Source organism: Salmo salar, chromosome ssa05, assembly GCF_905237065.1.
Source record: "Salmo salar chromosome ssa05, Ssal_v3.1, whole genome shotgun sequence".
Classification (NCBI taxonomy): domain Eukaryota; kingdom Metazoa; phylum Chordata; class Actinopteri; order Salmoniformes; family Salmonidae; genus Salmo; species Salmo salar.
In genome coordinates, this window is record NC_059446.1 from 74,861,497 (window position 1) to 75,005,675 (window position 144,179).

The following is a 144,179-nucleotide window of genomic DNA, read 5'->3' on the forward strand; positions in this document are numbered from 1 at the left end:
GAGCGAAAGAGACAGAGATATAATTGAGAGAGAAATGTAATTGAGAGAGAGAGAGACAGAGATATAATTGAGAGAGAAATTTAATTGAGAGAGAGAGACAGAGATATAATTGAGAGAGAAATGTAATTGAGAGAGAGAGACAGAGATATAATTGAGAGAGAAATTTAATTGAGAGAGAGAGAGAGAGAGAGAGACAGAGATATAATTGAGAGAGAAATTTAATTGAGAGAAAGAGACAGAGATATAATTGAGAGAGAAATTTAATTGAGAGAGAGAGAGACAGAGATATAATTGAGAGAGAAATTTAATTGAGAGAGAGACAGAGATATAATTGAGAGAGAAATGTAATTGAGAGAGAGAGACAGAGATATAATTGAGTGAGAAATGTAATTGAGAGAGAGAGAGAGAGATAATTGAGAGATACATTTAATTGAGAGAGAGAGACAGAGATACAATTGAGAGAGAAATTTAATTGAGAGAGAGAGAGACAGAGATATAATTGAGAGAGAAATGTAATTGAGAGAGAGAGACAGAGATATAATTGAGAGAGAAATGTAATTGAGAGAGAGAGAGACAGAGATATAATTGAGAGAGAAATTTAATAGATAAATTCCCAAGAGATATAATTGAGAGAGAGATAAAAGAGAGAGAGAGAGACAGAGATATAATTGAGAGAGAAATGTAATTGAGAGAGAGAAAGAAACAGAGATATAATTGAGAGATACATTTAATTGAGAGAGAGAGAGACAGAGATATAATTGAGAGAGAAATTGAATTGAGAGAGAGAGAGAGACAGAGATACATTTGAGAGAGACATTTAATTGAGAGAGAGAGACAGAGATATAATTGAGAGAAATTTAATTGAGAGAAAGAAAGAGACAGAGATATAATTGAGAGAGAAATTTAATTGAGAGAGAGAAAGAAACAGAGATATAATTGAGAGATACATTTAATTGAGAGAGAGAGACAGAGATATAATTGAGAGAGAAATTGAATTGAGAGAGAGAGAGACAGAGATACAATTGAGAGATAAATTTAATTGAGAGAGAAATGTAATTGAGAGAGAGAGAGACAGAGATATAATTGAGAGATACATTTAATTGAGAGAAAGAGACAGAGATATAATTGAGAGAGAAATTTAATTGAGAGAGAGAAAGAAAGAGATATAATTGAGAGAGAAATTTAATTGAGAGAGAGAAAGAAAGAGATATAATTGAGAGAGAAATTTAATTGAGAGAGAGAGACAGAGATATAATTGAGAGAGAAATTTAATTGAGAGAAAGAAAGAGACAGAGATATAATTGAGAGAGAAATGTAATTGAGAGAGAGAAAGAAACAGCGATATAATTGAGAGATACATTTAATTGAGAGAGAGAGAGACAGAGATATAATTGAGAGATACATTTAATTGAGAGAAAGAGACAGAGATATAATTGAGAGAGAAATTTAATTGAGCGAAAGAGACAGAGATATAATTGAGAGAGAAATGTAATTGAGAGAGAGAGAGACAGAGATATAATTGAGAGAGAAATTTAATTGAGAGAGAGAGACAGAGATATAATTGAGAGAGAAATTTAATTGAGAGAGAGAGACAGAGATATAATTGAGAGAGAAATTTAATTGAGAGAGAGAGAGAGAGAGAGACAGAGATATAATTGAGAGAGAAATTTAATTGAGAGAAAGAGACAGAGATATAATTGAGAGAGAAATTTAATTGAGAGAGAGAGAGACAGAGATATAATTGAGAGAGAAATTTAATTGAGAGAGAGACAGAGATATAATTGAGAGAGAAATGTAATTGAGAGAGAGAGACAGAGATATAATTGAGTGAGAAATGTAATTGAGAGAGAGAGAGAGAGATAATTGAGAGATACATTTAATTGAGAGAGAGAGAGACAGAGATACAATTGAGAGAGAAATTTAATTGAGAGAGAGAGAGACAGAGATATAATTGAGAGAGAAATGTAATTGAGAGAGAGAGAGACAGAGATATAATTGAGAGAGAAATGTAATTGAGAGAGAGAGAGACAGAGATATAATTGAGAGAGAAATTGAATTCTCAATTCATTCTCAATTATATCTCGTTCCTCTCCAATTAAATTTCTCTCTCAAGAGATATAATTGAGAGAGAGAGATAAAAAGAGAGAGAGAGAAGACAGAGATATAATTGAGAGAGAAATGTAATTGAGAGAAAGAGAGAGATATAATTGAGAGAGAAATGTAATTGAGAGAGAGAGAGAGAGAGACAGAGATATAATTGAGAGAGAAATTGAATTGAGAGAGAGAGACAGAGATATAATTGAGAGAGAGAGATAAAAAGAGAGAGAGAGACAGAGATATAATTGAGAGAGAAATTTAATTGAGAGAAAGAGAGAGATATAATTGAGAGAGAAATTTAATTGAGAGAGAGAGAGAGAGACAGAATTGAGAGAGAAATGTAATTGAGAGAGAGACAGAGATATAATTGAGAGAGAAATTTAATTGAGAGAGAGAGACAGAGATATAATTGAGAGATACATTTAATTGAGAGAGAGAGAGACAGAGATATAATTGAGAGAGAAATGTAATTGAGAGAGAGAGACAGAGATATAATTGAGAGAGGAATTTAATTGAGAGAGAGAGAGACAGAGATATAATTGAGAGAGAAAAATAATTGAGAGAGAGAGACAGAGATGTAATTGAGAGAGAAATTGAATTGAGAGAGAGAGAGACAGAGATATAATTGAGAGAGAGAGATAAAAAGAGAGAGAGAGAGACAGAGATATAATTGAGAGAGACATTTAATTAAGAGAGAGAGACAGAGATATAATTGAGAGAGAAATTTAATTGAGAGAGAGAGAGAGACAGAGATATAATTGAGAGAGAAATTTAATTGAGAGAAAGAAAGAGACAGAGATATAATTGAGAGAGAAATTTAATTGAGAGAGAGAAAGAAACAGAGATATAATTGAGAGATAAATTGAATTGAGAGAGAGAGAGACAGAGATATAATTGAGAGAGAAATTTAATTGAGAGAGAGACAGAGATATAATTGAGAGAGAAATGTAATTGAGAGAGCGAGAGACAGAGATATAATTGAGAGAGAAATTTAATTGAGAGAGAGAGAGACAGAGATATAATTGAGAGAGATAAATGTAATTGAGAGAGAGAGACAGAGATATAATTGAGAGAGAAATTTAATTGAGAGAGAGAGAGACAGAGATATAATTGAGAGAGAGAGATAAAAAGAGAGAGAGAGAGACAGAGATATAATTGAGAGAGAAATTTAATTGAGAGAGAGAGACATAGATATAATTGAGAGAGAAAGAGACAGAGATATAATTGAGAGAGAGAGAGACAGACAGAGATATAATTGAGAGAGAAATTTAATTGAGAGAGAGAGAGAGCAGAGATATATTGAGAGAGAGAGAGACAGAGATATAATTGAGAGAGAAATGTAATTGAGAGAGCGAGAGACAGAGATATAATTGAGAGAGAAATTTAATTGAGAGAGAGAGAGACAGAGATATAATTGAGAGAGAAATGTAATTGAGAGAGAGAGACAGAGATATAATTGAGAGAGAAATTTAATTGAGAGAGAGAAAGACAGAGATATAATTGAGAGAGAGATAAAAAGAGAGAGAGAGAGAGACAGAGATATAATTGAGAGAGAAATGTAATTGAGAGAGAGAGACAGAGATATAGTTGAGAGAGAAATTGAATTGAGAGAGAGAGAGAGAGAGAGAGAGACAGAGATATAATTGAGAGAGAAATTTAATTGAGAGAAAGAGAGAGATATAATTGAGAGAGAAATTTAATTGAGAGAGAGAGAGAGACAGAGATATAATTGAGAGAGAAATTTAATTGAGAGAGAGAGAGACAGAGATATAATTGAGAGAGAAATTTAATTGAGAGAAAGAAAGAGACAGAGATATAATTGAGAGAGAAATTTAATTGAGAGAGAGAAAGAAACAGAGATATAATTGAGAGAGAAATGTAATTGAGAGAGCGAGAGACAGAGATATAATTGAGAGAGAAATTTAATTGAGAGAGAGAGAGAGACAGAGATATAATTGAGAGATAAATGTAATTGAGAGAGAGAGACAGAGATATAATTGAGAGAGAAATTTAATTGAGAGAGAGAGAGACAGAGATATAATTGAGAGAGAGATATAAAAGAGAGAGAGAGACAGAGATATAATTGAGAGAGAAATTTAATTGAGAGAGAGAGACATAGATATAATTGAGAGAGAAAGAGACAGAGATATAATTGAGAGAGAGAGAGACAGACAGAGATATAATTGAGAGAGAAATTTAATTGAGAGAGAGAGAGAGACAGAGATATAATTGAGAGAGAGAGAGACAGAGATATAATTGAGAGAGAAATGTAATTGAGAGAGCGAGAGACAGAGATATAATTGAGAGAGAAATTTATTTGAGAGAGAGAGAGACAGAGATATAATTGAGAGAGAAATGTAATTGAGAGAGAGAGACAGAGATATAATTGAGAGAGAAATTTAATTGAGAGAGAGAAAGACAGAGATATAATTGAGAGAGAGAGATAAAAAGAGAGAGAGAGAGAGACAGAGATATAATTGAGAGAGAAATGTAATTGAGAGAGAGAGACAGAGATATAATTGAGAGAGAAATTGAATTGAGAGAGAGAGAGAGAGAGACAGAGATATAATTGAGAGAGAAATTTAATTGAGAGAAAGAGAGAGATATAATTGAGAGAGAAATTTAATTGAGAGAGAGAGAGAGACAGAGATATAATTGAGAGAGAAATTTAATTGAGAGAGAGAGAGACAGAGATATAATTGAGAGAGAAATTTAATTGAGAGAAAGAAAGAGACAGAGATATAATTGAGAGAGAAATTTAATTGAGAGAGAGAAAGAAACAGAGATATAATTGAGAGATAAATTGAATTGAGAGAGAGAGAGACAGAGATATAATTGAGAGAGAAATTTAATTGAGAGAGAGAGAGACAGAGATATAATTGAGAGAGAAATGTAATTGAGAGAGAGAGACAGAGATATAATTGAGAGAGAAATTGAATTGCGAGAGAGACAGAGATATAATTGAGAGAGAAATGTAATTGAGAGAGAGAGACAGAGATATAATTGAGTGAGAAATGTAATTGAGAGAGAGAGAGAGAGAGATAATTGAGAGATACATTTAATTGAGAGAGAGAGAGACAGAGATACAATTGAGAGAGAAATTTAATTGAGAGAGAGAGAGACATAGATATAATTGAGAGAGAAATGTAATTGAGAGAGAGAGAGACAGAGATATAATTGAGAGAGAAATGTAATTGAGAGAGAGAGAGACAGAGATATAATTGAGAGAGAAATTGAATTCTCTCTCAATATTTCTCTCTCAATTATATCTCTGTCTCTCTCTCTCTCAATTAAATTTCTCTCTCAAGAGATATAATTGAGAGAGAGAGATAAAAAGAGAGAGAGAGAGACAGAGATATAATTGAGAGAGAAATGTAATTGAGAGAAAGAGAGAGATATAATTGAGAGAGAAATGTAATTGAGAGAGAGAGAGAGAGAGACAGAGATATAATTGAGAGAGAAATGTAATTGAGAGAGACAGAGATATTATTGAGAGAGAACTTGAATTGAGAGAGAGAGACAGAGATATAATTGAGAGAGAGAGATAAAGAGAGAGAGAGAGACAGAGATATAATTGAGAGAGAAATTTAATTGAGAGAAAGAGAGAGATATAATTGAGAGAGAAATTTAATTGAGAGAGAGAGAGAGAGACAGAATTGAGAGAGAAATGTAATTGAGAGAGAGACAGAGATATAATTGAGAGAGAAATTTAATTGAGAGAGAGAGAGAGATATAATTGAGAGATAAATTTAATTGAGAGAGAGAGAGACAGAGATATAATTGAGAGAGAAATGTAATTGAGAGAGAGAGACAGAGATATAATTGAGAGAGGAATTTAATTGAGAGAGAGAGAGACAGAGATATAATTGAGAGAGAAATTTAATTGAGAGAGAGAAAGAAACAGAGATATAATTGAGAGATACATTTAATTGAGAGAGAGAGACAGAGATATAACTGAGAGAGAAATTGAATTGAGAGAGAGAGAGACAGAGATACAATTGAGAGAGAAATTTAATTGAGAGAGAAATGTAATTGAGAGAGAGAGAGACAGAGATATAATTGAGAGATACATTTAATTGAGAGAAAGAGACAGAGATATAATTGAGAGAGAAATTTAATTGAGAGAGAGAAAGAAAGAGTTATAATTGAGAGAGAAATTTAATTGAGAGAGAGAAAGAAAGAGATATAATTGAGAGAGAAATGTAATTGAGAGAGAGAGACAGAGATATAATGGAGAGAGAAATTTAATTGAGAGAAAGAAAGAGACAGAGATATAATTGAGAGAGAAATGTAATTGAGAGAGAGAAAGAAACAGCGATATAATTGAGAGAGAAATTTAATTGAGAGAGAGAGAGACAGAGATATAATTGAGAGATACATTTAATTGAGAGAAAGAGACAGAGATATAATTGAGAGAGAAATTTAATTGAGCGAAAGAGACAGAGATATAATTGAGAGAGAAATGTAATTGAGAGAGAGAGAGACAGAGATATAATTGAGAGAGAAATTTAATTGAGAGAGAGAGACAGAGATATAATTGAGAGAGAAATGTAATTGAGAGAGAGAGAGACAGAGATATAATTGAGAGAGAAATTTAATTGAGAGAGAGAGAGAGAGAGAGAGACAGAGATATAATTGAGAGAGAAATTTAATTGAGAGAAAGAGACAGAGATATAATTGAGAGAGAAATTTAATTGAGAGAGAGAGAGACAGAGATATAATTGAGAGAGAAATTTAATTGAGAGAGAGAGCAGAGATATAATTGAGAGAGAAATTTAATTGAGAGAGAGAGAGACAGAGATATAATTGAGTGAGAAATGTAATTGAGAGAGAGAGAGAGAGATAATTGAGAGATACATTTAATTGAGAGAGAGAGACAGAGATACAATTGAGAGAGAAATTTAATTGAGAGAGAGAGAGACAGAGATATAATTGAGAGAGAAATGTAATTGAGAGAGAGAGAGACAGAGATATAATTGAGAGAGAAATGTAATTGAGAGAGAGAGAGACAGAGATATAATTGAGAGAGAAATTGAATTCTCTCTCAATTCAATTTCTCTCTCAATTATATCTCTGTCTCTCTCTCTCTCAATTAAATTTCTCTCTCAAGAGATATAATTGAGAGAGAGAGATAAAAAGAGAGAGAGAGAGAGAGACAGAGATATAATTGAGAGAGAAATGTAATTGAGAGAAAGAGAGAGATATAATTGAGAGAGAAATGTAATTGAGAGAGAGAGAGAGAGAGAGACAGAGATATAATTGAGAGAGAAATTGAATTGAGAGAGAGAGACAGAGATATAATTGAGAGAGAGAGATAAAAAGAGAGAGAGAGACAGAGATATAATTGAGAGAGAAGTTTAATTGAGAGAAAGAGAGAGATATAATTGAGAGAGAAATTTAATTGAGAGAGAGAGAGAGAGACAGAATTGAGAGAGAAATGTAATTGAGAGAGAGACAGAGATATAATTGAGAGAGAAATTTAATTGAGAGAGAGAGAGACAGAGATATAATTGAGAGATAAATTTAATTGAGAGAGAGAGAGACAGAGATATAATTGAGAGAGAAATGTAATTGAGAGAGCGAGACAGAGATATAATTGAGAGAGGAATTTAATTGAGAGAGAGAGAGACAGAGATATAATTGAGAGAGAAATATAATTGAGAGAGAGAGACAGAGATGTAATTGAGAGAGAAATTGAATTGAGAGAGAGAGAGAGAGACAGAGATATAATTGAGAGAGAGAGATAAAAAGAGAGAGAGAGAGACAGAGATATAATTGAGAGAGAAATTTAATTAAGAGAGAGAGAGACAGAGATATAATTGAGAGAGAAATTTAATTGAGAGAGAGAGAGAGAGAGACAGAGATATAATTGAGAGAGAAATTTAATTGAGAGAAAGAAAGAGACAGAGATATAATTGAGAGAGAAATTTAATTGAGAGAGAGAGAGAAACAGAGATATAATTGAGAGATAAATTGAATTGAGAGAGAGAGAGACAGAGATATAATTGAGAGAGAAATTTAATTGAGAGAGAGACAGAGATATAATTGAGAGAGAAATGTAATTGAGAGAGCGAGAGACAGAGATATAATTGAGAGAGAAATTTAATTGAGAGAGAGAGAGAGACAGAGATATAATTGAGAGATAAATGTAATTGAGAGAGAGAGACAGAGATATAATTGAGAGAGAAATTTAATTGAGAGAGAGAGAGACAGAGATATAATTGAGAGAGAGATGTAAATGAGAGAGAGAGAGACAGAGATATAATTGAGAGAGAAATTTAATTGAGAGAGAGAGACAGAGATATAATTGAGAGAGAAAGAGACAGAGATATAATTGAGAGAGAGAGAGAGACAGACAGATATAATTGAGAGAGAAATTTAATTGAGAGAGAGAGAGAGACAGAGATATAATTGAGAGAGAGAGAGACAGAGATATAATTGAGAGAGAAATGTAATTGAGAGAGCGAGAGACAGAGATATAATTGAGAGAGAAATTTAATTGAGAGAGAGAGAGACAGAGATATAATTGAGAGAGAAATGTAATTGAGAGAGAGAGACAGAGATATAATTGAGAGAGAAATTTAATTGAGAGAGAGAAAGACAGAGATATAATTGAGAGAGAGAGATAAAAAGAGAGAGAGAGAGACAGAGATATAATTGAGAGAGAAATGTAATTGAGAGAGAGAGACAGACAGAGATATAATTGAGAGAGAAATTGAATTGAGAGAGAGAGAGAGAGAGAGACAGAGATATAATTGAGAGAGAAATTTAATTGAGAGAAAGAGAGAGATATAATTGAGAGAGAAATTTAATTGAGAGAGAGAGAGAGACAGAGATATAATTGAGAGAGAAATTTAATTGAGAGAGAGAGACAGAGATATAATTGAGAGAGAAATTTAATTGAGAGAGAGAAGAGACAGAGATATAATTGAGAGAGAAATTTAATTGAGAGAGAGAGAGAAACAGAGATATAATTGAGAGAGAAATGTAATTGAGAGAGCGAGAGACAGAGATATAATTGAGAGAGAAATTTAATTGAGAGAGAGAGAGAGACAGAGATATAATTGAGAGATAAATGTAATTGAGAGAGAGAGACAGAGATATAATTGAGAGAGAAATTTAATTGAGAGAGAGAGAGACAGAGATATAATTGAGAGAGAGAGATAAAAAGAGAGAGAGAGAGACAGAGATATAATTGAGAGAGAAATTTAATTGAGAGAGAGAGACATAGATATAATTGAGAGAGAAAGGACAGAGATATAATTGAGAGAGAGAGAGAGAGAGACAGAGATATAATTGAGAGAGAAATTTAATTGAGAGAGAGAGAGAGACAGAGATATAATTGAGAGAGAGAGAGAAAGAACAGAGATATAATTGAGAGAGAAATGTAATTGAGAGAGCGAGAGACAGAGATATAATTGAGAGAGAAATTTAATTGAGAGAGAGAGAGACAGAGATATAATTGAGAGAGAAATGTAATTGAGAGAGAGAGACAGAGATATAATTGAGAGAGAAATTTAATTGAGAGAGAGAAAGACAGAGATATAATTGAGAGAGAGAGATAAAAAAGAGAGAGAGAGAGACAGAGATATAATTGAGAGAGATTAATGTAATTGAGAGAGAGAGACAGAGATATAATTGAGAGAGAAATTGAATTGAGAGAGAGAGAGAGAGACAGAGATATAATTGAGAGAGAAATTTAATTGAGAGAAAGAGAGAGATATAATTGAGAGAGAAATTTAATTGAGAGAGAGAGAGAGACAGAGATATAATTGAGAGAGAAATTTAATTGAGAGAGAGAGAGACAGAGATATAATTGAGAGAGAAATTTAATTGAGAGAAAGAAAGAGACAGAGATATAATTGAGAGAGAAATTTAATTGAGAGAGAGAAAGAAACAGAGATATAATTGAGAGATAAATTGAATTGAGAGAGAGAGAGACAGAGATATAATTGAGAGAGAAATTTAATTGAGAGAGAGAGAGACAGAGATATAATTGAGAGAGAAATTTAATTGAGAGAGAGAGAGAGACAGAGATATAATTGAGAGAGAAATTGAATTGCGAGAGAGACAGAGATATAATTGAGAGAGAAATGTAATTGAGAGAGAGAGACAGAGATATAATTGAGTGAGAAATTTAATTGAGAGAGAGAGAGAGAGAGATAATTGAGAGATACATTTAATTGAGAGAGAGAGAGACAGAGATACAATTGAGAGAGAAATTTAATTGAGAGAGAGAGAGACATAGATATAATTGAGAGAGAAATGTAATTGAGAGAGAGAGAGACAGAGATATAATTGAGAGAGAAATGTAATTGAGAGAGAGAGAGACAGAGATATAATTGAGAGAGAAATTGAATTCTCTCTCAATTCAATTTCTCTCTCAATTATATCTCTCTCTCTCTCTCTCTCAATTAAATTTCTCTCTCAAGAGATATAATTGAGAGAGAGAGATAAATAGAGAGAGAGAGACAGAGATATAATTGAGAGAGAAATGTAATTGAGAGAAAGAGAGAGATATAATTGAGAGAGAAATGTAATTGAGAGAGAGAGAGAGACAGAGATATAATTGAGAGAGAAATGTAATTGAGAGAGACAGAGATATAATTGAGAGAGAAATTGAATTGAGAGAGAGAGACAGAGATATAATTGAGAGAGAGAGATAAAAAGAGAGAGAGAGACAGAGATATAATTGAGAGAGAAATTTAATTGAGAGAAAGAGAGAGATATAATTGAGAGAGAAATTTAATTGAGAGAGAGAGAGAGAGACAGAATTGAGAGAGAAATGTAATTGAGAGAGAGACAGAGATATAATTGAGAGAGAAATTTAATTGAGAGAGAGAGAGATATAATTGAGAGATAAATTTAATTGAGAGAGAGAGAGACAGAGATATAATTGAGAGAGAAATGTAATTGAGAGAGCGAGACAGAGATATAATTGAGAGAGGAATTTAATTGAGAGAGAGAGAGACAGAGATATAATTGAGAGAGAAATATAATTGAGAGAGAGAGACAGAGATGTAATTGAGAGAGAAATTGAATTGAGAGAGAGAGAGAGAGACAGAGATATAATTGAGAGAGAGATAAAAAGAGAGAGAGAGAGACAGAGATATAATTGAGAGAGACATTTAATTAAGAGAGAGAGAGAGAGAGACAGAGATATAATTGAGAGAGAAATTTAATTGAGAGAGAGAGAGAGAGAGACAGAGATATAATTGAGAGAAAAATTTAATTGAGAGAAAGAAAGAGACAGAGATATAATTGAGAGAGAAATTTAATTGAGAGAGAGAAAGAAAACAGAGATATAATTGAGAGATAAATTGAATTGAGAGAGAGAGAGACAGAGATATAATTGAGAGAGAAATTTAATTGAGAGAGAGAGAGACAGAGATATAATTGAGAGAGAAATGTAATTGAGAGAGCGAGAGACAGAGATATAATTGAGACAGAAATTTAATTGAGAGAGAGAGAGAGACAGATATAATTGAGAGATAAATGTAATTGAGAGAGAGAGACAGAGATATAATTGAGAGAGAAATTTAATTGAGAGAGAGAGAGACAGAGATATAATTGAGAGAGAGAGATAAAAAGAGAGAGAGAGAGACAGAGATATAATTGAGAGAGAAATTTAATTGAGAGAGAGAGACATAGATATAATTGAGAGAGAAAGAGACAGAGATATAATTGAGAGAGAGAGAGAGAGAGACAGAGATATAATTGAGAGAGAAATTTAATTGAGAGAGAGAGAGAGACAGAGATATAATTGAGAGAGAGAGAGACAGAGATATAATTGAGAGAGAAATGTAATTGAGAGAGCGAGAGACAGAGATATAATTGAGAGAGAAATTTAATTGAGAGAGAGAGAGACAGAGATATAATTGAGAGAGAAATGTAATTGAGAGAGAGAGAGACAGAGATATAATTGAGAGAGAAATTTAATTGAGAGAGAGAGAGACAGAGATATAATTGAGAGAGAGAGATAAAAAGAGAGAGAGAGACAGAGATATAATGAGAAAATAATGAGAGAGAGAGACAGAGATATAATTGAGAGAGAAATGTAATTGAGAGAGAGAGAGACAGAGATATAATTGAGAGAGAAATTTAATTGAGAGAAAGAGAGAGATATAATTGAGAGAGAAATTTAATTGAGAGAGAGAGAGAGAGAGAGACAGAGATATAATTGAGAGAGAAATTTAATTGAGAGAGAGAGAGACAGAGATATAATTGAGAGAGAAATTTAATTGAGAGAAAGAAAGAGACAGAGATATAATTGAGAGAGAAATTTAATTGAGAGAGAGAAAGAAACAGAGATATAATTGAGAGATAAATTGAATTGAGAGAGAGAGAGACAGAGATATAATTGAGAGAGAAATTTAATTGAGAGAGAGAGAGACAGAGATATAATTGAGAGAGAAATGTAATTGAGAGAGCGAGAGACAGAGATATAATTGAGAGAGAAATTGAATTGAGAGAGAGAGAGACCGAGATATAATTGAGAGATAAATGTAATTGAGAGAGAGAGACAGAGATATAATTGAGAGAGAAATTTAATTGAGAGAGAGAGAGACAGAGATATAATTGAGAGAGACAGATAAAAAGAGAGAGAGAGAGACAGAGATATAATTGAGAGAGAAATTTAATTGAGAGAGAGAGACATAGATATAATTGAGAGAGAAAGAGACAGAGATATAATTGAGAGAGAGAGAGACAGAGATATAATTGAGAGAGAGAGAGACAGAGATATAATTGAGAGAGAGAGAGAGATAAAAAGAGAGATAAAGTCGTTTGGGGTTTTCAAAATGCGAACCAGGCGCGCGCTGAGAGAGAGGGACGCGCGAGGGAAGGAAGGGCTCCTCGCGCTGGAATAAAAGCGCTATTGATTGTTCTTTAGGAGTTAAACTCCACTATTCAGAGAGGGATACAATCGCTATAAATGAGGGAAAACGACGAAAAAGATGGATATAACCAACCAGAAGTGTGAAAATTGAAACAGAAAAGTTGTCAAGAAACCCAAACATTGATTTACCTCAAATGGTTTGGTTGAAAGATGAATATGGGCACTTTCTTCGGATACTTTTTGGAGCGTCGAGCCAGGAGGAACATTCAGCAATAGAAAAGTAGACTATCTGACTGATAGTTAGGCCTATGGGTTTTTATTTATTGGAAGCAATAAACATGCATTTGTTAATCTGTTACGCATTGGTGAAGGTTTAGCGACACTAAATTGGACTTTTCTTCGGGACAGGTGTTGGTTTTGAGCTTGAATCAGTTGTTTAGTTGTTTTTGACTAGTTGTTTAGACATTTGAGGTGTTAGTTGCGCACAGGTTAAGGTAATAATTTATGGCACATATTCAGGCCCACAAATATTTAGATAGTTTAGGCTACTGTTTGTCAAAAATAAAATAAACCTAGAACAACTTCTGTTTAATTCATTAAAAAGCTATCAACTTATCGTTAAACCTGATAGCGGTTACAGCAACAGACCATAACTAAGTAGTCTGTTTTTCCCTCAATAATATGTGAAGCAGGGTTGTCGGAAGCAACACAACACGGTTACATTACAACGCGCCCAAGCAATACCACTGGAACTGTGTTTTTACGGTTTTCACGGTTCCCGGGGGAATACAGCGAGTTGAAAGACCACGCGTGTGTTCGCGCTGTTATGCCGGAGCACTGAATTTAAACGAACTCTAGAGCACTGAATTTAAACGAACTCTAGGGAAATTAAATCCCAAGTCTGGAACAGAAAGAGAGATAACACGAAGCCCTTCCATCCTTTACAACATGGAGCTGCACAAATACCTGCTACTCCTCAAGTTCATAGTTCTCCTCAAAGGTAAGTTTGTAACCAGTGAGTTTTCACGTTGTCTATCATCTCAACCTTTCTAGAGCTGTTTTTTTCACGAATACCTTTAACCCTTGACCCCGACCTTGACCCCTTTACAAAGTCATTTCAATGACAGCATTTTGACAGTTTAAATAGCCTATACAAACATGTTCATGAATATTAGGTATTTTCTAGTTCCAGGTTCATCAGTGTATTCGTTATCCCAATGGCATTGTAGGACCTACAACCTCTGCAGAGAAGTCTCTGGACCTTTATGGCACAGCCAGCTAATGCACCTACAGTACATCATAGGTCCTAGAACATAAACACTGATCCTGTAAACCAGTTGAAAGACCTCTATATCCACGACAGTGTGCAGGGTCATTCTCTATACTGAGACTTGGTCCAGCTATTTACTGTGTAGGCATACAGCTGTTTCCCTGGTTCCCCCCTGCTGCTGCTCCCCTGTCCAACTGTATGATATGGTCATCAAGTTACCTACTGGAGCTCCCTCAGTGGACTCACTCCTTATCTTCAAACAACCATGAATAATGAATAATGGATTATATTTATACACAATATGGCTTTTCTCCAGGTGTCAAAGCTCAAAGAACTTGAAAGTGATTCACCTAAACAACTGCAGGCATCATTCTCTTAAGGTACAAAGGCTGAGGCAGGGATATTTAGAAAGCTCCATGTAGCCTCCCTGTAGGCCTACATCATGTGAGAGGTAATGCCCAGCCACTGTCATGGGGTCTACACCTTTATGGTACAAGAGGTTTTCCACTTTCACCTCTAACCACAGGGTTGCTGGTTCAAACCCCATTTTGACTGCCACCTAAATCACTACATTGGTGGCAGAAGTGGGATTCTGCAGTCTGGCCTTTTTTGCCCTCCTGCAAGGTTTAACTGTACAATATGGTAATTAGCTTACATAGCTTCCTCAATGTGTAGGGCTATCTTCTCTCCTGCTGGTTGCTGGATAACCCCCCCCCTGAATTGCTACACTGGTGCCAGTGGGAGGGTTAGACCTAAATTCTATCAGTAATATCCATCTCTCCAGAATTCACCTAGAAGCTCCAGTTATAGTAATACGGTATTTCCGTCAGACGAACCACACTCATTTTCACGCTTGTTAATGTCGACTACCCCACCTCCCAACCCCTGCATGTTACCTCTACCATACCACACCTCACTCACTGACTCCTGTTAGACGGCAGGAGAGCAGAGAAAATACTATTATAGTTTCACCAGGAATGAGTGTTGACACAGTCGATAAGCAGGGAGTAAATTGCTACGTTACTGTGCAGTGAGTGGCCATGAAAAGAATGAAGATATGGTATTATTAGACAGGGCAGAATCACGGTAATCTATTGCAAGGCATGATACAGTAAAGCTAGACCCTGTAAGATTTCTTGCTGCTATTAGCAACCTCCATCCCACTCTAGTAGAGCATGTTGAGCGCCATGATGATCCTGTTCATAAGTATGTCCACAGTGTATAACACTGTAATAAGTAGGCACTAGACATCTTACTTAAAGGTGGGGTGTTTAGAAGTAGCTTTTTGGATCTATGTATCCATACACTGAGTGTACAAAACATTAAGAACACCTGCTCTTTCCATGACATATACAGACCAGGTGAATCCAGGTGAAAGCTATGATCCCTTATTGATGTCACTTGTTAAATCCACTTCAATTAGTGTAGATGAAGGGGAGGCAGGTTAAATAAGGATTTTTAGGCCTTGAGACAATTGAGACATGGATTGTGTATGTGTGCCATTCAGAGTTTGAATGAGAAAGACAAAATATTTAAGTGCCTTTGAACAGGGTATGGTAGTAGGTGCCAGGCGCACCGGTTTGAGTGTCAAGAACTGCAATGATGCTGAGTTTTTCACACTCAACAGTTTCCTGTGTGTATCAAGAATGTTGCACCACCCAAAGGACATCCAGCCAACTTGACACAACTGTGGGAAGCATTGGAGTCAACATGGGCCAGCATCTCAGTGGAATGCTTACGACACCTTGTAGAGTCCTTTCCCCGACGAATTGAGGCGGTTCTGAGGGCAAAAGGGGTGCAACTCAATATTAGGAAGGTGTTCCTAATGTTTTGTACACTCAGTGTTATTTATAAACCTGGTTTAACTGTTCTGTATAGGATCCCTGTATGATGTCAAACATGATCTGAGTGAGACCACGTACCAGTCCAACACAACACAACACTGCTGTCTGTTCAGGCCACGTACCAGTCCAACACAACACAACACTGCTGTCTGTTCAGGCCACGTACCAGTCCAGCACAACACAACACTGCTGTCTGTTCAGGCCACGTACCAGTCCAACACAACACAACACTGCTGTCTGTTCAGGCCACGTACCAGTCCAACACAACACAACACTGCTGTCTGTTCAGGCCACGTACCAGTCCAACACAACACAACACTGCTGTCTGTTCAGGCCACGTACCAGTCCAACACAACACAACACTGCTGTCTGTTCAGGCCACGTACCAGTCCAACACAACACAACACTGCTGTCTGTTCAGGCCACGTACCAGTCCAACACAACACAACACTGCTGTCTGTTCAGGCCACGTACCAGTCCAACACAACACAACACTGCTGTCTGTTCAGGCCACGTACCAGTCCAGCACAACACAACACTGCTGTCTGTTCAGGCCACGTACCAGTCCAGCACAACACAACACTGCTGTCTGTTCAGGCCACGTACCAGTCCAGCACAACACAACACTGCTGTCTGTTCAGGCCACGTACCAGTCCAACACAACACAACACTGCTGTCTGTTCAGGCCACGTACCAGTCCAGCACAACACAACACTGCTGTCTGTTCAGGCCACGTACCAGTCCAACACAACACAACACTGCTGTCTGTTCAGGCCACGTACCAGTCCAGCACAACACAACACTGCTGTCTGTTCAGGCCACGTACCAGTCCAGCACAACACAACACTGCTGTCTGTTCAGGCCACGTACCAGTCCAGCACAACACAACACTGCTGTCTGTTCAGGCCACGTACCAGTCCAGCACAACACAACACTGCTGTCTGTTCAGGCCACGTACCAGTCCAGCACAACACAACACTGCTGTCTGTTCAGGCCACGTACCAGTCCAGCACAACACAACACTGCTGTCTGTTCAGGCCACGTACCAGTCCAACACAACACAACACTGCTGTCTGTTCAGGCCACGTACCAGTCCAGCACAACACAACACTGCTGTCTGTTCAGGCCACGTACCAGTCCAGCACAACACAACACTGCTGTCTGTTCAGGCCACGTACCAGTCCAACACAACACAACACTGCTGTCTGTTCAGGCCACGTACCAGTCCAGCACAACACAACACTGCTGTCTGTTCAGGCCACGTACCAGTCCAGCACAACACAACACTGCTGTCTGTTCAGGCCACGTACCAGTCCAACACAACACAACACTGCTGTCTGTTCAGGCCACGTACCAGTCCAGCACAACACAACACTGCTGTCTGTTCAGGCCACGTACCAGTCCAACACAACACAACACTGCTGTCTGTTCAGGCCACGTACCAGTCCAACACAACACAACACTGCTGTCTGTTCAGGCCACGTACCAGTCCAGCACAACACAACACTGCTGTCTGTTCAGGCCACGTACCAGTCCAACACAACACAACACTGCTGTCTGTTCAGGCCACGTACCAGTCCAACACAACACAACACTGCTGTCTGTTCAGGCCACGTACCAGTCCAGCACAACACAACACTGCTGTCTGTTCAGGCCACGTACCAGTCCAACACAACACAACACTGCTGTCTGTTCAGGCCACGTACCAGTCCAGCACAACACAACACTGCTGTCTGTTCAGGCCACGTACCAGTCCAACACAACACAACACTGCTGTCTGTTCAGGCCACGTACCAGTCCAGCACAACACAACACTGCTGTCTGTTCAGGCCACGTACCAGTCCAACACAACACAACACTGCTGTCTGTTCAGGCCACGTACCAGTCCAGCACAACACAACACTGCTGTCTGTTCAGGCCACGTACCAGTCCAGCACAACACAACACTGCTGTCTGTTCAGGCCACGTACCAGTCCAGCACAACACAACACTGCTGTCTGTTCAGGCCACGTACCAGTCCAGCACAACACAACACTGCTGTCTGTTCAGGCCACGTACCAGTCCAACACAACACAACACTGCTGTCTGTTCAGGCCACGTACCAGTCCAACACAACACAACACTGCTGTCTGTTCAGGCCACGTACCAGTCCAGCACAACACAACACTGCTGTCTGTTCAGGCCACGTACCAGTCCAACACAACACAACACTGCTGTCTGTTCAGGCCACGTACCAGTCCAGCACAACACAACACTGCTGTCTGTTCAGGCCACGTACCAGTCCAGCACAACACAACACTGCTGTCTGTTCAGGCCACGTACCAGTCCAGCACAACACAACACTGCTGTCTGTTCAGGCCACGTACCAGTCCAGCACAACACAACACTGCTGTCTGTTCAGGCCACGTACCAGTCCAACACAACACAACACTGCTGTCTGTTCAGGCCACGTACCAGTCCAGCACAACACAACACTGCTGTCTGTTCAGGCCACGTACCAGTCCAGCACAACACAACACTGCTGTCTGTTCAGGCCACGTACCAGTCCAACACAACACAACACTGCTGTCTGTTCAGGCCACGTACCAGTCCAGCACAACACAACACTGCTGTCTGTTCAGGCCACGTACCAGTCCAACACAACACAACACTGCTGTCTGTTCAGGCCACGTACCAGTCCAGCACAACACAACACTGCTGTCTGTTCAGGCCACGTACCAGTCCAGCACAACACAACACTGCTGTCTGTTCAGGCCACGTACCAGTCCAACACAACACAACACTGCTGTCTGTTCAGGCCACGTACCAGTCCAGCACAACACAACACTGCTGTCTGTTCAGGCCACGTACCAGTCCAGCACAACACAACACTGCTGTCTGTTCAGGCCACGTACCAGTCCAGCACAACACAACACTGCTGTCTGTTCAGGCCACGTACCAGTCCAACACAACACAACACTGCTGTCTGTTCAGGCCACGTACCAGTCCAGCACAACACAACACTGCTGTCTGTTCAGGCCACGTACCAGTCCAGCACAACACAACACTGCTGTCTGTTCAGGCCACGTACCAGTCCAGCACAACACAACACTGCTGTCTGTTCAGGCCACGTACCAGTCCAGCACAACACAACACTGCTGTCTGTTCAGGCCACGTACCAGTCCAGCACAACACAACACTGCTGTCTGTTCAGGCCACGTACCAGTCCAGCACAACACAACACTGCTGTCTGTTCAGGCCACGTACCAGTCCAACACAACACAACACTGCTGTCTGTTCAGGCCACGTACCAGTCCAGCACAACACAACACTGCTGTCTGTTCAGGCCACGTACCAGTCCAGCACAACACAACACTGCTGTCTGTTCAGGCCACGTACCAGTCCAGCACAACACAACACTGCTGTCTGTTCAGGCCACGTACCAGTCCAGCACAACACAACACTGCTGTCTGTTCAGGCCACGTACCAGTCCAGCACAACACAACACTGCTGTCTGTTCAGGCCACGTACCAGTCCAACACAACACAACACTGCTGTCTGTTCAGGCCACGTACCAGTCCAGCACAACACAACACTGCTGTCTGTTCAGGCCACGTACCAGTCCAGCACAACACAACACTGCTGTCTGTTCAGGCCACGTACCAGTCCAGCACAACACAACACTGCTGTCTGTTCAGGCCACGTACCAGTCCAACACAACACAACACTGCTGTCTGTTCAGGCCACGTACCAGTCCAGCACAACACAACACTGCTGTCTGTTCAGGCCACGTACCAGTCCAGCACAACACAACACTGCTGTCTGTTCAGGCCACGTACCAGTCCAACACAACACAACACTGCTGTCTGTTCAGGCCACGTACCAGTCCAACACAACACAACACTGCTGTCTGTTCAGGCCACGTACCAGTCCAACACAACACAACACTGCTGTCTGTTCAGGCCACGTACCAGTCCAACACAACACAACACTGCTGTCTGTTCAGGCCACGTACCAGTCCAGCACAACACAACACTGCTGTCTGTTCAGGCCACGTACCAGTCCAGCACAACACAACACTGCTGTCTGTTCAGGCCACGTACCAGTCCAGCACAACACAACACTGCTGTCTGTTCAGGCCACGTACCAGTCCAGCACAACACAACACTGCTGTCTGTTCAGGCCACGTACCAGTCCAGCACAACACAACACTGCTGTCTGTTCAGGCCACGTACCAGTCCAACACAACACAACACTGCTGTCTGTTCAGGCCACGTACCAGTCCAGCACAACACAACACTGCTGTCTGTTCAGGCCACGTACCAGTCCAACACAACACAACACTGCTGTCTGTTCAGGCCACGTACCAGTCCAACACAACACAACACTGCTGTCTGTTCAGGCCACGTACCAGTCCAACACAACACAACACTGCTGTCTGTTCAGGCCACGTACCAGTCCAACACAACACAACACTGCTGTCTGTTCAGGCCACGTACCAGTCCAACACAACACAACACTGCTGTCTGTTCAGGCCACGTACCAGTCCAGCACAACACAACACTGCTGTCTGTTCAGGCCACGTACCAGTCCAGCACAACACAACACTGCTGTCTGTTCAGGCCACGTACCAGTCCAGCACAACACAACACTGCTGTCTGTTCAGGCCACGTACCAGTCCAGCACAACACAACACTGCTGTCTGTTCAGGCCACGTACCAGTCCAGCACAACACAACACTGCTGTCTGTTCAGGCCACGTACCAGTCCAGCACAACACAACACTGCTGTCTGTTCAGGCCACGTACCAGTCCAGCACAACACAACACTGCTGTCTGTTCAGGCCACGTACCAGTCCAACACAACACAACACTGCTGTCTGTTCAGGCCACGTACCAGTCCAGCACAACACAACACTGCTGTCTGTTCAGGCCACGTACCAGTCCAACACAACACAACACTGCTGTCTGTTCAGGCCACGTACCAGTCCAGCACAACACAACACTGCTGTCTGTTCAGGCCACGTACCAGTCCAGCACAACACAACACTGCTGTCTGTTCAGGCCACGTACCAGTCCAGCACAACACAACACTGCTGTCTGTTCAGGCCACGTACCAGTCCAACACAACACAACACTGCTGTCTGTTCAGGCCACGTACCAGTCCAGCACAACACAACACTGCTGTCTGTTCAGGCCACGTACCAGTCCAACACAACACAACACTGCTGTCTGTTCAGGCCACGTACCAGTCCAGCACAACACAACACTGCTGTCTGTTCAGGCCACGTACCAGTCCAGCACAACACAACACTGCTGTCTGTTCAGGCCACGTACCAGTCCAGCACAACACAACACTGCTGTCTGTTCAGGCCACGTACCAGTCCAGCACAACACAACACTGCTGTCTGTTCAGGCCACGTACCAGTCCAACACAACACAACACTGCTGTCTGTTCAGGCCACGTACCAGTCCAACACAACACAACACTGCTGTCTGTTCAGGCCACGTACCAGTCCAGCACAACACAACACTGCTGTCTGTTCAGGCCACGTACCAGTCCAGCACAACACAACACTGCTGTCTGTTCAGGCCACGTACCAGTCCAGCACAACACAACACTGCTGTCTGTTCAGGCCACGTACCAGTCCAGCACAACACAACACTGCTGTCTGTTCAGGCCACGTACCAGTCCAACACAACACAACACTGCTGTCTGTTCAGGCCACGTACCAGTCCAGCACAACACAACACTGCTGTCTGTTCAGGCCACGTCTCTGTCTCCTCCTGCTGATCCCGAGGAATGAATGAGGAAGGAATGTATTGAAGTCACCGTAGTCGGACGCTGTTTGTGGTTAGCCTGTACTACACTTCATTACCTGTTTGAGACATGCATGTGTGTGTGTGTGATGTGTGTGATGTTGATGGTTTGAGCAGGCCTCCCCAGTGTGTTAACCAGGCATACCAGGACTGTTATCTGCTCTGTTATGCTTTACTGAGATGTAGAACACAGGTGTGTGTATGGGGGGATAGCTGGGGAATTCTTTCTCTACTCTCTCTCTCTCCTCTTCTATCCTCTCCCCAGTCGTTCTCCTACACAATCTCTCTTCTCCCAATCTCTCTCTCTCTCCTCTCCTATCCTCTCCCCAGTCGTTCTCCAACACAATCTCTCTTCTCCCAATCTCTCTCTCTCTCCTCTCCTATCCTCTCCCCAGTCGTTCTCCAACACAATCTCTCTCTCTCTCCTCTCCTATCCTCTCCCCAGTCGTTCTCTTCTTCCCAGTCCTTCTCCTACACAATCTCTCTCTCTCTCTTCTCTCTCCTCTACCAATTTCTTCCCAGTCCTCCTCCTACACACTTTCTCTTCTCCCAATGTCTCTTTCTGTTTCTCTCATTGTTTCTCTCTCTTTCCCTCCCTCTTGCTGTCCATTATATCTCTTTCCTTCTCTGTCTTTCTTTCTCACTCCCACTCTCTTCCACCCCCATACCCCACTAGGGTCTGATAGAGATGGGAACAGAACATGATGGAGGTGAGTCAGAGAGCAAGAGAAATGGAGGTGGGGGGGGGGTAGAGTGAGAAGCCTTGTAATTCAATGAATACTAGAGAAACAGAGAGGCAGACACATACTGTGGTCATCATTGCATGGCCTACCAGAGACGACCAAAGTATAAGCCACGAGGCCACTGCAGACATGTGAAGATAGCAAGAGATGAAGAGGAGAGGAGCAGATAAAGAAGTGGACAAAATAAAATGATGGGAGTGAGTGGTAGAAAGATTGGTAGATAGTTTAAAGTAGAAAACGTGTGTGTGAGAGAGAGAGAGAAGCTGTGATAGAGAGACGGTGGTCCATTTGAAATGCCATAAATCAGAGCCACATGTAGTCTCCATACTTAACACACGTCTGTGGTCAGGCTGCCATTCATCTGTAACACACGTAACACTGTACTGTCAACTCCACTGACCTGTCATCCCCGAATACATACATCATTCAGTAGCAGTACACACAAACGCACACACACACACACACATAGCAGCAAGAGCATCGCGAGCCGATCGTGTGGTTGAACAGAGAGAGGAATCTGAATCTGGACGGGGTTTGGCTGCATAAATGTTTACAGTCAGTTGTCATGACGATCCATGGTCAGACACGCTGTGGTACAGACGCATATAACCCAGCTGAAAATGAGAGAGGAGCAGGAGAGGAGAGGAGAGTGGTTTGGTGGTGAGGGTGAAGAGCCGAGGAGGGGGTACAGGAGGAAGAGGAGGATGAAAATGGGATGATTTGAGTGGAGAGTGGGGGTTAAGGTGGCGGGGGGGGTAGGAGAGAGGGGTGATGGGGTCTTGGTGATGCGACGGACAGTCTTTGAAACATATGAGAGACGTGTGTGTGTGTGTGTGTGTGTGTGTGTGTGTGTGTGTGTGTGTGTGTGTGTGTGTGTGTGTGTGTGTGTGTGTGTGAGAGAGAGAGAGAGAGAAAGAGATGCCCGGCCACAATGAAAGAGAGTTGAAGTGATTAAACAGTAGAGATGTTATGATGTCACATCAATGAAAGAGAGGCACAGGATCATGGTTACTGTATGGGAGAGGCATGGCTCCTATAATCAAGGAAATTCATCTGGAGGGAGAAAGAGGAGGCGGATGAAGAATAAGATGGAGGGAGCAAGCAGCGAGAAGGAGGAAGAATAGGGGGAAACAGAGAGAAAAAGAGAGTAAACATATCTAGTTACTTCTCACAACCCTGCGGAATCCCCTTCTGTTGGTGGTGTGTGTGTGTGTGTGTGTGTGTGTGTGTGTGTGTGTGTGTGTGTGTGTGTGTGTGTGTGTGTGTGTGTGTGTGTGTGTGTGTGTGTGTGTGTGTGTGTGTGTGTGTGTGTGTGTGTGTGTGTGTGTGTGTGTGTGTGTGTGTGTATGCAAGACTGTGTCTGTGTGTTTGTGTGTTGGTGGTTTTTGGTAGCGTGTTTTGTTCACCAGTCTGCTGGTGATTTCTGCACTATAAAAAAGTCTAGTTGTTTCATCTAATTATTATGAAGTAACTGGTTCCACAGCCTTTTTAAGTTTAATACACTTTTCGATCAAAGCCTGAAATTAACATTTTTAGTTGGCCCAAACTTAGCTCCAATTTACGCAAAAACTTGCGCAAAAATTCAGTCAACTTAAAAAGATGTGTTTGTTCATTCAACTAGAAATGATTATTTGGGCATCTTAATTAAGAAGGTCTGTGCAACTGGTTACATTTAACATACAATGTTTTAAACTTCCTTGATTACTTTGTGCATGTTCATTTTTACAGTAATTCATATTCAACATGTCCTCAACTGGGGGCTGAACTCACAACCTTCTGGTTCACAGCATTCCAATTGTCCTGCTACTCCACCATGTCTGTGTCAGTGATCAATTCATCTGACTATTCTCTCATCATTGATTTGAGTTACTTATTTCAGTAATTTGAGGATTTTCTGTATAGTAGTCTAATGTTGGTGGGCATAGTACTCATTTTTATGTTTCTCCTTAATCGCTATGATAAATAAAATCATTTTACTTCAGTACTTTTAACAGAGCTGAGATTTACTTTGAAGTGCGAAGTGTAGCAATACAGATGAACTCAGTAATTGACATAGACACAGTGATATAGCAGGAAGATTTGTGTCCTGTGTCCCAAGAGGTTGTGAGTTCAAAGCCCAGGTGAGGATGTGTTGAATAATAATTACTGTATAAATGAGTATGCACAATGTAGTCATGCGTGTCAAAAATGTCAGTTGAAAATATTGTATGTCAAAAGCATTGTTTATGTATGTGTAACTGGTTTCAAAGCCTTTTTTAGTTAAGATGTCCAAATAATACTTTCTAGTTGAATGAACATGTGAGGTAAGTTGAGCAAACACATCATTTTAAGTTGACTACATTTTTGTATACATTTTCAGAAGTTGGAGCTATGTTTTGGCCAACAAAAAATGTTAAGATCAGGTAACACCTTGATCGAAAAGTTGAGTAAACTTAAAAGGGCTGTAAAACCAGTTACTTAAAGACGCACTGTGCAGAAATCGCTCCGCCATTTCCTGGTTGATAAAATTCTAATAGTTTGCCTAATTTCACTTTGTGACAAAACAAGCAAGTATAGCGTAGAAAATCATTCTACCATCCATAACCAAAAATATTGTATTTTCAGCTGTTTGAAGCTGGTGTACAAAACAAAATAAAATATGTAAAAACGAAACTTAAGAACGGGAATCATAGAATTAGCGCACATAGAACATATCTACTGCTTTTTAGACTTGCTTACAATAAGAATGACAGATCTATAACTCACATCTATAACTGTTACTTCGGGTCACGTCGGGTCACCCAACAAGTAACATATTGCAGCTATAAGCATTTTTTTTTACAGTGTGTTGGTTAGGCCTGCATGTACCCTATGTTTGGGGTTCTAGCCTGGGGTAGGCCTGTATGTACCCTATGTTTGGGGTTCTAGCCTGGGTTAGGCCTGTATGTACCCTATGTTTGGGGTTTTAGCCCGGGTAACTGTTAGGTCTGTATCTCCATTGTGTTTATATGCATTACAGTTGGGGGTGTTTGCTAAAATGTTCTGGTGTTTCTTCGAGTCTATTTTAGTGTGAAGGCACTCCACAGGTCTCCTCTCTTTAAATTACATCATCATAAAGAGTGTAGTGTGGCTTTTATTTTGACAGTTGGCCTGTGTGTTTCCATGTCTGTTTTCTCAGTCACACACCTCCCCTGGGCGAGTCAATGAACTATCCTTCTTCCATTCCTTTGCTTGCTCCGTCGCTCTACCTCTTTCTCTCGTTCTTCTGTATCTCTCTTGCTTTCCCTCTCTCTCTCTCTCTCTCTCTCTCTCTCTCTCTCTCTCTCTCTCTCTCTCTCTCTCTCTCTCTCTCTCTCTCTCTCTCTCTCTCTCTCTCTCTCTCTCTCTCTCTCTCTCTCTCTCTCTCTCTCTCTCTCTCTCTGTGTGTGTGTGTATAAAGGGCAGGTTTGTATGGTATAACAGGGAGCTACTATACTACATAGTTTTTATAACCCACAAACCCCCTCTCTCTCTCTCCCTCCCTCCTGCTCTCCCCTTCTCTCCCTCTCCTTTTCCCACCTAGACTGAACTCCCTTTTTCTTCAAAGGTCATCTTTGGTCACTCTGTTTACCCTTGTCCCCTCCCCCCATCTCAATTCAATTCAATTTAAGGGCTTCATTCGAATGGGAAACATATGTTTACATTGCCAAAGCAATGTAAACTCTCTCGCTCCATCTCTCTTTCACTCTCTTCATTTCCCTCACCCCCAACCCCCTCTCTCTAACCCCTTCTCTCCCCACAACCCCCTCTCTCCTCTCTCCTCACAAACCCAGCCCCCCTTTCCTCACATCCCCCTCTCTCATCACAACCCCCTCTCTCATCACAACCCCCTCTCTCATCACAACCCCCTCTCTCCTCACAACCCCCCCTCTCCTCACAACACCAGCCCCTCTCTTCTCACAACCCCCTCTCTCATCACAACCCCCTCTCTCCTCACAACCCTCCCTCTCCTCACAACACCAGCCCCTCTCTCCTCTCAACCCCAGCCCTTCTCTCCCCACAACCCCCCCTCTCCTCACAACCCCAGCCCCTCTCTTCTCACAACCCCAGCCCCTCTCTCCTCACAACCCCAGCCCCTCTCTCCTCTCATCCCCAGCCCCTCTCCTCCTCTCATCCCCAGCCCCTCTCTCCTCTCAACCCCAGCCCCTCTCTCCTCTCAACCCCAGCCCCTCTCTCCTCTCAACCCCAGCCCCTCTCTCCTCTCAACCCCAGCCCCTCTCTCCTCACAACCCCAGCCCCTCTCTCCTCTCAACCCCAGCCCCTCCCTCCTTACAACCCCCTCCCTCCTTACAACCCCCCCTCTCCTCTCAACCCCAGACCCTCCCTCCCCACAACCCCCCTCCCTCCTTACAACCCACCTTTCTCCTCAAAACCCCAGCCCCTCTCTCCCCACAACCCCCTCCCTCCTTACAACCCACCTTTCTCCTCTCAACCCCAGCCCCTCTCACCCCACAACCCCCTCTCTCCCATAACCCCTCCCTCCTTACAACCCCCGCCCCTCTCACCCCACAACCCCAGCCCCTCTCACCCCACAACCCCAGCCCCTCCCACCCCACAACCCCTTTTTATAACCTTTTCTCTGTTGTAATGTTCCCTCAGGGTTGTGTGAGTGTTTCAACATCGATGTTAAGCGGCCTCGTATCTACACTGGTCCAGAGGAGGCCCTGTTTGGTTTCTCTGTGCTACAGCATGACAATGCGGGGGACAAATCGTGAGTACCAACATCTGTATGTGTGTGTGTTTGTCAAAGGTCAAAAAGGGGGTGCTTATATTTGTCCTGTTTCACTGCATGCACAAGTGGGTAACCTGTATATGTACAGATTACCCACTTATTGATGGCGACCCTGGAGTAATTAGGGTTCACTGCCTTGCTCAATGGCAGGCTACCTGCCGCCCTCCAGGCTACCTGCTGTCCACCAGGCTACCTGCCGTCCTCCAGGCTACCTGCCGTCCTCCAGGCTACCTGCCGTCCTCCAGGCTACCTGCCGTCCTCCAGGCTATCAATTAGTGTATCTGTAGTAGGATGCATTGATAAAATCCTCTTACCTCATTGGCTGTGTGTGTGATTGTGATGCAGGATGCTGGTTGGTGCTCCATGGGATGGACCTTCCAATACCAGGAGAGGAGACGTGTACAAATGCATCGTGGGAGAGGAGAGGAGCTCCAACTGCACCAAAACTAACCTAGGTGAGAGACAACCACAGATCTAGGATCGGCTCACCCTCCGCTAAACTGACCATAGCTCAGCATCTAGGTAATGTCATTAACCATCTCTCTCCTCCCTCTCTGTCTCAGGTGAGAGCACGTTACAGAATGTATCTAGAAACCTGAAGAACTCTCATCTAGGAATGACCCTCAGTCCAGACTCACCTGATGGATTCCTGGTATGTTCTCTGTCCCATTGGCTGACTGGTTGACTGATTGATGAATTGATTGAGTCAGTGGGCTAACATGGTCTTGTGTTTGATCCTGGGTTACATTTGGCTGTAGGAACTGAGTCAGTCCTGGAGGGATGTGGTGGGGGTGAGAGGAGGAGGTGGTGTGTTTGTTTGGTATGGACTTTTCAATGAGTCATTAGATGCCATGTCTGTGTGTGTTCAGAATCCCCCCTCATTATAGGGCAGCTTTTCTTACCATACATTCAAGCACACACACACACACACACTCTGGGCCACGTTGTCCTAGCAGAGTCTTCTGATCCAGGTATTTCCAGATCTCTATGGTTACAGAGGAATTACTGGGTGGCTGTGCCAGCAAGCAGCCACTCGTGTGTGTGTGTGTGTGTGTGTGTGTGTGTGTGTGTGTGTGTGTGTGTGTGTGTGTGTGTGTGTGTGTGTGTGTGTGTGTGTGTGTGTGTGTGTGTGTGTGTGTCTGCCAGCAGTTTGCAGCTACTCTAGGTGCAGAGTCAAACACAGTTCACTAATGCCAGGGCCAGCCTACCCTGTTTTTGCGCGTGTGTGTATTTTAACCCCTGTGGTAGGGTCTAAAACAGGATCAGAATGCAGCTCCAGCCCTTTGTAATGACAGGCCTACCAAAAGCCATAGCAGCTCTCGCCCTCTTCTCCTTCTTTCCTTTCTCTCATCCCTCTCTCCCATCCCTCCCTGTCTCTCTCTGTCTCTGTGTCTGTACTGTAGCTGTGCTGGGGCCTTTGTAATGACAGACTCATGTTTTCTCTTTCCTCCCTCCCTCCTTCACTCCTTTCATTTTTTATTTTGTCTCCTAGTGTGTATGAATGTTGTTCCTTTTATCCTAGCTCTCCTCTCTCCCCACACTCCTCCTTTCCCTTCCTCTCTCTTTGGTTTTAAAGCCAAATAAATAGTATGCTTTGAAGACATCAATATTGTTATGTGACTGTTCTGCCTCACCTCATTCACTACAATTGGGATTAAATGGCTTTATTGGTCTGCTGCGTTCCAGCTCTGCTACAATACTCATGAAAACTGCCAACATGTCAACAACTTCTTCACCCCATCCCTCGCGCTCTCTCTCTCTTCTCCCTCTCTTTCATTTGATCTGTTCTCAAACCACAATTATATGCTTTTCCATGACATATCCCCCTCTCGCTTATACCCAATTCTTCTCCTCATCTCTCTTTCACTCTCTCGCTCTCCCTCTCCCCACATCTCTCTCTCTATTTCTCTCCCTCAGTCCCCCTTCTCTCTCTCTCTCTGACTCTCTATCACTCTCTCTCAGTTCCCCCTTTCTCTTTCTCTCTCTATCTCTCTCGCTTTCAGTTCTCCCCCTTCTCTCTCTCTCTTTCTCAGTCCCCCCCTCTCTCTCTCTGTCCCCCCTCCATTTTTGTCTCAGCCCCCCCCCCTCTCAATTAAATTTCATTTCAAAGAGCTTTATTGGTATGGGAAACATATGTTTACATTGCCAAAGCAAGTGAAATATATAATAAACAAAAGTGAAATAAACAATAACAAAATTACACTCGCAAAAGTTCCAATGTCTATATACCGTGTTGTAGCGATGTGCAAATAGTTAAAGTACAAAAGGGTAAATAAATAAACTTGTTCACTGAGTCTGTACAGAGTCAAAGCTTTCCTTAAGTCTGGTTCAGTCACAGTGGTCAGGTATTCTGCCACTGTTTAGGACCAAATAGCATTCTAGTTTGCTCAGTTTTTTTGTTGATTCTTTCCAATGTATCAAGTAATTCTCTTTTTGTTTTCCTCTGTGATTGCCAACAAGGGTTTTGCCACCAAGTACTAAGTCATGTTTTGCAGAGGGGTCAAATACTTATTTGTTGTTATTCTGTCTCTCACTGTTCAAATAAACCTACCATTAAAATTATAGACTGATCATTTCTTTGTCAGTGGGCAAACGTACAAAATCAGCAGGCGATCAAATACTTTTTTCCCCCACTGTATGTTTTTCCCCCAAAACAGCATTTCATCAATTTGTACAGCAGACCTTCATGCCGAATTGAGTCAAAAGCTTTTTTGAAATCAACAAAGCATGAGAAGACTTTGTCTTTGTTTGTTTGACAATTAGGGTGTGCAGGGTGAATACGTGGTCTGTCATACGGTAACCCCCCCTTCTCTCTCTCTCTCTCTCTCTCAGTCTCGCACCCTCTTTATCTCGGTCTGACTCTCCTCCACTCAGTCTGCTGGTGTTTATTGGTGTGTTCAGTAGCAGACCTGACCAACAGCCCAGTGGGGAAGTCAACTCTGTCCTTGTCTTGTGCTCTCTCACCAATAAACCAGTGCTAGCTAGGACCATATGACACTTGTGTACGTTATGTTACACTTAAAGCAGTAATAATAATCACGTGTGTGTGTGTGTGTGTGTGTGTGTGTGTGTGTGTGTGTGTGTGTGTGTGTGTGTGTGTGTGTGTGTGTGTGTGTGTGTGTGTGTGTGTGTGTGTGTGTGTGTGTGTGTTCCAGGCGTGTGCGCCCCTGTGGTCTCAGGAGTGTGGTACGTCAGTCTTCAGTACGGGGATCTGTGCTTCTGTCAGCGACGACCTGGAACCCAGAGAGACCATCGCCCCTACAGCACAGAGTAACTGCACACACACACACACACACACACACACACACACACACACACACACACACACACACACACACACACACACACACACACACACACACACACACACATCACAGCTGAATGGTGACTCTGTTACGGTAGAGTTCATATTATGGGGTTTTGGGGGTTATGGGGTTTTGGGGGTTATGTGGGTCCTTAGTACTCTCTGTGTTCCTTTATGCATCCAATAATGTGTGTTTTCTGTCCAGGATGTGCAACATACATGGACATAGTGATCGTTCTGGATGGCTCCAATAGTATCTATCCCTGGTATGAAGTCCAGAACTTCCTCAGTAACATCCTCAGCAAGTTCCATATCAGCCCAGAACAGATGCAGGTAAGGTTGTGTGTGCGTGTGTGTGCGTGTGTGTGTGTGTGTGTGTGTGTGTGTGTGTGTGTGCGTGTGTGTGTGTGTGTGTGTGTGTGTGTGTGTGTGTGTGTGTGTGTGTGTGTGTGTGTGCTTGTGTTTGTGTCTGTACATTTCTGTGATGAAATCCTAGGGATTCTGTTGGTTGAGTCTCAGTCAACTAGACAAGCCAGTCCTTTACACTGAAACACAACACAGTGTGGTAATCTGATGAGAATGAATGGATGGACTTGGCACAAGAGCTGGCCTAAACATGAGGGGAGAGGAAACATGAGGGGAGAGGAAACATGAGGGGAGAGGAAACATGAGGGGAGAGGAAACATGAGGGGAGAGGAAACATGAGGGGGGAGGAAACATGAGTGGGGAGGAAACATGAGGGGAGAGGAAACATGAGGGGAGAGGAAACATGAGGGGAGAGGAAACATGAGGGGAGAGGAAACATGAGGGGAGAGGAAACATGAGGGGAGAGGAAACATGAGGGGAGAGGAAACATGAGGGGAGAGGAAACATGAGGGGAGAGGAAAAATGAGGTGGAGAGGAAACATGAGGGGAGAGGAAACATGAGGGGAGAGGAAACATGAGGGGAGAGGAAACATGAGGGGAGAGGAAACATGAGGGGAGAGGAAACATGAGGGGAGAGGAAAAATGAGGTGGAGAGGAAACATGAGGGGGGAGGAAACATGAGGGGAGAGGAAACATGAGGGGAGAGGAAACATGAGGGGAGAAGAAGTAGCAGTGGAGCAGAAAGGGAGAAGAGGAGAGGGGGAAGATTAGAGGAGAGGAGGAATAAGGGGTTTGGAGGGGGTCAGTAGCAGAAGGGAAGAGGTTTGGGTTGAGGATTGGAGAGGGAGATGGGGACGAGTAGAGGACAGGGGGAACATGGGGTCATGTTCTATCTGTGTATATCCCACTGTTTGCTCAACTACATTGGAAAGACAGCCAGACACCATTGTGTGTGTGGTTTTGTTTCTAGCATGACCGTGTATGATTGTGTTCAGGTGGGGGTTTTGCAGTACGGTGAGGTTGCGGTCCATGAGTGGTCACTGAGAGACTACCAGACAACAAAGGAGGTGGTTGAAGCAGCTAAGAACATCAGCCGACAGGAGGGGCGGGAGACACGCACAGCATACGCCATCCACATGGGCTGGTACGTCTGTCAATCATTCATAAGCCATTCTCTTTGGCTGGTCAATGTCTCAATCATAACTCACTCTGCCCTTTAACAATGTCAAATATTTCCTTATTATTTTCTTCTCTGTGGAACATGGAATCCAGCTGAGGCTGCGGCGCAAACTTGAATGTGAAAATTCTGTGCAACTTCCGGCATGCGTTTACTGTGAACACTGAGGATGTACCCGTTTTAAGTTTGTTTTAACGGTGGTCAAGTAGGCTACTGTGGCTATTTGATCTTAATGTAGGCCTACCAGAGTGGGCTACCATCAAAAACCATGGAGAAAATGCATCCCATAATATTTGTACATGGAAGTGGTCAGAGGTCAAAACATAACAAACAGCTGTCTAATATGGACACTTGATATCTCACACCATAAAAGTTATCCTTTGAAAATTACATTCCTCCTTTATTAAACTCATACACATATAGTGTACCACACCCATACTCTACACGCCACGGCTTTCATTCTCACACACACACACACACACACACACACACACACACACACACACACACACACACACACACACACACACACACACACACACACACACACACACACACACACACACACACACACACAAGCAAGGCAGGTATTTGGAGAGTTCCTGTTTTCCAGCACATTTAAAGGTAAATGGTCAGGATGTGAGAAGGGCAGTTTAAAGAGAAGTCAATGGAAAGTTTAAAAGCAGTTTAAAGGCAGTAGACTGTCATTACCTTTCATCCACACCACCGCTACTGAAAACAGACAGCTTTCTTTTACTAATAATATTAACCAATGTTCCCTCCAATGTTTTTCATCACTGAGCAAATTTCAGGTCAGCTGAGCGCAAACTTGAATGTGAAAATTCTGTGCAACTTCCGGCATGCGTTTACTGTGAACACTGAGGCTGTACCCGTTTTAAGTTCATTTTAACAGTGGTCAAGTGGCTATTTGATCTTAATGTAGGCCTACCAGAGTGGGCTACCATCAAAAACCATGGAGAAAATGCATCCCATAATATTTGTACATGGAAATAGCTGTTCTAACGGTCAGCCTACAGTAGCAGCCGATGTGTGGTGTTCAATGTAGGCCTACATTCCATGAGACTTTTGAAAAAACATGCAGGGCTTGACATTAACCTGTTTATCCACTTGTCCTTCAGACGAGGAGGTGACTGAAAATGTTGTTGTGTTGTTTTATGCAAGAAACCACTTTACAAAATAAAATGCATTATTATTCCCACACCATTATTACAGAGAATCAGACAAATTATGCTACCCTCTGCCTATTGGCTACTTTGCTTATTCAAGCCTATTTAAAAATACACAGATTTTCAAAGATGTCTAGAAATGCACACGTTTTGTGCTCTTGTAGGAAGCAACCACTCCCCTATTGCTGACTACAGATTCTATATAACTGGGCTAATAACTCACTAACTAGCGAAGGATATGAACAAATGTAGAAATGTGCACACGTTGCTACATGTAGCTCTCACTTTGATCTCAAAACAAGAACATCTATTGACGACTGCTCACGCTGTACAAACAGTCCAGATCAAAGTAAATGGCACAGACCCATATATGTGATAAGGCAATTTATATGCTTAAAGGTAATGATTAAAGAATTCCACCCTGAAACGTAACTATTAGTGATGTCACGATTGTGTGTAGGAACGGACCAAGGCGCAGCGTGAATATCGTTCCACATATTTTATTATAATGTGAAACTATGCAAGACATACAATAAACAATAAACAAAACAACACACCGTGACGACAGAGGTGCAACATGCACTAACTCAAAATAATCTCCCACAAACAAAGGTGGGAAAAACATCTACTTAAATATGATCCCCAATTAGAGACAACGATGACCAGCTGTCTCTAATTGGGGATCATCCAAAAAAACCAACATAGAAAAACAGAAACTAGAACCAAACAACATAGAAAAATAAAACTAGAATTAAACCCCCCCAGTCACGCCCTGACCTACTCTACCATAGAAAATAAGTGCTCTCGATGGTCAAGACGTGACAGATTATTAGTTTATGTAGCATGTATAATGAACGTAAAGTACTAAATGTAAGTCCAATAAGGTTCGGTAGAGATATGTGAGGGAGAGAAATGTGTGTGTGTGTGTGTGTGTGTGTGTGTGTGTGTGTGTGTGTGTGTGTGTGTGTGTGTGTGTGTGTGTGTGTGTGTGTGTGTGTGTGTGTGTGTGTGTGTGTGTGACTAAAAAGATACCGAGAACAATTAAACTGTGTATGACTTGACCTGGCTAGAACTCTGAGAAACTTACGATAGGACAGGGAGTCCTTTCAAGGTTCCTCTAATCTCGGGGGGATGGAACTGCCAGTTTGGTAATGATGAACAGTGGTGAGAACCATGGGGAAGGATACATTCTACCTACTGTTTGTGTGTATGTATGTGCGTAAGTAGGGAGTGAGTTTTAAAATGGCATGTCTTTGTATTGTGGACTTTAGAACGTTCTCGTGAATAAACTGTACGAACTTTTGCATAAGCTGAGTCTTTGCCTAATTATTATTAAACCCAGGGTCTTACAAACCTCGGGAATTAGTCAAAGCTTTAATAATTGTTAGTTATTATCATTGGGATTGAAAATTCTCGTGACAATATGGCAATGGTCTATTTGCATATAGGCCTACTGCAGCTCTGATTGGTTATAGTGCACCGGTCTGTGTAGAGTATGGGCCTGAGTCGTGCCTGTCAATGCAATAGAATCCTACTCCGATGCATTCTGAATACAACAACATCTCTTGCATAGTTCGTTTTGTTTTGGTATGTTGCATTGAAAGTGGCTAATATTGCGTTGATTCGAACACAATTTCCACAGTAAAGGGAAACGTTGATAGTGTTAACTAACGAAAACTCTAGAAAGTTGATTGAAGTCCAATCTCGTGCTTCTCTGCGTGCGCTGATATTTATTCTGCACGGCAGTCCAGGGGGAGCTGCGCACCCGCGCTGCACGCAGTTTAGAGGGGACATTGGTATTAACCCTTGTTTATGAGTGTTGGGTCGAAACGGTCATAGAACATGTCTGTCTGTCTGTCTGTCTGTCTGTCTGTCTGTCTGTCTGTCTGTCTGTCTGTCTGTCTGTCTGTCTGTCTGTCTGTCTGTCTGTCTGTCTGTCTGTCTGTCTGTCTGTCTGTCTGTCTGTGCTGTTTTGTTTCTTGGACTTCTAGTACGAATCAAACACACACAGATGAAAAGATACCAGAGCTGGCATTGGTAGGAAGACTGACGGGGTTGGTTGTTGCTTGGTCAGCAGAGCTGCAGGTGTGGCCACTGTAGTACAGCCTGGTTAACTCCTACAGCCACTGCAGCTGTACAAACACACACACGCACACACACTCTGGAGGAGTGTGAGAAGAGAAACATCACCGGATACGCCATCGCAGAGTACACATACAGACGCACACACACACACACACACACACACACACACACACACACACACACACACACACACACACACACACACACACACACACACACACACTCTGAGGACAGACGCTGGGAGACAAGAAGAAAGTACAGGGAGTGAAGATTTCATGGACAAACGGACATGAAACAAAACAAGGACAGCGTCTGGACAAGGGGAGCAAAACAACATTAATGCAGACACGGGGAAGAAACTGAGGAAGTGACAGATATAGGGGAGGGTCCAGGTGAGTCCCATGAGGCGCGTAACGATGGTGACAGGTGTGCGTAATGATGGGCCGCCTGGCGCCCTCGAGCGCTAAAGAGGCGTGACACACACACACACACACACACACACACACACACACACACACACACACACACACACACACACACACACAGGAAGCAGTATAAGACACAGAGGCTAAATGAGTGATATAGAGTAAAGCAGTCTTTTTAAAGGGTATCAGCTACTGCCTCTCACTGTGTCATACACATTTTACCCTGTCATACCCTGTTTTACCCTGTCATGGCCACACACACACACACACACACACACACATGCTGTGTCATGACCACACACACACACACGTTGTGTCATGACCACACTCCAGACTATAAAAGTGTAAGTACAACCAGACCTCCCAATTAACACCACTCTCTCATCTAGCTCCTCCCCCTCCTTTCTCTTCCCTTCATCTCTTTCTCTCATTCTCTCTTCTCCCCTTCCACATTCTGTTCTTCACATATGTCCCTCTCTTTCTCTCATTTCTCCCCCTCCTTCACTTTCTCTTTTCCCCCTGTATTTCACACAGTCTCTCAGCCACATCAGAGCTGGGCTCTTACCCACCTCTTTTTACTAGTGGATTTCACACTATTCTTTTATTTATTACTTTCTCTGTGTCTCTTTCTCGCAGTATGTTCCATAGGCCCTGGTCTCTCTGCTCTCTTTAATTGGTCAAGTGACTCTGCTGCACAGTAATTGCTGGTTTATTCCTGGTTTATTCGTGTTTGTAATAAACTGTTTTTAAAAGTGTTTTTCTCTCTTGCTCCACTAGTGTTCTAGAACGTTTATCTTCAGTCATCTCTCCTCTTCACAACCTCTCCTTATGTTACTTTTCCTTCCCTCTCTTTTTCCTTTCTTCTACTACATCCTCCTTTCCTCCATCTATCCTCTTGTGCGTTCTTCTCTATCTCCTCCCTCTCTTCTCCTCTCTCCCCTCTCCTCTCTCTCTCCTCCCTCTTTTCTCATCTCTCTCTCCTCCCTCTCTTCTCCTCTCCCCTCTCATCTCTCTCTCCTCCCTCTCTTCTCATCTCTCTCTCCTCCCTCTCTTCTCCTCTCCCCTCTCATCTCTCTCTCCTCCCTCTCTTCTCATCTCTCTCCTCCCTCTCTTATCCCTCTCCTCCCTCTCTTCTCCTCTCTCATCTCCACCCTTTTTCTCTCTCCCTCTCCTCTCCTCTCTCTCTCCTCCCTCTCTCCTCTCGTCTCTGGCTGGCTGTATAATTAGCAGGCTGTGCAGGGGAAACGTTTTTTTTAACCAGACCGTTTCTTGCGGGTTCACCACATACTTTATATTTAGCTTGGGCCAGAGTTACGCCTGAAAATGACTGAGTTCACTAACACTGGCTGCACTAGCATTGTGTGTGTGTGTGTGTGTGTGTGTGTGTGTGTGTGTGTGTGTGTGTGTGTGTGTGTGTGTGTGTGTGTGTGTGTGTGTGTGTGTGTGTGTGTGTGTGTGTGTGTGTGTGTGTGTGTGTGTGTGTGTGTGTGTGTGTGTGTGTGTGTGTGTGTGTGTGCTAGCAGACTCTACCCACTAAGTGTCCAGTGGTCAAAACAGGTCACCACCAGACAAACAGGGTGTGGTTATATGTGTGTGTGTGTGTATATGTGTTGTCGCTGCACATCCATTCGTGTTTAGGTTAGATTGTGTGTCATGGTAACACCAGTGATGTGGTAGAGCTGTACTTTAAAAGGAAATTACCAACTGTATTTAATGACTAAACTGGCTGACTGACTCTGACTGACTGTCTGACTGTCTGATTGACTGACTGACTGACTGACTGCCTGTCGGACTGACTGTCTGACTGACTGTCGGACTACCTGTCTGACTGATTATCGGACTGCCTATCTGACTGACTGTCTGACTGTTTGACTGCCTGTCGGACTTTCTGTCTGACTGACTGACTGTCTGTCTGACTCATATATGGTCAAGTCTGGCCTGATTACGCCTATGGTTATTTGTCATTTTAGGGGAATTTTCAGGGTCTGTGTCACTATCCGTATCGCACCCAATCTGTTTCATAAACAGTTCTTGGAAGCGATCACACACACACACGTCTTTGTCACTCTTCCTCTCACACCCAATTTCTGTTTTTCCCAACTGTGTTATTTAACTCTGAGGAGCACTACATGATATATTATCTTCTTCTAGCAGCTGTTCATTTTAGTTGTAGGGAAACTCTGTGTATACTAACAACTCTACCCTAATCTTACCTCTCTCTCTTTCTCTCCTCTATCCTCCCTCTCCCTCTCTCTTTTTCTTCTCTACCTTTCTGTCTTCCTTTTGTACCCACATTCCTTTGCTCCTCTCTTTCTCTGTTCTGTCTTTCCTGCTCACTCACTTGTTCTCTCATCTTATCACGTTTCAAGGTATTACCCAGGTGCAGACAGTGTTGAAGAAACAAAAGTTTATTCTTTCAACAGGGGCAGGCAAACGACAGGTCAAGGCAGGCAGGGGTCAATAATCCAGAGAGGGTGTAAGGGCGGGCTCATGGTCAGGTCAGGCAGGAAAGGTCGAAACCGGGAAACTAGAAAACAGGGGCTATAGCAAAGACAGGAGCAAGGGAAAACGCTGGTAGGTTTAAACAAACAAAACGAACTGGCACAGACAGACAGAAAACACAGGTATAAGTACCCAGGGGATAATGGGAAAGATGGGCGACATCTGGAGGGGGTGGAGACAAGCACAAAGACAGGTGAAACAGATCAGGGCGTGACACATACCTCTTTTTCTCTTTCTCTTCCCTCTCCTCTCCTTCTCCCACATTTCTCTCCCCTCTCTCTTTCTTCCTCCTCTCTCCCGCTCTCTCTGTAGTAGTCGAGGTCTGTGAAGCGCTTTACGTAGGGTGGACGATGAGTCAAATCAAATCAACGTCTCTTTGTCATGTGCGCCGAATACAACAGGTGTAGACCTTACAGTGAAATGCTTAATTACAAGCCCTAACCAACAGTGCAATTTTTAAGTACAAAATAGGTATTAGGTAAACAATAGATAAGTAAAGAAATACAAAATAAAAATAAAACAGTAAAATGTTAGTGAAAATAACAGTAGCGAGGCTATTTACAGGTGGTACCGGTACAGAATCAATGTGTGGGGGCACCGGTTAGTTGGGCTAATTGAGGTAATATGTACGTGAATGTATAGTTAAAGTGACTATGCATAGATAATAAACAGAGAGTAGTAACAGCATGGGGGGGACAATGCAAATATTCCGGGTAGCCATTTGATTACCTGTTCAGGAGTCTTATGGCTTGGGGGTAAAAGCTGTTGAGAAGCCTTTTGGTCCTATACTTGGTGCTCCGGTACCGCTTGCCAAGTGGTAGTAGAGAGAACAATCTATGACTGGGGTGGCTGGGGTCTTTGACAATTTTTAGGGCCTTCCTTTGACACCGCCTGGTATATAGGTCCTGGATGGCAGGAAGCTTGGCCCCAATGATGTACTGGACCATACGTACTACCCTCTGTACACTACCCACTTGAAGCTCTCCACCTGGTCCACTTTCTTATCCATATCTTTTTGAAACTGCATTGTTGGTTTGGGGCTCGTAAGTAAGCATTTTACTGTAAGGTCTACACCTGTTGTATTTGGCGCATGTGACTAATAAAATGTGATTTGATTTTGATTTACAGCCCCGTCGATGAGAATGGGGGCGTGCTCTATCCTCCTTTTCCTGTAGTCCACAATCATCTCCTTTGTCTTGATTACGTTGAGAGATAGGTTGTTATTCTGGCACCACCCGGCCAGGTCTCTGACCTCCTCCCTATCGGCTGTCTCGTCATTGTCGGTGATCAGGCCTACCACTGTTGTGTCGTCTGCAAACTGAATGATGGTGTTGGAGTTGTGCCTAGCCATGCAGTCGTGGGTGAACAGGGAGTACAGGAGGGGACTGAGCACGCACCACTGAGGCTCCCCTGTGTTGAGGATCAGCGTGGCAGATGTGTTGCTACCTACCCTCACCACCTGGGGGCGGCCCGTCAGGAAGTCCAGGATCCAGTTGCAGAGGGAGGTGTTTAGTCCCAGGGTCCTTAGCTTAGTGATGAGCTTTGAGGGCACTATGGTGTTGAACGCTGAGCTGTAGTCGATGAATAGCATTCTCACGTATGTGTTCCTTTTGTCCAGGTGGGATAGGGCAGTGTGGAGTGCAATAGAGATTGCATCATCTGTAGATCTGTTTGAGCGGTATGCAAATTGAAGTGGGTCTAGGGTTTCTGGGATAATGGTGTTAATGTAAGACATTACCAGCCTTTCAAAGCACTTCATGGCTACAGACGTGAGTGCTACGGGTCTCTAGTCATTTAGGCAGGTTACCTTAGTGCTCTTGGGCACAGAGACTATGGTGATCTGCTTGAAGCATGTTGGTATTACAGACTCAATCAGGGACATGTTGAAAATGTCAGTGAGACACCTGCCAGTTGGTTAGCACATTCCCGGAGCACACTTCCTGGTAATCCGTCTGGCCCAGCGGCCTTGTGAATGTTGACCTGTTTAAAGGTCTTACTCACGTCGGCTACCGAGAGAGTGATCACACAGTCATCCGGAACAGCTGATGCTCTCATGCATGCCTCAGTGTTGCTTGCCTCGAGGCGAGCATTTTAGTGATTTAGCTCGTCTGGTAGGCTCGTGTCACTGGGCAGCTCGCGGCTGTGCTTCCGTTTGTAGTCTGTAATAGTTTGCAGGCCCTGCCACATCCGACGAGCGTCGATTCAATCGATTCAATCTTAGTCCTGTATTCTCACTTTGCTTTTTTGATGGTTCGTCTGAGGGTATAGCAGGATTTCTTATAAGCTTCCGGGTTAGAGTCCCGCACCTTGGTGGCGGCAGCTCTAACTTTTAGCTCAGTGTGAATGTTGCCTGTAATCCATGGCTTCTGGTTGGGGTATGTACGTACAGTCACTGTGGGGACGACGTCCTCGATGTACTTATTGATAAAGCCAGTGACTGATGTTGTGTGCTCCTCAAGGCCATCGGAAGAATCCCAGAACATATTCCAGTCTGTGCTAGCAAAACAGTCCTGTAGTTTAGCATCTGCTTCATCTGACCACTTTTTTATAGACAGAGTCACTGATGCTTCCAGCTTTCATTTTTGCCTGTAAGCAGGAATCAGGAGGATAGAATTATGGTCAGATTTGCCAAATGAAGGGCTTTGTACGTGTCTCTGTGTGTGGAGTAAAGGTGATCTAGAATTTATTTCCCTCTGTTGGCGCATTTAACATGCTGATAGAAATTAGGTAAAACAGATTTAAGTTTCTCTGCATTAAAGTCCCCGGCCACTAGGAACGCCGCCTCTGGGTGAGCGGTTCCCTGTTTGCTTATTTCCTTATACATCTGACTGAATGAGGTCTTAGTGCCAGCATCCGTCTGTGGTGGTAGATAAACAGCCATGAAAAAAATAGATGAAAACTCTCTTGGCAAATAGTGTGGTCTACAGCTTGTCATGAGATACTCTACATCAGGCAATAGTGTTTCAGATCCAACTCTAGAACAATATTTGTGTTTTATTGTGGTTTGGTTCAGGGCAACGGAAAGAGAATGTACATGTAAGCAGTTTGGGTCTTGAACCAGTATGTGCTGTTTTAACATGCTGACAACAGCACTATGATATTTACCTAATAAAGTTCTTTATATCTGTCTTTCTCCAGTACGGAGGCATTCAGCCCTGAGCGGGGGGCGAGGGAGGGGGCCACCAAGGTCATGATCGTGGTGACGGACGGAGAGTCACATGATGGGGAGGAGCTACCGGACGCTCTGGAGGAGTGTGAGAAGAGAAACATCACCAGATATGCCATCGCTGTGAGTACACACACACACACAGACGCGCACACACACACACAGAGACGCACACACACACACACACACACAGAGACGCATGCACGCACACGCACACTGTTTCATAGAGCACATGAATGCAGCATGCCTGCTACCCCACAAACCCGCTAACCAACAGTCTCACCAACCAACCCCACTCCTGAAATAGCTGTATTGAAACAGCTTTTCCACCATACCACCTCACATACCCTGCATAACGTGAGAGCTAGCCATCCTGCCCATTCAGCCTCAAACTGGCCTGAAATAATGCCTGTGGTCACTAACTGAACCCCTCTGGCTCCTTAAAATAACCCAGTGGGTAACAACAGCTATGTCTTCCTGCCCCACCCCAACCCCCCTAACACACACACGTACACACACCATCAATGTCTCGAGTGATGTGGTTTTGGTGGTGTGGTAGAACAGACTCCAGTGGCTGGGTAGTCTGAGACTCCTCCCCAGCCCACAATATAAACACTGGGACCATAGGATCCACAATATAAACACTGGGACCTGCAGTGCCACTGTCACCAGAGGAACCACAATATAAACACTGGGACCTGCAGAGCCACTGTCACCAGAGGAACCACAATTTAAACACTGGGACCTGCAGTGCCACTGTCACCAGAGGATCCACAATATAAACACTGGGACCTGCAGTGCCACTGTCACCAGAGGAACCACAATATAAACACTGGGACCTGCAGAGCCACTGTCACCAGAGGAACCACAATTTAAACACTGGGACCTGCAGTGCCACTGTCACCAGAGGAACCACAATTTAAACACGGGGACCTGCAGAGCCACTGTCACCAGAGGAACCACAATATAAACACGGGGACCTGCAGAACCACTGTCACCAGAGGAACCACAATATAAACACTGGGACCTGCAGAACCACTGTCACCAGAGGAACCACAATATAAACACTGGGACCTGCAGAGCCACTGTCACCAGAGGAACCACAATTTAAACACTGGGACCTGCAGAGCCACTGTCACCAGAGGAACCACAATATAAACACTGGGACCAGAGGATCCACAATATAAACACTGGGACACTTGAGTGGTTTGTTTGATCTGGCATAACTGGACAGGGGAAAGCAAGGGTTCTTGCGTTTTCATTTTCACCCATTAAAGCCTGTTCCATTAATGATAATGACTCATTTTCTAACAAGACTGAAGAGTCTAGATCCTTGTGGGGTTAAGTAGTGTTTTGCGTTGTAGGTAGCCAGACACAGATATTTATGAAGTGGTCAGATCACCTTATACTGTAGCCTATACAGACAACATGTGAAGGAGAGAGACGGGGGGACTGAGAGAGGGAAAGAGGGGGGACTGAGAGAGGGAAAGACGGGAGACTGAGAGAGAGAGAAATGGGGTGACTGAGAGAGAGAGAAACGGGGGGACTGAGAGAGGGAAAGACGGGGTACTGCGAAAGAGAGAGAGAGACGGGGGACAGAGAGAGAGACGGGGGGACTGAGAGAGAGAGAAACGGGGGGACTGAGAGAGAGAGAAACAGGGGGACTGAGAGAGAGAGAGAAATGGGGGGACTGAGAGAGAGAGAGAGAGACGGGGGGACTGAGAGAGAGAGAAACGGGGGGACTGAGAGAGAGACGGGGGGACTGAGAGAGAGACGGGGGGACTGAGAGAGAGAGAGAAACGGGGGGACTGAGAGAGAGAGAGAAACGGGGGGACTGAGAGAGAGAGAGAAACGGGGGGACTGAGAGAGGGAGAGAGAGAGAGAGACGGGGGGACTGAGAGAGAGAGAGAGAGAGAGAGAGAGAGAGAGAGAGATGGGCCTACAGCAGCACCTAGATCTTCTGCACAGATTCTGTCAGACCTGGGCCCTGACAGTACATCTTAGTAAGACAAAAAATAATGGTGTTCTAAAAAAGGTCCAGTTGCCAGGACCACGAATGCAAATTCCATCTAGACACCGTTGCCCTAGAGCACACAAAAAACTATACATACCTCAGCCTAAACACCAGCGCCACAGGTAACTTCCACAAAGCTGTGAACGATCTGAGAGACAAGGCAAGAAGGGCCTTCTATGTCATCAAAAGGAACATAAAATGTAACATACTAATTAGGATCTGGCAAAAAATACTTAAATCAGTTATAGGACCCATTGCCCTTTATGGTTGTGAGGTCTGGGGTCCGCTCACCAACCAAGAATTCACAAAATGGGACAAACACCAAATTGAGACTCTGCATGCAGAATTCTGCAAAAATATATTTTGTGTACAACATAAAACACCAAATAATGCATGCAGAGCAGAATTAGGCCGGTAACCGATAATTATCAAAATCCAGAAAAGAGCCGTTAAATTCTACAACCACCTAAAAGGAAGCGATTCCCAAACCTTCGTTAACAAAGCCATCACCTACAGAGAAATGAACCTGGAGAAGAGTCCACTAAGCAAGCTGGTCCTGGGGCTCTGTTCACAAATACAAACAGACCCCACAGAGCCCCAGGACAGCAACACAATTAGACCGAACCAAATCATGAGAAAACAAAACAATTATTACTTGCCACATTGGAAAGAATTAACAAAAAAACAGAGCAAACTAGAATGCTATTTGGTCCTAAACAGAGAGTACACAGTGGCAGAATACCTGACCACAGTGACTGACCTAGACCTAAGGAAAGCTTTGACTATGTCCAGACTCAGTGAGCATAGCATTTAGACAAACTCCCATATATGTTTGGTGAAATAGCACAGTGTGCAATCACAGCAGCAAGATTTTTGACCTGTTGCCACAAAAAAAGGGCAACCAGTGAAGAACAAACACCATTGTAAATACAACCAATATTTATGTTTATTTTCCCTGTAAACATGTTTCCCGCCAATAAAACCCCTTAAATTGAATTGAAGTGAGAGAGAGAGAGAGAGAATCTCCAGGGAGTCTTGGTGCTGAAACGTGGTTTCACTGTGACGGCTGCAATGTTTTGATGTTGTTGCTCTCTGTCCTGCTGCCAGTGTGTGTAGGACAGAAAACAGCCCTTTGGGGAGAGCAGAGCAACAAGCTCTCTAAAATAACAGCCTGTCGTGTTTTATACATCAGCCTGCCTGCCGACACAGAATTTACAGTCAACAAGGGGAGGGGTTAAAGGGTGTGTGTTTGTCTGTTTGCGAGTTTGTTTGTGTGCATGTGCCTGTGCATGTGTGTGTATATATGTGCAGTAGCTATACTGTATATTTTGAATACTTAACAAGCTACCTCCCGCTGTCTGTATTTCTGTCCTCTCGCTCCGTTCGTGACTCTGAGGACAAACCAGCAGCAGCTGGCAAGACCAACGGAATTTCTCTGCTTCATGTATTCATTTATAGTATAGGATTCCTTCACATTAAACCCTCCCTCCCTTCCTCCGTCTCTCCCTTCCTCCTTCCCTCTCTCCTTCCCTCCATCCCTCCCTCCCTTCTTCCATCCCTCCATCCGTCCCTCCCTCCCTCCCTCCTCCTTCCCTCCCTCCCTCTGTCCCCTTTGAAAACAGAGAATTTCCTTAGTTAAGTTGGCAGCCAGTGACAGGGAAGGATTGTTGGGATTGGGTTTCTGGGGAGGAATGTGCTCCTTACTGCAGTGTTTAGGTTATTCTGTATTACAGATTACTAACTGTAGCTGTTACTATAGCCTCCTCACACTAGAGAGCCCTACCACACCAGTCATCTCTCTCCCCCCTGTCTGGACCAATTCTTTCATTTCACGGTTTGCTAGAGCAGTATTTCCCAAACATTTTAGCTGACTCCATTTTTAGAAACTTCCTTAGTTAGAACCCTATGGACAGTATCTGTTTTAAGACACCCCCTTAGTTAGAACCCTACGGACAGTATCTGTTTTAAGACACCCCCTTAGTTAGAACCCTATGGACAGTATCTGTTTTAAGACACCCCCTTAGTTAGAACCCTATGGACAGTATCTGTTTTAAGACACCCCCTTAGTTAGAACCCTACGGACAGTATCTGTTTTAAGACACCCCCTTAGTTAGAACCCTACGGACAGTATCTGTTTTAAGACACCCCCTTAGTTAGAACCCTACGGACAGTATCTGTTTTAAGACACCCCCTTAGTTAGAACCCTACGGACAGTATCTGTTTTAAGATACCCCCTTAGTTAGAACCCTACGGACAGTATCTGTTTTAAGACACCCCCTTAGTTAGAACCCTACGGACAGTATCTGTTTTAAGACACCCCCTTAGTTAGAATCCTACGTACATTATCTGTTGTTTTTCTCTTTTAAGGGCTTACACTCTGCACATCTGGCTGTCTCTCTGTGGTTGTCCTTGATTCAGGTTATGTCCTCTACTGTACTGTATGGGGTTGGTGTTGGCAGCTCTCTCTCTGTCCTCTCAGATTGTCCTGACTCAGTAATAGCTCTCCCTCTATATAAATGTTCTCTGTCCCTGTGAAACATGGAGGAGTTATTGGCGGAAGACGTAGAGAAATGTCTGTTAATGTTATCTCTCGCTCTACCTTTCACTTTTTCTGTTCCTTACATTTAACCCCTTCTTTCTCTCCCTTTTGTATTTCTACCCTTCCCTTTACCCCTCTTCTTTCTCTCTTCCCCCTCTCTCTTCCTCTCTCTTTCCCTTTCTCCCTCCCCCTTATCTCTCCCCCCTCTCTTTCCTCATCCCTTTCTCTCTCCCTCCCCTTTATCTCCCCCCTCTCTTTCCTCATCCATTTCTCTCTTCCTCCCCTTTATCTCTCCCCCTCTTTCCTCATCCCTTTCTCTCTCCCTCCCCTTTATCTCTCCCCCCTCTCTTTCCTCATCCCTTTCTCTCTTCCTCCCCTTTATCTCTCCCCCCTCTCTTTTCTCATCCCTTTCTCTCTCCCTCCCCCTTTATCTCTCTCCCCTCTCTTTCCTCATCCCTTTCTCTTTTCTCATCCCTTTCTCTCTCCCTCCCCCTTTATCTCTCTCCCCTCTCTTTCCTCATCCCTTTCTCTCCCTCCCCCTTTCTCTCCCCCTCTTTCCTCATCCCTTTCTCTCTCCCTCCCCTTTATCTCTCCCCCTCTCTTTCCTCATCCATTTCTCTCTCCCTCCCCCTTTATCTCTCCCCCCTCTCTTTTCTCATCCCTTTCTCTTTTCTCATCCCTTTCTCTCTCCCTCCAGGTATTGGGTCACTACATCCGCAGGCAGCAGGACCCAGAGACATTTATCAGTGAGATCAAGTACATCGCCAGCGACCCTGACGACAAATACTTCTTCAACGTGACTGATGAGGCGGCGCTCAACGACATCGTAGATGCACTAGGAGACCGCATCTTCACTCTAGAGGGTGAGACGGAGAGAGGGAGAGTAAGGGGGAGGAGAGGAGAGGTGGGAGGGAGGGAGGGAGGGAGGGAGGGAGGGAGGGAGGGAGGGAGGGAGGGAGGGAGGGAGGGAGGGAGGAGGGAGGGAGGGAGGGAGGGAGGGAGGGAGGGAGGTGAAAGTGCGGGAAAGAGAAAGGAGGGGAAAGGGTGTCTGTGTTCTGGAGACAGGGAGGGACTGCTTTCTTATTTAGCCAGGGAGAAAGTTAGTAGAGAGAGGGATGTTACTCTCTTTCAATTGAGAAAGAGGCAAAAAAGTGGGAACAGTGCCACATTTAATCCTAGATGGAATGAAAGAGGAAGGGATGGATAGATGCCACTACCTTGAAAAGGAAAGAAGGGCGGGAGCAGCTATCACAACACTTACAGGAACAAGGGAGGAAGACTGAGAAATGATGCCACCCTGAAGTCTGTAGGGAGCAAGGGAGGAAGGGAGAGGAGGAAATGAGAGGAGGATGAGGGATGTAGATTCTGTATACCACCTGGGTTCTTGAGTGAGGAGGGAGAAAGAGGGCACTAACCTGTGGCATCTAGATAGTGGCAGATAGGGGAGGGGAAGGAAGAGAGGGAATTTATGGAGAAAATGTGAAAGGGGGATAAAAATAAAAAAGAACAGTATTTGAATTGAGAGTGAGTGTTCATATGTCATAGTGGGCAGCACAGGATGCCACATCTAGTCCCATCACGGTATTCATGTGTCAGCCACCTGGCACTGGCAGAACAAACATTAATCAAACATTCAACTAAACTTCCTTTGAGAGTTAGGGTTAGGGTAACCCTGTTCCGCTTTCACCTCAGCAGAGGTCCCATTAGCCCCTCACTCAGTCACTGAACACCCACACCACACAGATATGTGGTTGGGCACAGAAACATGAGAGGGTGAGACTCATGGCTTTAATAAAATGAAATAACATGAAATAATAGCTTGGAGACAAAGAGATCTGCTCAACTAGATTTTTGTGTTGGATACTACTGAAAATGTGCTAGAAAGGTTTGTTAAACGTTGTTTTGATGTTTCTGTTTCATCACAGGGACGCTGGGGTACAACGAGAGCTCCTTCAAGTTTGAGATGTCCCAGATCGGCTTCTCCACACACGTTCTCGATGTGAGTCCACCATGTGTGTGTGTGTGCGTGTCATGTCATTGACTTGAATTTCTGATCTTTCATTGTACTGTATGTTTATCCCCCCTCCCCCCTCTCCCATGCGTGTGTTCCAGGATGGGATCCTGTTTGGGATGGTGGGGGCGTATGACTGGGATGGAGGGGTGCTGAAGGAGGGCGCTGAGGGCCGCATCATGCCCACCAGAGAGGCCTTTGAGTCTGAGTTCCCCCAGGAGCTCAAGAACCACGCTGCCTATCTGGGTGACTTAACTTACTTACGTTACGCTATGTACACTTTACATTACACCGTTTTACACATAATACTACTAAACTTATCACTGTTTTACACATAATACTACTAAACTTATCACTGTTTTACACATAATACTACTAAACATATCACTGTTTTACACGTAATAGTACTAAACGTATCACTGTTTTACACATAATACTACTAAACTTATCACTGTTTTACACATAATACTACTAAACATATCACTGTTTTACACGTAATACTACTAAACTTATCACTGTTTTACACATAATACTACTAAACTTATCACTGTTTTACACATAATACTACTAAACATATCACTGTTTTACACGTAATAGTACTAAACGTATCACTGTTTTACACGTAATACTACTAAACGTATCACTGTTTTACACGTAATAGTACTAAACGTATCACTGTTTTACACGTAATAGTACTAAACGTATCACTTTTTACACATAATAACTACTAAACTTATCACTGTTTTTACACATAATACTACTAAACATATCATTGTTTTACACGTAATAGTACTAAACGTATCACTGTTTTACACATAATACTACTAAACGTATCACTGTTTTACACATAATACTACTAAACGTATCACTGTTTTACACATAATAGTACTAAACGTATCACTGTTTTACACGTAATACTACTAAACGTATCACTGTTTTACACGTAATAGTACTAAACGTATCACTTTTTACACATAATACTACTAAACGTATCACTGTTTTACACGTAATAGTACTAAACGTATCACTTTTTACACATAATACTACTAAACGTATCACTGTTTTACACATAATACTACTAAACGTATCACTGTTTTACACATAATAGTACTAAACGTATCACTGTTTTACACATAATAGTACTAAACGTATCACTGTTTTACACGTAATACTACTAAACATATCACGGATTTACACAATCATTTTTGTTTCCATACCTAATGTGTCTCCAGGAATCTGTATGACCTGTGAGATATTTGAATCCTATGCAAATATTATGTAATTTGTGGATCTAATTAAAGTATTTGTGTGTGTGTGTGTGTTTAGGCTACACAGTGTCGTCAGTGATCGTGGGAGACTGGAGGAGGCTGTATGTGGCTGGAGCTCCCAGGTTCAAACACAAAGGAAAGGTCATTCTGTTTGAACTGAGCAACAATGGAGATGTCAACATTGCACAGGCCCTCAATGGAGAACAGGTAATGTGTGTGTGTGTGTGTGTGTGTGTGTGTGTGTGTGTGTGTGTGTGTGTGTGTGTGTGTGTGTGTGTGTGTGTGTGTGTGTGCCTCATTGGATGTATCTATCAATCAAACTCTCACTCACCCCCCTCTCCCCTTCTCCTCACCGCCACCATACCCCTCTCTCTCTCTCTCTCTCTCTCTTTCTCTCTCTCTCTTTCTCTCTCTCACTCTCTGTAGATTGGGTCGTACTATGGCAGTGAGGTGTGTGGGTTGGACGTGGACCAGGATGGCATTACTGATGTTCTGCTGGTGGCAGCACCCATGTACCTGGGCCCTGGCAACAAGGAGGCAGGCAGAGTCTACATCTACTCCCTCAGTGGGGTGAGACAGGGGGGAGTAGTGGGGGAGGACTGGGCTGGTGTCAGGAAGAGGGGGAGTTGGGTGAGAGATGGGTGAAGGGGGGAGATAGAGTTAAGGGAGGGGAAAGGGGTTGAGGATATTAACGTATAAGAAGAGGAATGTCTGGGAGCTGCTGACTCTGTCTCTCTCTCTCTCTACTCTGCCTGTCTTTCTCTCTCTCCATTTCTTTCTCTCTCTCTCTCTTTTTCTCTCTCTCTCTCTCTCTCTCTCTCTCTCTCAGGAGGAGGTGTTTGTGTCTAACGGTACTCTGAAGGCAGAGGATAGGTCCCAGGATGCTAGGTTTGGCTACGCCCTGGCCTCCGCCCCAGACCTCAACCATGACGGGTACACTGACCTGCTGGTGGGGGCACCCCTAGAGGACGGACACAATGGGGCCATATACGTCTACCACGGCCAGGGCATACACATTATCCACAACTACAAACAGGTAGACATACACATTATCCACAACTACAAACAGGTAGACATACACATTATCCACAACTACAAACAGGTAGACATACACATTATCCACAACTACAAACAGGTAGACATACACATTATCCACAACTACAAACAGGTAGACATACACATTATCCACAACTACAAACAGGTAGACATACACATTATCCACAACTACAAACAGGTAGACATACACATTATCCACAACTACAAACAGGTAGACATACACATTATCCACAACTACAAACAGGTAGACATACACATTATCCACAACTACAAACAGGTAGACATACACATTATCCACAACTACAAACAGGTAGACATACACATTATCCACAACTACAAACAGGTAGACATACACATCATCCACAACTACAAACAGGTAGACATACACATTATCCACAACTACAAACAGGTAGACATGCACATTATCCACAACTACAAACAGGTAGACATACACAACTACAAACAGGTAGACATACACATCATCCACAACTACAAACAGGTAGACATACACATCATCCACAACTACAAACAGGTAGACATACACATCATCCACAACTACAAACAGGTAGACATACACATCATCCACAACTACAAACAGGTAGACATACACATCATCCACAACTACAAACAGGTAGACATACACATCATCCACAACTACAAACAGGTAGACATACACATCATCCACAACTACAAACAGGTAGACATACACATCATCCACAACTACAAACAGGTAGACATACACATCATCCACAACTACAAACAGGTAGAGAAATAAGTGTCACCAGAAGTATAGGTGGAGTCCATCCCTGTGAAAAGAAAAGTGAAGATTTGTTTTTAAAGTGATATCATTCTTAGCTATAGTTTTTCCATTGACCTCATTCTACGTCTCTCTCCACCACTTCTCCACCCTCTTCTCTCCACCTTCTTGCTCACCTCTCCTTCTCCCTGTAGCGTATCGCAGGGTCGTCCCTGTCCCCCTCTCTGCAGTATTTTGGGCGCAGTGTGAGTGCCAGATTGGACCTGGATGGAGATGGTCTGTTAGACCTGGCTGTGGGGGCCCAGGGCAGTGCTGTACTACTCAGGTAAGAAAGGAGGGATGAGGGGAGGTGGAGGAATGAAGAGGAGGGGAGGGATAAATTGACTTGGCTGTGGAGTATTTCTTTTAAATGTGATGATGATCGTCATCATTGAATGATCAATTCTCCCTCCCCTCTCTCCAGTTCTCGTAGTATAGTCCAGATCAACATGAGTCTGTCCTTCCAGCCCCACTCCATCAACGTCATCCAGAAGACGTGTCAGAGAGGAGGGAGGGAGTCTGCCTGTCTCAACGCTACAGCCTGCTTCCTGGCTCTGTCCCGCTCCCCTGGAACTCACAGCAACAGCTTCGGTAAGGGAGGGGGAGGGAGTGGGTGAAGGAGGGGAGAGAGGGAGGGGCAGGGAGGGGAGGGAACTGGAGAGAGTAATGGGGAGGGAGAGACGAGGGGGAGAGAGGGGGAAGGAGATAGGAGGGAGGGAATCTGCCTGTTAGATTTGATAGATTTGTTATCAACACTAACATCCTCTTCTCCCTCCTCCTCAGAGCTGTCGGTGGTGGCCATGTTGGATGAGAGAAAGTTGACAGCGAGGGCGTTGTTTGACGACAGCAACCAGAGACAGACACAGCTGGGGGTCAGAGTTCACACAGGAGAGAACGTCTGCCACAACCTGCCCTTCCATGTGTTTGTGAGTATGACACACACCAGAGCTCAGCTGGTAGAGCATGGTGCTTGCAACGCCAGGATAGTGGGTTCAATTCCCAGGACCAAACAGTGACCATACATACTTTTTTGTATGCACGATTTGTAAGCCGCTTTGGATAAAAACCTCTGCTAAATGGCATATATACACACACACACACACACACACACACACACACACACACACACACACACACACACACACACGCCCTGACACAAACACACAACCAACATGTACACGCTACTGCCACAACCTGCCCTTCCATATGTCACACACAATGCCAAAACACACATTTGCACACATCCTTCACCCCGACCGACACACACAATCTACATGCTGAAACACTACATTCTGTTGATATTGACCTCTAACCCTTTGTCTCTGTCTGTGATAGGACACAGCTGACTACATCCGTCCAATCAGCTTCTCCCTGCGCTTTAAGATCAACGACACAGAGAGTGGCCCAGTGCTGGACGAAGGCTGGCCCACCACCTACAAGAGATCGGTCAGTGTGTGGGGTGTGTGTGGGGTGTGGGTGGGGTGCTCATAGCATCCTGGCCAAATTGTATGATGTAATGTACTGTTACTGTACGTTATTTACAGTATTACTCTGGCACCTCCATTTCAAATACTGTACATTGATGTCTCCAGATTGCGTTCTTCAAAGACTGTGGTGAGGATGATGTGTGTGTCACTGATCTGGTGCTGCAGGCTCACATGGACATCTCTGGGACAAGGTACATCTCACACACACATGAACACATGTGCACACACACATGGACACACACGTATAGACACACACACACCTGATCAAAAATGTTAATCTCTTTTTTGTGTCCAGTCAACACACAATCAGCCAAACAATTACTAAGTCAAGCGTTCCTGTTGTATTCATGTATTAATGTTGTGTAGTTGTTGTATTAATGTTGTGTAGTTGTTGTATTAATGTTGTGTAGTTGTTGTATTAATGTTGTGTAGTTGTTGTATTCATGTTGTGTAGTTGTTGTATTCATGTTGTGTAGTTGTTGTATTCATGTTGTGTAGTTGTTGTATACATGTTGTGTAGTTGTTGTATTCATGTTGTGTAGTTGTTGTATTCATGTTGTGTAGTTGTTGTATTAATGTTGTGTAGTTGTTGTATTCATGTTGTGTACTTGTTGTATTCATGTTGTGTAGTTGTTGTATTCATGTTGTGTAGTAGTTGTATGAATGTCTGAATGTAACTCCTCTCTACAGACAGCAGCCCTATGTGATCCGTAGCCCTCGCAGACGTCTGGCTGTAGAAGTCCAGCTGCAGAACAGACTGGAGAACGCCTATAACACCAGCCTAACACTGTACTACTCACACAACCTCCACTTCTCTAGTCTCAGCATACGGGTACGAAACACACACACAGATACACACACAGACACACACACACACACACACACACACACACACACACACACACACACACACACACAAACAAACAAAATGAACCTGACAGTTGTATTCTGTCTCCTCCCCCTTCTCTCTCTTCCTCCATCCCTTTCGATGTCTCCATCCCTATCTTTCTCTCTCTCTCCCTCTCTCTCTCTAGGAGGATACCCAGTTGAAAATTGAGTGTACATCTCTCAGTTCCAACAGTCATTCCTGTAATGTCAGCTATCCTGTGTTCCGCTCCCACTCCAAGGTCTGTCTGTCTGGCATCAAATACACTGAACACAAATATAAACACAACATGTAATGTGTTGGTCTCATGTTTCATGAGCTGAAATAAAAGATCCCAGAAATGTTCCACACACACAAAAAGCGTATTTTTCTCAAATGTTGTGCACAAATTTGTTTACATCCCTGTTAGTGAGCATTTCTCCTTTGCCAAGATAATCCATCCACCTGACAGGTGTGACATATCAAAAAGATGCTGGGGACTGGGGACGATGCTGGGGACAATAAAAGGCCACTAAAATGTGCAGTTTTGTCAAACAACACGATGCCACAGATGTCTCAAGTTTTGAGGGAGTGTGCAATTGACATGCTGACTGCAGGAATGTCCACCAGTGCTGTTACCAGATCATTTCTCTGCCATAAGCTGCCTCCAACGTCGTTTTAGAGAATTTGGTAATACGTCCAACCGGCCTCACAACCGCAGACCACGTGTAACCACACCAGCTCAGGACCTCCACATCCGGCCTCTTCACCTGCGGGTTCGTCTGAGACCAGCTACTCAGACAGCTGATGAAACTGTGTGTTTGCACAAACTGTCAGAAACCATCTCAGGGAAGCTGTGTGCTCGCCGTCCTCACCAGGGTCTTGACTTGACTGCAGTTCGGCGTTGTAATCGACTTCAGTGGGAAAATGCACACCTTCGATGCCCACTGGCACGCTGGAGAAGTGTGCTCTTACGGGCAGATTGCAGACATATGGCGTTGTGTGGGCGAGAGGTTTGCTAATGTCAACGTTGTGAACAGAGTGCCCCATGGTGGTGGTGGGGTTATGGTATGGGCAGGCATAAGCTACGGACAACAAACATAATTGATTTTATGGATGATAATTTGAATGCACAGAGATACTGTGACGAGGTCCTGAGGCCCACTGTCGTGCCATTCATCTGCTGCCATCACCTCATGTTTCAGCATGATAATGCACGGCCCCATGTCGCAAGGATCTGTACACAATTCTTGGAAGCTGAACATGTCCCAGTTTTTCCATGGCCCGCATACTCACCAGACATGTTACCCATTGAGTATGTTTGGGATGCTCTGGATCGACGTGTATGACAGCGTGTTCCAGTTCCCAATAATATCCAGCAACTTTGCACAGCCATTGAAGAGGAGTAGGACAACATTCCATAGCCTGATCATCTCTAATCTCTAATCAACAGCCTGATCATCTCTATGCGAAGGAGATGTGTCACACTACATGAAGCAAATGGAAAATCTTAGAAATTGTTTCATGATGCGTTTATATTTTTGTTCAGTGTTGTTCTGATACCACAAACTCAATCCCCCCCCCCCCCCCCCATCTCTTATCTTCTCTCTGTTAGGTTAACTTCATGTTAGAGTTTGAGTTCAGCTGTACGTCTCTGCTCAGTAAAGTCCAGATGAAACTCACAGTTGCCAGGTAACTCACTATAATCCTATGGAGGAATGTAAAGGGATCCTATTGGGAGCTTCTAGAAATGAACCTGAAATTCAGCCTCCACTGATTCCATCTAACCCTAGTCATAATCCTACAGTAGAGACAGAAGTATTGTGTGTTTGTCTTGTCATGTGTCTGTCACATACATCTCTGTGTTCCTGGTTCCCATAGTGACAGTGTGGAGAGAGAGGCTACGTTGGGAGACAACAGTGTTCAGCTCCAGACTGTGGTTCAGTACGAACCTGACCTCTTCATCACCAGGTTAGTCTCTTTCTGTCTCTCTGTCTCTCTGTAACTCTCTGTCTCTCTCTCATTCCCTGTATCTCTACCTTTATTTGTAGTGACTCCAATCTGAACCGTTATGAGGTCCACCCAACCAGAACCATATCAGAGGCAATAGGACCAGAGTTCTACACACACTTCAGGGTAAGCAGTGCACACACAATATATCCGTTTCCCTAATATCCTTACTGCATAATCACACACATAACCATACATACTGTCTTTACACACACACACACACACACACACACACACACACACACACACACACACACACACACACACACACACACACACACACACACACACACACACACACACACACACACACACACACACACACACGTCAGACTAATGTGTTCTGTGTGTAGCTGCAGAACCTGGGCTGTTACAGTGTCAGTAACCTGGAGTTGAGGCTGAGCCTGCCCTCTGTAGCAGCTGGAGACAGAGTCTTCATGGCTGTTACTGAGGTCTTCTCTTACAACGTGAGTACTAACCCTCTTTCACTACTGTTGGAATAAACAGTTATTGTCATTTCTCTCTGGTTCTGAACTGTGACCTTTGTGTTGTCAGGTGACAGGGGTGAACTGCAGTGTAGACAGTGATGTGTCCCAGCTGAAGGACAGACAGAGAGATGTACGACCACTACATCCTGAAGACATGCAACAGACTGACCTACTGGTGAGAACAGACACACACAAATACCCACACACAAGATGATCACATTCACAATCCTAACTAGCTATATAGTATATTTTCAGATGTAACATGTTTGTGTGTGTGGTGTGTAGAACTGCAGCAGGTCGTGGTGTGTGGAGGTGGTGTGTGAGGTACAGCAGCTGCATCGAGGACAAACCGCTCTCATACGAGTCAGCCGTAGGGTCCACGACAACTTCTTCAGACAGGTACGAAGTTTCTCACACACACACACACACACACACACACACACACACACACACACACACCTCTAACTATAAAAACACTCACTCTGACTTTGTGTCTCTGTCACCAGGCTAAGTTTAAGGTGGTGAGGATAGTGAGTGCCTATCGTCTGGCTGCTCAGGAATCTAACCTGGTCACTCTGGGGAGTGGCGCCATCTGGAGGGAGGTGAGAGAATAGCAGGATTAACACTAATAGTGGAGGACTGGTTTAGCATCGTCTGTGCCTGACTCGTTTACACCCAGATAGAGGAAGCTGGTATAGGGTGATAAATATCTGTCAGATTGTTGTTTACATCCAGATAGAGTAGGAAGCTGGTATAGGGTGATAAATATCTGTCAGATTGTTGTTTACATCCAGATAGAGTAGGAAGCTGGTATAGGGTGATAAATATCTGTCAGATTGTTGTTTACATCCAGATAGAGTAGGAAGCTGGTATAGGGTGATAAATATCTGTCAGATTGTTGTTTACATCCAGATAGAGGAAGCTGGTATAGGGTGATGAATATCTGTCAGACTGTCTGTTGTTTACATCCAGATAGAGTAGGAAGCTGGTACAGGGTGATAAATATCTGTCTGACTGTTGTTTACATCCAGATAGAGTAGGAAGCTGGTATTGGATGATGAATATCTGTCTGACTGTTGTTTACATCCAGATAGAGTAGGAAGCTGGTACAGGGTGATGAATATCTGTCTGACTGTTGTTTACAGCCAGATAGAGTAGAAAGCTGGTATAGGGTGATGAATATCTGTCTGACTGTTGTTTACAGCCAGATAGAGTAGAAAGCTGGTACAGGGTGATGAATATCTGTCAGACTGTCTGTTGTTTACATCCAGATAGAGTAGGAAGCTGGTACAGGGTGATGAATATCTGTCAGACTGTCTGCTGTTTACATCCAGATAGAGTAGGAAGCTGGTACAGGGTGATGAATATCTGTCAGACTGTCTGTTGTTTACATCCAGATAGAGTAGGAAGCTGGTATAGGGTGATGAATATCTGTCAGATTGTTGTTTACATCAGATAGAGTAGGAAGCTGGTACAGGGTGATGAATATCTGTCAGACTGTCTGTTGTTTACATCCAGATAGAGTAGGAAGCTGGTATAGGGTGATGAATATCTGTCTGTCTGTTGTTTACATCCAGATAGAGTAGGAAGCAGGTATAGGGTGATGAATATCTGTCAGATTGTTGTTTACATCCAGATAGAGTAGGAAGCTGGTACAGGGTGATGAATATCTGTCAGACTGTCTGTTGTTTACATCCAGATAGAGTAGGAAGCTGGTACAGGGTGATGAATATCTGTCAGACTGTCTGTTGTTTACATCCAGATAGAGTAGGAAGCTGGTATAGGGTGATGAATATCTGTCAGACTGTCTGTTGTTTACATCCAGATAGAGTAGGAAGCTGGTACAGGGTGATGAATATCTGTCTGACTGTCTCTACTATCAGCCTTTTTGTCTCTTTCCGTCAGACGGTGTTGGAGGTTCTAAAGGGGCGGGCCATCCCTATTTCTCTCTGGATTCTGATAGGTAGCATCATTGGAGGGCTTCTGCTATTGGCCCTCATCATCTTTGCAATGTGGAAGGTACACCAATCACACCTCACCATACAGTACCCTCTGTACCTCACACTCTGCAATAACTTCTTTCTCCTCTGCCTTTGTGGTAAAGATCAACACTTTGGGTTTCACTCCTTCCTTCTCATCCCTCCTTTCTCCAGCTGGGGTTCTTCACTCGTAAACAGATAAAGGACGAGGAACTCGAGGACTGACCCCGCCCCTCGTCGCCATGATGTCAGTCAATGGATACAGTATGTGTGACAACCAGAGAACCACAGAGTCCACTTCGTGCCCATCCCCATGGCAACGACCTGTACAGAGACTGTTCTTCCCACCCAGCAATAAAAACAGATGCTTTCCCTCTCTTCTAAATCATGGCCCCCCCCCCATAAAGAACGCACAGCCAGTACAGATGAGTGTCGCCCAGTGAATGTGTGAACTGTCAAAACACCTAATGGCACAGACTGCATCTATCATCAGACTCCCCAACATCTTGTCTGTTTCTACCGGTGAACCCATGGCTGTAGGGCTCTAGTTACACACCTGTTTAGAAACGTACAGCAGGAAGGACGTGTACAGGAGTTTTCTTCAGAGATGTCCCAGACAGGAAATAATGCTGTTCACCACGTGTCAAACTCATTCCACAGAGGGCCAAGTGTCTGCAGGTTTTCACTCCACCCTTGTACTTGATGGATGAATTAAGGTCATGAATTAGTGAGGGACTCCTCTCAACTGGTTATCTAGGTCTTAATTGAATGAACAAAACAAAAACCTACAGACACACAGCCCTCCGTGGAATGAGTTTGATACTCCCGGTGCAATGTGACTTGGTATGATGTTCAATGACTGCAGACTTCAAACAGAGTAGATACCGTACAGGTATCAACCTGTAATTAGTACCATGTTGTATAAGTAGATATCGTACAGGTATCAACCTGTAATTAGTACCATGTTGTATAAGTAGATACCGTACAGGTATCAACCTGTAATTAGTACCATGTTGTATAAGTAGATATCGTACAGGTATCAACCTGTAATTAGTACCATGTTGTATAAGTAGATATCGTACAGGTATCAACCTGTAATTAGTACCATGTTGTATAAGTAGATATCGTACAGGTATCAACCTGTAATTAGTACCATGTTGTATAAGTAGATACCGTACAGGTATCAACCTGTAATTAGTACCATGTTGTATAAGTAGATATCGTACAGGTATCAACCTGTAATTAGTACCATGTTGTATAAGTAGATACCGTACAGGTATCAACCTGTAATTAGTACCATGTTGTATAAGTAGATATCGTACAGGTATCAACCTGTAATTAGTACCATGTTGTGCTATATGGAAAGCAGTTCCATCCTTCAAGGAAGCTTGAATGAAAATGCACTATCTGATAATGGGGGCCACTTATAATCATGTGAATATATTTGTATTTCTATGAAACACTGTTACAAACCAAACGGTCTATTTAATATTCAGAAGTCATCATGACTTTAGATTTTTCACCCATTTTCTCTACAGTACAGTTTATTTTTTGAGTCAAATTAAAACTGTTGATAATTAAAGTTTTTGTAAATGTTTTTAATTTCTTTCATGTTCATTTATACATACATAGGATCATTCATACACATTAACTAAATACACTTAAACCAAATATTTCATTACATAACATTTTTAAAAATATATATATATATTTTTTTTTAAATCAGGCATTTAAGACTACTTCATTCTATAAAAGAAAAAAACCCTTTCACACTAGCAGACATTGTTGAACATATAACTGAAATAATGACGTCTGTACGTCAGGCAAAAAAAGCACCAAGTGAGTCAAGTATATCAAAACCTAAACATATTTTATTGATGCAACTTTATGTCCATTGTGTTTCTCCCCTCCCTCCCTCCCTCCCTCCCTCCCTCCCTCTCACTTGGTCTTGGTAGAGAAGATGTAGGACTCCAGTAGAAAGACAGTCTCATCCACCTGGTTCTCTGTAGAGTCCAACCTTCAGGGAGAAAAGAAACAAGTAAAAGAAAGAGGTAATAAAGCTACAGTAATGTAGCAGTATTAGTAACAAGTATGTAGTAGTACTTGTTGATGTGAGGTCGTAGGCCTCTAGCTGTTGTCTATAGATATATAGTATGGGTGTCGTAGCAGTAGCATCCTGACTGGTTGCATCACTGCCTGGTACGGCAACTGCTCGGCCTCCGACCGCAAGGCACTACAGAGGGTAGTGCATACGGCCCAGTACATCACTGGGGCCAAGCTGCCTGCCATCCAGGACCTCTATACCAGGCGGTGTCAGAGGAAGGCCCTAAAAATTGTCAAAGACCCCAGCCACCCCAGTCATAGACTGTTCTCTCTACTACCACATGGCAAGTGGTACCGGAGCGCCAAGTCTAGGACAAAAAGGCTTCTCAACAGCTTTTACCCCCAAGCCATAAGACTCCTGAACAGCTAATCAAATGGCTACCCGGAATATTTGCATTGTCCCACCCCCCAACCCCTCTTTTACACTGCTGCTACTCTTTTTATTATCTATGCATAGTCACTTTAAACTATACATTCATGTACATACTACCTCAATTAGCCCGACTAACCGGTGCCCCCGAACATAGTCTGGGTAGCCAATCTGCATTGTGTCCCGCCACCCGCCAACCCCTCTTTTACGCTACTGCTACTCTCTGCTTATCATATATGCATAGTCACTTTAACCATACCCACATATACATACTACCTCGATTTGCCCGACTAACCGGTGTCTGTATATAGCCTCGCTACTTTAATAGCCTCACTACTGCTATTTTTCACAATTTTTTTACTTATCTATTGTTTACCTAAAAATCGCACCATTGGTAAGTAAGCATTTCACTCTAAGGTCTACACCTGTTGTATTTGGCACACGTGATAAATAAACTTTGATTTGATTTAGTAGTAGTATTGTAGCAGTACTTGTTGATGTGACGTCGTAGGTCTTCTAGTTGGAGGAATCAACTTACTGTTGAGAGTTAGAATAGTAGAATACACAAGTTGCAATTTTGACATTTGTTGTGAATCAGCAGTTTCTCTTGTTATGTCAGTCACTGACAGTCACTCACCCATGTCAGCTAACATTTTCTAGATTGTTAGTCTTATCTAAACTAGCATTAATCATGGTCGAATTAAATCACTCTCACTCAGATAGCATATTAAAAATGGAAAACATTTCTCTCCACCTTATGGCAAAATGTCACTAGAATTGTAGAATTGCAGGAAATGTACTCTAAAAAGTACATTTATTCTCTCCTAGCTTAGGGCCCCTAAAAGGCTAGGGTCGGCTCTGACTGCATGAGTAGGTATGGATGTGGTTGCGCAGACCCGCGATGTTCATATTTTTTGTGGCCCCCATCCCCATCAAAGTTGCCCATCCCTGATCTATAGTACGTGTGTAGTAGTAGTAATGCAGTACTTGTTGATGTGATGTCGCAGGGCCTCTAGCTGCTGTCTCTATAGATCTATAGTATGGATGTAGTGGTAATTAAGGTGTAGTAGTAATGCAGTACTTGTTGATGTGATGTCGCAGGGCCTCTAGCTGCTGTCTCTATAGATCTATAGTATGGATTAGTGGTAATTAAGGTGCAGTAGTAATGCAGTACTTGTTGATGTGATGTCGCAGGGCCTCTAGCTGCTGTCGCTATAGATCTATAGTATGGATGTAGTGGTAATTAAGGTGCAGTAGTAATGCAGTACTTGTTGATGTGATGTCGCAGCGCCTCTAGCTGCTGTCTCTCGGGGGCAGTGATCATCTCCTCCACCTCTGTCAACTGTTCAGGCTCCGCCCCACTGGCCTGCAGCGACGCCAGGATCGCCTCGATTCGCTGGGACTTCTCCAGCAGACGCCTGTCAATCAAACATAGGAAGTCTTGTACATGTACCAAAATTGCTGAGGATTATATACACAAAAAGTCAGACTTGTTTCCATTGTTGTCCTCTAAAAATCAATATGCAGACCTAAAGAGACCGTAGCAGGAAACTTAGTGAAAAAACAAATCTATCCATCCATCCATCCACTTAGGAATCAATCAATAAACTCACTTGTTCTCCTTGGTCTCAAAGAGGCGCCTCTCAATCAGATTAGCCACTGTCTGCAAGTAGTGATGGGGGAAATGTATACAGTTACACATCGCAATATTGTTTTGGACCTGTTCTCCATCTTCTTTTTATAATAGTAAGCCAACAGATTTTCTGCACTTTTATTTCCATGACTGATCAAAACAAACGTTCTCATGCGCTCTCATCTCTCTGCAGCAGACATAACGCGAGCAATATGTTTGGAACATCAAATCGCAATATCACATTGCATATAAAAACGTGAGAATCGCAATACATATCGTATCAGCTTCTAAGTATTGTGATAATATCATGAGGTGCTTGGCAATTCCCAGCCCTATCTGCAAGTCAGACGTCCACCATTAATTGTCAAGTCAGCGATGCACGAAGTAAATAGCAATCAAATCAAATGTATTTATAAAGCCCTTTTTACATCAGCAGATGTCACAAGAGCGCTTCTACAGAAACGCAGCCTAAAACCCCAAACAGCAAGCAATGCAGATGTAGAAGCAATATCAGACAGGCTTCCGCAACAATGGAGTGTGAATTGCGACACTAAATGTCTCTGCTGTTGTGGTCCTGAAGCTATCAAGTTGCAGCACCGTAAAGTACACATGCAGATATATACACTCATCGGCCAGGTTTAGGTACACCACCACATTCACGGAAATATATCGCTCCTACAGACTGAGTCACATGACTGTGGCTTGCTATATAAAGCAGGCAGACAGGCATTGAGACATTCAGTTACTGTTTGATTGAATGTTAGAATGAGAAAAGCCAGTGACCTAAGCGACTTTGAGAGTGATATGATCGTCGGTGTCAGGCGTGCCGCATCTCAGAAACGGCCACTGTCCTTTTCACGCACAGCAGTGTCTACGGTTTCCCGAGAACGGACAAACAAAAAACATCCAGTCAGCGGCAGTCCTGTGGGCCAAAACAGCTTGTTGATGAGAGGTCAAAGGAGATTGGCAAGAATCGTGCAAGCTAACAGACGGGCCACAAACAGGCAAATAACGGCACAGTACAACAATGGTGTGCAGAACGGCATCTCAGAACGCACAACTCGTCGGTCCTTGTCACGGATGGGCTATAGCAGCAGGCGACCACACCGGGTTCCACTCCTATCAGCTAAACACAACAAGAAGTGGCTCCAGAGGGCACGAGATCACCAACACTGGACAATTGATGAGTGGAAAAACATCCAACGAACCCGGTTTCTGTTGCGTCATGCTGATGGAAGAGTCAGGATTTGCCGTAAGCAGCATGAGTCCGTGGACCCATCCTGCCTGGTGTCAACGGTACAGGCTGGTGGCGGTGGTGTACCGCTGTCCAATCTGCAGCAACCGTGTGATGCCATCGCATCAGCATGAACTAACATCCCTGTGGAACGTTTCCGACTTTTAGAGTCCATGCCGCAAAGAATTCAGGCTGTTCTGGATGCAAAGGGGGGGGTCCGACCTGGTACTAGATAGGTGTACCTAATAAACTGAAAGTATATTTTTGACTCGTTCTCCTTCCGTATTTCCTCTTTATTTAGACAGTTTAAAATGTAGATGTAAAGGTACAGTTGTAGAAGAGAGAAAGTCAGAAAGAGGCATCACGCTCATCTGCAATATCATCGTTTCATCCTGCTGCTCATAGTACAGCTTAGTTTGAATATGTACCTTGTAGCAGTGCTGTAGCAGTAGGCGGGCAGTAGGCAGCTGGTTGACAGTGTACAGGTAGAAGGTACGTGAAGGGGCGTGGTCAGGAGTCTTAGGGATTTCCTAGGGTGGAAAAACACAGTTGAGCATGATAATGTATGGTTTGTATAGTGTGTGTGTGTGTATTTGTGTGTTACCTGTAGCTGTACCAGGTTCTCTGACAGCAGTGTGTACAGCATGTCTTTGGCCTCCTTGGCAGGGATCATAGCAAAGTCCTCCACCTGCTTCTGCTCCAGGTGACGTTTCCTTAGCAACAGACGGAAGATCCTAGCCGACCGCGAGCCAAACCTGACAATGGGAAAGGTTGAATGAATGACACCCTACAAGCTATGTAGCCACCGTGGGCAGACACACAAACAGAGTAAATGGACACAGACCAACTGACAAACACAGACACACCGACCTCTCCTGTACCACAGACTCCAGTGTAGCTCTCGCCAGGTTGGCCAGGGCTCTTTGGAGATCTGAGTGGTCAGTCAAGAAACGACCACTTACAACTGTATCATGAAATACTGGAAATTACCTATTATACAATAGTGTGTGGATGAGAAACTCAAACAGGTTTCATCAGGGTTGTAAAAGGATACTGACCACGTACATTCCTCCTCCACTGTCACCTGATTTCCCCACAAACTCCATCTGAGGAACAGAGGGAGGGAGAAACATCAGTTTACCAGCCTCCTAGGCACTGATCCAAGGTCAGTTCTGCAATTGATCTTCCAATGGTTAAGGTTGGGATATGGGGAGGGGAATCTGATCCTAGATCTGCTCTTACCGGGTCATCCACCAGAAGGGAAAGGTACTGGTCCAGGATTGGTCTGCTGATGCTGTAGTTGGGCGGGAGGGAGCGGAAGATCTCATTGGCTGAGAGGGGCTGAGTGTAGGCGGCGGTCTGTGTGGTGGTGACCTCACTCATCCTCAACATAGTCCTCACAATCTCACTACTGGTCTGTGGGGGGAGAGAGAGAGAGAGAGAGAGAGAGGTCTTTTTCACTCAGGCCCCCCTTCCAGCATTGGGGAACATCTCATATGACATCTATTTATATGGGTACAAGCACTGTTCATGATACAAACTGTTCACACCCATCTTGTTGGTGGAGAAAACATATTGTAGGTTTAAAGCTTTCCTGCAATTCTACACATTTTGTCTTGAAATGCAGAGAAAATTTGGCCATTTATTTTTTATTTAACTAGGCCATGCCACACCCTCCCTGCTTACCCCTCAGTTTGGGAATCACTGACTTAGACCACCCCATTAAATCTCTCCTGGTCTACAAGCATACGGAGGTAGTCTGTAGGGGTCTGTGTCACTGACCTGGTCCAGTTTGCTGGCCACAGCACTAACGATGGCCTGGTCTCTGAAGTGCTGATGGAACCTCTCAAAGTTCACCTGCCAGTAGATCCCCTCATCACCACACGACTGGAAAGAGAGGGAGGGAGGGGATAGAAAGAGGCACAAGTCATTCAAAACAGTTCCATTCCTTATTGACAGTAAAAGAAAAACAGAACAAGGTTCTCTGATTCTCTATAGCAGCCCATTATCTCTGAGTGTCAAGAGCAGAGGGTCTGACCTCTGAGTCCATCTTGGCTTTCTTCCCTCCTCTCTGCTCCTCACTGTCGTCACTGGAGCGTCTGCGCTTCCCACAACCTGTCCCATAAACACAACAAGCAAGTGTATAGCAAATATTTACTGAATTACATATAGTAGGAGGTTTACATGTGGGTATGCACACAGGTGAAATGATACTACGTGTTATAGGAGTGTTTGCGGTACCTGTGAGTGTGACATGGGGCAGCTTGTAGCAGTCAGGGTTGCTCTCTGCTGTTGGGGGGGCAGTGGAGGCGGGGGCGGCAGGGGTGCCGGGGGTCGCCGGGGTAGAGGAGGTGGCTGCAGTTCCCATCTCGGCCACCGGAGGACAGCGCTGCAGGAAGTGAGTCTCCACCAGCTTAGAGAAGGCTGAGACCACCTCACTGTACTCCATACTACGACCCTCTACAGAGAGAAAAATCATGAGGACAGAAGGAGAAGAAAATATAGAATAATCATACATCTTGTAATCGCTCTCTCACACACCCTCCATGTTATGAGTGAGTCGGTCAGCTACAGTCTTGACCGTGTTGCTCATGGTCATATGGCCTCGTTGTAGGACCTCCTCCACAATGAGTTCTCCTGTGTCTCCATACAGGGTCTTAGCTGTGTAGATGTACCGCGGGTACCGCAGAACCCTTAGAACCCGCTCACAGCTGGCCCGGTACTCCACTGGGCTCCCGGGGCCTCGCCGGCCCGACCCGAACTCACAAGCACCGTGCTGTACCAACACACACAGAGACTTCTTCACCTGCAGAAGAGACAGGGTCACCACCTAGGTTGAACAATATGTTTTATGTGTGTGTGTTTGTTTGTTTGTGTAGTACCAGGTCCAGTGGTGTGTTGGTCTCATTGGCGATGGTCCTGAGGTTCTGTGCCCCTCCTCTGAGCAGGTGAGTGCCTATCCTCTCCACCACCTCTCCAAAGTGCTCCTGTAGCAGCAAGCCACACAGCCGCACCTCCTGGGCAGTCATCTGCTGAGACAGGAGGAACCGGGGAACAGGTCAACAACACGTTTTTGGACTGTTCATCGAAATATACTTATGCTGAGAAGTATGATGACACTAACAACCGGTAACCAAATCACGGCTTTTCAACAACGTTTACTAACAACTTTAATTTTTATAACTTAACTGCCATGCTCACAAACCTTTGCAAAACACCCTTTTCAGATCATGGAATGAGTTTCGGGAGAATCCTCGCAAAACAACTTCAGAATCCCAAACACGTGATTGCCAGCGCTTCAACACAACGAATTTCCGCCCTCACAAGTAAGTTTATTTTCCCAGAGAGTTGCGCATTGCATGAAGGGATGTTGGCGGACCACCCTCTTTGGTATGCAGGAGGACCGACGTCACTGTTTGTGCTATTCTGGGGAAGATGGCGGAAGCTGCGGCGATTCCCCCGCATCGGTTCTTCTGTCATTGTTGTAAGGGAGAAGTAAGCCCCAAGCTCCCGGTAAGTCAGTCGTTTCACCGTGTCCCGATCATGGCTGTTCAATGCAGGTCTTGTTCTTTTCCGTCGGTTGACAACCGAATCTGAGTCCAGCAAATAGCAGTAGTTGTTTAACTAACTAGCTGCTAACTGTAGACGGCTAGCCAGTAGGGCCCTCGGCACTGGCTCTAGCTAGCAAACAAACAATGTTGATGTTTGTTGTTGCTCGCTTTAACAATAGGATTTGTCAACTCATTTCTTTAACAAAGACATTATGTGCAGTAATTGTTAAAGATTATACTGGCATGGTTGAATAACCGTACCTGTAGTTACTGAGTAACTGGTGTTATTTGATGTAATGTTAACCTTATTCGAGGTGGTTTTGTGTGCTTTTCCTGAGTTCCTCGAGGAGGTAACTATATGGAAATGTGATGGATATTTCAACGTAACTCGGTCAGTCTGGCTACTCCTTGGCCTACTAAAGCAGAGGGAATAAGGGGGTTTCCTTGGCCTGGGGCGCGTTCAGCAGGACACGACGGTTTGGCACGTTCAGATAGAACATATTATGTAGATCAATATATCATGTAGGGTCTATTTACGCATTCTATCTGCAACGTTCGTCAACTTTTGGCAACTGAATGTGGCACAGTTCAGTTTCACAATCAAACTGAAAGTAAAATGTAGAAAGACATTGCACAATATTGACTGCTTGACCCTAATTATTTAACTACATTATTCCGTATCGACTGCGTTCATTCTAGAAGAGACGTTATGACACTTAACGTTAACGTTTTGCATTTAGCTAACTAGTCGTGTTATTGACTCGCAGTCTCTGGCAGTCAGTCAATGTGTCAGATAGTCAGTCTGCTTGTCTAAACCAACGTTAGCAAGGATACATTTGTGTATGTTAGGCTGGTCAGTGAGAGGCAGGCTGGTAATCCCCTGTTTATTCCCTTCCTGACATTGAAGCTAAATCTGGGAGGAGGCTGAAGTAGGCCTAGACACGGACCTAAGGACAGTTTTGTGATTTCCCTCTTATTGGGAACTAGATCTGTGCCTATGGTTCTGATTCATCTAGCCCAGGGTTTCCCAAACTCGGTCCTGCCCCCCCCATCATCAAGCTTGGGCTCCAGAGTGGCGCAGCGGTCTAAGGCACTGCATCTTAGTGCTAGAGGCGTCACCACAGACCCTGGTTCGATTCCAGGCTGTATTACAAGCGGCCATGATTGGGAGGCCCATTGGGCCAGTGTAGTACGGGTTAAGGTTTGGCCGGGGTAGGCCATCATTGTAAATAAGAATTTGTTGTTAACTGACTTGCCTAGTTAAATAAAAGCTTTGATTATTTGAATCAGCTGTGAAGCGCTTGGGCAAGAAACTAAACTTGTACTGAGGTTGGGGGTGAATTTTGGAAACCCTGATCTAGCCTACCCACAGGCTAACCTGCTGGTCTCACTGTCACACTCTGTCTGTGCTGCTGAGGCATGTTTCAGCCATGCCCACTCACTGACTGCATATCAGCAGTTCATCTGTCTCACCTCCCCAAGGCATCCACTGAAAGAGACAGGGAGCATGCCTCAAACATACATGGCAGAACCCTGTGCTTGTCCGTCTGAAGCCTTATTTCAGGCATAGTATCTGTATGTTTTCACCAGATGACAATGGCTGAGGCATAGCCTAAGCCTACACACAATATTGCATACAGCAATACAGGTTTTGAACAATTTTGGAATGAGGTTCACTTCAAGTGTCCTTTTGTTTTGTCGAATAAAGAACATGTCTGTGTCATAGGCCTAATCCCATTGTGAGTGAACTCGACACTGGTGCCAGGGAAGAATACTTCTCGATGACAACTTCCACTTGACATGTTGTATGTTCCTGCTTAATGCTATGTTCAAATAGGCTATATCCTGACTCTGCCACAGATCTCTACTAGACACTTCCTCATTCTACAGACCTCAGCAGCCTGTATAGAACATGGTGTATAGAACACGGTGTAACTCGTGTACTCACTGAGTGTGTGGTGTTGTGTGTTTTTGCAGGAGTACATCTGTCCCAGGTGTGAGTCTGGCTTTATAGAGGAGGTAACAGAAGATTCCAGGTGAGAATATCTTGTTTCTTATGTCTGTAGCTTTAATGAATCTACCAGATATAGGCTAGGCAGAGTGAATGGAAGGTGGTGGAGAATGACTGTGTATAGATGTTGGATGTTACTAATGCTTTGTTCTGCCTCCTGTGTGCTGTTTCCCTCAGTCTGCTAGAGGGTGGCGCTAATGGGACAGATGACACAGCCACACAGTTTGCAGAGGTATGATATGCACTGTGACCTGGTGGGGGGATGCAAATGTCTACTGTGATCTCATCTGTACTAAATGTACCTTTGTGATCCCATCTTTCTTTCACATGCTTTCTCTATCTCGCTCTCCCTTCCACTGTCTCTCTCTCTCCATTCCCCCTTCTCCCACCCTCCCTGTTTTCACCATCACCCCTCATTTCTCTCTCAGCAGCTGTGGCACCTGTTGTTTGTAGAGAGGCCTTTCACAGTGGATGGTGACAGTCCAGACTCAGAGCCCCGGGTCTCTGGTGGAAGGGTTGGGTTAGGTCTGGGGGGGCTGGGAGGGCTAGCAGGCCTGGGAGGAGGTCCTATCGGAGGGTCAGTCCCTGCTGGGCTAGGAGGACCCCTGGGGGGTCCTCTGGGAGGGGGGGAACACTGGGGGCCCGGTCGCCCCCCTCGCCTGCACAGTCAGCGGAGGTACCGCTCCAGAGGGAGCAGCAGACCTGACCGCTCGCCTGCCGTAGAGGGGTGAGACTCCTCTCCTTACGATGCCATGTTGATATTCATATGGCTGTTTTGGTCAGTTTTCAATGTTTTGCTGATCTCATTCCTGACTGATGTGTGTGCCTTCTCTCTCTGTAGGATAGTACAACAGTTTCTGGCTGGTCTATTTGCCAACTCTGGAGTTCCTGGCTCAACTCCCCTCTCTTGGTAAGAACCTTCTTACTGCCATGTAAGCAGTGGTTATACATTATGTTAGTCCACAGTTTGACTTACACACTTTCTCTTGTGGATTCCTTACAAATAGTGAGGTGGATCAACATGCATATTTGAATGTTCCCTGACTTGTTATGGGTGTGCCTCAGCCAGCACCCCTGGGAACCCTGTCATTTAAACCTAGCCTAAATCACAACACACATTGTTGCTGTTCCTCATGTGTGAAACATAGGATATTTCCTGAATGTTTCATCTTTAACTGTAATTGACCTCTGTGTGTTAGGACGGGGATGCTACACTCTAACCCAGGGGACTATGCTTGGGGACAGGGGGGACTGGACGCAGTCATCACACAGGTACGCACGCACAAACCCCATTCACATCATTTGGTATGTATGGCCACTAACCAACTATTACTTCATACTATGTAGTATGCTCTGTGGATGTTGGTAGACCCAGAATGCTAATGAAGGTTTAGCAGTTCTCTTGTTATTTTCTCTCTATCTTTTCCATGGTGTTTCTGATGGTTTTACTCTTATTGTATCAGGCTAGGTTAGCACACAGTTTACAGCACAAAGGTGAATTGTAAAGCTGTTCTTATAGTTCCTGCAGCAACCATTGTGATGTATCTTCTCTGTCTACCTGTGTGTAGTTGTTAGGTCAGTTTGAGAACACGGGCCCTCCTCCTGCAGAGAAAGAGAAGATCTCCTCCATCCCTACAGTCAACGTGTCTCAGGATCAAGCAGGTCAGTCCTTTACCTCCTCTCCAGTCTCTCCATAGTGCCGTGGCCAATACACACCAGTCAGAAGTGGACATGCTTATTCATTCAAGGGTTTTTCTTTATTTTTACTATTTTATACATTGTAGAAAAATAGTGAAAACATCAAAACTATGAAATAACACTTTTTTGGTTACAACCAAAAAAGTGTTAAACAAATCAAAACATATTTTAAGTTTTAGATTCTTCAAAGTAGCCGCCCTTTGCCTTGACAGCTTTGCACACTCTTGGCATTCTCTCAACCAGCTTTACCTGGAAAGCTTTTCCAACAATCTTGAGTTCCCACATATGCTGAGCACTTGTTGGCTGATTTTCCTTCGCTCTGCGGTCCAACTCATCCCAAACCATCTCAATTGGGTTGAGGTCGGGTGATTGTGGCGCAACGGTCTAAGGCACTGCATCTCAGTGCAAGAGGCGTCACTACAGTCCCTGGTTCGAATCCAGGCTGAATCACATCCGGCCGTGATCGGGATTCCCATAGGGCGGTGCACAATTGGCCCTGCGTCACCCGGGGTAGGTCGTCATTGTAAAATAAGAATTTGTTCTTAACTGACTTGCCTAGTTAAATAAATAAAATAATTGTGGAGGCCAGGTCATCTGATGCAGCCCTCCATCACTCCTTCTTGGTCAAATAGCCCTTACACAGCCTGGAGGTGTGTTGGGTCATTGTCCTGTTAAAAAACAAATGATAGACCCACTAAGCCCAAACCAGATGGGATGGTATATTGCTGCAGAATACGGTGGTAGCCATGCTGGTTAAGTGTGCCTTGAATTCTAAATAAATCACAGACTGTCACCAGCAAAGCACCAAAACACCTCCTCCTCCATGCTTCATGGCGGGAACCACACATGCTGAGATTATCCGTTCACCTACGTCTCACAAAGACACGGCAGTTGGATACAAAAAATCTAATTTGTCCATTGCTCATGTTTCTTGGCCCAAGCAAGTCTCTTCTTCTTATAGGTGTCCTTTAGTAGTAGTTTATTTTCAGCAATGTGACCATGAAGGCCTGATTCACACAGTCTCCTCTGAACAGTTGATGTTGAGATGTCTGTTACTTGAACTCTGAAGCATTTATTTGGGCTGCAATCTGAGGTGCAGTTAACTCTAATGAACTTATCCTCTGCAGCAGAGGTAACTCTGGGTCTTCCTTTCCTATCAAATTACATTTTATTGGTCACATACACATGGTTAGCAGATGTTATTATGAGTGTAGCGAAATGCTTGTGCTTCTAGTTCTGACAGTGCAGTAATATCTAACACGTAATCTAACAATTCCACAACTACTACCTAATACACACAAATCTAAGTAAAGGAATGGAATAAGAATATATACATATCAATATATGGAAGAGCAACGACAGAGCGGCATAGGCAAGATGCAATAGATGATATAAAATACAGTATATACATATGAGATGAGTGAGGCAAGATATGTAAACATTATTAAAGTGGCATTATGGCAGTCCTCAGAGCCAGTTTCATCACAGCGCTTGATGGTTTTTGCGACTGCACTTGAAGAAACTTTCAAAGTTCTTAATGTTCCGGATTGACTGAACTTCATGTCTTAAAGTAATGGACTGTCATTTCTCTTTGCTTATTTGAGCTGTTCTTGCCATAATATGGACTTGTTCTTTTACCAAATAGGGCTATCTTCTGTATACCACCCCTACCTTGTCACAGCACAACCAATTGGCTCAAAGCATTAAGAAGGAAATAAATTCCACAAATTAACTTTTAACAAGGCACAACGGTTAATTGAAATGCATTCCAGGTGACTACCTAATGAAGCTGGTTGAGAGAATGCCAAGAGTGTGCAAAGCTACTTTGAAGAATCTCATATAAAATACATTTTGATTTGTTTAACACTTTTTTTGGTTACTACATGATTCCATATGTGTTATTTCATAGTTTTGATTTCTTCACTGTTATTCTACAATGTAGACAATTGTAAAGATAAAGAAAAACCCTTGAATGAGTAGGTGTGTCCAAACTTTTGACTGGTACTGTAAATAAGCTAGTATAGCTGTGCTGCTGACAGCTGACTCATTGGGGTAAATGAGGACTCCCCTCTCTCTCTCTCTCTCTCTCGTCTCCTGTCCTCTCTGTTCTTGTCTCCTGTCCTCTCTGTTCTTGTCTTTCTCACACATACACACATCTGTCCTCTGTCTCACTCTCTCTTCCTCTCTCTCGGTCTCACTCTGTCTCTCTCTTTGTCTGTCTCCCCCGGCCCAAGGCCCACATAGCTGTTGTCTCTCTCTCTCTCTGGCCCAGGGCCCACATAGCTGTTGTCTTACTCTCCCTCTCTGTCTCTCTCTCTGTCCCCCCTGGCTCAGGGCCCACATAGCTGTTGTCTCTCTCTCCCTCTCTGTCTCTCTCTGTCCCCCCTGGCTCATGGCCCACATAGCTGTTGTCTCTCTCTCCCTCTCTGTCGCTCTCTGTCCCCCCCTGGCTCAGGGCCCACATAGCTGTTGTCTCACTGTCTCTTGTCATTAAGAGTGGTACTTATTCCTCTTAAATCATCTCAACCAGCCACTCAGTAATTAGGCATCAGATGCTAGGCTTCAGTTATTTTAATGTCTGTTAGTCCGTCATTGTAAATAAGAATTTGTTCTTAACTGACTTGCCTAGTTAAATAAAAACATCTAATGTAACCCCTGCTTCATCATCCCTTCAGTCTTCCCATCTCTTCTTCTTTCTAGCTCTTTCTCTCTCCTGTTCTCTGTATACTGTAATATGGAGTATTTTTCCTGCGTGTAAGATAGTTATGTATGATCATTTATAACAGGAATGTAATACTAGATAAGAAAAAGGGGTGTGTGTCTCTCCAGACTGCAGTATGGAGTGTCCGGTGTGCAAGGAGGACTTTGCAGTGGGAGAGCCCGTCAGACAGCTGCCCTGCAACCACTTCTTCCACTCAGACTGTATAGTACCCTGGCTGGAAATGGTGAGGAGGACGGTGGGGTAATATTTAGTAGGAGGAATGTTTTGAAGACATTTGGAACTGATTTTCTCCTCTCTCTCTTTCTGCAGCATGATACGTGTCCTGTGTGTAGGAAGGGGTTGAATGGAGAAGACAGCAACACCCAGAACCCCCCAGAATCCCCCTCTCTAAACACGGACCCCCGCACACAGGAGAGATGGTCCTTCTGAAATACACCTCCCCCTCATCCCTCCATCCCCTTATCGCACCTCTCCTCTGACCTTTTAATCTCTCCATCTCATCCGTCCTTCATTCCACTTTTTTGACCCTCACCCCTTCTCTCTACGAACTACTGCACACAGGAGATGAGGACTTTCTGAAGGATCTACCTCCATCTCTGCCTCATTCCTCCGTGTCATCCCTTCATCTCACTCCTCCTTTCTGAATCATCTCTTCATCTACAGTCATAGGATGGTCATCTCAGCATGGCTGTTCCTGTCTCAATGCCCCTGGAACCATGTTCACACACACCATGATCCATTAGCTGTCCTCTGCCTCATCATGACCAAGCACTTGCCTTTACCTCGCTTCAAACATCAACCCCATCTCCTTTTTTCTACTCTTTTCTCCATATTCCTCTTTTTCCATCCTTCTGAAAAGCACTGCTGTAAAACAATGTTGTCTCTCCCTACCTCTCTACTCCTGGGATGCATCTCAATAGTCTAGAGTGGCTTCCTCTCCTCATCATCTGCACTGAACATGGTGGATGCTCACCAGGTATTTGGTTTTTCCTTTCTAGCTCTGTCACATCAGTGCAGAAAGGAGACATCATTTTGACTATTGAGACGGGCCCCTCCACAATCTACAGTCTTTCGCTGTCATTCTGGTGTATATATTACAAACAGATTGCATCGCTCTGTCATTTTACTCCTCCATTGATGTCTTTTGTTTCACATTTCTATCACTCTATTTTTTTAATGTAAATACTTTTAGTCCAACAACTTCTGGTTTGAAAAGAGAACAACAAAGCATATTGAGAATGGAGACAAATGTGAATCCCCGGGTATTAGTCTGTATATTATATATATATGATAACATGTATGATGTATTAATAATTCAAAAAAATATTAAAAACCAGTAACATTGATTTTTATCGGGTCTGTCTGTCCATTAAAACCTCCCGATACTTGTGTGAAGACGTAATAGAGAAATCATTTATTCAAATTCAAAAGGCAAATGGTTTAAACGGCATTAATACATTCTGTACATGATTAATTTACATTATCGCATTAACATGGTTTATAAAAGAGATCATGTTATTAACCAGATTTCAGTTAGGAAACGGTTGTTAGCAGAGTGGTGTGATGGTCATACCGTCTCAAGCAGCAGCAGTGTCTGATCATAGTAGTGTACCTGGCCCTGGTTTGATCACATGCTATATTCACACATTCCAGAGCTTTTCCCAGCGTGATAAAGATCAGTGCAGATAGTCACATCATACATAGGAACACAACATACTTGGCTCTATTGGCTAAACCACACACACTTCAAGCTCTGATCAAAGAAATGCCGGATGCCCACGATGCTGCAGGGTTATCTATTAGATATGCTGTGAACAGTCAGCCTGCTATGAGGAGGGAGCACATTGGGCTTTAGGTGGTGATGGAAGTTGAGTGTAGTGGTGGAAATGTAGCGGACCTGGTGGTGAGGAATAATGTTGCTGACAGATGACAAACGTTTGGTCGTTTTTTGGAAGTGTAGCACAGGGGTAATGCCGACTGTGACAATGCTTTGGCCCTGGCAGTAAAGGTGAGTGATCCGTGTGTTCCATCCCAGTGAGGTCAGAGTGTGTTCCAAGCAAGTGTGAGCAGGGCGTGGGCTGGAGCACTGGAGGAGATGAAACCCACAGCAGGATCATACACCTCAAACTGGACCTCTGACGACGACCTGCAACACACACACACTCTCACATCAAGGTAACACATGCAAACACACACATATCAAGTGTTAACACACACACTTTCACCCACCTGTTGAGGATGGTAAGAACCACTGACCCGTCTGGCCTGATGAAGGCAGAGCTTTCCAGTTTTGTTTCCTGACTGAAGGACACACCCACTCTCTGAGACCCCTCCCACAGGAACTTACTGTGTAGCAGAGTTAATGTACTTGTGTTATATGTACTTCAAAACACATACAGATCAGTGATCACCAAGTAAGTTAGGAAAGAGGGGTTCATTTTATAAAGTATTGGTGCAGGGTGTCAGACCTTCCCAGGTGGGACAGTACAGTACCTGAAGTGGGCCATGCTATAGAAGGTGGTACAGTACCTGAAGTGGGCCATGCTCTAGAAGGTGGGACAGTACCGTACCTGAAGTGGGCCATGCTATAGAAGGTGGGACAGTACCTGAAGTGGGCCATGCTATAGAAGGTGAGACAGTACCTGAAGTGGGCCATGCTATAGAAGGTGGTACAGTACCTGAAGTGGGCCATGCTATAGAAGGTGGTACAGTACCTGAAGTGGGCCATGCTATAGAAGGTGGGACAGTACCTGAAGTGGGCCATGCTATAGAAGGTGGGACAGTACCTGAAGTGGGCCATGCAATAGAAGGTGGGACAGTACCTGAAGTGGGCTATGCTATAGAAGGTGGGACAGTACAGTACCTGAAGTGGGCCATGCTATAGAAGGTGGGACAGTACCTGAAGTGGGCCATGCTATAGAAGGTGGGACAGTACAGTACCTGAAGTGGGCCATGCTATAGAAGGTGGGACAGTACAGTACCTGAAGTGGGCCATGCTATAGAAGGTGGGACAGTACAGTACCTGAAGTGGGCCATGCTATAGAAGGTGGGACAGTACCTGAAGTGGGCCATGCTATAGAAGGTGGTACAGTACCTGAAGTGGGCCATGCTATAGAAGGTGGTACAGTACCTGAAGTGGGCCATGCTATAGAAGGTGGGACAGTACCTGAAGTGGGCCATGCTATAGAAGGTGGTACAGTACCTGAAGTGGGCCATGCTATAGAAGGTGGGACAGTACCTGAAGTGGGCCATGCTATAGAAGGTGGTACAGTACCTGAAGTGGGCCATGCTATAGAAGGTGGGACAGTACCTGAAGTGGGCCAGGCTATAGAAGGTGGGACAGTACCTGAAGTGGGCCATGCTATAGAAGGTGGGACAGTACCTGAAGTGGGCCATGCTATAGAAGGTGGGACAGTACCTGAAGTGGGCCATGCTATAGAAGGTGGGACAGTAACTGAAGTGGGCCATGCTATAGAAGGTGGGACAGTACCTGAAGTGGGCCATGCTATAGAAGGTGGGACAGTACCTGAAGTGGGCCATGCTATAGAAGGTGGGACAGTACCTGAAGTGGGCCATGCTATAGAAGGTGGTACAGTACCTGAAGTGGGCCATGCTATAGAAGGTGGTACAGTACCTGAAGTGGGCCATGCTATAGAAGGTGGGACAGTACAGTCCTGAAGTGGGCCATGCTATAGAAGGTGGGACAGTACAGCCTGAAGTGGGCCATGCTATAGAAGGTGGGACAGTACCTGAAGTGGGCCATGCTATAGAAGGTGGGACAGTACCTGAAGTGGGCCATGCTATAGAAGGTGGTACAGTACCTGAAGTGGGCCATGCTATAGAAGGTGGTACAGTACCTGAAGTGGGCCATGCTATAGAAGGTGGGACAGTACAGTACCTGAAGTGGGCCATGCTATAGAAGGTGGGACAGTCACCTGAAGTGGGCCATGCTATAGAAGGTGGGACAGTACCTGAAGTGGGCCATGCTATAGAAGGTGGTGACAGTACCTGAAGTGGGCCATGCTATAGAAGGTGGGACAGTACCTGAAGTGGGCCATGCTATAGAAGGTGGGACAGTACCTGAAGTGGGCCATGCTATAGAAGGTGGGACAGTACCTGAAGTGGGCCATGCTATAGAAGGTGGGACAGTACCTGAAGTGGGCCATGCTATAGAAGGTGGGACAGTACCTGGAGTGGGCCATGCTATAGAAGGTGGGACAGTACCTGAAGTGGGCCATGCTATAGAAGGTGGTACAGTACCTGAAGTGGGCCATGCTATAGAAGGTGGGACAGTACCTGAAGTGGGCCATGCTATAGAAGGTGGGACAGTACCTGAAGTGGGCCATGCTATAGAAGGTGGTACAGTACCTGAAGTGGGCCATGCTATAGAAGGTGGTACAGTACCTGAAGTGGGCCATGCTATAGAAGGTGGGACACAGTACCTGAAGTGGGCCATGCTATAGAAGGTGGTACAGTACAACCTGAAGTGGGCCATGCTATAGAAGGTGGGACAGTACCTGAAGTGGGCCATGCTATAGAAGGTGGGACAGTACCTGAAGTGGGCCATGCTATAGAAGGTGGGACAGTACTGGCAGTACAGTACCTGAAGTGGGCCATGCTATAGAAGGTGGGACAGTACCTGGAGTGGGCCATGCTATAGAAGGTGGTACAGTACCTGAAGTGGGCCATGCTATAGAAGGTGGTACAGTACCTGAAGTGGGCCATGCTATAGAAGGTGGGACAGTACCTGAAGTGGGCCATGCTATAGAAGGTGGGACAGTACCTGAAGTGGGCCATGCTATAGAAGGTGGGACAGTACCTGAAGTGGGCCATGCTATAGAAGGTGGGACAGTACCTGAAGTGGGCCATGCTATAGAAGGTGGTACAGTACCTGAAGTGGGCCATGCTATAGAAGGTGGGACAGTACCTGAAGTGGGCCATGCTATAGAAGGTGGGACAGTACCTGAAGTGGGCCATGCTATAGAAGGTGGGACAGTACCTGAAGTGGGCCATGCTATAGAAGGTGGGACAGTACCTGAAGTGGGCCATGCTATAGAAGGTGGGACAGTACCTGAAGTGGGCCATGCTATAGAAGGTGGGACAGTACCCTGAAGTGGGCCATGCTATAGAAGGTGGGACAGTACAGTCCTGAAGTGGGCCATGCTATAGAAGGTGGGACAGTACCTGAAGTGGGCCATGCTATAGAAGGTGGGACAGTACCTGAAGTGGGCCATGCTATAGAAGGTGGGACAGTACCTGAAGTGGGCTATGCTTCAGAAGGTGGGACAGTACCTGAAGTGGGCCATGCTATAGAAGGTGGGACAGTACAGTACCTGAAGTGGGCTATGCTATAGAAGGTGGTACAGTACCTGAAGTGGGCCATGCTATAGAAGGTGGGACAGTACAGTACCTGAAGTGGGCCATGCTATAGAAGGTGGGACAGTACCCTGAAGTGGGCCATGCTATAGAAGGTGGGACAGTACCCTGAAGTGGGCCATGCTATAGAAGGTGGGACAGTACCTGAAGTGGGCCATGCTATAGAAGGTGGGACAGTACAGTACCTGAAGTGGGCCATGCTATAGAAGGTGGGACAGTACCTGAAGTGGGCCATGCTATAGAAGGTGGGACAGTACCTGAAGTGGGCCATGCTATAGAAGGTGGGACAGTACCTGAAGTGGGCCATGCTATAGAAGGTGGGACAGTACAGTACCTGAAGTGGGCCATGCTATAGAAGGTGGGACAGTACCTGAAGTGGGCCATGCTATAGAAGGTGGGACAGTACCTGAAGTGGGCCATGCTATAGAAGGTGGGACAGTACCTGAAGTGGGCCATGCTATAGAAGGTGGGACAGTACCTGAAGTGGGCCATGCTATAGAAGGTGGGACAGTACCTGAAGTGGGCCATGCTATAGAAGGTGGGACAGTACCTGAAGTGGGCCATGCTATAGAAGGTGGGACAGTACACTGAAGTGGGCCATGCTATAGAAGGTGGGACAGTACCTGAAGTGGGCCATGCTATAGAAGGTGGGACAGTACCTGAAGTGGGCCATGCTATAGAAGGTGGGACAGTACACCTGAAGTGGGCCATGCTATAGAAGGTGGACAGTACAGTACCTGAAGTGGGCTATGCTATAGAAGGTGGTACAGTACCTGAAGTGGGCTATGCTATAGAAGGTGGTACAGTACCTGAAGTGGGCCATGCTATAGAAGGTGGGACAGTACAGTACCTGAAGTGGGCTATGCTATAGAAGGTGGTACAGTACAGTACCTGAAGTGGGCCATGCTATAGAAGGTGGGACAGTACCTGAAGTGGGCCATGCTATAGAAGGTGGGACAGTACCTGAAGTGGGCCATGCTATAGAAGGTGGGACAGTACCTGAAGTGGGCCATGCTATAGAAGGTGGGACAGTACCTGAAGTGGGCCATGCTATAGAAGGTGGGACAGTACCTGAAGTGGGCCATGCTATAGAAGGTGGGACAGTACCTGAAGTGGGCCATGCTATAGAAGGTGGGACAGTACCTGAAGTGGGCCATGCTATAGAAGGTGGGACAGTACCTGAAGTGGGCCATGCTATAGAAGGTGGGACAGTACCTGAAGTGGGCCATGCTATAGAAGGTGGGACAGTACAGTACCTGAAGTGGGCTATGCTATAGAAGGTGGTACAGTACCTGAAGTGGGCTATGCTATAGAAGGTGGTACAGTACCTGAAGTGGGCCATGCTATAGAAGGTGGGACAGTACAGTACCTGAAGTGGGCTATGCTATAGAAGGTGGTACAGTACAGTACCTGAAGTGGGCCATGCTATAGAAGGTGGGACAGTACCTGAAGTGGGCCATGCTATAGAAGGTGGGACAGTACCTGAAGTGGGCCATGCTATATAAGGTGGGACAGTACCTGAAGTGGGCCATGCTATAGAAGGTGGGACAGTACCTGGAGTGGGCCATGCTATAGAAGGTGGTACAGTACCTGAAGTGGGCCATGCTATAGAAGGTGGTACAGTACCTGAAGTGGGCCATGCTATAGAAGGTGGGACAGTACCTGAAGTGGGCCATGCTATAGAAGGTGGGACAGTACCTGAAGTGGGCCATGCTATAGAAGGTGGGACAGTACCTGAAGTGGGCCATGCTATAAAAGGTGGTACAGTACCTGAAGTGGGCCATGCTATAGAAGGTGGTACAGTACCTGAAGTGGGCCATGCTATAGAAGGTGGTACAGTACCTGAAGTGGGCCATGCTATAGAAGGTGGGACAGTACCTGAAGTGGGCCATGCTATAGAAGGTGGTACAGTACCTGAAGTGGGCCATGCTATAGAAGGTGGTACAGTACCTGAAGTGGGCCATGCTATAGAAGGTGGGACAGTACCTGAAGTGGGCCATGCAATAGAAGGTGGGACAGTACCTGAAGTGGGCCATGCTATAGAAGGTGAGACAGTACAGTACCTGAAGTGGGCCATGCTATAGAAGGTGGGACAGTACCTGAAGTGGGCCATGCTATAGAAGGTGGGACAGTACCTGAAGTGGGCCATGCTATAGAAGGTGGTACAGTACCTGAAGTGGGCCATGCTATAGAAGGTGGGACAGTACCTGAAGTGGGCCATGCTATAGAAGGTGGGACACTACCTGAAGTGGGCCATGCTATAGAAGGTGGGACAGTACAGTACCTGAAGTGGGCCATGCTATAGAAGGTGGTACAGTACCTGAAGTGGGCCATGCTATAGAAGGTGGTACAGTACCTGAAGTGGGCCATGCTATAGAAGGTGGGACAGTACATCCTGAAGTGGGCCATGCTATAGAAGGTGGGACAGTACCTGAAGTGGGCCATGCTATAGAAGGTGGGACACTACCTGAAGTGGGCCATGCTATAGAAGGTGGGACAGTACAGTACCTGAAGTGGGCCATGCTATAGAAGGTGGGACAGTACAGTCCTGAAGTGGGCCATGCTATAGAAGGTGGGACAGTACGCCTGAAGTGGGCCATGCTATAGAAGGTGGGACAGTACCTGAAGTGGGCCATGCTATAGAAGGTGGTACAGTAACTGAAGTGGGCCATGCTATAGAAGGTGGGACAGTACAGTACCTGAAGTGGGCCATGCTATAGAGTGGGACAGTACCTGAAGTGGGCCATGCTATAGAAGGTGGGACAGTACCTGAAGTGGGCCATGCTATAGAAGGTGGTACAGTACCTGAAGTGGGCCATGCTATAGAAGGTGGGACAGTACCTGAAGTGGGCCATGCAATAGAAGGTGGGACAGTACCTGAAGTGGGCCATGCTATAGAAGGTGGGACAGTACAGTACCTGAAGTGGGCCATGCTATAGAAGGTGAGACAGTACAGTACCTGAAGTGGGCCATGCTATAGAAGGTGGGACAGTACCTGAAGTGGGCCAAGCTATAGAAGGTGGTACAGTACCTGAAGTGGGCCATGCTATAGAAGGTGGGACAGTACCTGAAGTGGGCCATGCTATAGAAGGTGGGACACTACCTGAAGTGGGCCATGCTATAGAAGGTGGGACAGTACAGTACCTGAAGTGGGCCATGCTATAGAAGGTGGGACAGTACAGTACCTGAAGTGGGCCATGCTATAGAAGGTGGGACAGTACAGTACCTGAAGTGGGCCATGCTATAGAAGGTGGGACAGTACCTGAAGTGGGCCATGCTATAGAAGGTGGGACAGTACCTGAAGTGGGCCATGCTATAGAAGGTGGGACAGTACAGTACCTGAAGTGGGCCATGCAATAGGTGGGACAGTACCTGAAGTGGGCCATGCTATAGAAGGTGGGACAGTACCTGAAGTGGGCCATGCTATAGAAGGTAGTACAGTACCTGAAGTGGGCCATGCTATAGAAGGTGGGACAGTACCTGAAGTGGGCCATGCTATAGAAGGTGGGACAGTACCTGAAGTGGGCCATGCTATAGAAGGTGGGCTGTTTGTAAAAGATGTCTCGACTGTGGTCCACAATGATGGGGCTGTCCACGAAGTTCTTCACCCAGTTGGGCCCTCCTCCTTGGTCCAGAGCCAGGTTCCAGTCTGTCCAGCCCACCACATAGTGGTTCAGGTCCTACAGCAGACAAGAGAAGAGAGGGAGAGTAGAGAGAGGAAGAAAGTCACTGTCTAGTTTGTGTTGTTGTGTTACCTGGCATTGCATCAGCATAAACAATCCTGTGGTTCTCAGGAGAGTGACTGTTCCAATGCAAAATGAATGGAGAGGGAACAGGTAAGAGTCCTGTTTCAGTCCTGCAGAGTATTCAGAGAAAGCGAGGGTGAAAAACAAGAGGGAGAAAGAGCGGGAGGCATGGATAAACCGAGAGCACCATTCTAGCTTGTTCCCTAGGGCAACATAACAGACCAGCACTTTGAGCTGTAGAGTTCAGTACAGTATGAATGTGTTTAACTCGCGCTGCAGGATATGACACAGAACTGACTTCGAGGGACGAACAAAGAACAAGGAGACAAAATCAGACAGAACTCACAGACACACCTTCAATTCATCAGTTAGCCCCTGTAACATTTCACAACCAGCACCTAAGCTACTAACTAGATCATACACAGGAATCTGACAAAACATTGAGGTCACACTCAACTTGTTTTTGTCTGACGTCATGCTGACCTGTTCAATTACCTGCTACAGTAACACCTTCACTTGCACATGCACCTGTACGATGTCATTCTCACCCGTGAGCCATACGACTAAGAAAGAGTACGCATTGACGATCCTCATTCTAGGTCATATGGCTATCTAACCTGTATGATGCTGTGTGCGTACTGCTCAGCCCTCTCCCAGCTGCCCAGCCGTACTCCTCTGTCTGTGGGGCTCCAGCCAGCACAGGCCTCCGTTCCAAACAGGTAGTATTCTGGGTACAGGTGGTGGGTAGTGCCCAGGGAGAGCTCTGCCGGCACCAGGGTGTCCAGGTACCAGTGGACTCCAACACCATGGATATACCTGCCAGCACGCACATCACTGAGGACCTGGGGGGAGGAGCATACTTCAATATTGTCCAAATGTACACTTTCAACATCTCACTATTTCTTTATGGACTTCTCCCCTTTTCCCATTCCTCCTTCTTTTGTTGACTCTCTCTACTCTCTGTCCTTGACCCTACCTTACCCCATCCCTTCATCTCTCATTCCTTTCCTCCCTCTCAAAGCCTACCCCTGTTCTTTTCTTCTTTCAGAGTCCCTCTCTCTCACCACTTTAGCCCAGTGTGGCAGTAGCAGTCTGTTGTCGTCCAGGATGAGGAGGTGTGTGTGGGGGTGTGTGGAGGTGTGCAGGGCGGGGCCAAGGTCCAGGCCCACCCAATCCCTCTGCTCCTCTGCTGTGAAGCCCAGAGCCTGGAAACTGGAGCAGAGAAAACAGATTACTGTTATAATATAATATATGCCATTTAGCAGACGCTTTTATCCAAAGCGTGCATAGATTTGACGTATTTTGGTGGTTCCGGGAATCGCACCCACTACCCTGGCTTTACAAGCTCCATACTCTACCAACTGAGCTAAAAGAACCTGTAACATGTACTTCCTCTATAACTAACTTCATTACCAGAATGTAATTACTAACTAAATATCACTTTTTCCTGTTGTCAATTATGTACCTGCCTTAGATACACATGTAATATAAAGTGAGATGTGACCTGTAGTTGGTCATCTGTCCAGCAGAGGGCTCGTTGCCTGTGGTCATGGCCCAGAATGACAGGTTGTATTTGGCATACTCCTCCAGGAACCTGAGGAAGTAGAATGAATACTCAGAGGGGGAAAAGTCCAACTCCTCTGTAAGGCTCCATGTCCCCAGTTCTTTGTGTGTATACTGTATGATACCTGACATAGTATTTAGCCCAGGTCTTTGTGTGTATACTGTATGATACCTGACATAGTATTTAGCCCAGGTCTTTGTGTGTATACTGTATGATACCTGACATAGTATTAGCCCAGGTTAAGGTGTGTATACTGTATGATACCTGACATAGTATTTAGCCCAGGTTAAGGTGTGTATACTGTATGATACCTGACATAGTATTAGCCCAGGTCTTTGTCTGTATACTGTATGATACCTGACATAGTATTTAGCCCAGGTCTTTGTGTGTATACTGTATGATACCTGACATAGTATTAGTCCAGGTTTAGGTGTGTATACTGTATGATAACTGACATAGTATTTAGCCCAGGTCTTTGTGTGTATACTGTATGATAACTGACATAGTATTTAGCCCAGGTCTTTGTGTGTATACTGTATGATACCTGACAAAGTATTTAGTCCAGGTTTAGGTGTGTATACTGTATGATACCTGACATAGTATTTAGCCCAGGTCTTTGTGTGTATACTGTATGATAACTGACATAGTATTTAGTCCAGGTTTAGGTGTGTATACTGTATGATAACTGACATAGTATTTAGCCCAGGTCTTTGTGTGTATACTGTATGATACCTGACATAGTATTTAGCCCAGGTCTTTGTGTGTATACTGTATGATACCTGACATAGTATTAGTCCAGGTTTAGGTGTGTATACTGTATGATAACTGACATAGTATTTAGCCCAGGTCTTTGTGTGTATACTGTATGATAACTGACATAGTATTTAGCCCAGGTCTTTGTGTGTATACTGTATGATAACTGACATAGTATTTAGCCCAGGTCTTTGTGTGTATACTGTATGATACCTGACATAGTATTTAGCCCAGGTCTTTGTGTGTATACTGTATGATACCTGACATAGTATTTAGTCCAGGTTTAGGTGTGTATACTGTATGATAACTGACATAGTATTTAGCCCAGGTTTGGTGTGTATACTGTATGATAACTGACATAGTATTTAGCCCAGGTCTTTGTGTGTATACTGTATGATACCTGACATAGTATTTAGCCCAGGTCTTTGTGTGTATACTGTATGATACCTGACATAGTATTTAGCCCAGGTCTTTGTGTGTATACTGTATGATACCTGACATAGTATTTAGTCCAGGTTTAGGTGTGTATACTGTATGATACCTGACATAGTATTTAGCCCAGGTCTTTGTGTGTATACTGTATGATAACTGACATAGTATTTAGTCCAGGTTTAGGTGTGTATACTGTATGATAACTGACATAGTATTTAGCCCAGGTCTTTGTGTGTATACTGTATGATAACTGACATAGTATTTAGCCCAGGTCTTTGTGTGTATACTGTATGATAACTGACATAGTATTTAGCCCAGGTCTTTGTGTGTATACTGTATGATAACTGACATAGTATTTAGCCCAGGTCTTTGTGTGTATACTGTATGATACCTGACAAAGTATTTAGTCCAGGTTTAGGTGTGTATACTGTATGATACCTGACATAGTATTTAGCCCAGGTCTTTGTGTGTATACTGTATGATACCTGACATAGTATTTAGCCCAGGTCTTTGTGTGTTTACTGTATGATACCTGACATAGTATTTAGCCCAGGTTAAGGTGTGTATACTGTATGATACCTGACATAGTATTAGCCCAGGTTAAGGTGTGTATACTGTATGATACCTGACATAGTATTTAGCCCAGGTTAAGGTGTGTATACTGTATGATACCTGACATAGTATTAGCCCAGGTCTTTGTCTGTATACTGTATGATACCTGACATAGTATTTAGCCCAGGTCTTTGTGTGTATACTGTATGATACCTGACATAGTATTAGTCCAGGTTTAGGTGTGTATACTGTATGATAACTGACATAGTATTTAGCCCAGGTCTTTGTGTGTATACTGTATGATAACTGACATAGTATTTAGCCCAGGTCTTTGTGTGTATACTGTATGATACCTGACAAAGTATTTAGTCCAGGTTTAGGTGTGTATACTGTATGATACCTGACATAGTATTTAGCCCAGGTCTTTGTGTGTATACTGTATGATAACTGACATAGTATTTAGTCCAGGTTTAGGTGTGTATACTGTATGATAACTGACATAGTATTTAGCCCAGGTCTTTGTGTGTATACTGTATGATACCTGACATAGTATTTAGCCCAGGTCTTTGTGTGTATACTGTATGATACCTGACATAGTATTAGCCCAGGTTTAGGTGTGTATACTGTATGATAACTGACATAGTATTTAGCCCAGGTCTTTGTGTGTATACTGTATGATAACTGACATAGTATTTAGCCCAGGTCTTTGTGTGTATACTGTATGATAACTGACATAGTATTTAGCCCAGGTCTTTGTGTGTATACTGTATGATACCTGACATAGTATTTAGCCCAGGTCTTTGTGTGTATACTGTATGATACCTGACATAGTATTTAGTCCAGGTTTAGGTGTGTATACTGTATGATAACTGACATAGTATTTAGTCCAGGTTTAGGTGTGTATACTGTATGATAACTGACATAGTATTTAGCCCAGGTCTTTGTGTGTATACTGTATGATACCTGACATAGTATTTAGCCCAGGTCTTTGTGTGTATACTGTATGATACCTGACATAGTATTTAGCCCAGGTCTTTGTGTGTATACTGTATGATACCTGACATAGTATTTAGTCCAGGTTTAGGTGTGTATACTGTATGATACCTGACATAGTATTTAGCCCAGGTCTTTGTGTGTATACTGTATGATAACTGACATAGTATTTAGTCCAGGTTTAGGTGTGTATACTGTATGATAACTGACATAGTATTTAGCCCAGGTCTTTGTGTGTATACTGTATGATAACTGACATAGTATTTAGCCCAGGTCTTTGTGTGTATACTGTATGATAACTGACATAGTATTTAGCCCAGGTCTTTGTGTGTATACTGTATGATAACTGACATAGTATTTAGCCCAGGTCTTTGTGTGTATACTGTATGATACCTGACAAAGTATTTAGTCCAGGTTTAGGTGTGTATACTGTATGATACCTGACATAGTATTTAGCCCAGGTCTTTGTGTGTATACTGTATGATACCTGACATAGTATTTAGCCCAGGTCTTTGTGTGTTTACTGTATGATACCTGACATAGTATTTAGCCCAGGTTAAGGTGTGTATACTGTATGATACCTGACATAGTATTTAGCCCAGGTTAAGGTGTGTATACTGCATGATACCTGACATAGTATTTAGCCCAGGTCTTTGTGTGTATACTGTATGATACCTGACATAGTATTTAGCCCAGGTCTTTGTGTGTTTACTGTATGATACCTGACATAGTATTTAGCCCAGGTTAAGGTGTGTATACTGTATGATACCTGACATAGTATTTAGCCCAGGTTAAGGTGTGTATACTGCATGATACCTGACGTAGTATTTAGCCCAGGTCTTTGTGTGTATACTGTATGATACCTGACATAGTATTTAGCCCAGGTCTTTGTGTGTATACTGTATGATACCTGACATAGTATTTAGCCCAGGTTAAGGTGTGTATACTGCATGATACCTGACATAGTATTTAGCCCAGGTCTTTGTGTGTATACTGTATGATACCTGACATAGTATTTAGCCCAGGTCTTGTGCTCCTTGCCCCCAGGCTGGCCCTTCAGAGAGCCCTTGCCAGTGAGAGCACCGTTGGTCTTCAACCATGCGGGGGCACTCCAGGCACTGGCCAGCAGAGACAGGGGGCGGGGCGACAGGGCCTGGGCTCGCTGCAGCAGGGGGATCTGGGATTGGAACAACAGGGAAGTGGTGTTGTGAGTACATACATCCCTATTCATCCATGACTGCATGGCCATGCACGACTCCAACTCCATCAAGTTTGCTGACGACAGTGGTAGGCCTGTTACCCGGCTACCGTCTGACATGCCAAGACAGAGAGACAAGAAAACTGCTTCTAATACCAGGCCATCAGACTGTTGAACAGCCATCACTAGCTGTCTACAAGGTGATGCACACTCACTGACACCGCATACTGTCCCATGTTATAGAGACATTGAACCACTAGTCACTTCCTGTTTCACACTGTGTATTTAAATACTGTATCCCCGACATAGATAAATTATTCTGCAGTATTGTAGGTCCCCAAGAACACAGTGGCCTCCATCATTCTTAAATGAAAGACGTTTGGAACCACCAAGACTCTTCCTAGAGCTGGCCGCCCGGCCAAACTCCACTTCACAATAACAGCACTTACAGTTGACCAGAACAGCTCTAGCAGGGCAGAAATGTGACAAACTGACTTGTTGGAAAGGTGGTATCCTATGACTGTGCCACGTTAAAGTTACTGAGCTCTTCAGTATGGGCCATTCTTTGCCAATGTTTGTCTATGGAGACGGCATGGCTGTGTGCTCGATTTTATACACCTGTCAACAATGGGTGTGGCTGAAATAGCCAAATCCACTCATTTCAAGTGGTGTCCACATACTTCTGGCCATGTAGTGTACCACTGCTGTAAATCCCATTCTTAGTTTAGCTTGTGGTGTACATACTGTATGGATTTCATTTGGATACTGCTACAGTGCTGTTTAGGGTGTTCATTGGATTCGGACGTTCTTCATTTCTTGCTTTTTTCTTTTTCTTTGAATTGTTTGACATCTGACTGCAGTGTTTGGAGCCAGTAACATAAGCATTTCGCTGCACCGCTGTAACGCCTGCTAAACTGTTTACGCGACCAATAAACTTTAATTTGATATGTTTACGATCTAACAAGTCAAAGAACAGAAAGAGCTGGAAACAGAGAGACTATCTAAACCACCTTCATGTTAGTGTCTTCTGGTGTTAAGGTAAAGTTGTCCAGGTTGTAATCTCCAGGTGAGTCGGCGTAGGTGTACAGATGGGTTGAGAAGTCACAGCTGGCAATGGGCACCCGCACCACACTGTACCCAATACCTGGAACACAAAGCAACAGCAGTATACACACTTAACCTAGCCTTTATTTGACCAGGTTTGTCCCATTGACATAAAATGTCTTACTGAAATAAAATAGGCAGGACTATTCTAGTAATTATGATTATAGCTATGGCCCTTACTGACACCCTGACCTCTCACCCTGAGCAGAGAAGTACTGTCGTAGTAGCTGGTCCTGTGTTCTGGGGGACAGAGACAGGATGTTGATGGCAGCTGAGTCTGTCATGGCTCCTCCAAACCCTCTGATCCTCTGGTACTTCTGGTAGGGAACCACAGTCAGCCTGAGAACTGGGAGGGAGAGAAGGGGGTGGTCAGTACCGGTCCTGAAGGGTAACAGTGTGTGCAGGCTTTTGTCTTTTTGGTTTCTCACCCTTGGGCTAGTGGGGGTTGTTGTCTTCAGCCCAGGCTATTCTCACCTGCTCCAGTGCTGCTGTTCTGTACCTGTCCCTGTCCTCTCTGCAGCCTGCTGCCAGCCTTACTGCTGGTGAAGGACAGGAACTGCCCCAGTGCAGGTAGTGTGTCTGACCCAATACTGTCACAGTGGGTGGAGTTACACTCACACACCACCGAGCCATGGCCAAAGTTACGGGCCACACACTCATCACTGCCTGGGGAGAAAACACACACACAGGGTTATAGAGGGTCGTTTATAAGGGAAATGAGGAGAAGGGAAGCTATGGGTCTTGGGTCATCAGCGTCAATAAATAACGACTGACAGTGGTAAATATGCTGATTTAAACAATGCAGTTCAGAAACATGTGTCATAAAGCTTTATGTATGTGTTAAGTAGTTATAAACATGGTCAGGGATAGTTCTACATATAATTCGATTAGTTAGTTCCCATGTGAAAGTGGCCATACATAACATACTGTACCTCTGGATCGTGTTGCTACTCCAATGAACAAAGCGAGATGGATGAGTGCTGTTGACAATGGCATTATATCTGTAGAGAGAGCAGAGAATAACAGCAGCATGCTGACAGGTGCTGTAGCCTACTAGCCCCTGGTCATGACTCTCAGTTCCATTACATACATCCGGAGTAACGTTAGGCTCCTTTAGTCCACTAGCTAGTGTCATTTTAATCCGCAACTGTAACATTCACTGTCACCAGTGCGCATCAGAGGTTCGTTCTTACCTAGTTTTTATCAGGATCTTTGACATGTCATAAGTGCACGTCAAGTATTGAGTCGTATGTCCAACTGATCGATTTTCTCTGCTATATCCGGATTGTCCAAAATTGTATGGACCTCGATAGTCATATGACAAGCACACTGTGGTACGTCACTTCGATGTAAATTGTAGTTTACCGCTAGAGGTCACCAGTGACAAATACAAGGTTGGGAACATTGCCCACCATAGTATTGTAACCAATGTGTAACAAGCCTGCAATGCCTGAAACTCACGTAGCTAGTTAACTAGCATAAACAGTTCGGGACGATCATTGTCCATGAAATAATCAAGTTGTGGTTTATTTGGATGAATATAGTAGCCACCAACCCGTACCCAACGCACACAGGCGCTACTCAAAGTGACTGGCCCAGCGCGACCCAGAAAGCGTCGTTACATACAGAAACTCATTTGCATAACACTGTGTGATAGGCTGAGAGATATTCAAACGTATACACACGTTAGTTTACGTTACCCAAGTAAATAGAATCCATGGATTCTATTTCTATGACATTACCTTAGACTGAAACACATAATTTAACTGACTAAACATAAAACAATATATATGTAATCCACTGAGACATTGTACAGTGACCACACAGATAGAACAATAACCTAGTGTGGGTTAGTTGAGAACAAGTTCTCATTTACAACTGCGACCTGGCCAAGATAAAGCAAAGCAGTGCGACAAAAACAACGCAGAGTTACACATGGAATAAACGCAGAGTTACACATGGAATAAACAAGCGTACAGTCAATAACACACTGGAGTGATAGATGAGCAGATGATGATGTGCAAGTAGTGATACTGGTGTGCAAAAGAGCAGAAAAGTAAATAAAAACAATATGGTGGTTAGGTAGGTAGATTGGGTGGGCTATTTACAGATTGACTATGTACAGCTGCAGCTATCGGTTAGCTGCTCAGATAGCTGATGTTTAAAGTTAGTGAGGGAAATGTAAGTCTCCAGCTTCAGCAAGTTTTGCAATTTGTTCCAGTCACTGGCAGCAGAGAACTGGAAGGAAAGGCGGCCAAAGGGGGTGTTGGCTTTGGGGATGACCAGTGAGATATACCTGCTGGAGCACGTGCTACGGGTGGGTGTTGTTATCGTGACCAGTGAGCTGAGATAAGGCGGAGCTTTACCTAGCATAGATTTATAGATGACCTGGAGCCAGTGGGTCTGGCAACGAATATGTAGCGAGGGCCAGCCAACAAGAGCATACAGGTCACAGTGGTGGGTGGTATAAGGGGCTTTGGTAACAAAATGGATGGCACTGTGATAGACTGCATTATGAAAATCTTTGTCAATGCTTTCTGAATGTATATGGTTACCAGTGTTAAAAACCAAACCCTCTTGCCAAGCGGGCTTCCAAACCGTTAATATATAGTTCAGTGCTCCTAACAGTTCTTTGGGGTCCACCCCCTGACCTGCTGCAATTGACTCAGGTGCTTGACACTTTCTCTTGTAGGTGCACAGGGCATCTCAGTGTTTACGCCCGTTTGTGTTGTATATGTCTCTGTGTCTTTGACTAGCTTTCAGTCCTGACAGTGTCCAGTTCCCTTTCAGCTGACACATCAACATCCCTTGGAGCCCACAGTTTACCATTTTCCTCCACCCTTCTCCTGAAGGGTAACCTAGGCAACACTGGTTTATTGTGCTCTGAAACAACCCCAAAGTAAGTTTTGAGTATAAGTAAGGTTATAGTGTACGATGGAATAAGGTCCATTCCACTGTACTACAGAACTTCATACAGCACATCTGACCGTTGTTTCTGCAATTTAAAAGTAAGCTGACAACCTCTTTAAAAGTAAGCTGACAAACTTCCCTGTCTTAGGTCATTTAGGATCACCACTTTATTATAAGAATGTGAAATGTCAGAATAATAGTTGAGAGAATGATTTAATTCAGCTTTTATTTCTTCCATCACATTCCCAGCAGGTCAGAAGTTTACATACACTCAATTAGTAATTGTTAGCATTGCCTTTAAATTGTTTAACTTAGGTCAAACGTTTTGGATAGCCTTCCACAAGCTTCCCACAATAAGTTCGGTGAATTTTGGCCCATTCCTCCTGACAGAGCTGGTGTAATTGAGTCAGGTTTGTAGGCCTCCTTGCTCACACGCACTTTTTTCAGTTCTGCCCACAAATGTTCTATAGGATTGAGGTCAGGGATTTGTGATGGTCACTCCAATATTTGTACATTTACATTTACGTCATTTAGCAGACGCTCTTATCCAGAGCGACTTACAAATTGCAATATCTTGACTTTGTTGTCCTTAAGCCATTTTGCCACAACTTTGGAGGTATGCTTGGGGTCATTGTCCATTTGGAAGACCTATTTGTGACCAAGCTTTAACTTCCTGACTGATGTCTTGAGATGTTGTTTCAATATATCCACATCATTTTCTTCCCTCATGATGCCATCTATTTTGTGAAGTGCACCAGTCCATCCTGCAGCAAAGCACCCCCACAACATGATGATGCCACCCACGTGCTTCACGGTTGGGATGGTGTTCTTCGACTTGCAAGCCTCTGGTCTGGCTTATTTATGTCGGTTTTGGAGCAGTGGCTTCTTCCTTGCTGAGCGGCCGTTCAGGTTATTTCAGTATAGGACTCGTTTTACTGTGGATATAGATACTTTTGTACCTGTTTCCTCCAGCATCTTCACAAGGTCCTTTGCTGTTGTTCTGGGACTGATTTGCACTTTTCGCACCAAAGTATGTTCATCTCTAGGAGATAGAACGCGTCTCCTTTCTGGGTGGTATGATGGCTGCGTGGTCCCATGGTTTTTATACTTGCATACTATTGTTTGTACAGATGAACGTGGTACCTTCAGGCGTTTGGAAATTGCTCCCAAGGATGAAACAGAGGTCTACCATTTTTTTCTGAGGTCTTGGCTGATTTCTTTTGATTTTTCCATGATGTCAAGCAAAGAGGCACTGAGTTTGAAGGTAGGCCTTGAAATACATCCACAGGTACACCTCCAATTGGCCTAAATTATGTCAATTAGCCTATCAGAAGCTTCTAAAGCCATGACATTTTCTGGAATTTTCCAAGTTGTTTAAAGGCACAGTCAACTTAGTGTATGTAAACTTCTGACCCACTGGAATTGTGATACAGTGAAATATAAGTGAAATAATCTGTCTGTAAACAATTATTGGAAAAATTACTTGTGTCATGCACAAAGCAGATGTCCTAACCGACATGCCAAAACTATAGTTTGTTAACAAGAAATTTGTGGAGTGGTTGAAAAACGAATTTTAATGACTCCAACCTAAGTGTATGTAAACTTCCGACTTCAACTGTACCTGACATAGTATTTAGTCTAGGTTTAGATGTGTATATACTGTATGTTATCTGACATAGCATTTAACCCAGGTTTAGGTGTGTATACTGTATGATACCTGACATAGTATTTAGCCCAGGTTTAGGTGTGTATACTGTATGATACCTGACATAGTATTTAGCCCAGGTCTTGTGCTCCTTGCCCCCAGGCTGGCCCTTCAGAGAGCCCTTGCCAGTGAGAGCACTGTTGGTCTGCAACCATGCGGGGGCACTCCAGGAATTTGCCAGCAGAGACAATGGGTGGGGCGACAGGGCCTGGCTTCGCTGCAGCAGGGGGATCTGGGATTGGACCAACAACAGGAAGTGTTGTGGGTACATACATTTAAGATGACTTGTGTCCAGGCCTCTCTTGAGTCTTGTGTCCAGGTCTCTCTTGAGTCTTGTGTCCTGGTCTCTCTTGAGCCTTGTGTCTAGGTCTCTTGAGCCTTGTGTCCAGGTCTCTCTTGAGCCTTGTGTCCAGGTCTCTCTTGAGCCTTGTGTCCAGGTCTCTCTTGAGCCTTGTGTCCAGGTCTCTCTTGGGCCTTGTGTCCAGGTCTCTCTTGAGCCTTGTGTCCAGGTCTCTCTTGAGTCTTGTGTTCAGGTCTCTCTTGAGTCTTGTATCCAGGTCTCTCTTGGGCCTTGTGTCCAGGTCTCTCTTGAGCCTTGTGTCCAGGTCTCTCTTGAGCCTTGTGTCCAGGTCTCTCTTGAGCCTTGTGTCCAGGTCTCTGTTGAGCCTTGTGTCTAGGTCTTACTTGAGTCCATGTCTCTTGTGATAGAAAAATTACATATTTACCTGATTTGTTTGGTATTAATAGTTAACGGTTATATACTTAACAAAAAGTAGGACATTTATGTTCTGTTTAATTATGTGTTTCTGAAAAGAGATGGTTTCCACTCTAGCTTCCTGCAGTTTGTCTGGGCGTATGTTCAAGGAAATTAGATTTAGCTAGAGATAGATTGAGCTGACAATGACTTGGTGATTTAAAACCTAAAGCTATCATTCCATAGACAAGCTGTGGTGTGTGTGACCTGAGATAGAGATAGCCTGGAAGAGTTTAGAACACTGCCTCATTGTCTCATCTTCCTGGCATCTGGGAAACTAAGCCGGGTTGGGGTAAAACAACATCCCATGCAGACAACCAGGAGACGGACAAGCCTGACTGGAACCAGCCTGACTAAGCATTTTTAGGTCCTATATAATCTGTTTGATCATTTTCAGTTAGGCTGTTGGGTTGAGTAGTTTCATTATTGCAATAATTAATCGATATTGAATAAAGATTATTGTTTGAAGAAATGACAGTCTCTCTCACTTGATTAGAATATTTCACCACACTCTCTTGAGTCCAGGTCTCCCCTTAAAACAAGACTAACCTGGTTAAATAAAGGTTCAATAAAATAACAAATTGTATGGTGTGAACCCAGTGGAAAATTGAGTAGTACTCCTGTATGCCATCATATTTTATGGCGAATCTCATCCAAACTTTTTTTCATTGTCAACAACAAAAAATGACATCATATTGATCGGAAACGGTGCTATTTGTAGACAAAAAGGGGTTCATCTTACCTGAAAGGTTTCTATCTGGAACCTTTTTTCAGAGGGTTCTCCTACAGGATAAAGGGTTTTATGTAGCACTCTTTTTTTTCTGAGAGTGCACCACCTAGTACAGTAACTATAATGTTTGTGTCCTCATCCAGTCTCTGTAAAGGACCCATTAATTCTACAGCTATTCTTTCAAAATGGCAACCTGTGATAGATTTTGTCATGGATGCTCTGGGCGCTGGTCCCTATAACTTGTGTGCATCGCATGCCACGCAGCCCTTACACCACTGCTTTATGGCTTTCCGCTAGCCTGGCCAATAAAATATTGCTCTTATTTTACAAGTTACTTTTTCAACCATTAAATGGCTTCCTTCCTGTCCTGAAATCTATGGATTTCACATGACTGGGCAGGGGCGCAGCCATGGGTTGGCCTGGGAGGGCATAGACTCACCCCATTGGTTGCCATTTTATTTATGTTTTATTTTATTTAACCTTTATTTAACTAGGCAAGTCATTTAAGAACAAATTCTTATTTTACAATGACGGCCTACCAAAAGGCAAAAATCCTCCATCGGGGATGGGGGCTGGGATGAAACATTTAAAAATAAAATATAAATATAGGACAAAACACACATCACGACAAGAGAGACCTAAGACAACAGCATAGCAAGGCAGCAACACATGACAACACGGCATGGTAGCAGCACAAAACATGGTACAAACATTATTTGGCACAAACAACAGCACAAAGGGCAAGAAGGTAGAGACAACAATACATGCCTGCCCACTGGGGAGCCAAGCCCAGACAATAAGATTTGAGTTTTTCCCCACAAAAGGGCTTTATTACAGACAGAAATACTCCTCAGTTTCATCAGCTGTCTGGGTGGCTGGTCTCAGACGATACCGCAGGTGAAGAATCCAGATGTGGAGGTCCTGGGCTGGCGTTGTTACACGTGTTCTGTGGATGTAAGGCCGGTTGGACGTATTACCAAATTCTCTAAAACAACGTTAACATTACATTCTCTGGCAACAGCTCTGGTGGACATTCCTGCAGTCAGCTTGGCAATTGCACACTCCCTCAAAACTTTAGACATATTTGATATTGTGTTGTTTGACAAAATTGCACATTTTAGAGTGGCCATTTATTGTCCCCAGCACAAGGCGTAGTGGTAATGCTGTTTAATCAGCTTCTTGATATCACACACCTGTTAGTTAGATGGATTATCTTGGCAAAGGAGAAATGCTCACTAACAGGGATGTAAACATATTTCTGCACAAAATTTGAGAAAAATAAGCTTTTTGTGCATATGGAACATTTCTGGGATCTTTTATTTCAGCTCATGAAACATGGGACCAACTCGTTTTATTTACATTCTCTCCTCTTCAGGCACTCTGTTAAACCTACCTGTCTCTATAGCCAGAGGGAGGGTTCTGGATCTGAGTGGTGCACAAACTGACCTTTGGCTTTTTGTTAGGTCCAGGTGGACATATGGTTCAGGGGTGTCGTTTCTCTTTGATAAGTTTAGGTTTAACTGCACCTGTTTCCTTGTGGATCAAAAAACCTGGCCCTGATTTGGTTAATTTGTTCCTGAATATATACTGCAAATCAGTTTCACAAAAAATATATAATTCTCCAGCCCATGGATAGTTACAGTATGAGTAAGGTCCCAGTCAAATCAAATCAAAGTTTATTTATCACGTGCGCCGAATACAACAGGTGTAGGTAGACCTTACAGTGAAATGTTTACTTATAGGCCCTAACCAACAGTGCAATTTTTAAGTAAAAAATAGGTATTAGGTGAACAATAAGTAAAGAAATAAAAACAACAATAAAAAGACAGTGTAAAATAACAGTACATTTTTGTTATTTGCAGACGCTCTTATCCAGAGCGACTTACAGTAGTGAATGCATACATTTTCATACATATTTTATTTTTTTCCCCCAGTAGGAATCGAACCCACAACCCTGGCGTTGCAAATACCATGCTCTACCAACTGAGCCCCACGGGACCAGTAGCGAGGCTATATATGGTTAAAGTGACTATGCATATATGATAAACAGTGAGTAGTAGTAGCGTAAAAGTGGGGTTGGTGGGTTCGATAAATCCAACATATGCACCACACAGAACGCAATGCTGAAAAGGAAAACACAGCGTTCCATTGGAAATGAACGTACTTTTGGTGTACCTAAATGCAATAATGCCTCGATCATACCGACAGCTTCATTACATTTTTATACACCAGAAGTACATTCATTTCCAATGGAATGCTGCGTTTGCCTTGCAGCATTGCGTTGCGTTGCAGAGGCAGTTGCAGTGCGTTCTGTGTGGTGCATATGTTGGATTTATCGAAATGATGCATAGACGGCTTGACATTAATGGTAGCAGAAGGTGAATGTTGAACTTTTGTAGCACACATATCTAGATGACGCTGCGTACCATTTTGCGCAATAGTGCTGTAGGTGTGAAAGAGGTGTACTCCTGTTTGTCTGATCAAGACGTGACCGATAGGCCTATGCATTGGTCCCAATTGAAATATTTATTAAGATATAACTGCAGCGGTCCGCGGACACAAAACCGATCCAAATGTAGCATGCATTGGTCAGAAAATCGATTCAAACCTTTACGAATAGCTGCTTCACCGACAATTTCTGCTCATATTACTTTCTTTCTACCTTCCGAAAGCACCTCATCTTATGCAACAACTGGTGCGTCCACTCCTCAGTGAGGTACCCAGCATGTAATTTAGTAGAGTCATCGATCTACAAATCCATTTGCATGCTGAAAATCCCCCAGGGAATATCAGTAACCTACTCAAACTGCGCAATGTGCCCAGCTTTGAAAACTTCCCAGCTTCGCACTGTGAACAGGTTCGCACGCTGCCAAAGCAAGGTAGGTGGCCTGTTCTTAAAAGCCTTGATCACACGGACAGTGTTTTGCGCAAAATGGTACGCAGCATCATTTAGATGTTTGCAACAAAAGTTCAACATACACCTTCTGGTACCATTTCTGTCAAGCCATCTTCGCAAACAGTTTGACGCATACACATATACACCACACAGAACGCACTGCGACAGCCTCTGTAACTCCATGCTGCAAGGCAAAGGCAGCATTCCATTGTAAATGAATGTACTTCTGGTGTACCAAAATGGAATAACACTGTTGGTGTGATCGAGTCATTTGATCTTGCACTTCTGTGCAATATGGTGTAATTGCAGACCACAATTCGGGCGTTCCTTGTTATCAGGAAACCCCTGTCGGTATCTGCCATTGATCAGCCCATCATATTAGGAAATACCCATTGGTGCCTGTCATTGGTCAGTCCATTGATACCTGCCATTGGTCAGTTCCTGCACTGTCCCTCATTGTTTATAGCAAAGAGACTTACAGATTTCCAATGTGGAAAAAGTAGCTAATTTTAAAGTATTTAAAAAAAAAAAAAGTAACCTTTTTTTTAACTAGACAAGTCAGTTAAGAACAAATTCTTATTTACTTTGACGGCCTACACCGGCCAAACCCTGGGCCAGCTCTGGGCCAATTGTGCGCTGCCCTATGGTACTCCCAATCACGGCCAGTTGTGTGTGTGAATGCCCACCGCCCCATTATGTAATGTCTGCTAAAATGTTTTATTTGGTTCTTCAGTGATAGATTAGGTTCACTTTTATTCAATACAAGTAAATACCAACAAAATCCAACTGGTCACATGGAATGTGCACTGGCAACATGATGGGGGGGGGGGGGGGGGGGGGCATATGGTTCTCGAACACTTAAAGAGATTGTCAGCAAATGTGGTTGCAAGTGTTCCATTTAAGAAAAGGAGAATTGTCATATTTAAAGAGGAGCTGGGATGGAGAGGCCTATGCTGCCACCTACTGTAGTAACAGCAGAGGTGTAGGCATACTGATAAATAAGAATACACAATTTTCCCTTATATCCTAGCACATGGACCAAGAAGGCCTTTTTTCTAATGTTGAATTGTACCCTACATGGTGAAAAATACACATTGATTTAATTGTATATCACGCCAGAGGCAAATCTGGTGTTTTTAGATTGAATTCAAGCTATATTAGATCAAATCCAGATAGGAACTATTATTTTAGCAGGTGACCTAAATCCTACATTCGATAAGATTTTACTAAGATTGACTTAGTAATAAAAAAGTCACATTTAGGGAGCCTCTAAAGAGGCTAAAAAATGTAATCTCTACAAATAATGTACAGGACACCTGGAGATTACTATTCCCAACTACAAATGATTATTCCTTTTTTTCTCTAAGTAAGAAAAACTACTCAAGAATTTACTACATTTCTTTCTCTCCAAAAATGCATTCAACAATTTACTGGATAAAAAAAATGGTGATGTACAGTTGAAGTCGGAAGTTTACATCCACTTAGGTTGGAGTCATTAAAATTCATTTTTCAACCACTCCACAAATTTCTTGTTAACAAACTATAATTTTGGCAAGTCAGTGAGGACATCTACTTTGTGCATGATAAAAGTAACTTTTCCAACAATTCTTTACAGACAGATTATTTCCCTTATAATTCACTTTATCACAATTCCAGTGGGTCAGAAGTTTACATACACTTTGTTGACAGTGCCTTTAAACAGCTTGGAAAATTCCAGAAAATTATGTCATGGCTTTAGAAGCTTCTGATAAGCTAATTGACGTCCTTTGAGTCAATTGGAGGTGTAACTGTGGATGTATTTCAAGGCCTACCTTCAAACTCAGTGCCTCTTTGCTTGACATCATGGGAAAATCAAAAGAAATCAGCCAAGACCTCAGAAAAAAATGGTAGACCTCCACAAGTCTGTTTCATCCTTGGGAGCAATTTCCAAACGCCTGAAGGTACCACGTACATCTGTAGAAACAATAGTACGCAAGTATAAACACCATGGGACCACGCAGCTGTCATACTGCTCAGGAAGGCGACACGTTCTGTCTCCTAGAGATAAATGTATTTTGGTGCGAAAAGTGCAAATCAATCCCAGAACAACAGTAAAGGACCTTGTGAAGATGCTGGAGGAAACAGGTATAAAAGTATCTATATCCACAGTAAAACGAGTCCTATATCGACATAATCTGAAAGGCCGCTCAGCAAGGAAGAAGCCACTGCTCCAAAACCGCCATAAATAAGCCAGACTACGGTTTGCAACTGCACATGGGGACAAAGATCGTACTTTTTGGAGAAATCATCTGGTCTGATGAAACAAAAATATAACTATTTGGCCATAATGACCATCGTTATGTTTGGAGGAAAAAGGGGGAGGCTTGCAAGCCGAAGAACACCATCCCACCCGTGAAGCACGGGGGTGGCAGCATCATGTTGTGGGTGTGCTTTGCTGCAGGAGGGACTGGTGCACTTCACAAAATAGATGGCATCATGAGGAGGGAAATGTATGTGAATATATTGAAGCAAAATCTCAAGACATCAGTCAGGAAGTTAAAGCTTGGTCGCAAATGGGTCTTCCAAATGGACAATGACCCCAAGCATTCTTCCAAAGTTGTGGCAAAATGGCTTAAGGACAACAAAGTCAAGATATTGGAGTGGCCACAAAGCCCTGACCTCAATCCCATAGAAGATTTGTGGGCAGAACTGAAAAAGTGTGTGCGAGCAAGGAGGCCTACAAACCTGACTCAGTTACACCAGCTCTGTCAGGAGGAATGGGCCAAATTTCACCCAACTTATTGTGGGAAGCTTGTGGAAGGCTACCCGAAACGTTTGACTCAAGTTAAACAATTTAAAGGCAATGCTACCAAATAGTAATTGAGTGTATGTAAACTTCTGACCCACTGGGAATGTGATGGAAGAAATAAAATCTGAAATAAATCACGCTCTACTATTATTCTGACATTTCACATTCTTAAAATAAAGTGGTGATCCTAACTTACCTAAGACAGGGAATGTTTACTAGGATTAAATGTCAGGAATTGTGAAACTGAGTTTAAATGTATTTGGCTAAGGTGTATGTAAACTTCCGACTTCAACTGTAGTGATATTGATCATTCTGCTTAATTACACCAACAGAAAAATACACTTAGGAACAGTAGTTGGAGAATCATCAGCGGGCATCTTCTGGATCCGAAATGTATTAAATACGTAAATTAAAACCTTACCATTACAAATGTAGACATTGAGGACAGAGAAAAGCCAACCGCCGATATAATTTGGTATGCCTTCTCTGGGATCGGCATCCTGCTAGCGGGACACCAGTCGACAACTTCCGGTGAAATTGGAGGGCGCGCAATTCAAATAAATAATCATAAAAATGATGGATATTAAACATTTTGGTACATACAAGTATCTTATATCGGTTAAAAGCTTAAATTCTTGTTAATCTAACTGCATTGTCCGATTTACAATAGGCTTTACAGCGAAAGCATACCATGCGATTGTTTGAGGACGGCACCCCACATCAACATATTTTTTCAACCAGCACAGGCTTCATAACATCACGAATAGCGATTAAATAATCACTTACTTTTTGAAAATCTTCCTCTGTTTGCAATCCAAACGGTCCCAGCTACAACATGCATGGTTGTTTTGTGAGATAAAATCCTTCTTTATATCCCAAAAGGTCTGTGTAGATGGCGCCATTGATTTTGAGTAATCCACTCGTTCAACATGCAGACAAAGGAATCAAAAAAGCTACTGCTAAACCTTGTTAAAACAAGTCAAACTATGTTTCTATTCAATCCTCAGGTACCCTAAAATGTAATTCAACTATAATATTTAATACGAAAAGAAGTATGTTCAATAGAAAAGTAAAATTAGCGCGTCCTCTTCGTCACGCGCCCACAGACTGATTTTTAACTGTGACTCCCGGTGCCAAAACTCCAAATTCTTCCTGTTTGGGAAGAAACAAGCCTGAAACTTTGAACAAAGACTGTTGACATCTAGTGGAAGCCATAGGAATTGCAATCTGGGAGCCGGATTTAACATTGTCCCTATACATTGTAATTGAAGAGCATGGGATCAAAAAATGTTTTTATTCCGGTTAGTTTTTCTCCTACCATATTGTGCTATAGTCTCATGCATTATTTTAAAATTTCTACAAACTTAAAAGTGTTTTCTATCCAATGCTACCAATTATATGCATATCCTGGCTTCTGGGTCTGAGTAACTGGCAGTTTACTTTGGCCACGTCAGTCTGACAGGAAGTGGAGAAAATAGGGGCCTAGCCCTAAGGTGTACATTGGGTTGGAAGGTAGTCTAGTGGTTAGAGCGTTGGGCAAGTAACCGAAAGGTTGCTAGATCAAATCCCTGAGCTGACAAGGTAAAAATCTGTTGTTCTGCCCCTGAACAAGGCGGTTAACCAACTAGGCCATCATTGTAAATAAGAATGTGTTCTTAACTGACTTGCCTAGTTAAATAAAATGTAAAAAAAAACTGAAGGGGAATGATTATCTCATACTTATTATCTCAATCTTAGAAAAATCCCATAAAAAATCTTTAGAAGATAAGGAAGAAAATAACATTTCTGATTTTAAGCAGGAATACATTCTTTTACTTTTGAAGAGAGCCAACAACTCAAATAAAGAATACTACTTAATGGAAAATAACCCTGGTAAATATCTCACAAAAGGAATACACGCTAAACCAGTTATAATTGTAAAAGATAAAGATTCAAATTCATGTTAATTAGAAACAACAACGCAGATAATGACAATTTTAAAAGCTTCAATGGAAATTGATATGAATCAGAATTAAACAGTTGGATGAATCCTGTAGCCTTCTTAGACTCAACAACCCTGAAGCAATTATCAGCAGATGAAAAATAAATCACTAAAAGCAGAGACCACCAAAAATAAATATTAGATGCTTTAAAACATTAGCGTGGAGAAAAGCACCAGGAATGGACAGCTTTCTCATAGAATTACCTGCTGAATGGACTTACAATATGACACATAAATTATATGTTTTAGTTTTAAACGATATGGTTTGATTAGAGAACCAATTGATGAGATTCAGTTTGATGCGATATGATTCGATGCTCTAACATTTGTTGCATAACACATTGATTTCCCATTCTAAATGAATACCTGCTGCTGATGGAGCTCATGGGCTAGGCCTCTCTGAGCTGGATCTGTGTGTCTGCGTGTGTGCGTGTAAATGATGTATGTCTATATTGGCACCTGAGCTGAGCAATTCGTTTAGCAATAATGGAGACTAGGCATCTACCACCCCACTCAATGTGGTCTCCGAGCATTTCCTATTATTCTGTAAGTAAATCCGAGACACTGCATTTAGTATGGATATGCAGAGGCGATTTTAGCATGTAAATCTTGGTGGGTGAACCAACAAAAAATGTTTTAGATGCATGACAGCAAAGCCACTACACAACACTAAGCAATACACGAATTGCATTATAACGGTGACAAACGATGCCCACAAACTGTTAGGGCCTACATAAAGCTATCCCAGCAGCAGAGATTTCTTTTCAGCACAATGTACTAAATCATTACCACTGCTACACCTGGCTATCAGTGGAGCCTTGTCTGGCAGCGAAACAGTTAATTCATCCTCATTTACTGCCCTTTAAAAAAACATAGCTGATATGGCTGACTTGCTTAAACAAATGTGGTTTCTACTGACAAATGAGATGTACAAACTATGGCATAAGGGGACAACGAGCGGATAAGAGGCAATCCGTAATTTCGATTACAACATTAATGAGTGATCTAGGACTGACACAGTCAATATAGCTATTTGTTCAGCACTTTTGAAATGTACAGCGACAGAATTCAGAACATGGGCCGTTCTTACAGTATTCTCCCTGTACACCAAGTCAGTACCGTAGGATAAAGGGGGCATATAAGCAGACAATGAAAGCTCTTGCATTATTCAATGATTACATTTCTCTAAAACAGGCTATAGGCTACATGTGAACCACCAAGTCAGAACAGTAGGGGGGAAAGGGACCAAATGATTAGGGTGAGGCACATGGGCTACTAACAGCTTACTACACAACATACACCTAGTAGTACTTTCTTAGCTACAGTATACATATCTCACTGGCATATTACATCATTTATGCAGCAGCAAACAAGACATTTATGGACTCCCCTTGTTGTGCTGTGCTCACTTGAACAGGAAGGTGGCGCGGCGATGCTTGTGGGCAAATTTTTCATAAAACTTTGTCATCAAAGTCTGGCATTTTCTGGATTTATGGTGCTTTCAAGACAATTGGGAACTCGGAAAAAAACAAGGTTGAATCATGACGTCAGTGATCTTCAGGTCGGAGCTCTAGATAGAGGCCCAAGTTCAGAACTTAGAATTCCGAGTTGAACGACCGTTCAAAACATATTTTCCCAGTCTGAGCTTGTTTTTTTCAGTTCCCAGTTGTCTTGAACTCACTAAAGTCTGAGATTTTCAAGTTCCAAGTTTCCAGTTGTTTTGAACGCGGCAGAAGTCATGTTGGATTGACAGCATGGCCAATGTATCCAAACTTTTCTGGCCCATGGTGTTGAATGTTTATCCTTTTAAGCTTGGAATAGAGACCCTTAAACCGAGACTTGGACCACACACCCTCTCCGCTAAATAGCAGGCTAGGGATTGCTTTGCAATGCTTGCATTTAGCCACTGATTCCTTCCAAACCACTCATTGGTGAATTTGCAATTTCCAACTTGTTGTGTAATGTTTATGTCAAATGGCAAATGAGCACCAATACATTTTATCTATAATTTCTCTTCATATAACAAGGATTTTCTACCAGATTGTCACTGTGATTCATGATGATGACTGTTTGTCTAGCTTGCTAGCAAAAATGTTTAAAGTATGATGTTGACATGATCAGTCCAATCAAAGCTACGGTAGATATAACGTGTTTTGACAATTTATCTTTGGCCAATGACCTTGAGCCTTCTTGGATGGGCACTTCTAATGTTACTCTATGGCAGCACCCATGGGGCTTGAATTTGAGGTCTCCCTGTAGATTTTGCAGTGATGTAGTGTCCCCATGAGTGACAGAACACTGTGCCAATCACGGCACAACTAGAGAACATTACCAACCCCTAAGCTCCGTATTTTCCGATGGCTGCCCCACCACCACCAGAAAGCACTGAGCTAGGCTGAAACACCTGCATTTTGGAGCTTCCTTACTCAAGAAAGCAAAAAAGAGACCATGTTTCCTATGCGGATTTATTAACTCAATTTTTTACATTGTTTGCAAACTGATATGTGACACGTATTAATGCCAAAATAACATGCAAAACAGGCTCTGCCCCACCTGCTCTCAATGACGGGTCGCCACTGATATGTTACGTTTCCCAATGTGTGTATTCATTTGTGGATGCCCATCATACATTTCGATTTTCAAATCAAATCAAATGTTATTAGTCACATGCGCCGAATACAACAGGTGTAGTTACGAGCCCCTAACCAACAATACAGTTTAAAAAAATACGGATAAGAATAAGAAATAAAAGTAACAAGTAATTAAAGAGCAGCAGTAAAATAACAATAGCGAAACTATACTGCTCAAAAAAATAAAGGGAACACTTAAACAACACAATGTAACTCCAAGTCAATCACACTTCTGTGAAATCAAACTGTCCACTTAGGAAGCAACACTGATTGACAATAAATTTCACATGCTGTTGTGCAAATGGAATAGACAACAGGTGGAAATTATAGGCAATTAGCAAGACACCCCAATAAAGGAGTGGTTCTGCAGGTGGTAACCACAGACCACTTCTCAGTTCCTATGCTTCCTGGCTGATGTTTTGGTCACTTTTGAATGCTGGCGGTGCTTTCACTCTAGTGGTAGCATGAGACGGAGTCTACAACCCACACAAGTGGCTCAGGTAGTGCAGCTCATCCAGAATGGCACATCAAGCTGTGGCAAGATGGTTTACTGTGTCTGTCAGCGTAGTGTCCAGAGCATGGAGGCACTACCAGGAGACAGGCCAGTACATCAGGAGACGTGGAGGAGTCCGTAGGAGGGCACAACCCAGCAGCAGGACCGCTACCTCCGCCTTTGTGCAAGGAGGAGCAGGAGGAGCACTGCCAGAGCCCTGCAAAATGACCTCCAGCAGGCCACAAATGTGCATGTGTCTGCTCAAATGGTCAGAAACAGACTCCATGAGGGTGGTATGAGGGCCCGACGTCCACAGGTGGGGGTTGTGCTTACAGCCCAACACCGTGCAGGTCATTTGGCATTTGCCAGAGAACACCAAGTTTGGCAAATTCGCCACTGGCACCCTGTGCTCTTCACAGATGAAAGCAGGTTCACACTGAGCACATGTGACAGACGTGACAGTCTGGAGACGCCGTGGAGAACGTTCTGCTGCCTGCAACATCCTCCAGCATGACCGGTTTGGCGGTGGGTCAGTCATGGTGTGGGGTGGCATTTCTTTGGGGGGCCGCACAGCCCTCCATGTGCTCGCCAGAGGTAGCCTGACTGCCATTAGGTACCGAGATGAGATCCTCAGACCCCTTGTGAGACCATATGCTGGTGCGGTTGGCCCTGGGTTCCTCCTAATGCAAGACAATGCTAGACCTCATGTGGCTGGAGTGTGTCAGCAGTTCCTGCAAGAGGACGGCATTGATGCTATGGACTGGCTTGCCCGTTCCCCAGACCTGAATCCAATTGAGCACATCTGGGACATCATGTCTCGCTCCATCCACCAACGCCACTTTGCGCCACAGACTGTCCAGGAGTTGGCGGATGCTTTAGTCCAGGTCTGGGAGGAGATCCCTCAGGAGACCATCCGCCTCCTCATCAGGAGCATGCCCAGGCGTTGTAGGGAGGTCATACAGGCACGTGGAGGCCACACACACTACTAAGCCTCATTTGACTTGTTTTAAGGACATTACATCAAAGTTGGATCAGCCTGTAGTGTGGTTTTCCACTTTAATTTTGAGTGTGACTCCAAATCCAGACCTCCATGGGTTGATAAATTGGATTTCCATTGATTATTTTTGTGTGATTTTGTTGTCAGCGCATTCAACTATGTAAAGATAAAAGTATTTAATAAGATTATTTCATTCATTCAGATCTAGGATGTGTTATTTTAGTGTTCCCTTTATTTTTTTGAGCAGTGTATATACAAGGGGGTGCCGGTACAGAGTCAATGTGTGGGGGCACCGGTTAGTTGAGGTAATATGTAAATGTAGGTAGTTATTAAAGTGACTATGCATAGATGATAACAACAGAGAGTAGCAGCGGTGTAAAAGGGGGGGCAATGCAAATAGTCTGGGTAGCCATTTGATTAGGTGTTCAGGAGTCTTATGGCTTGGGGGTAGAAGCTGTTTAGAAGCCTCTTGGACCTAGATTGCCATGCGGTAGCAGAGAGAACAGTCTATGACTAGGGTGGCTGGAGTCTTTGACAATTACTAGGGCCTTCCTCTGACATTGCCTGGTATAGAGGTCCTGGATGGCAGGACCTCCTCCAAAATCCCCACGAGTTTGATATTCAGCCTACGACTCCTGCCCTCTAAATTGAGAACCTTCGTTTGTAACCCTTTGATTTGGTAAAATAAAGAATATATTGACTTTTAAAGTGGTGGTTTGTGTTGTAATTCTGTGCATTGTGACTGTGCTGATTCTCAATGTTTTCTGTAGACAATAAACATCACTACTAACTTTTCATCATGAAGATTATAGCTTTATTGGCTCACATAAAATAATATATGACACCTCAGAAATACTGTATTGTGCATCACAACAGAATAAATCATGGGGGGATACACACATATACATGGATTATAACGTTACAGCTAGAGTGAGGGAGAAAAGTATTTGATCCCCTACTGATTTTGTACATTTGCCCACTGACAAAGAAATGATCAGTCTATAATTTTAATGGTAGGTTTATGTGAACAGTGAGAGACAGAATAACAACAAAATAATCCAGAAAAACGCATGTCAAAAATGTTATAAAATTATTAGCGTTTTAATGAGGGAAATACGTTTTTGACCCCTCTGCAAAACATGACTTAGTACTTGTTGGCAAAACCCTTGTTGGCAATCACAGAGGTCACACGTTTTTTGTAGTTGGCCACCAGGTTTGCACACATCTCAGGAGGGATTTTGTCCCACTCCTCTTTGCAGATCTTCTCCAAGTCATTAAGGTTTCGAGGCTGACGTTTGGCAACTCGAACCTTCAGCTCCCTCCACAGATTTTCTATGGTATTAAGGTCTGGAGACTGGCTAGGCCACTCCAGGACCTTAATGTGCTTCTTCTTGAGCCACTCCTTTGTTGACTTGGCCGTGTGTTTTGGGTCATTGTCATGCTGGAATACCCATCCACGACCCATTTTCAATGCCCTGGCTGAGGGAAGGAGGTTCTCACCCAAGATTTGACGGTACATGGCCCCCGTCCATCGTCCCTTTGATGCGGTGAAGTTGTCCTGTTCCCTTAGCAGAAAAACACCCCCAAAGCATAATGTTTCCACCTCCATGTTTGACGGTGGGGATGGTGTTCTTGGGGTCATAGGCAGCATCCTCCTCCTCCAAACACGGCGAGTTGAGTTGATGCCAAAGAGCTCCATTTTGGTCTCATCTGACCACAACACTTTCACCCAGTTGTCCTCTGAATCATTCAGATGTTCATTGCAAACTTCAGACGGGCATGTATATGTATTCTTGAGCAGGGGGACCTTGCGGGCGCTGCAGGATTTCAGTCCTTCACGGCGTAGTGTGTTACCAATTGTTTTCTTGGTGACTATGGTCCCAGCTGCCTTGAGATCATTGACAAGATCCTCCCATGTAGTTCTGGGCTGATTTCTCACCGTTCTCATGATCATTGCAACTCCACGAGGTGAGATCTTGCATGGAGCCCCAGGCCGAGGGATATTTTGACAGTTCTTTTGTGTTTCTTCCATTTGCGAATAATCGCACCAACTGTTGTCACCTTCTCACCAAGCTGCTTGGCGATGGTCTTGTAGCCCATTCCAGCCTTGTGTAGGTCTACAATCTTGTCCCTGACATCCTTGGAGAGCTCTTTGGTCTTGGCCATGGTGGAGAGTTTGGAATCTGATTGATTGATTGCTTCTGTGGACAGGTGTCTTTTATACAGGTAACAAACTGAGATTAGGAGCACTCCCTTTAAGAGTGTGCTCCTAATCTCAGCTCGTTACCTGTATAAAAGACACCTGGGAGCCAGAAATATTTCTGATTGAGAGGGGGTCAAATACTTATTTCCCTCATTAAAATGCAAATCAATTTATACAATTTTTGACATGCGTTTTTCTGGATTTTTTGTTGTTGTTATTTTGTCTCTCACTGTTCAAATAAACCTACCATTAAAATTATAGACTGATAATTTCTTTGTCAGTGGTCAAACTGTCTCGTCCTGGCCAGTATAAGGGTTAATTGTCATTAGTTTGGTCAGGACGTGGCAGAGGGTATTTGTTTTATGTGGTTCGGGGTGGTGTTTTTCTAGAAGGGCATTTGATTTAAGTATTCCGGGGTTTTTGGGCACTGTTTGATATTCATGTAATTCTATGTTTAGTCTAGTGAGTCTGTTTCTATGTTTGGTTAATTGGGGTTGGGACTCTCAATTGAAGGCAGGTGTTGTCTATTTGCCTTTGATTGAGAGTCCCATATATTAGGGTGTGTTTGTGTTTGTCATTTGTGGGAGATTGTTTCTTGTTTTGCTGAGTGAGCCTTTCAAGACTGTTTCGTTGTTCGTGAGTTCGTTTCATTTTGTTGTTTTGGTGTTCACTTAGTTTGTAAATAAATACACAAGATGAGCATCCACATTCCTGCTGCGTTTTGGTCCTCCTTTACCAACGACAACCATGACACAAACGTACAAAATCAGCAGGGGATCAAATACTTTATTCCCTCACTGTATGTGTGAGGTTGTGTCTGTGTTTGTCAGTTAGTGGGTGTCTGTATCAGTGTGTGTATTGATTGTGGGTGTGTGAGTGGGAGGGTGTGTGTCCATGTGTGATGGACACACACCCTCTCCAGTACAGAAGGGATTCTGTTGCTGAGGAAGGTCAGTTTTTTCTTCTTCTGTCCAGCCTGATGGAGAGAGAGAGGGAGAGAAAGAGATGGATGGGGAGAGAAATCTCTCAGAAATCAGTTCAACATGTCATAATCTAAACCATCACAAACAGTGCCAGTGGTGAAAGTGAAAATCTCTTACTGTGTGGGTGTTGTAGCCAGTGGCGGTCCAGGTAGTAGAGGTAACAGCTCTCACCTCCTTCTCACTGAGGGTGCTGGTGCACATGAGTATGGAGTAGAATCTTCAGATCTCCACTCCAAGACTTTGGAAATCTTACGATTTTATTTAGTATATACCACAGGCACTAACTAATAGTGAAAAAGAGAAATATGGCGACGAAAACCAACAGAACATCTCATACAAAGTTTACAAAGGCCCAGGCCCAACAAGCAGCAGCTAGCACCATTTTCAGTACTGATGACTACAACTCTCCAGCTACCCAGCAACAAAATTCTGCCACGGCCATGTGTCAACAAGTGAAAGAGGCTGTAATAAACTATCAACGATCGTTGAACAGGCTTGAGACAATGTTTAAGTCTCAAGACAGCACAGGGCAAACTGAAGGGCTGCATGGACACAGCCGATGAGGTTCTGTCTAATCATGACACCCGGATCGGAGGCCTGGAAAACATCTGAGTGAAGAACGAGCAAAGGTTCTCAATTTAGAGGGCAGGAGTCGCAGGCTGAACATCAAACTCGTGGGGATTTTGGAGGACGAAGAACAAGGGAAACCCACAGAGTTTGTGTCTAAGCTCATTCCCAAGCTGCTGGGCGACAACAACTTCCCAAAGCCCCTCATAATTGACTATCCATACCGCTCTCTACAGGTGAAGCCCTCACCAGGTGCCAAGCCGCGCAACATAATCGCAAGGGTACCTCACTTTCAGGAAAAGGAACTCATTCTATGACTTGGATGACAGCGAGCTATGGAATACAAAGGCCAAAAGGTTCTCATCTTCTCAGACTACACCATGGAGGTGATGGAGCAACAGTGCACATTCCAAGATGTGATGCAGACCATGAGAGAGGCAGAGGTGAAATAGAGCTTGCGTTTCCCAGCCAAGCTACATGTTCATCACAACGGCATGCCAAGAGTCTTCACCAAGCCCAAAGAGGCTGCAAGCTTCAAATCAAAACTACAGCAAACCGCCTGAAAGAGTGAAATCACTCGCCACAAAATTCTGGGATATTGACTGAGCAAACAGTGGATTTTATGTTTATTCGGTAACATATTCATTTGTTTTCCAACAACTGCGGAGAGGGCTGTTAGTTAAGTCTAACTGTTGTTAGCTTGCTAGCGTAGTATTTGTCTGTTCTAGCCATCATGACCAGCGGTCTTAATTTACGTGAGATGGGGAAAACAGTGCTTAATTTGGGGAAGCAGTCGGGAGGCCGGGTTTCTCTGGGGTCTAGTCTCCTGGAATGTGCATGGTCTCGGGCACACGCGCAAAAAGGGTATGGTATTTAAGCAATTGAAATCACTTGGTGCTGACATCATTTTCCTGCAAGAAATGCACATAAAAGCCACGGTGCAGCGGCATCTGAGATCCAACTGGATTTCTCACCCTTCTCTTCCAAGGCTTGAGGTGTTGCTATTCACTTCTGTAAAAACATCCCTTTTCAACTCTCGTCCTTGTCTACAGACCCACACGGTAAGTATATCATAGTATCAGGGAAAATTAACTATTTACCTGTCACCCTATTGAACGTTTATGGCCCAAACATTGATGACCCACATTTCTTTCGTAATGTTTTTGATTTACTCCCAGATCTTAGTACCACTAATCTAATAATCGAAGGTGATTTTAATTGTTACATTGATCTGTATCTTGACAGACTGTCTACAAGTACTCCACCAAATATCACCTCTGTCCAGGTTCTAAATAATCTAATCAAATCGCAATCTAGTGGACATCTGGAGACTGCAACATCCCACAGACAGACTACTCATTCTACTCTCATGTTCCCAAGTATTATTCTACAATCGACTACTTCCTAATAGATTCCAAATTGATACCCAATGTGCTCAATTTGAAATGACATAGCATCTTAATAAGTGACCACAGTCCATTTATCTTGTCCCTCAATCTTGCTTTACCAAAACAGAATTACAGTTGGCGTTTTAACCCCTCCTTGCTCACAGACCATTAATTAATTGACAGCATGACAGCCAAGATCAAGTCCGGGCTATGGCTGGGCCACTCAAGGACATTCAGAGACTTGTCCCGAAGCCATTCCTGTGTTGTCTTGGCTATATGCTTAGAGTCGTTGTCCTGTTGGAAGGTGAACCTTCTCCCCAGTCTGTGGTCCTGAGCGCTCTGGAGCAGGTTTTTATCAAGAATCACTCTGTACTTTGCTCTGTTCATCTTTCCCTCGATCCTGACTAGTCTCCCAGTCCCTGCCGCTGAAAAACATCCCCACAGCATGATTCTGCCACCACCATGCTTCACCGTAGGGATGGTGCCAGACGTGACGCTTGGCATTCAGGCCAAAGAGTTCAATCTTTTCAGTCCTTTAGGTGCCTTTTGGCCAACTCCAAATGGCTGTCATATGCCTTTTACTGAGGAGTGGCTTCCGTCTGGCCACTCTACCATAAAGGCCTGATTGGTGTAGTGCTGCAGAGATGGTTGTCCTTCTGGAAGATTCTCCCATCTCCACAGAGGAACTCTGGAGTTCTGTCAGAGTGACCATCAGGTTCTTGGTCACCTCCCTGACCAAGGGCCTTCTCCACTGATTGCTCAGTTTGGCCGGGCGGCCAAAGAGGAAGAGTCTTGGTGGTTCCAAACTTCTTCAATTTAAGAATGATGGAGGCCACTGTGTTCTTGGGGACCTTCAATACTGCATGAATGTTTTGGTACCCTTCCCTACATCTGTGCCTCGACACAATTTTATCTCGGATCTCTACGGACAATTCCTTCGACCTCATGGCTTGGTTATTGCTCTGACATGCACTGTCAACTGTGGGACCTTATATAGACAGGTGTGTTCCTTTCCAAATAATGTCCAATCAATTGAATTTGCCACAGATGGACTCCAATCAAGTTGTCGAATCATCTCAAGGATGATCAATGGAAACATGATGCACCTGAGCTCAATATCGAGTGTCATATGCAAAGGTTCTGAATACGGTATCTGTTTTTTTTTATCTGATAAATTTGCTAAAAAAAATGAAAAACCTGTTTTAACTTTGTCATTATGCGGTATTGTGTGTAGATTCATGAGGGAAAAAAGTATTTAATCTATTTTAGAATAAGGCTATAACATAACTGAATGTGGAAAAGGTCAAGGGGTCTGAATACTTTCTGAATGCACCTTATATTCTTCCAGATCCGATGCTTCTAGTTCTGATGTATCAGCCTTCTTATATTCCATCAGCGTGCTTGATGATAGCGCCAAAAAGTAACTGCCAAAACTTGATAGCTCTAATGTGCTTGAACAACATGTAAAAAACATTATTCATCCGGATCAGACAGTGTTCATCTCCGGAAGGTTCTCTTTTTATAATGTGCGCAGGCTGCTTAACATTTTATATGCAAATCATGGGAAAGGCTCCAAATCAGGAGGCTCTATTATATCGCTAGATGCTCAAAAAGCATTTGACCAAATAGCATCGTCATACATGTTCAAAACACTCACTAGGCTTGCATTTGGTCACTTATTAATCACCTGGGTCAAAATGCTCTATGCCTACACAACATCCTTTATTCTGACCTCCAGTGACAAATCCAGTCCTTCTGAACTACATAGATCTGTTCAGCAGGGCTGGCCACTCAGTCCTCTGCTCTTCGCTGTTTCCCTTGAACCACTAGCGATACAAATAAGGGATCATCCTAATTTCCAAGGTCTTAAAGTAGGAAACAAAGAAAGCTGCATTTTGTAATATGCAGACGATGTGCTTCTATACCTCTCGGACCCAGTAGCCTCTGTTCCTAATCTACAAGACTTAATCAATTCATTTGGCAAACTATCTGGCCATTTAATAAGTTGGAGGAAACGTGATCTCATACGTATCTCAAATCAAATCAAATTTATTTATATAGCCCTTCTTACATCAGCTGATATATCAAAGTGCTGTACAGAAACCCAGCCTAAAACCCCAAACAGCAAGCAATGCAGGTGTAGAAGCACGGTGGCTAGGAAAAACTCCTTAGAAAGTCCAAAACCTAGGAAGAAACCTAGAGAGGAACCAGGCTATGAGGGGTGGCCAGTCCTCTTCTGGCTGTGCCGGGTGGAGATTATAACAGAACATGGCCAAGATGTTCAAATGTTCATAAATGACCAGCATGGTCAAATAATAATAATCACAGTAGTTGTCGAGGGTGCAACAGGTCACCACCTCTACCGCTCCTGCTGTCTCTAGAGAGTTGAAAACAGCAGGTCTGGGACAGGAATCCTGACCTGTTCACCGGACGTGCTACCTATCCCAGACAGGCAGAACAGTTGAAACTGAAGCAGCAGCACTTCCAGGTGGACTGGGGACAGCAAGGAGTTATCATGCCAGGTAGTCCTGAGGCATGGTCCTAAGGCTCAGGTCCTCCGAGAGAGAGAAAGAAAGAAAGAGAATTAGAGACAGCATACCTACATTTATACAGGACACCAGGTAAGACAGGAGAAATACTGCAGATATAACAGACTGACCCTAGCCCCCCGACACATAAACTACTGCAGCATAAATACTGGAGGCTGAGACAGGAGGGGTCAGGAGACACTGTGGCCCCATCCGATGATACCCCCGGACAGGGCCAAACAGGCAGGATATAACCCCACCCACTTTGCCAAAGCACAGCCCCCACACCACTAGAGGGATATATCTTCAACCACCAACTTACCATCCTGAGACAAGGCCGAGTATAGCCCACAAAGATCTCCGCCATGGCACAACCCAAGGGGGGTCGCCAACCCAGACAGGAAGACCACGTCAGTGACTCAACCCACTCAAGTGACGCACCCCTCCTAGGGACGGCATGGAAGAGCACCAGTAAGCCAGTGACTCAGCCCCTGTAATAGGGTTAGAGGCAAAGAATCCCAGTGGAGAGAGGGGAACCGGCCAGGCAGAGACAGCAAGGGCGGTTCATTGCTCCAGTGCCTTTCCGTTCACCTTCACACCCCTAGGCCAGACTACACTCAATCATAGGACCTACTGAAGAGATGAGTCTTCAATAAAGACTTAAAGGTTGAGACCAAGTCTGCGTCTCTCACATGGGTAGGCAGACCATTCCATAAAAATTGAGCTCTATAGGAGAAAGCCCTGCCTCCAGCTGTTTGCTTAGAAATTCTAGGGACAATTAGGAGGCCTGCCTCGGTCTGACGCCATTAAAAGGTCATTTACCACCTTCACAAGTGCAGTCTCAGTGCTCTGATGGGGTCTAAAACCAGACTGAAGCATTTCGTATACATTGTTTGTCTTCAGGAAGGCAGTGAGTTGCTACGCAACAGGTTTTTCTAACATTTTTGAGAGGAATGGGAGATTCGATATAGGCCGATAGTTTTTTATATTTTCTGGGTCAAGGTTTGGCTTTTTCAAGAGAAGCTTTATTACTGCCACTTTTAGTGAGTTTGGTACACATCCGGTGGATAGAGAGACGTTTATTTAAAGAGGAGTCCGTAACTTGCTTTCTAATGATCATGATCTTTTCCTCAAAGAAGTTCATGAATGATCCTAGGAGGGCCAAGCACAGGAAACAATCTTTCAGTAGTTTAGTTGGAATAGGATCCAGTATGCAGGTTGAAGGTTTAGAGGCCATGATTATTTTCATCATTGTGTCAAGAGATATAGTACTAAAACACTTGAGTGTCTCCCTTGATCCTAGGTCCTGGAAGAGTTGTGCAGACTGAGGACAACTGAGCTTTGGAGGAATGCGCAGATTTAAAGAGGAGTCCGTAATTTGCTTTCTAATGATCATGATCTTTTCCTTAAAGAAGTTCATGAATTTATTACTGCTGAAGTGAAAGCCATCCTCTCTAGGGGAATGCTGCTTTTTCGTTAGCTTTGCAACAGTATCAAAAATAAATTTCGGATTGTTCTTATTTTCCTCAATTAAGTTGGAAAAATAGGATGATCGAGCAGCAGTGAGGGCTCTTCGATACTGCGCGGTACTGTCTTTCCAAGCTAGTCGGAAGAGTTCCATTTTGGTGTGTTGCCATTTCCGTTCCAATTTTCTGGAAGCTTGCTTCGCTCGGGAGCTTGTGAATAATATAGTCACCAAAAATGTGAATATTATCTGTTATGAGTACAAGGTCCGATAGGAATTCAGGGAACTCAGTGATGAACGCTGTATATGGCCCAGGAGGCCTGTAAACAGTAGCTATAAAAAGTGATTGAGTAGGCTGCATAGATTTCATGACTAGAAGCTCAAAAGACAGAAAACATTGTTTTTTTAATCTCAGATAATATTACAGCAAGCGAGGATACCATTTAAAATGGTGCATGACCACTTAACTTACCTCAGACTAAAAATACCTAGAAATCCAAAGCTCATCTTCAAGCTTAACTACAGTGAGCTGGTAGCCAGAATATTCAAATGTTTCTTACCTCTTCATTTTTTAAGACATTGGACTCGACAATCTTGCCATTTGTCTGGGGTTACAAAAAACATTGTATTTGTTAATTAAGCCCACTTGCAAAAGCCCAAGGAAAGTGGTGGTATAGGCCCACCCATCTTTAAGCATTACTACTGGGCTGCAAATTTTTGCAGGAACATCTTTGATTGGTATTCAAAGGTATATGAGAGAGCCATTGAACCTGACCCAGAACTTGCTCTCTTTGGCTGCTAAGAGACTGTTCTAAGATCGTCCTATGAGGAACAACAGGCTCTGATGTTTGGAATGGTGGCTGCAAAAAAGACAAATCCTCACAGAATCAAAGTCACCCACCCCCTCTTGCTTCCATAGATGACTAGCAGAAATGATTAACAGCATTTCCTTGGAAAATATTTGTTTTATTCAGAACTAACTCCTCCAGCAGATTTATCATGATTTGGGGACCTTCTGGACAGAGACTGTGAACACTAGGAATGCTTAGTGTTGTTGTAACTGTCATTGTTGTTCTATTCTTGTCACATGTCTTGCTTAAGCAATACTTCACTTCATATGTCTGGCAGCTGTGTTTTTTTGTCATTGTTTTGTGTGTTTTTGTTTTGTACTAAATTGCAAAATAAAATCCTTTAAAATAAAATATATATACAAAAAAATATATAAACTCCTTCTCACTGTAGAGGGAGACTGGTACTGGGACAAACGGGTCCATGCTGTCAAAGCCCTCCTGTAGGAGGAACACAGAGGATGAGGATAGAAGTTTTTATAGGTGAACTTCTGTTTCTATTTGACTGGTCATACAATAACATGAAACATGATGCATGTAAACACGTCAGAAGGGTCTTGTCCAAAAACATCTACATCATTGCCATAGTCCCTTCCCCCTAATAGTCCTGCTCTAAAGACACCAAACGGCTGGAGGTCGTTTTTGGACTGGACATACAACAACATTAATCACAACACAACAGTAGTAGGCCTGATTACCAACAATGACGAGACAGCCTACAGGGAGGAGGTGAGGGACCTGGTGGAGTGGTGCCAGGAAAATAACCTCTCCCTTAACGTCAACAAAACGAAGGAGCTGATCGTGGACTTCGGGAAACAGCAGAGGGAGCACGCCCCTATCCACATCAACGGGACCGCAGTGGAGAAGGTGAAAAGCTTCAAGTTCCTTGACGTACACATCACTGACAATCAGACAGTGTGGTGAAGACGGCCTCTTTAACCTCAGGTGACTGAAGAAATTCAGCTTGGCCCCTAAGACCCTCACAAACTTTTACAGATGCACAATTGAGAGCATCCCGTCGTGCTGTATTACCGCCTGGTACGGCAACTGTACCGCCCGCAACCGCAGGGCTCTCCAGAGAGTGATGTGGTCTGCCCAACGCACACTGCCTGCCCTCCAGGACACATACAGCACCCGATATCACAGGAAGGCCAAAAAGTTCATTGAGGACATCAACCAACCAAGCCACTGCCTGTTCACCCGGCTACCATCCAGAAGGCGAGGTCAGTACAGGTCCATCAAAGCTGGGACCGAGAGTCTGAAAAACAGCTTCTACCCCCAAGCAATAAGACTGTTAAATAACCATCACTAGCCAGATACCTTAGAGGCTGCTGCCCTAGTCACTTTAATAATGTTTACATACTGCTTTACTCATTTCATGTGTATACTGTATTCTATTCTACTGTATTTTAGTCAATGCCTCTCTGACATTGCTTGTCCTAATATTAATATATTTCTTAATTCCATTCTTTTGCTTTTAGATTTATGTGTACCCCTGACTTCGCATTAGACATACAGTTGAAGTCGGAAGTTTGCATACAACTTTGCCAAATACATATAAACTCAGTTTTTCACAATTCCTGACATTTAATCCTAGTAACAATTCCCTGTCTTAGGTCAGTTAGGATCACCACTTTATTTTAAGAATGTGAAATGTCAGAATAATAGTAGAGAATGATTTATTTCAGATTTTATTTCTTTCATTACATTTCCAGTGGGTCAGAAGTTTACATGCACTCAATTAGTATTTGGTAACATTGCCTTTAAATTGTTTAACTTGGGTCAAATGTTACGGGTAGCCTTCCACAAGCTTCCCACAATAAGTTGGATGAATTTTGGCCCATTCCTCCTGACAGAGCTGGTGTAACTGATTTAGGTTTGTAGGCCTCCTTGCTCGCACGTGCTTTTTCAGTTCTGCCCAGACATTTTCTATAGGATTGAGGTCAGTGCTTTGTGATGGCCACTCCAATACCCTGACTTTGTTGTCCTTAAGCAATTTTGCCACAACTTTGGAAGTATGCTTGGGGTCATTGTCCATTTGGAAGACTCATTTGCGACCAAGCTTTAACTTCCTGACTGCTGTCTTGAGATGTTGCTTCAATATATCCACATAATTTTCTTTCCTCGTGATGCCATCTATTTTGTGAAGTGCACCAGTCCCTCCTGCAGCAAAGCACCCTCACAACATGATGCTACCACCCCCATGCTTCACGGTTGGCATGGTGTTCTTTGGCTTGCAATCCTCCCCCTTTTTCCTCCAAGCATAACGATGGTCATTATGGCCAAACAGTTCTACTTTTCTCCAAAAACTACAATCTTTGTCCCCATGTGTAGTTGCAAACCGTAGTCTGGCTTTTTTATGGCGGTTTTGGAGTAGTGGCTTCTTCCTTGCTGAGCGGCCTTTCAGGTTATGTCGATATAGGACTCGTTTTACTGTGGATATAGATACTTTTCTACCGGTTTCCTCCAGCATCTTCACAAGGTCCTTTGCTGTTGTTCTGATAATTGATTTGAACAGGAGGTAATCATTTTCCCTGACCTCTCCATTAGACATAGAGGATAACCACTCCATGCAGTTCTCACTCAGTCATTGTTGATCATCTTCCTCAAGTTATGAACCAATGTCAACTCCTCTGGAGCCACTTGACAGACAGGAGAAAGAAAGAGAAAGAGAGAGAGGTCAGTCAAGTACCCAATCCTTACACAGAAATTACAAAGACACCAAAATGGAAGCACTAAATCACATCACAGTGACTGACTATTTAGAATTTATTAGTACAGGGCTCTGGTCCTCCTTGAGCAAGGTCCTCCCCTAGAGACCGTTGACTCCATCTACAGCCAAAGCCAGCCGAAGCCCCCGTCAGCCCTCTCTGTCCCCACAGCCTGTAGCCTCATCTCCCTCAGCACTGCTGCTCACAATGCGTTTAAACTGTGATACATGGTATGGTGTTCTTATAAGAGAAGTGCACTGAACCAATCATCTGATAGAACTGGAGCCCAGACTAATATAGGGCAAGTTGACACTGAACACTTCATGTCCACTAGCTCCCCTAGTGGCCGTCCCTCCTCAGTGCTCTCTCTCTCTGCCATTTTAGCTCTCTCACTGCCATTTACCATCTGGACAAAAATAACACCTATGTGAGAATGCTGTTTGTTGACTACAGCTCAGCGTTCAACACCACAGTGCCCTCCAAGCTCATCACTAAGCTAAGGACCGGGCCGCCCCCAGGGGGTGAGGGTAGGCCACTCTGACCCTCAATACAGGGGTCCCTCAGGGATGTGTGCTTAGTCCCCTCCTGTACTTCCTGTTCACACACGACTGCGTGGCCGACACGACACCATCATTAAGTTTGCCGATGACACAATGGTAGTAGGCCTGATCCCCGACAACGATGAGACAGCCTACAGGGAGGTGCCAGGACAACAACCTCTCCCTCGACATCAGCAAGACAAATGAGCTGATCGTGAATTACAGGTAACAGAGGGCTGAACATACCCCCATCTACATCGATGGGGCTGTAGTGGAGTAGATTGTGAGCTTCAAGTTCCTCGGTGTCCACATCACTAAGGAATTATCATGGCCCACACACACCAACACCGTCATGAAGAGGGCACGACAATGCCTCTTCCGCCTCAGGAGGCTGAAAAGATTCAGCATGGGCCCTCAGATCCTCAAAAAGTTATACAGCTGCACCATTGAGAGCATCTTGACTGGCTGCATCACCACTTGGTATGGCATCTGCTTGGCATACGACCCAGTACATCACTGGGGCCGAGGTCCCCGCCATCCATGACCTCTATACCAGGCCGTGTCAGAGGAAGGCCCTAAAAATTGTCTAAGACTCCAGCCACCCAAGTCATGGACTGTTCTCGCTGCTACCGCACGGCAAGCGGTACCAATGCACCAAGTCAGGAACAAACAGGACCCTGAACAGCTTCTACCCCCAAGCCATAAGACTGCTAAATAGTTAACAATAGCTACCCGAACTATCTGCATTTACCCTTTTTGCACTAACTCTTTTGACTCATTACATATGCTGCTGATGCTGTTTATTATCGATCCTGTTGCCTAGTCACTTTATCCCTTTATCCCTGTTTGAAAAGGAAATAATCTCCAAAATATCAAGCCTTAGAAACAAGCCAAAACTAGCCTTAGAAGGTTGGTTGCAATTTCAGTTTAATCCACCTGAAAAGACAGAACAAATAATACAACAAATATTGTGGTTAAACTCAAATATACTAATTGAGTAAAAAAAAACGTATTTTTCAAAAATAAAAATAAAAAAGGTATAATTTTTGTGAATGATATCATAAATAGGACTTGTGGAGTTATGTCACACATGCAGCTAACACAGACACATGGAAATGTCTGCTCTACCCAAAATTACAACCAACTAATTGCAGCATTACCACAAAAATGGAAGAGGCAAGTAGAAGGGGAAAAAAGTAAGGAACTTGTATGTCGGCCCTGTATTAAAGAACATGAATGGTTAAATAAAAGTGTGATAAATAAAAACATATACCAATTTCATTTAAGGACCAAAAAACTGACAGCTGTGCCATATAAATTGCAAAATTGTTGGGAAGAGATTTTCGATGTAGACAACGCTGGATTGCAAAACTTCGAATTTTTCAATTTAAATTACTATACAAAATTCTTGCAACCAATAGAATGTTATGTATTTGGGGGATACAATCTTCCCAGCTCTGCAGATTTTGGAGGCAGAGTCATTAGATCATTTATTTTGGTATTGTCCATATGTATCTCATTTTTGGTCACAGGTCCAGGAAGGGCTGAAGAATTGCAACATTTGCCTAGAACTAACGCTGCAGATAGCAATACTGGGTGATTTGAAAAGCCATAGGCAATCAATCAATAATATAATAATTATTTTACCTAAAATGTTTATTTTTAATTTACAATCTGTAGAAGATATGAGAATGGAAAGGTTCAGTACTTTTGTCAAGCATCACAGCACAGTTGAAAAATATATGGCAAATAGAAATACAAAATGGACGGTGTTGAGAGATAGATGGGAGGGGTTGAATGGAGCAGAAGGGTGGGACTAATAACAAGATAACCAATGTAAAACATACAGGGTGTGTAAAATGTATATAGGTTCAGAAATAGCACAGTTATAAATAGAAATCAAACTGGATGGATATCAGAAATAGAGGAAGGACTATAAACAAACAAAATATAACTATTGTAAAATATATTGTGTCTGTAAAATGTGTATAAGATGTATAAACTGAAGGTAGAAGCCTAAGTGTTTATTAGTTTACTCCAATTGGGGGAAGGGTGGTAGGGTTTGCGGGAATAATAAAGGTATATTCTAAAAACAAAAAGTATGTATGTCTAAAAGTATGTGTGTCTATATGTAGGTATGTGTATGTATATATGTATGCATATGTGCATGTATATGGATATATATATATATATATATATATATATATATACAACAAAAAGATACATGGGGGATTGGAAATGATGCAGACAATTACATTGATGGAAGCATCAATCTTTCCGCAATATTAAGCTGATCCACCCCTTAAGAAAAAATAAATAAATAAAATTAAAAAAGTTAAATAGTTACAGTGGGGGAAAAAAGTATTTGATCCCCTGCTGATTTTGTACGTTTGCCCACTTACAAAGAAATGATCAGTCTATAATTTTAATGGTAGGTTAATATGAACAGTGAGAGACAGAATAACAACAAAAAAATCCAGAAAAACGCATGTCAAAAATGTTATAAAATTATTTGCATTTTAATGAGGGAAATAAGTATTTGACCTCTCTGCAAAACATAACTTAGTACTTGGTGGCAAAACCCTTGTTAGCAATCACAGAGGTCAGACGTTTCTTGTAGTTGGCCACCAGGTTTGCACACATCTCAGGGGGGATTTTGTCCCACTCCTCTTTGCAGATCTTCTCCAAGTCATTAAGGTTTTGAGGCTGACGTTTGGCAACTCGAACCTTCAGCTCCCTCCACAGATTTTCTATAGGATTAAGGTCTGGAGACTGGCTAGGCCACTCCAGGACCTTAATGTGCTTCTTCTTGAGCTCTTCCTTTGTTGCCTTGGCCGTGTGTTTTGGGTCATTGTCATGCTGGAATACCCATCCACGACCCATTTTCAATGCCCTGACTGAGGGAAGGAGGTTCTCACCCAAGATTTGACAGTACATGGCCCCGTCAAATGATGCGGTGAAGTTGTCCTGTCCCCTTAGCAGAAAAACACCCCCAAAGCATAATGTTTCCACCTCCATGTTTGACGGTGGAGATGGTGTTCTTGGGGTCATAGGCAGCATTCCTCCTCCTCCAAACACGGCGAGTTGAGTTGATGCCAAAGAGCTCCATTTTGGTCTCATCTGACCACAACACTTTCACCAATTGTCCTCTGAATCATTCAGATGTTCATTGGCAAACTTCAGACGGGCATGTATATGTATTCTTGAGCAGGGGGACCTTGAGGACGCTGCAGGATTTCAGTCCTTCACGGCGTAGTGTGTTACCAATTGTTTTCTTGGTGACTATGGTCCCAGCTGCCTCGAGATCATTGACAAGATCCTCCCGTGTAGTTCTGGGCTGATTCCTTACCGTTCTCATGATCATTGCAACCCCACGAGGTGAGATCTTGCATGGAGCCCCAGGCTGAGGGATATTGACAGTTCTTTAGTGTTTCTTCCATTTGCGAATAATCGCACCAACTGTTGTCACCTTCTCACCAAGCTGCTTGGCGATGGTCTTGTAGCCCATTCCAGCCTTGTGTAGGTCTACAATCTTGTCCCTGACATCCTTGGAGAGCTCTTTGGTCTTGGCCTTGGTGGAGAGTTTGGAATCTGATTGATTGATTGCTTCTGTGGACATGTGTCTTTTTTACAGGTAACAAGCTGAGATTAGGAGCACTCCCTTTAAGAGTGTGCTCCTAATCTCAGCTCGTTACCTGTATTAAAGACACCTGGGAGCCAGAAATCTTTCTGATTGAGAGGGGGTCAAATACTTATTTCCCTCATTAAAATGCAAATCAATTTATAACATTTTTTACATGCGTTTTTCTGGATATTTTTGTTGTTATTCTGTCTCTCACTGTTCAAATAAACCTACCATTAAAATTATAGACTGATCCTTTCTTTATCAGTGGGCAAACATACAAAATCAGCAGGGGATCAAATACTTTCCCCCCCACTGTAACAATAGCTATCCGAACTATCTGCATTTACCCTTTTTGCACTAACTCATTACATATGCTGCTGTTGCTGTTTATTATCTATCCTGTTGCCTAGTCACTTTATCCCTACCTATATGTACCTATCTACCTCAATTACCTCGTACCCCTGCACATTGACTCGGTACTGGTTCCCCCGTGTATATAGCCAAGTTATCGTTACTCATTGTGTATTTATTCCTTGTTATTTTACTGCTCCTCTTTAATTACTTTTTTTCTCTATTAGTTCTCTTTTTTTCTCTCTGCGTTGTTGGGAAGGGCCCATAAATAAGCCTTTCACTGTTAATCTACACCTGTTGTTTATGAAGCATGTGGCAAATACAATTTGATTAGATTTATTTGGATTTGCCACTGTTTTTTAACCGTTTACATGTACATACTGACCCAACTTATATTGCCTGTCAAAAGACTGTTGATACTATTTGTGCTTTCTGAACTATAATCATTTGAAATTAGCTTAAAATCGCCATCGACTTCAAAGGGAAATGTGGGATTTGCCACTGCTCTTGATCCGGTTCAGCTAAAGACCAACCCAACATTCAAATGTGCAGAATGACTCAACATAGATAATGTCAACACAGCTTTTTGCTACCATTCATACTTTATAAACTATAAAGCTTGTTGTATCCCCATTCATTTTAATGGCAGATTGCAGGCTTCAACATTCTTAACTGAAATCCCTGCCACAGAACTTTCAGAATGTTCAAACTAAAACTTAAAAACACATTATATTGCTTAAGATATTATCTGACCCGGAGCCAGGATAAAGTGACTAAGGGGGGCAGTTGAAATCGGCGATGGGGCAAAACATTTGGGGGGGTTTTGCATTGGAATTATATTGAATTCTGATTATACTGTATAATCACGCTATACCACAATACACATAAAGTTCAAATGCCGAGACTCCGAGATCATTGAAATGCTTTTGAAATCTGTGATGCGCTGTATTAGCACAATGGACGCCCTACAGTTAGGCTGTTTTGGTAATGAATATTACCTAAAATATCGATAGGGCAATACACCTATTACAAACAGCCTATGTGAATGCAGTCGTACACACAGCTATTTTACCAAAAAATAATGCAAACTAACTGCTGAAAGTTGTAGCCTAGTTATTCATGCATGCAAACAAAAATACTGAATAGCAGTTTTGGCTTAGAATACCGAAAACTGCGAACAAAACAAAACAAACAGTGGTACCAACTAGTAGGAGTAGTAAACAAAATATCAGATGAATAAAGGCATGACACAATCTATATTTAGGCTAGTTATATTAACAGTAAATAAACGCAGTAAACCAAAGATGAACGGAGATCCAAAACATAGTCTACAGCAGGGTTCCCCAACTGGCGGCCCACGGGATGAATGTCGGATAAGTAATACTGCAAGACAGCACAGCACAGCAAATAAATTAACTTTTTGGCCTAAATTAAAACCTACAGAGTGGAACCCTTTTCTATTTTCAAGTATTGTGGTGGCAGCATCATGTTATGGGTATGCTTGTCATTGGCAGAGATTGGGGAGTTTGTCAGGATCAAAATAAATATGAAAGGAACAAAGCCCAGGTAAAAAGTTAGTCTTCGGAAAACCTGACCCTGGGATAGTTTTATTTTTCAGCTAGACAATTGCACACATTTTAATGCCAAAGACACACCAGAATGGATTGCCAAGAGGTGACAAGGTATAAATATCACTTCCCATCAATAATCCCCAAGCAACAATGCACTAAGCCTGGGAAATTTTGACAAAAATCGATGGATATACTGTGTTACCCTAAGAGTTGTGCAAAATTGGTAGAATGTTAATAAAAATTATTTACAGAGGTAATGGCTGCCAAAGGTGCTTCCACCAAGTACTACTCTGAGGAGGGGGGTAACCCTGTTACTTATCAAATTATGACATTTATTTATTGGAACATTTTCACTTTTAAAATGTGGATTAGGTTGTGTAGACCTGTAGGAAAAAATCTAATGTAACCCGTTCTTAGCAAAATGTGAAAAAAGTTCAGGGGGGTGTAGACTTTCTTTTGGCACTGTATATTTTGCTGACGTACACTATGCTAATATGAAGAAAAAAATTATTTAGGAAATGTTATCACCCTCTAACTTAATTATCCCGTTCACTTAAAAATAATAATTTAAAAGTATCAAGGGAATACACACCGCAGTACAGAACAGAGGCATCCTTTTACGCCCAATCACAGCCTTTAAACTAACTTTTTTTAAATCACTTTTCGCCTCATGGTGAAATCTCTGAGCGGTTCCTGCCTCTCCAGAAACTACGTTAGGATTGCCGCCTGTATCGTTGTGGCGAAGTGGGTTTAATTTTACACTTTGGATGGTGCATCTATAATAGCTCCACCATACTCAAAGGGATATTCAATGTCTGTTTATTTGTATTTTTACCCAACTACCAAAGGCATCCTTTTACACCAATTAATTTTATATTTGTAGGCCGATGGCAACTTTGTGCTCTACAGTTGGAGTCGGGTTCTCTGGGAATCAAACTCTGAACACAGATGCTCATGAGCTCATCCTCCAACAGGATGGGAACCTGGTCATCTACACCAGGGTTTCCCAAACTCAGTCCTGCTGAGTCAGTTGTGTAGTGCCAGGGCAAAAAAACTAAACGTGCACCCAGGGGGGCCCCAGGACTGAGTTTGGGAAACCCTGATCTACACCACACAGGGCCATCCCACAGGCCACCCAACAATGCACAAAGCGGTCAACTCAACCTCACTGACAAAGGTGTCCCGGTGCTCTACAGTCCCAGAAATGTGGTCTGGTGCTCTCGTGAGGACACTAGTAATGAGGCAGAGTAACATCTTCACTTTACCATACCTGTCTATTCCACTAAAATGTGGATTCAAAAGCCTTGAGGCTTTTTAACCATTTGATTTGGTCAAATAAAAATGTATTGACATTTAAAGTAGTGGTTTGTGTTGTAATTCTGCGCATTGTGTCAAATACTCTCTATATTCAAAAGACAAACATCTTTACTAACTTTATCATGAAGAGAATAGCTTTATTGGCTCATAAGAGAAGATGAGATCTGTTTTTCATGTACATTTTTATTATGAAAAAGACACTATCATGCATCACACCAGAATAATTTATGGAGGGATACACACATATACATGGATTATAACGTTGCAGTTATGCGTGAGTCTGTATTGGTGTTCGTCCCGTAGAGAATGATAGAGGCCGCTAGTGGCCTTGATAGTGCGTCGGCAGCACCATCGAGGGCTTCCACCATGCTTCCGCCATTTTAAAGTAGTCAACTGAGTGGGGATTCCTATGGGTTGTAGCCTCAATGGGGCTGCCCATGCTGTCACAGACGCTGTAAAGGCACAGATATAAAGATGAGTCCTCTATCTATCTCTATGGTTTGTCCATGATTATGGGTGTGTGTGAGTGGGAGGGAGTGGGTCCATGTGTGATGTTACAGGAAGGCACACAGTCTCTCCAGTACAGAAGGGTTTCTGTTGCTGAGGAAGATCAGTTCTTTCTTCCCTTCCTCTGTCTGACCTGATGGAGAGACAGAAATCTCCCAGAAATCAGTTCAACATGTCATAATCTAAACCATCACAAACAGTGCCAGTGGTGAAAGTGAATATCTCTTACTGTGTGGGTGTTGTAGCCAGTGGCGGTCCAGGTAGTAGAGGTAACAGCTCTCAAACTCCTTCTCACTGTAGAGGGAGACTGGTACTGGGACAAACGGGTCCATGCTGTCAAAGCCCTCCTGTAGGAGGAACACAGAGGATGAGGATAGAAGTTTTTATAGGTGAACTTCTGTTTCTATTTGACTGGTCATACAATAACATGAAACATGATGCATGTAAACACGTCAGAAGGGTCTTGTCCAAAAACATCTAGATCCTCCCCTTAGCCCTTGCTAGCCCAGATCAATAGACACCAAGGGTTAGAGGTAGTTTTTGGACTGGACATACAACAACATTAACCAGGATATAAACATGACCCCTGACCTCTCCCAGCAGCTCCTGGGGCAGGTAGGCAGAGCTTGGAGCGTAGAGAGACCCTGTCTGAGACAGAGTGGCGATGACCGCCCCTCCACACTGAGGAGAGAAAGAGAGGGAGAGAGAGAGATAGGGGTGGTGGTGTAAATCACAATCATGTAATTTTCTAGTGTCTATTAGACAGAGGATAACAACTCTATGCAGTTCTCACCCAGTCATTGTTGATCATCTTCCTCAAGTTATGAACCAACGTCAACTCCTCTGGAGCCACCTGACAGACAGGAGAAGAGAGAGACACAGAAAAAGTAGAGAGAAGGGAAAAGTGACAGGAAAAGAGGATGAAATGGAGGGGAGAGAGAGACAGGTCAGTCAAGTAAGCAATCTTTACACAGAAATTACAAAGATACAAAAATGGAAGCAATATAAACCAACATGTATTTTTTATAGATCCACAGTGAGAGGTGAATGAATGTATAGGTGTATAAGTACAGGGCTCTTATCCTCCTTCTTGAGCGTGGTCCTTCCCCAGAGACCGTTGACTCCATCAACAGCCACAGCCAGCCTGAAGCCCCCCTCTGTCCCCCCAGCCTGTAGCCTCAGCTCCTTTAGAACTGCCCCCACCACATCACTGCTGCTCTTCACACGAGACACTCCCTGGGGTGAAAAAAACACAGTTTAACAATGATACGTGGTATGAGATTCTCAAGAGAAGTGCACTGAACCAGTTATGTTGCAGAACTGGAGCCCAGACGCAAGGCGTTCACATGATTCCCAGCCAAAACAGGTCGGAACAGTTTGCATATATTACGACGACATTGTGATGTTTGTGTTCATTTGTTTCTGGAGGCAAGCCGAAGTCGGTAGCTGAAGTCTAAGCCCCTTCGTTGGTGATTGGTCAACAGTAGGGATTCTGCAATAAAGTCTGTCATTCAACAAGAGATTACTTGTTTTCATGCACATTTTTTCATTGAAAAATACTGCACCATACATCTTAGTTAGATATAAAATTGCACGACTAAGATATCCTTGGCAAAAACGTCATAACAGATTAAGTTATTTTAGATTAATTCTGACTACGGCACCTCAAATGGACAAACAGCACTAACACACTCATTTTTCAAGTGAAGGTATTTTAAGGGAGCATGCGAGCACACTCGTTCGGTTCGCCTAGCCAAGTTCGGCCAAACTAAAGGATGCTGACGCCTTAATAAAGGGCACGTTGACGCTGGACTCACCATGTCCACCAGCTCCCCTAATGGCCGTCCCTCCTCAGTGCTCTCTCTCTTAGTCCACACGTACCGCTGCCTCAACTTGATCTAAAACAACAAGGGGAGACAGTGACAAATACAGGATGCCTCAAGGAGTAAAAATATGCTAAACAACTGTGTGCAATAGTATTTAAAATGACATCTCTGTACCCCACACACACACAATTATCAATAAGGTTCCTAAGTCAAACAATGAATTTCAAGCACAGATTCAACCAAAGGCCAGGGAGCTTTTCCTATGGTTCACAAAGGACACCTATTGATAGTTGGGTAAAAATACAAATAAAACAGACATTGAATATTCCTTTGAGTATGGTGGAGCTATTATAGATGCACCATCCAAAGTGTAAAATTAAACCCACTTCGCCACAGCGATACAGGCGGCAATCCTAACGTAGTTTCCGGAGAGGCAGGAACCGCTCAGAGATTTCACCATGAGGCGAAACGTGATTTAAAAAAAGTTAGTTTAAAGGCTGTGATAGGAGATAACGGAGGATGGATCAACATTGTAGTTATTTCACAATACTAACATAATTGAGTGAAATAGAGTGAAAAGAAGGAAGCCATCTGTTTGCAATAAGGCACTAAAGTAATACCCCAAAAAATGTGACATGAAATTTACTTTTTGTCCAGAATACAAAGCGTTATGTTTGGGGGTAAATCCAACAACAAACACATCACTGAGTATCATGTCATATTTTCAAGAATGGTGGTGGTTGCATCATGTTATGGGTATGCTTGTCATCGGCAAGGCCTCTGGAGTTTTTTAGGATAAAAAGAAAGACACTGGGAAACAAACAAACCCAAATATACACTGGAATTGCTTACCAAGATGACATTGAATTTTCCTGAGTGGCCTAGTTATAGTGTTGACTTACAATCAGCTTGAAAATCTATGGCAATAGTTGAAAATGGCTGTCTAGCAATGATCAACAACCAACTTCACAGAGCTTGACAATTAAAAAAAAGAAAAAGAATAGGCAAATATTGTACAATCCAGGTGTGCAAAAATCTCAGAGACTTACCCAGAAAGACTCACAGCTGTAACTGCTGCCAAAGGTGATTGACATGTATTAACTCATATCAAAATATTACGGTTTTATTCTCCATGAATTAAAAAAATTAAATGTTTCTTCCACTTTGAGAACTTGTGTAGATCGTTGACAAAAAACAACAATTAAATCAATGTTAATCCTGCTTTGGAAACCGTCAAGGTGTGTGAATACTTTCTAAAGGCACTGTATCTTACTTCTAATGTTAGGATTAGGGGATGGTAAACTGATCCTAGATTTGTTCCTACAGGCAACACGTACAGTGCCAGTCAAAAGTTTAGAACACCTACTCATTCCAGGGTTTTTTTTATTTTTTTTACTATTTTCCACATTGTAGAATAATAGTGAAGACATCAAAACTATGTAATAACATATGGAATCATGTAGTAACTCAAAACGTGTTAAACAAATCAGAAAATATTTTAGATTATTCAAAGTAGCCACCCTTTGTCTTGATGACAGCTTTGCACACACTGTGTGTCCAAACTTTTGACTGGCACTGTACCTTGCGCCCACTATCAATCTGAGGAGGAGGAGCTACCTTGGAGAGGAAGTGTTCATTGGTGGTTCTGAAGTTGCGTAGCCAGTTGGAGGCCTGTATTGGCTGGTCAAAGCGGGAGGCGTGGTAGGAGGAGGGCAACAGCTCCTTACAGTTCTTCACCCACAGGTGGGCTATAGAGGAGATTATTATCACAATCATTATCATCATCACCATTATTTTGTGTGCGTATGCCATGTTGGGGTGTGTGTGTGTGTGTGTTACCATCTGGTATGTGTAGTACTAGCCATCCCTGTGTGGAGCAGTAGTGGACAGTATGACAGAGAGACATGGTCTTCCCACTGCCCTTCATCCCATCTACACAACCAGTCAAGGTCAACACAACACAGGTAGACAACACTGATCATAGAGCGGTACGGGGATGACTGTGTGTACAGTCGTGGCCAAAAGTTTTGAGAATGACACAAATATTAATTTCCACAAAGTTTGCTGCCAAAGTTTGTATGATGGCAATTTGCATATAGTCCAGAATGTTATGAAGAGTGATCAGATGAATTGCAATTAATTGCAAAGTCACTCTTTGCCATGCAAATGAACTGAATCCCCCAAAAAACATTTCCACTGCATTTCAGCCCTGCCACAATAGGACCAGCTGACATGTCAGTGATTCTCTCGTTAACACAGGTGTGAGTGTTGATGAGGACAAGGCTGGAGATCACTCTGTCATGCTGATTGAGTTCGAATAACAGACTGGAAGCTTCAAAAGGAGGGTGGTGCTTGGAATCATTGTTCTTCTGTCAACCATGCTTACCTGCAAGGAAACACGTGCCGTCATCATTGCTTTGCACAAAAAGGGCTTCACAGGCAAGGATATTGCTGCCAGTAAGATTGCACCTAAAATCAACCATTTATCGGATCATCAAGAACTTCAAGGAGAGCGGTTCAATTGTTGTGAAGAAGGCTTCTGGGCACCCGAGAAAGTCCAGCAAGCGCCAGGACCATCTAAAGTTGATTCAGCTGCGGGATCGGGGCACCACCAGTACAGAGCTTGCTCAGGAATGGCAGCAGGCAGGTGTGAGTGCATCTGCACGCACAGTGAGGTGAAGACTTTTGGAGGATAGCCTGGTGTCAAGAAGGGCAGCAAAGAAGCCACTTCTCTCCAGAAAAAAACATAACGGACAGACTTATATTCTGCAAAAGGTACAGGGATTGGACTGCTGAGGACTGGGGTAAAGTCATTTTCTCTGATGAATCCCCTTTCCGATTGTTTGGGGCATCCGGAAAAAAGCTTGTCCGGAGAAGACAAGGTGAGCGCTACCATCAGTCCTGTGTCATGCCAACAGTAAAGCATCCTGAGACCATTCATGTGTGGGGTTGCTTCTCAGCCAAGGGAGTGGGCTCACTCACAATTTTGCCTAAGAACACAGCCATGAATAAAGAATGGTACCAAAACATCCTCCGAGAGCAACTTCTCCCAACCATCTAGAACAGTTTGGTGACGAACAATGCCTTTTCCAGCATGATGGAGCACTTTGCCATAAAGCAAAAGTGATAAGTAAGTGGCTCGGGGAACAAAACATTGATATTTTGGGTCCATGGCCAGGAAACCCCCCAGACCTTAATCCCATTGAGAACTTGTGGTCAATCCTTAAGAGGCAGGTAGACAAACAAAAACACACAAATTCTGACAAACTCCAAGCATTGATTATGCAAGAATGGGCTGCCATCAGTCAGGATGTGGCCCAGAAGTTAATTGACAGCATGCCAGGGCGGATTGCAGAGGTCTTGAAAAAGAAGGGTCAACACTGCAAATATTGACTCTTTGCATCAACTTCATGTAATTGTCAATAAAAGCCTTTGACACTTATGAAATGCTTGTAATTATACTTCAGTGTTCCATAGTAACAGCTGACAAAAATATCTAGACACTGAAGCAGCAGACTTTGTAGAAATGAATATCCGTGTCATTCTCTCAACTTTTGGCCACGACTATATTAAATGTGTACAGATATATTGAGGTGTGATCAGGTGTATTAGGAAGGGTAGGATACAGAGTAGGTAGCGCAGGGTGGGCTTGCTGTAGTCGGCTCTCTTCAGGTGAGATATCAGCTCCAGAGCTGGCTGCCTCACCATCACACAGCCCTCGTTAAACGTCTTCACCTGGACAAGGGTACAGACCGTCAGTCATACTGTAATATATACACACACACACACACACACACACACACACAATACCTGTTGTTGGTATCGTGGCGGCAGGCCGTGGGGGAAGACAGTGTGGAAGTGGGAGGGGGGCACAGTGTAGTACTGCCCTAGGTGCTGTTCTGACTGACAGGCCTGGGGACAGAGGGAGATGAAATATCAGTACCCTCCACACTTATTACCACATGCTACAGAATAAAGTGTGATTGATTATTCCACCTACCGGGTCATTCTCCTGTGTTCTGAAGATGGAGAATGTCTCCGGTCTCGTCTCCATGCCAACCGCATCCAGCTGCTGGCCACACCCACTGCCATGGAGCGGCCGCACCGGCGCTACCTGTCCGTGACATCATCACATTCCACAGGTAAGATGCAGGTGGAGGTGTTGAGCGTCTATCATAGTCCAAAACGTGTACGCCTAAGCACAGCAGTGTTCTAGAATTTAGGACCGTTAAAATGAACTACAGTACAGTGGTGAAGCACAAAACACATTTCTACTAGTACCAGCACATCTCCAGAAAGACATGTACTGTATATGTTTCGTGCTGACTTTTCAAAATGCATTGATCACATGGAAAATGACATCCCAATGCATCTTAAATGTTAATAAATATTCATAGCTAGCACTAGCTCAAGATGTACTCTTAAGGAGCCTAACGTCGCCGTTACTCCTTAAGGTCCAAGGACCTTATGTTATTTTCAGAGGTAGACTGATGAGGATGAGGTAGTTGGATGGGCTATTTACAGATGGGCTATGTACAGGTGCAGTGATCTGCTCTGATAGCTGGTGCTTAAAGTTAGTGAGGGAGATATGGGTTTCCAGCTTCAGTGATTTTTGCAGTTTGTTCCAGTCATTGGCAGCAGAGAACTGGAAGGAAAGGCGGTCAAAGGAGGAATTGGCTTTGGGGATGACCAGTGAGATATACCTGCTGGAGCGCGTGCTATGGGTGGGTGCTGCTATGGTGACCAGTGAGCTGAGATAAGGCGGGGCTTTACCTAGCAAAGACTTAGATGACCTGGAGCCAGTGGTTTTGGCGACAAATATGTAGCGAGGGCCAGCCAACAAGAGCGTACAGGTCGCAGTGGTGGGTGGTATATGGGGCTTTGGTGACAAAAACAGATGGCACTGTGATAGACTGCCACCAATTTGCTGAGTAGAGTGTTGGAGGCTAATTTGTAAATGGCATTGCCTAAGTCAAGGATCGGCAGGATAGCCAGATTTACTAGGGTATGTTTGGCAGCATGAGTGAAGGATGCTTTTTTGCGAAATAGGAAGACGATTTTAGATTAAAATTTTGGATTGGAGATGCTTAATGTGAGTCTGGAGAGTTTACAGTCTAACCAGACACCTAGGTATGTGTAATTGTCCACATATTCTATGTCAGAACCGTCCAAAGTAGTGATGCTGGACGGGCGGGGCAGCAATCGGTTGAAGAGCATGCATTTAGTTTTACTTGCATTTAAGAGCAGTTGGAGGCCACGGAAGAAGAGTTGTATGGCATTGAAGCTCGTCTGGAGGTTAGTTAACACAGTGTCCAAAGAAGGGCCAGAAGTATATAAAATGGTGTCGTCTGCGTAGAGGTAGATCAGAGAATCACCAGCAGCAAGAGCGACATCATTGATGTATACAGAGAAAAGAGTCGGCCTGAGAATTGAACCCTGTGGCAGCCCCATAGAGACTGCCAGAGGTCCGGACAACAGGCCCTCCGATTTGACACACTGAACTCTATCAGAGAAGTAGTTAGTGAACCAGGCGAGGCAGTCATTTGAGAAACCAAGGGTGTTGAATCTGCCGAGAAGAATGTGGTGATTGACAGAGTCGAAAGCCTTGGCCAGGTCGATGAATACAGCTGCACAGTATTGTCTCTTATGGATGGCGGTTATGATATCATTTAGGACCTTGAGCGTGGCTGAGGTGGGCCGGTGTGGGCAGCGGTGAGGTGGGCCTCCTCTGCATCTCACAAAGACATGGCGGATGGAACCAAACATCTCAAATTTGGACTCATCAGACCAAAAGGACAGATTTCTACGAGTCTAATGTCCATTGCTAGTGTTTCTTGGCCCAAGCAAGTCTCTTCTTCTTATTGGTGTCCTTTAGTAGTGGTTTCTTTGCAGCAATTCGACTTGGTCTTTTACCAAATAGGGCTATCTTCAGTATACCACCCCTGCCTTGTCACAACACAACTGATTGGCTCAAATGCATTAAGGAAAGAAATTCCACAAATAAACTTTTACCAAGGTACACCTCTCAATTGAAATGCATTCCAGGTGACTGTCATGAAGCTGGTTGAGAGAATGGCAAGTGTGCAGAGCTTTGAGCTTTTCATTGTTTTGATGTCTTCACAATTATTCTACAATTTAGAAAATAGTAAAAAATAAAGAAAAAACCTTGAATGAGTAGGTGTGTCCAAACTTTTGACTGGTACTGTATATTTTTTTTATTGTTTCTCGCTGATATGAAAGATAAGGAAGCGATGCATGTTAATGTTCAGACCGAGCGTTGGGGCTCTTAACTAAACATCGCCATACAGAAGACGCCTTCGTCCAATGACTTATGTGTAATGGAAATGAGAGTTGAGTCAGCACATAATTAGGTATAAGGGACTATAGTATTCATGCAAGCCTCAAGACAATCATAGACACTTCCCGACAGTTGTGGCTGCTTTGTGTGATGTATTGTTGTCTCTACTTTCTTGCTAATTTATGCTGTTGTCTGTGCCCAAAAATGTTTGTACCATGTTTTGTGCTGCTACCATGTTGTGTTGCTACCATGCCGTGTTGTCATGTGTTGCTGCCTTGCTATGTTGTTTTCTTAGGTCTCTCTTTGTGTAGTGTGGTGTTGTCTCTCTTGTCGTGATGTGTGTTTTGTCCTATATATTTTTTTTGAATCCCAGCCCCCGTCCCCGCAGGGAGCCTTTTTGCCTTTTGGTAGACCGTCATTGTAAATAAGAATTTGTTCTTAACTGACTTGCCTAGTTAAATAAAATAAATAAAGCTATGAATGTCATGGGATCTTGCACCATGGACTCACCGTTTGTCGTAATCTGAAGGATAGTCTGCGAAGGGCCATGGTCTGGAACATGAATAAGTACATAAACCCAGGTCAATTTACACAGTTACACTGGTGCCATCTGTACTATTGCAGGGGCGACCTTCACTGTAAAATAATGACTATGTTTTTAGGACTATCAATGTAATCTCAGCTCAATAACTAGTTAACCTTGTATTAGCTAGCTAGATATCTGCTAGCAAGACACTGTAACATGCATCCTTGTTTTACAGTACACTGCAGCAAGACTACAACTGTAGGTACACAACAACAATTTACCAACCAATTCATTAAATTCAATATTAAGATCCAAACAGGCAAGGTCATGTAGTTTTAGACGGTTCAGGTCTATTTTGAAAACACTGAAGAGTTGCACAATTTCGGTCGAACTGTCACGGTGCTAAATCTGTGGCAGCCGCCATTTTGGCTTGTAGACGAAGGGATGTTACGTAGAGAGCTCAAATATGCACATCGTTTCCGCAAATCTAGATGTCATCCACAGTTTTTTTAGAGCTCGGTGGTCTTATTTAGAACCAGTCTGATTAAAAAAAAAATATATATATATATATATATATAGTGTACAGTTGGATAGCTGAATGGTGGGTGATGAGAATAGTTGGCCTAAAATAGATTTAAGTCAATGAACCTAGGATTTAGGCCTATAGGATTCCAATGGTTATGACAGGATGGGGAAAAACTGTATAAACATTCTCAGGATGATTCTATGCAAGATGGTCCCATACATTTCAAAGTGGAGTATGCGGGAATGAAACCAAAAAATATATTGTTTTCGTTTGTAAACATAATTAAAGCCTTAGGCCTAATATTTGACATTCAACCACAATAATGCTCAATAGAGATCATTTTTTAAATGAAATACAATTTCTAAACAATAAAAAAAACAGTAGGCTTTGGCTGTATAGGCTTACAATCTACTGCATCTCCCATAGCGCACATCAATCACCCTTCTCTCCCTCCCTTCTCTCCCGCCTCTTGGAGCTCCTGAAAGAGTGCGGTGTGTTGCTTTCAGCTTGTTTGAGACTGCTGTAACCCTCTACTCAGTGCTTCTACTACGGGCGCTTTCCGCTCAGAAGCCCCGGTTTTGTGAATGGGCTTCAGTCCGCTCTGACTTCAACCGTGCCCGGGTAGCGCAAGGAACGAATTCAGATATGCAAACAGGTAACTGCTTGGGAAAGAAGGGCCAAGAGAAAGCAAGGCTTGATATGTCGTCGCCATTTTGTTCTTTTTTTTTTAATATCATTATGTATTTCTAAATAATTTAGGGTACTTTGTGAACATAAGTTTTTAGGTACTTTTTAAAATCATTTAGATGCACATTGAACTGTTGAGGTATTTATTATTTCGGCCAACTGCACATATAGCTTCTGAATACATTTTCTCATGAAAGTTGCCTTTGCTAAGAGATTGCTGGCGTATGTGCTCATCATTTATTAAGAGTGAAGCTCGCAACTATGCAATCGAATAGAAAGCCTAGCTGTCAACAATGTTTTGGCACAGAATGACGCAGCCTCACGGGGGGCGTTCACCGTCCTCTAGCACAGTGCACGATCTGATCAGTCTGAAGGAAACAATGTAGCCGAACTTTCCCTTTTCCTGGCTGGCTGAGAAATAGTTACAAAATAAACTAAACAAAACTGTCCCGCGACTGATACCCCACCTCCCCCATTTTTGTATTACAAAATAAAACATAGGATTTTGTTTATGTAAAAAAAAGACTAAAATCACAAGGAATTCAGCTACACATTTGTTTAATTTAGGAAATATGTTCCCAAGTATACCACATTAAAAAAGAGACATGTCTTTTGTATGTGATCATGTCTCAATGTAATCAAGGTATGAAATTATTGTTATTTTCAAAATACAATCTATTATTGGTATTAGTTGTCGTGAATTTGCAGCATTATTATAATTATGCCCCGGCCCGTAACCATCGACTCCGCGGCTGAATCTACTTGTCTTCGCCTGCAGTACTGTAACAAGCTCTCCACCTAGCTGTCGAGACAAGTTACTACGGAGAATGCTACTGTAGTGTCTTCAACCCAGCGCTATGAAAACCGCCGCGCAAATGTTGTTCTCTTCTGTATCCAGCCAGCCTATGCGTAGGGTTTCCTAGGAGGAGTAGGCCTAGCGACTTTAGTTATGTAACCAAACCAATATCTGAATACATCGCATGATTGTTGACGGTTGTCGAGAGGATAGGACAGTATCACCAAGCTCTCTTATCTTGTCTAATGTAGGCTAAACGCAGTTCTGGGACGCGCACGCTCGGTAAGTAGCACGAATATGTCTAATTTTGTAGCATATCAAACCATCATGTTATGTTAGTTAGTAAGTATATGCTAGCGTGCTGTATCACAGCGTTGCAACAATATTGCATCTGTCAAATAATTTATTATGGGGGTGTGGGACCAGGGTTGAATTTTCCCTTCACAGACTGTGATAATATTTATTAAGCCAATGTTGCTGACACAAGTATTATAAGGTAGACAGAGGACAGATGAGGGAGGGGAAAGGGGCATGGACTCATCACACAAAAAAAGACTGTATCATCATAGAGAATTGTGATAATTGACAGACATGTAATAGTTTAATGGTTAAATTCGTTGTGCAATTATATGTATTATTGGTAAATGTTCTATGATATAGGCTATATGAATGACAACAACAACAATGGCACGTGTCATGTCATCACCTACGTTATGTGTGCACTGTGCGTAATGCCTACAAGCTACCATAGTTCACACGATCCATCGCCATTCGCAAAATAAACTAGTGCGTAATGTTGACATGACAGTGACACCGTGAACGCGGGTAGATCACACAAGTGAGTATCTCAACCGATCACTATCATGTACACTATCATGTATCATGTATCAACACTACATGACCAAAAGTATATGGACACCTGCTCTTCGAACATCTCATTCCAAAATCATAGGCATTAATATGGAGCTGGTCCCCCCCCCCCCCTTTGCTGCTATAACAGCCTCCACTCTTCTGGAAGGCTTTTCACTAGATGTTGGAACATTGATGCGGGGACTTGCTTCCATTCAGCCACAAGAGCATTAATAAGGTCGGGCACTGATGTTGGGCGATTAGGACTGGCTTGCAGTCTGTGTTCCAATTCATCCCAAAGGTGTTCGATGGGGTTGAGGTCAGGGCTCTGTGCATGCCAGTGCACACCGATCTTGACAAACCATTTCTGTATGGACACCACTTGTGTTTGGCTGCTCGGCTTGTGTTTGGCTGCTCAGCCAGGGAAACCCATTTAATGAAGCTCCTGACGAACAGTTATTGTGTTGACGTTGCTTTCAGAGGCAGTTTGGAACTCGGTTGTGAGCGTTGCAGCTGAGGACAGACGATTTTTATGTGCTACACACTTCAGCACCCAGGGGTCCCATTCTGTCAGCTTGTGTGGCCTACCACTTTGTGGCTGAGCCGTTGTTGCTCCCAGATGTTTCCACATTACAATATAAATAACAGCACTTACAGTTGACCGGGGCAGCTCTAGCAGGGCAGACATTTGATGAACTGACTTGATGGAAAAGTGGCATCCTATGACGGTGCCACGTTGAAAGTCACTGAGCTCTTCAGTAAGGCCATTCTACTGACAGTGTTTGTCTGGGGAGATTGCATGGCTGTGTGCGCAATTTTATACACCTGTCAGCAACGGATGTGGCTGAAATAGCCGAATCCCCTCATTTGAAGGGGTGTCCACATACTTTTGTATATCAAATTATCAAATCAAATCAAATGTATTTATATAGCCCTTCTTACATCAGCTGATATCTCAAAGTGCTGTACAGAAACCCAGCCTAAAACCCCAAACAGCAAGCAATGCAGGTGTAGAAGCATGGTGGCTAGGAAAAACTCCCTAGAAAGGCAAAAACCTAGGAAGAAACCTAGAGAGGAACCAGGCTATGAGGTGTGGCCAGTCCTCTTCTGGCTGTACCGGGTGGAGATTATAACAGGACATGGCCAAGATGTTCAAATGTTCATAAATGACCAGCAGGGTCAAAATAATAATAATCACAGTGGTTGTAGAGGGTGCAACAGGTCAGCACCTCAGGAGTAAATGTCAGTTGGCTTTTCATAGTCGATCATTCAGAGTATCTCTACCGCTCCTGCTGTCTCTAGAGAGTTGAAAACAGCTGGTCTGGGACAGGTAGCACGTCCGGTGAACAGGTCAGGGTTCCATAGCCGCAGGCAGAACAGTTGAAACTGGAGCAGCAGCATGGCCAGGTGGACTGGGGACAGCAAGGAGTCATCATGCCAGGTAGTCCTGAGGCATGGTCCTAGGGCTCAGGTCCCCCGAGAGAGAGAGAGAGAGAGAGAGAGAGAGAGAGAGAAAGAGAGAATTAGAGAGAGCATACTTAAATTTACACAGGACACTGGAGAAATACTCCACATATAACAGACTGACCCTAGCCCCCCGACACAAACTACTGCAGCATAAATACTGGAGGCTGAGACAGGAGGGGTCAGGAGACACTGTGGCCCCATCCGATATATATAGCGTATAATGGGATGCTCTGTCAGTAGTGTGTTGTCATAGAGATGCTAATGTACTAGTAGTTATGGCTGATAACAGTGACAGTCTGATGGAGATGGTTGGATATGAGAGGGCCCTTACAATGATTTAACCCACTGCTTGTTGAGTGCAGAGGATCACAATGATAATAGTGTCAAGTCTATCCATCACTCTGACATCCGCAATAGCTGTAGACCCGCTGCTTAAAGGCAGACTGAGCGAAATTACTTTGCCACGAGCAGCACCGGAGATATTGAGATGAGCAAGATGCAAGACTTCACTCTCACTCAGTCACACACAGTATCTGCGCATGTGCAGGGGTTCGCTTCACGCTGTTCACAGCATGGTAGCCAGGGCATCAAAACAGAGACTGTAATGCTCAATTACAGTAGTTGTTGCGAAAATTGACCCACTATGCTGTTTACTTTCTGCATCTACGTCATATCGCTGAGTCTACTTTTAATGTTGCGATATCGTTGACTGCTGGTTAGTTAGCACGACAGACACTACCTTGGAACAGACAGACAGGCTGTTTATAGGACTGAGGTTCATAACATTCGTATTTAGTCATAGTGAATAATACCATTAGCTTTTGTTCTGTCCAGTATGTATTGGCCACACCTCTTTCCTCAGTCTATCTACATGTAGGCTACGTGTGGGCCTGCTTGTTGACTCATGGCACTTGTACTTGTGTTATCTAAACACGTAATGTCGCCTATTCTATAATGCCATATTCTGAAAATTAAAGGTATTTCAACCTGTCACTCAATCTAGCCAACTTGACATTGTATTGACAAACAGGGCTATACTATATTGTACTGTAGTATACTGTACTATACTGTCCTCTATCTCACCATGTCTTCATGCCACTGTGACCTCCACAATATGTATTCTCTCTCTCTCTCTCTCTCTCTCTCTCTCTCTCTCTCTCTCTCTCTCTCTCTCTCTCTCTCTCTCTCTCTCTCTCTCTCTCTCTCTCTCTCTCTCTCTCTCTCTCTCTCTCTCTCTCTCTCTCTCTCTCTCTCTCTCTCTCTCTCTCTGTGTGTGTCTATCTGGGTCAGGCCACAGTAGTGGTCACTGTAGAGGTGACCAGTAGTCTGAGAGATACTGAGCTCTATATGATAACATGGTCTGACTGGAAGCCTCTTCAGAGGAGAAGGACAAGGCACTGTTGAGAGACAGATGAGTTGTTTCGTAAGAGGCTCTCCATAGAGAGTAAAGAATGTACAACAGGGTGTGTTTTATTAGGAAATGAAGAGAGAGAGAGAGGAATGAGACAGAGGGGAATGAGACAGAGGGGATGATAGGGAAAGAGTTATAGGAGATGGTGTTTGTTTTGGCGTGTATTGGTCAGCACATAGACTACAGAGCAAGTGTGTATGTGTGAGAGGGAGACAGAGAGAGGGAGACAGAGAGAGGGAGACAGAGAGAGGGAGACAGACAGAGGGAGACAGAGAGAGGGAGACAGACAGAGAGAGTAGAGTAAAGTATGGCTGTTCAGAGGAACGTTATTGTTGGGTGTGTTACTTGCCATAGCATCACATTAAAAGTCCATTTACAATGGGGTCAATGAAAAGCTTACTTGACTTAGAGGAAACCAGGGGAGGGGGAGGAATTCACAGTCGTTTCCAAAAATAAGTTTTGCCCGTTCCTACGGATTGGTGTTACACCACTACTGAGAGGGGAGGAGGGGAACGTTCTGGAGGACGTGAATGGAAGGATTGAGGTTGAAGAGGAGAAAAAGAATGAAGAGAAGAGGGGGAGGAAATATGGTTTTCATTAACATGGATACGGTGCCTGGTGCTGGGTTGACCGTTTTACTGTGTGGTCTGTTCCGAGAGAGAGAGTTGCAAAGGGTTGCTGACAGACATGAAACAGAGAAGGTTGGAGAGAAAAGAGAGAAAGGCAGAGTACAGTAGAGGGGAGGGAGGGAGGGAGGGGAGGAGGGAGGGAGGGAGGGAGGGAGGGAGGGAGGGAGGGAGGGAGGGAGGGAGGGAGGGAGGGAGGGAGGGAAAGGTAGCAGGGTTGTGGTGTGGAGAGAAGTAGAAGTTGGTATCGAGCATGAGCCCTTATATCTGTGATCCCTTCATGAAAGAAAGAAAGAAAGATGGAGGAAGGAAGGAATGATACCTTTTTAAAGAATTTGAAGAGAGTTTTCCAGTAAGTGCAGGCATTCTTGGAAAGGGCTGCTCTGCTGAGTATGATTGGTCCCCTGGGGTTCCGTTCAGTGAGGTCATCAGTGAGGTCATCATCTGAATCATCTCCTGAGTGACTTTACTGCCATCTGCTTCATACGACCACACACACACACACACACCATACACACACACACACACACACACACACACACACATACACACACACACACACACACACACACACACACACTATATACACATACACACACACACACACACACACACACACACACACACACACACACACACACACACACACACACATATATACACATACACACACACACACACACACACACACACACACACACACACACATATATACACAACACACACACACACACACACACACACACACATACACACGCGGCTAGGGAAATTGTATTGCAGCATTTTCTTCAGGACTTTGGCCGGAGAGAGCGGAGGAAAGAGAGGGAGCTGACTCCAGTTGTAGGGTTTAGTATAGTGTCGGGTTGCCAGGCTGGGTGATGCTGTGGTCAGCTGCAGTGGAGAACAGGACATAGCCTACTTGTAAGCTGACATTTAACTGGTGTCTTTGTCGTCTGTTGTAAGCATTATATTAAGTGCCATAGAGGCAGTATAGTTTCTGTGTTTTCACGTTCTTGTAAAGTACTTTACATTTGGATTGTCATTCTGTTGTTTTTCAGTAAAGCTGACAGAGACTTCTCCTGTTGTTGTTGTATTGCTGCTACTAATGTCTGGTGTCAGTGAAATGACCTCTTTCTCTGTCTGTTTCTCTCTTTCACTCCATCCTTCTCAGTTCAAGCCTGACTGACAGACAGAGAGGGACAGAGTGCTGGACAGTTGGGTCAAGAAAGCTTTTTGATATTTAATCTCTGAACAATACCTGTTCCCTCCCACCCTGGGTGCCTCACCCCCCACCCCTCCCCCCTCACATCTCTGATGGACCAGAGAGCGAAGGGGGGCCCATCTCTACCTCCACCATCCTCACCGCCTCTCCTCCCCACAACCCCACCACAGCAGTACCCAGAGAAAGAGGTAGGCGGTGGGACGAGGAAGAGGATAGAGAAGGAAGCAGGTGGTGCAGTACTGGAGGTGCTCATTGAGGGGCGCTGTGGTGCTGCAGGGCAGAGACAGCTCCCATTCCCAGGCAGAGAGAGGAGCTGCACTGAGGGCAATGTGAGGCTGAGGATCGGAGTCCAAAC

General features: G+C 43.7%; 6 protein-coding genes across 12 annotated transcripts in view; 3 read left to right on the forward strand and 3 right to left on the reverse strand.

Moving 5' to 3' along the window:
- The first annotated feature begins 12,924 nt into the window (after positions 1-12,924).
- Positions 12,925-59,660, forward strand: LOC106605814 (integrin alpha-10). Its single transcript, XM_045718883.1, has 30 exons — positions 12,925-13,934; positions 27,206-27,317; positions 27,684-27,793; positions 27,902-27,990; positions 30,494-30,608; positions 30,848-30,975; positions 32,004-32,152; positions 41,523-41,673; positions 46,801-46,966; positions 48,029-48,102; positions 48,216-48,360; positions 49,441-49,589; positions 49,809-49,952; positions 50,212-50,418; positions 51,390-51,520; positions 51,659-51,825; positions 52,018-52,160; positions 52,570-52,680; positions 52,827-52,912; positions 53,412-53,553; positions 53,756-53,848; positions 55,202-55,278; positions 55,468-55,557; positions 55,638-55,722; positions 55,950-56,063; positions 56,152-56,259; positions 56,370-56,483; positions 56,591-56,686; positions 57,990-58,103; positions 58,238-59,660. The coding sequence occupies exons 1-30, from the start codon at positions 13,883-13,885 to the stop codon at positions 58,286-58,288; spliced, it is 3,513 nt and encodes a 1,170-aa protein (XP_045574839.1). The 5' UTR covers positions 12,925-13,882; the 3' UTR covers positions 58,289-59,660.
- On the reverse strand, positions 59,641-66,763 carry LOC106605790 (DNA-directed RNA polymerase III subunit RPC3). Of its 4 annotated transcripts, none has more exons than XM_014201732.2 (14): positions 66,609-66,763; positions 66,286-66,432; positions 65,945-66,179; positions 65,645-65,863; positions 65,442-65,518; positions 65,186-65,290; positions 64,646-64,819; positions 64,458-64,509; positions 64,274-64,334; positions 64,008-64,158; positions 63,832-63,933; positions 62,150-62,199; positions 61,805-61,954; positions 59,641-60,080 (listed from the first exon to the last, which is right to left on the reverse strand). In XM_014201732.2, the coding sequence occupies exons 2-14, from the start codon at positions 66,430-66,432 to the stop codon at positions 60,002-60,004; spliced, it is 1,602 nt and encodes a 533-aa protein (XP_014057207.2). In that variant the 5' UTR covers positions 66,609-66,763; the 3' UTR covers positions 59,641-60,001. The 4 variants fall into 4 exon arrangements, with proteins under 4 accessions (XP_014057207.2, XP_014057205.2, XP_045574840.1 ...); XM_014201730.2 differs by having other exon boundaries at positions 65,945-66,209; XM_045718884.1 differs by having other exon boundaries at positions 66,286-66,435; positions 66,609-66,743.
- Positions 66,764-66,780: 17 nt separating this feature from the next.
- Positions 66,781-74,731, forward strand: LOC106605795 (E3 ubiquitin-protein ligase RNF115). Of its 2 annotated transcripts, none has more exons than XM_014201739.2 (9): positions 66,781-66,916; positions 68,932-68,990; positions 69,143-69,197; positions 69,394-69,692; positions 69,807-69,875; positions 70,165-70,237; positions 70,534-70,627; positions 73,493-73,608; positions 73,695-74,731. In XM_014201739.2, the coding sequence occupies exons 1-9, from the start codon at positions 66,839-66,841 to the stop codon at positions 73,812-73,814; spliced, it is 963 nt and encodes a 320-aa protein (XP_014057214.1). In that variant the 5' UTR covers positions 66,781-66,838; the 3' UTR covers positions 73,815-74,731. The 2 variants fall into 2 exon arrangements, with proteins under 2 accessions (XP_014057214.1, XP_014057215.1); XM_014201740.2 differs by having other exon boundaries at positions 69,397-69,692.
- Positions 74,732-74,776: 45 nt separating this feature from the next.
- Positions 74,777-90,663, reverse strand: gba1 (glucosylceramidase beta 1). Of its 2 annotated transcripts, XM_045718885.1 has the most exons (12): positions 90,297-90,660; positions 90,036-90,104; positions 89,578-89,769; positions 89,303-89,449; positions 89,010-89,143; positions 87,806-87,978; positions 84,012-84,101; positions 83,572-83,719; positions 83,125-83,349; positions 82,278-82,441; positions 75,615-75,731; positions 74,777-75,531 (listed from the first exon to the last, which is right to left on the reverse strand). In XM_045718885.1, the coding sequence occupies exons 2-12, from the start codon at positions 90,097-90,099 to the stop codon at positions 75,426-75,428; spliced, it is 1,560 nt and encodes a 519-aa protein (XP_045574841.1). In that variant the 5' UTR covers positions 90,100-90,104; positions 90,297-90,660; the 3' UTR covers positions 74,777-75,425. The 2 variants fall into 2 exon arrangements, with proteins under 2 accessions (XP_045574841.1, XP_045574842.1); XM_045718886.1 differs by lacking the exon at positions 75,615-75,731 and having other exon boundaries at positions 90,297-90,663.
- Positions 90,664-127,248: 36,585 nt separating this feature from the next.
- Positions 127,249-136,707, reverse strand: LOC106605794 (28S ribosomal protein S29, mitochondrial). Of its 2 annotated transcripts, none has more exons than XM_014201738.2 (13): positions 136,526-136,707; positions 136,225-136,266; positions 133,417-133,530; positions 133,227-133,328; positions 133,043-133,151; positions 131,256-131,348; positions 131,034-131,164; positions 129,408-129,488; positions 128,662-128,826; positions 128,384-128,443; positions 128,182-128,271; positions 127,820-127,937; positions 127,249-127,723 (listed from the first exon to the last, which is right to left on the reverse strand). In XM_014201738.2, exons 2-13 carry the CDS (start codon positions 136,261-136,263, stop codon positions 127,638-127,640), a joined length of 1,188 nt encoding a protein of 395 aa, XP_014057213.2. In that variant the 5' UTR covers positions 136,264-136,266; positions 136,526-136,707; the 3' UTR covers positions 127,249-127,637. The 2 variants fall into 2 exon arrangements, with proteins under 2 accessions (XP_014057213.2, XP_014057211.2); XM_014201736.2 differs by having other exon boundaries at positions 136,225-136,267; positions 136,536-136,695.
- Positions 136,708-137,484: 777 nt separating this feature from the next.
- LOC106605880 (histone-lysine N-methyltransferase ASH1L) overlaps positions 137,485-144,179 on the forward strand; it is a 27,210-nt gene continuing 20,515 nt past the window's right edge. Inside the window, exons 1-2 of the mRNA XM_045717753.1 lie at positions 137,485-138,531; positions 143,774-144,179. The exon at positions 143,774-144,179 is cut by the window's right edge and continues 306 nt beyond it. The gene's annotated coding sequence lies outside the window, so the exon portion shown is untranslated. The remainder of the gene's footprint in view (positions 138,532-143,773) is intronic.

Excerpts from the sequence above, each read along its gene's own strand:
- LOC106605794 (XM_014201738.2), bottom strand. The coding sequence starts at position 136,263 with ATGGCCCTTCGCAGACTATCCTTCAGATTACGACAAACG. Across the intron at positions 133,152-133,226 it reads CGCCACGATACCAACAACAG|GTGAAGACGTTTAACGAGGG; the intron begins GTATTGTGTGTG and ends ACCCTTGTCCAG. Across the intron at positions 131,165-131,255 it reads AGTACTACACATACCAGATG|CCCACCTGTGGGTGAAGAAC; the intron begins GTAACACACACA and ends TCTCCTCTATAG.
- LOC106605795 (XM_014201739.2), top strand. The coding sequence starts at position 66,839 with ATGGCGGAAGCTGCGGCGATTCCCCCGCATCGGTTCTTCTGTCATTGT. Across the intron at positions 69,693-69,806 it reads CGCTCGCCTGCCGTAGAGGG|GATAGTACAACAGTTTCTGG; the intron begins GTGAGACTCCTC and ends CTCTCTCTGTAG. Across the intron at positions 70,628-73,492 it reads CGTGTCTCAGGATCAAGCAG|ACTGCAGTATGGAGTGTCCG; the intron begins GTCAGTCCTTTA and ends GTGTCTCTCCAG.
- LOC106605790 (XM_014201730.2), bottom strand. The coding sequence starts at position 66,432 with ATGACTGCCCAGGAGGTGCGGCTGTGTGGCTTGCTGCTACAGGAGCAC. Across the intron at positions 65,864-65,944 it reads ACTCACTCATAACATGGAGG|AGGGTCGTAGTATGGAGTAC; the intron begins GTGTGTGAGAGA and ends TTCTCTCTGTAG. Across the intron at positions 60,081-61,804 it reads CTGCGACATCACATCAACAA|GTTGGACTCTACAGAGAACC; the intron begins GTACTGCATTAC and ends TTCTCCCTGAAG.
- gba1 (XM_045718885.1), bottom strand. The coding sequence starts at position 90,099 with ATGCCATTGTCAACAGCACTCATCCATCTCGCTTTGTTCATTGGAGTA. Across the intron at positions 82,442-83,124 it reads ACGCACACAGCATCATACAG|GACCTGAACCACTATGTGGT; the intron begins GTTAGATAGCCA and ends TGTCTGCTGTAG. Across the intron at positions 75,732-82,277 it reads TATAGCATGGCCCACTTCAG|TAAGTTCCTGTGGGAGGGGT; the intron begins GTACTGTCCCAC and ends TCTGCTACACAG.
- LOC106605814 (XM_045718883.1), top strand. The coding sequence starts at position 13,883 with ATGGAGCTGCACAAATACCTGCTACTCCTCAAGTTCATAGTTCTCCTC. Across the intron at positions 27,991-30,493 it reads ACTCACCTGATGGATTCCTG|GCGTGTGCGCCCCTGTGGTC; the intron begins GTATGTTCTCTG and ends TGTGTGTTCCAG. Across the intron at positions 46,967-48,028 it reads CCGCATCTTCACTCTAGAGG|GGACGCTGGGGTACAACGAG; the intron begins GTGAGACGGAGA and ends GTTTCATCACAG.